Source organism: Dipteris shenzhenensis, chromosome 17, assembly GCF_047967505.1.
Source record: "Dipteris shenzhenensis isolate YYH24624 ecotype China chromosome 17, Dip_SZ_1.0, whole genome shotgun sequence".
NCBI classification, from domain to species: Eukaryota; Viridiplantae; Streptophyta; class Polypodiopsida; order Gleicheniales; family Dipteridaceae; genus Dipteris; species Dipteris shenzhenensis.
The window spans coordinates 8,252,389-8,396,567 of NC_141612.1; the positions used below are offsets into that span (position 1 = coordinate 8,252,389).

Genomic DNA, 144,179 nt, shown 5'->3' on the forward strand with positions numbered 1-144,179 from the left:
CCGACTAAACCCCACAAAGCCTCCACTAGGACCCCATTGCGTCCAGTGCGATCGTATGGAATACTTTGCCATAGTCACTTGAGTAGTTTAAGAAATTATGTGTGGCATAATCATCAACCATTATCCTTACTTTTTGCCCCTTAATATTTCCATACATCCTCATGTGTGATGCCACCTTCTCAATTATAGACATTACATATGGGTGCGCTATCCTCATAATAAACCTTTAATCCTACATACTTTTTAATACCTTTAAATAGTAACACTTTCATGGCATGTGCTTGCTTTTGTGGACGATTTTGGGGCTTTAGCTCCCACCTTTTGGTTTTAAAGGCAGTTCCAAATGGAATGATCTTTGCCTAAGCAATTTAAATTAAAGGTTTTCTTGCTTAGATTTTTCATAATCCTCTTTTTCAAAAGTAGATACCTTTGATTTTGGAGTTTCTTGGGTTGTGCCTGAGAAACCCCTTTTGAAATTGCCCCCCCTTTTTTTTAATTGGAATATTTAATGAATCAAAGAAGAAAACTAGTGTGTTCCATAATATCTTCCCATCGTATCATCATATATTTGGGCATATGTTGTCTCTTTCCCACGACTTCCGCGGGAAGAGCAGGGTATTCTCAGTATGCAGGGTTCCGAGGCTTTTTGTCACCTACAAATATATTAGGGTTGTTGTTTGTAGTATACGTGTAGCTTAGGACCTCGAGTCGTGTTCCAGTGAGCGACACCATGTGTGTAACCCAATGGCTGTTGAGCTTGTGGCATGCGAGTCGTTCCTATTGTAATGCTTTTGCACCATACAATTTGTGGTCTATATTTAGGAAGCATATCTCCTCTTAAGGAGGGGTAGATGGCTGTGAATTTCAGAGGGAATCTCGTTGCTGAGGCTATTGACTTTGCCATCGAATCTTCTTAGGAAGAGGTTTGGCGGGGGTTTCATTGTTGAGGCTGGCATTTCTTGCGATCTTGCATATAGGTTGGATGCGATTGCACCCGTATCATTGAGCTTGTAGATAAGGTTGTATGCAAGTCTGATATTTTTGCATTTAGGAAATGGTTGTGATGTTTACGGGGGTCTCATTGCTGAGGCTGTAGACTCTTTTGCCAATTCATCTTGAGTTTTGGCATAGCTTCTTGTCCTGCTTGTGAATTCATTGCATGCTTTGAGAGTATGGAATGAAAGTGTGTGATATTATTATTGATGCAATCTATTATATGCCTATGCAAAATCGTGTGAATGCATGTGATGTGTCGATTAGGTAGGGACTAACTATATGCTTATTTGTGAGATTTAATAGGGAAACTTAGACTCAATCATCCTTAATACAAAATTGATTAGGTCTTCCTAAATGTGCAAAAACGTGCACATGCTAGTGAGTGTGCATGTAACAATCTAGTGTAAACTATATGTGCAAAAATGTGCATATGCTAGTGAGTGTGCGTGTAACAATCTAGTGCAAACTATTGAAGACTTGGGGTTCCCAAAACTTCATTATTGTCGGGGATGGCTTGTGTGATGATGTTGTATCGGCTCCCGTTTATGGTTGTGTTGAAATGGACTCCGTCCAATCTTTCTAGTGGCATAGCTTGAACTTCAGATTCTTTTAGTGGTCTTGGGACACTGCCACTTGTGTAATTCTCAAAGTACTCTAGCACTTCTTGAAGATCAGCCTTTGATGGTGTTGAACTAGCCTAACATGTGCCATGTGTATGGGGTGGCATAGTATTATAACCAATTTGTTTGGCTCTTGGAGACCCTTTTTTTTTTTGTGAATTCTCTTGATCGATCTTCATACGCACATGTGGCTTATACTTCAAAACTTCTTACGTTGGGAATTGTGGGGTAACTTTTCCACTGGTAAGGTGTTTCCAAGTAAGGGTTCATAAGTGCAGGTGTGGATGAAGTTTTGTTGGGAGGGTTAGATTGGTGTTAGTTTGTGTAGGGATCATCGTGTTAATAGTGTGCCTAAGATTGTCCTACGTGTGTAAGTAACTGTGTCGGTGCAAATGGATCATTAATTGGAGGTCACGACGTGAAGATACAAGCGAATTTGTGCGAAACAAGGCCCACACGGGGGCGCGAATGAGCGAGTGCTAGGGATGTAGAAATGGTGTACAATGAGCTGGAAAAATACCCCGTAGCGTGGTGTTTCTGTGTGTGAAATTTGGGTTCAAACGGGGTTCAGTTGGGGTCCCAAACGGATGAGTTATGAGGGGTTAAAGTAGGGGTAAATTTTGCTTTTTTGTTTGGGGGGTTCCTAAGGGTGGTGTGAATGGACTTTAAGTCTAACTGAGGGGTTGGAACCAAGTTAATCTAGTTAGGTTAACTAACCTAGATCCTCCGAGTTACTGTAACTGGGAGGTTAACCTAACTAAGTTCACTAACTGAATATTAGTTAACCTAACCTAACTATTAGTAACTAACCTAAGGTAATCCTAACCTTAGACTAAGCTAACCTAAGTTAAACTAACCTAACCAAGGTTAAACTACCCTAGGGTTAGTTAACCTACGGCTAATTATAGGTTAGGTTTTTTTTTCGGGTTAAATTTTAGAATTGTGTGTGGGGGGGGCGAGCAATGCTCATGACGGTGCAATTAACATTGAGGACGGCATGACCGATTCTGGATAGTGACAGTGATGGCTATAAATCAAGTCACCGCAACAATCATGACCCTAAGAGTACAAGAAGAAATGATGCAAGCCATCGAGCAAAAGTTCTCTCTCTCAGCCACCACAGTACCCACGGCGAGAAAATATTTGGTGCCCACATTGTATGGCCAACCATACAGCCAATGAATGCCCAATCTTGAGGAACAGACTCAACCCACCAGAAGTGGCTCAGCTCGCGGCAGAACGCGATGTGGGGGGATGTTTTTTCACCGCGACGACCGGGGGGGGTTTGTTTTCGAGGTGCGGCCCCGGGGCGGTGGGGGAGTTGAGGAGAGGGTAGGGGTAGGGGCAGGGGGGTCTTCACGAGCAACGGCGGGGGAGGGGAGGGGAGGGGGTGGAGTGTGAGGGCACGGGCAGGGCGATGCAGGGCTGGGCGAGTTACGCGAGGCTGGGCAACGCGGGGCTGGGCGGGGCAGGGCCAAGCGAGGTGGCATGGGTCTGGTCGGGGCGGGGCGAGGCGGGGCAGGTCGGGTGGGGCGGTGGCCTTAGCCCTTCCTTTAGTATAGGAGTAGGGTAGTGTGTAGAGAGAGAGAGAGAGAGAGAGAGAGGGGGGGGGGGGAAGGAGAGAGAGAGAGAGAGAGAGAGAGAGAGAGAGAGGGGGGGGGGGGAGGGGAAGAGAGACATAGAGAGAGAAAGAGAGAAAAAAGGAGAGAGAGAGAGAGAGAGAGAGAGGGGGGGGGGGGGGGGGAGGGAAGGAGAGAGAGAGAGAGAGAAAAAGAAAGAGAGAGAGAGAGAGAGAGAAAAAAAAAAGAGAGAGAGGGAGGGAAAGAGAGAGAGAGAGAGAGAGAGAGAGAGAGAGAGAGAGAAAGAGAGAGAGAGAGAGAAGAGGGAGGGGGAGGGAAAAAGAGATAGAGATAGAGAGAAAGAGAGAGAGAGAGAGAAGAGGGAGGGGGAGGGAAAGAGAGAGAGAGAGGGGGGGGAAGAGAGAGAGAGAGAGAGAGAGATGGAGGGGGGAAAGGGGGAGGGGATGGTGGGGATGGAGGGGGGGGGGAAAGGGGTGGTGGAAATGGGAGGGGTGGTGGAGATGTAGGGGGGGAGGGGGGAAGAGGGGGTGGTGGAGATGGAGGGGGGGAAAGGGGGAGGGGATGGTGGTGGGATGGAGGGGGGAAGGGGGGAGGGGGGGGTGGTGGAGATGGAGGGGGGAAGGGGGGAGGGGGGGAGGAGATAGAGGGGGGGGGGGGGGGGGAAGGGGGGAAGGGGGTGGTGGGAGATGGAGGGGGGAGGGGGTGGTGGAGATGGAGGGGGGGAAAGGGGGAGGGGGAGGTGGAGATGGAGGGGGGAAAGGGGGAGGGGGAGATGGAGGGGGGGAGGGGAAGGGGGAAGGGGGAGGGGGAAGGGGGTGGTGGAGATGGAGGGGGGAAAGGGGGAGGGGGGTGGTGGAGGTGGAGGGGGAAGGGGGGAGGGGGTGGTGGAGATGGAGATGGAGGGGGGAGGGGGGAGTGGAAAGGGGGTGGTGGAGATGGAGGAGGGAAGGGGGGAGGGGTGGTGGAGATGGAGGGGGGGAGGGGGTGGGGGGGTGGGAAAAGGGGTGGTGGAAATGGGACGGGTATTGGAGATGTAAGGGGGGAGGGGGGAAGATGGGAGGGAAGGGGGGAAGTGGTGGTGGTGAAAGGGGGGGGGGGGAAAGAGAGAAGAAAAAAACTTGACGAACGGAAAAAAATTGACAAAATCCAAAGGAAGGAAGAGGTGGTCACCTGAACGCTCTCCAAGTCTTTCTCGATGTAACGGGATTGTTGAGGACCAATGGACGATTGGTGGATAGCTAGGTTATCGTTGCGAGATGGGCTCGAAGTCACTTACCATGTAAGGATGGGAGTAGGGTGGTGGTCGATGGAGAGGAAGGGTGTCTTGCGTAGGGCTCAGAATGAGGAAGAGGATGGAGGCAAGATCTGAAAGATGAAGAATGAGAAGAAGGAGTGGGTTTTCATAGGAAATGGGTGTTAAACCCTAAACTCTTTCCAAGCCGTAACTTTTTATGGTTAGCTCGGTTTGCTCTTCTGTAAAAAGATGAAACGATCGAAATTGCAAGCTCTACGCATTCAGGTCTACTACCTAGCCTGGTTGTTTATCAAGTGGCTTCTTTTTAAGAAATAAAGAAAATTTCTTAAGGTAGTAACCCAAGGTTGATGCTTGGGATTGATATGTTTGGCTAGAAATGAAAAAAATTTTACTCTCCTTGCCCTTGAGTGTTATGTTCGTGAAAGTTCGAAGTAGTTTGTTTTTTACACATACCTACGTATGTTTACTTGTTACTTGAGATGCTAGTATCCTCGGCAGCAACACCAAATGTTGTCTCTTTCCCACGACTTCCACGGGAAGAGCAAGGTATCCTCAGTATGCAGGGTTCCAATGCTTTTTGTCACCTACATATATATTAGGGTTGTCGTTTGTAGTATACGTGTAGCTTAGGACCTCGAGTTGTGTTCCGGTGAGAGACATAGGCTTAAGTGTGGTAAGCAAACATAGTGCATGCATGTGTAAAAGGAACGTATATCTGGTATGTCAGCAGTCTGTTGATGACACAACCCTCACTCCTAAAAACACTGAGCATGATGTGAGATGCATAATGCATTGTCTGGATATCTTCTGACAAGCATCTGGATCAAAGATTATTCACGTAAAAATAGGGTATGACACCCTTAGTGGAAAGGAATAGCTTGTCCTAAAGAATCTGGGATGTCACAAAATAAAAAAGTGTACTGTTTTCAAGTTGTTGGGGATACCCATGGGATTTAAAATAACCATGAACTCCTTCTAGACCTTGGAACCTCCTTCTAACCCTGGAACCTCTTCTAAACCCTAGAACCTCCTTTTAAACTCTGGAGCCTCCTTCTAACCCTTAAACTCCTCCTAAACCCTGCAACCCCCAATGAAGGCGAAAGCCTTTATTACCTCGACACCCTTGGCAAATCTCGCCCAATCTGCATGCTAGAAGGAGTTCCAAGGTTTAGAAGGAGTTCCAAGGTTTAGAAGGAGGTTCCAAGGTTTAGAGAGAGATTCCAGAGTTTAGAAGAGGTTCCAAGGTTTAGAGTAGAGTACATGGTGGAGAACTCGTCTCCCTTGTAGATCATGGAGATTAAGGGTTGAGGAACTAAGGGTTTAGGGGGAGCATAGGAGTGGGAGAGAGGAGGGAGGAGGAAGAGGGAGGAGGAGAGGGGAGGAGGAGGAGGGAGGAGGAGAGGGAACCACTACTTTGATGAGGTTTCATAGAAGAATTTAAGGCTCTGATAACCTTTCCTTATCACCCAATAATGTAACCTTCCATTTGAATGGAATTATGATTTATGCTTTAGCCAACCACCTAAGGAGATATTTCCAAATTTACCGAGAAATTGAGAAATCCCAAAAGAGAGGAAGAGGGATAGGGAGAGGGAGAGGACGGATGAGTGGTGGAAGAGGGGGTTGAGCAGATGGAAAGAGGGGGAGGGAGAGGTGTGAGTGGAGGGAGAGGTGTAAGGGAGGGGTAGGAGGTAGAGGGAAGAGGGGATGAAGAGAATGGCATGGGCAAAGGGAGGCTGGAGAGAGTGGTGTGAGAGGGGGGGCATAAGGGAGAGGGGGTTACATGAGGGGAAGGAGCAGGAGAGGTAGAAAGTCAATCAAGTTAGTAATGCCCTTACATGTAACTAATTGGTTAATGAAGCCCTTAAACTTGTAATGAAGTTAATAATCCCTACACAAAGGGTGGATTTTCCACCCAATTGTCACATGAATAGGCTCTATGAAATGGTGTAGAGGCCATCTTGAGGAGATATTTGTTAATGTCAAGGGAGCATGCAAATTACTGCACAATGTTTAAGTACTACACTCAAATAGAGGGGTAGGAGGTAGAGGGATGAGGGGATGAAGAGAATGGCATGGGCAAAGGGAGGCTGGAGAGAGTGGTGTGAGAGGGGGGGCATAAGGGAGAGGGGGTTACATGAGGGGAAGGAGCAGGAGAGGTAGAAAGTCAATCAAGTTAGTAATGCCCTTACATGTAACTAATTGGTTAATGAAGCCCTTAAACTTGTAATGAAGTTAATAATCCCTACACAAAGGGTGGGTTTTCCACCCAATTGTCACATGAATAGGCTCTATGAAATGGTGTAGAGGCCATCTTGAGGAGATATTTGTTAATGTCAAGGAAGCATGCAAATTACTGCACAAAGTTTAAGTACTACACTCAAATAACATGCCCGCATTAAAAAGACTATTTCTCTGCACAAAGATGACAAAGTACTTAGCCTTACCTTCTAAATGCAATTTTGAGATTTGTGACGCATGAAGTTCCTTCTCTATGGACATGCTCACATCATTTATGACGTGAAATAGGTAGATGCCATGCTATATGCCTTACACCAACTCTATGTTTAGAGAGGCTCCTCGGGGAATAATAAAGCCTGAGTGGCAATCCTTTCTCTAATGTGATGCCTACTCAAGCATCAAAGGGAATTTTGAGACTATCATCTCAGGAATTTAAGCATTACTGGTTTACTCTCCCAACATGGCAATACCTTAGATAAGGGTGACATATACATTGCTAAGGTCATACAGACTAGACATCATTTGTGTAATCAGCATAGACCCACACATGCATGCACACATACGTGCACGCACACACACGCACACACGCATGCGCGCACACACACACATGCATGCACTATCCCACACACACACACGTGTGCGTGTGCGGGCAAGTGCAAGTCTGCTTAACAATTATAAGATGTAGGAATATATACAAAGTTACCCTATACAAATAATAGATGCAATACAATAACAAAAGACTCTCTACTCTCTCTCTCTCTCTCTCTCTCTCTCTCTCTCTCTCTCTCTCTCTCTCTCCCCCTCCCCCCACCCCCCCGCTCTCTCTCTCTCCCTCCCCCCACCCCCCCACCCCCCCCCCTCTCTCTCTCTCTCTCTCTCTCTCTCTCTCTCTCTCTGGTTGACCTAATGGTGCAAAATAGTTCTCTACGAAGATGACATGGTCGTCATATCATCCTCAGCAGAGGGATTGCATAAATATCTAGAGGCTGTGGAGATGTTCTGGAGACAGAGAGACTTGATAGTTAACCTTGGAAAAACCAAGGTTATGATCTTCAACGCGTCGTGAGCAGCGTCCCATTTCCATAACTTCACATACTAAGATGAGCCAATGGAGATAGTGGAATCTTACATGAATTTGGAGGTACTGTTCACCAGACCATGTTTCACGATGATCACTATAGGTACAACACAACTCAGACGAGGACATGGTGCTCTATCTTGACTAGAGGAGGCGGTGCTTCCAATCACACTTCCAAGACCCTCCGACGAAGTGTTGGCTTTTTGACACCCTGGTGAGACCGACCATCACGTATTTCAGTGATGATAGAGTGGAAGAGATTTGAGAGGCTACAGGTGATTATGGGATTTAGGATGATTTGAAGTAAGCCCTCGGTCCCCCATCAGATTATACAGGCAAAGTTTGTCATGACCCCTCTCCAAGTTGATGCCATCTTTAGACAGTGGCATTCCTCCACAAAGTCTGGGCCTTACCCCAGTGGAGATTACCAAGGCTAGCATTGGAATCCTCTAGGTGATTGGCAGAGAGAGGTGTTGATATAGCATGGTATGCACGGGTATCGACATGGTTTGGTAGTCATGGCATTCAAATGGACAGACTTGCCCCCTTTTAGTACAATGCGGATGCACCACCCGAGATGAGATCAATCGTATCATACGGTTGGACCTCCTCCAACTTCATATGTCTAGGGCTTGGGGGGGAGAGGAGTTCCCCACCACGATCCAGTTCTACATTGATAACTTCTTGAGGGTCTTGGAGTAAGTTCTCGTCATCAGACTTCAGTACCTCGAGGATAGGAGAGTCTCACATGTACTGAGGATTGCCATCAAGCAGTTGCAAGTCTCATCACATCAGCTAAGGATTGATACAAGGAGAGCTACAGGCATACCCAGAGAGCAAAGGATCTACAGACTATGCGGGATGGGGGAGGTTGAGATAGAGGAACACTATGTGTTTGGCCAGTCTACTATGAGATCCGAGGGCAATATCACTGCCTCTTTCAGGAGGGACATGGCTTTGGTCCGCTTACATATTTTCTCAACCAGGTTTGTGTTGAGCTCTATCTGATTGAGATGCGACGATAGAGAGATATACTTATGCGATAGAGCAAAGAGTAGTAGGATGCGATGCCACAAGTCACCAAGATCAACAAAGCATAGACACATCTTATAGATTTCTATGCATCTGAGTCAACTACCGGGAAGCTGAGCGAGAGGAGCTTTGTGAGATGAGATAATCATGCATTAGCAATGAGTCTCCACCACAATGCTGCCAGACAAGGGGCACACACTCCACATGTGACACAGAGAGAGTGACCACAGAGCACTCACGATTGAGGTTCGATCTATTTAAACCCTCCTCGAGGAGACTGCCAAAGATGAGGCATCACCCTTGACGTAGCCCATCGGATATAGAGATCAAGGAGAACACGCCGTCCACCGCATCAAGAGACAACTCGACAAAAATAGATATGAGATCTCCTCACATCCCATCAAAAAGCCACTAGCGTGCCTAGATATATTAAACTTGGGCATGTACTAGGAGCGTTAGCTTTGAGTACTTGATACTCTTTTGCTATTTTTCTACTCTGCTATTTTGCTCACCAGTTTTGCACTTTAGTTTTCAGCAAGGGCCTTAGTGAGCCCTTTGCACCTCCAAGATAGCCATCTGACTAGGATAAAAAGAGAATTTGGAGATTCTGTTGCTTATTAACTTACAATATCTTCACAAGATTTTGCATTCAAGATGTTAGAGTCTCTCTCTCTCTCTCCCTCTCCATCCGTCATGATGCACCTCCAAGCTAGCGACTTGACTAGGATGAAAAGGTACTTTGGACATTCACTTGTTTATTTTGCATTCAAGATGTTAGAGTCTCTCTCTCTCTCTCCCTCTCCATCCGTCATGATGCACCTCCAAGCTAGCGACTTGACTAGGATGAAAAGGTACTTTGGACATTCACTTTGGATTGATACAAGGAGAGCTACAGGCATACCCAAAGAGCAAAGGATCTACAGACTATGCGGGATGGGGGAGGTTGAGATAGAGGAACACTATGTGTTTGGCCAGTCTACTATGAGATCCGAGGGCAATATCACTGCCTCTTTCAGGAGGGACATGGCTTTGGTCCGCTTACATATTTTCTCAACCAGGTTTGTGTTGAACTCTATCTGATTGAGATGCGACGATAGAGAGATATACTTATGCGATAGAGCAAAGAGTAGTAGGATGCGATGCCACAAGTCACCAAGATCAACAAAGCATAGACACATCTTATAGATTTCTATGCATCTGAGTCAACTACCGAGAAGCTGAGCGAGAGGAGCTTTGTGAGATGAGATAATCATGCATTAGCAATGAGTCTCCACCACAATGCTGCCAGACAAGGGGCACACACTCCACATGTGACACACAGAGAGTGACCACAGAGCACTCACGATTGAGGTTCGATCTATTTAAACCCTCCTCGAGGAGACTGCCAAAGATGAGGCATCACCCTTGACGTAGCCCATCGGATATAGAGATCAAGGAGAACACGCCGTCCACCGCATCAAGAGACAACTCGACAAAAATAGATATGAGATCTCCTCACATCCCATCAAAAAGCCACTAGCGTGCCTAGATATATTAAACTTGGGCATGTACTAGGAGCGTTAGCTTTGAGTACTTGATACTCTTTTGCTATTTTTCTACTCTGCTATTTTGCTCACCAGTTTTGCACTTTAGTTTTCAGCAAGGACCTTAGTGAGCCCTTTGCACCTCCAAGATAGCCATCTGACTAGGATAAAAAGAGAATTTGGAGATTCTGTTGCTTATTAACTTACAATATCTTCACAAGATTTTGCATTCAAGATGTTAGAGTCTCTCTCTCTCTCTCCCTCTCCATCCGTCATGATGCACCTCCAAGCTAGCGACTTGACTAGGATGAAAAGGTACTTTGGACATTCACTTGTTTATTAACTTACAAGATTTTAAAGGGGAGAGAGAGAGAGAGAGAGAGAGAGAGAGAGAGAGAGAGATTTGCAGTCAAGAGAGAGCGCCCAGGGGGGGGGGGGGTAGAGTGAATAGTTTTGCAACAACAATAGGAAAGTTTCTCAAAACAAGAAGGGTGGAATTGTTATGTTGTGGATGGAACATAAGCATTAAGATGATCACATCATACAAATGCTTGATCAATACAATGTAAGTTAAAAAGCAATTGGATCTCCAAAGTCTCTTTTTGTTCTAAATAGAATTGTCTAGTTTGGAGGGGCATCATTGTGGAGAGAGAGAGAGAGAGAGAGATGTATACCCATATTTTGGAGGCCTCGCATGCCCATGAGGCAAAGTACAATCACAACGATAACCCATACAAGACGTTTTGGGATAAAGCACAGGGCTCGCTAAGGCCCTTTGCATAGTTATATGCTAAAATTAAACTCAAAATACAAGAAATCAAAACTGGCTCTCATACACAGACACAGAGAGAGAGAGAGAGAGAGAGAGAGAGAGAGAGAGAGAGAGGGGGGGGGGGAAGAGAGAGGGAGAGAGGGAGGGTAATGTTGGCTCCACTTGGTAGCCCCAAAAATCACCAAGTATAGGGGGTCTCAATCTCATGCCTCCTAGTCATGCAACTTTTAGAGCCTTCGAAAAGATCCCAAGAGAGAGACTCTGGAGGTTTATCACATTTGCCATTATATCCAAGGATGACAAATTTACACATTTGTATATGGGACTAAGTCCCTCTATAATCTACATGTCATATAGCACTCAAGGGCAAAATTACCCTGCTTCATTTCCATACCCTCCATGGGTATTTCCAAGCACCGTATGAAAATTGACCACCCACACAAGGCATGGTAGCACAACACATAAGTTCACACAAGATAATCAAAAGGTAAGACAACAATTTGCATGGGGTACAACACACAAATTGCTACCAGTGATCAATATAGTCAACAAGGTTTGCACCATGCCACAAACAATTGCTAGCCGCCAAAGGTGCAAAATAGCTATACCATCAAATCTACATACACACAATCCAGCTGCATAAGGCTATACCACAAGTCACCAGATCTCCTCAACCTTGGTGGCTACAAAAGTCCACATTCCAGTGCTTTCCTTCGTCTGATACCAATGTTGGCTACCACTTGGCAACCCTAGAAAGAGCCGAGTATGGAATATCCCACTCCTTGCCTCTTAGCCACGCAATTTCCAAAACCTCTGAAAAGATCTCAAGGGATATACTTTGGAGCTCTTCACAACTTCCATTATATCCAAGGATTACAAGTTTACACATTTGTATATGGAATGAAGTCCCCCCATAACCAAGGTGTCATATAGTGCTCAAGTGCCTTATTACCTCTCTTAATTTCCATACTACATGAGGGGAATGGCTCATGTTTCAACAAGAGGAAGAGAGAGAGAGAGAGAGAGAGAGAACTAACTAGCATTGTTTTCCAGCACATCCAATCTGATTGTTAAAAAATATAGTTAGACATGATTAGCCAATTAGATGACCATAGCACCAACATATCTTGCTTGTCCTTGAGTCCAAATTGTTTGTTTAAGTCATCTACTTGCTATCTTTCTTTTAGGCAACCACCAATGCATAGCCTTAATGTTATACATGTTCAAGATTTCACATTATCAAAAAAAAACATATTTGGAGATGTTCTTTAGGCTTATTTTAGGTAGAGTTTTACACTCCACTTATTTTGAAAAGAATATAGAGCTCTACCTAAGACTTGTGGTATAGAATCCCATTGTAAGGATTAGGCAAAAGATCTTTTAGTATCGTAAGCCCCCATATCACATGAAACTCAAAAGTTTTCTTATGTGCTATTGCAAAATCCACATAAACTTTGACCTCATGTGGTAAGCATGAGATGTGGTCATACTAAAGCATCGACCTATAGGAGATAGATGTCCATGTTGCCTAGAGAATCCATACTTAAACATTCATACATAGCAGATAGATGATTGTGTCTCCTACGACAGCAATACAATGCTATTCAATTTTATGTTTACCAAAACAGATTTGCAGAAACTACAGATTTGACCTAGAAGTAGTTGGCCTTGTGGTTTATTCTAAAGGATCCAGAAAAATGAGGCAGAATATGTGCCTTTGCATTGCATTAGCTCGAAACCTAAAATGAGAAATTTGACGACATGGTAACCCTCTAGGTTAAGTTACTTGAGGACACGGTAACCCTCTAGGTTAACTTATTTGAGTACACGGCAACCCTCTAGGTTAAGTTATCACCTCTACTCCCGCAACCATGGGGTCAATGTTTGTTCCCAGTCGCATACCTCACCATCCTTGAACCATAGTGCTGTAAAAAACACCGCAAAGATAACAAACACATAAAAATAAGATTTGAAACTTAAGGAAGAACGTGCAAAGCAAAGCAGCAAACATAACTCTTTGATGGGAACAATATGCAGCTGAGAAAATGAACAGGTTGACGAGAACATTGGAAACGCACCAATTTCACGTTCCCCATTTTCAGGACTGTCGCTTCCATGAACGACATTCCTGTAAGATGAGACAAATTTATGTTTGACACTTTCTCAACCTCTTGTCAGAATCTAGAAGCGAATCATAATACTAATTGCTATCTAGACCCAGACTGAAAAGTTATTCATGATTTCAGCTTTAAGTTATAAAAGGTATACATCTAAATATGTGTACCTTTATAAAAGTAGAATGTATCCAATCTTGCAAGTGAGTTTTTTTTTTTAATGAACTATAAGAGGAAGGGGGTGTGAGGCAGGAATAGACAGACAAGCAAAGGGAAGAAGTAAAAATAGGAGAGATTCAAATAAAGCTAAAAGTGAAAAGGAAAAATAACTTTGTAAGACAAGCTACGCTTTATGTTCTCATTAGTACCCAAGCATACACTGCCTAAACACACCATCTAAAACAAAACAAGAAGTGCAGTTTTAACCTCATGATAAGCACCCACAAGGTTGAAAGTACCCAATCATACACTACCTTAGTAGGGTAAAAAAATAAGACGGGAAACGAAGTGCAGCTCATTGGGCAAATCTTTCGGGAACATACCAATGGAAGTGTTATGACACTGGGCGAAACTTTCCCAATATAGAGATGCAAGAATTATATATAGATGAGTAGGGTAAAAAAATAAGATGGGAACGAAGTGCAGCTCATTGGGCAAATCTTTCAGGAACACACCAATGGAAGTGTTATGACAATGGGCGAAACTTTCCCCAATATAGAGATGCAAGAATTATATATAGATGAGTCCACGGAGTTGGAACATGCCCCAACTCATCCTCTAAAAACACAACATAGTGCAGTTTCAATCTCATGATAGTCACTCATAATGTTGAAAACCAAAAACTCCATCACGTATAGCAGGGACTATTAGAGATCAATATCTCCTGATGAGAGAGGGCCAGTGCCTATGGGTGTGCCCGCCCAAGTGAGGCTAGGGTAGGGAGAGAGGTAGGGAGAGAGAGGGCTTGTTCTGTGGGTGTGCCCACCCGTGACAGTAGACCTAGTCGGCTAGGCAGCCTCCTTGTATGCTGGAGGAGGTGAGCCCTTTATAAGGGAGCAGCAGGCCTGGTCGGCTCATGTAGAACCTGCTGAGTCAGCCCCCTCTAGGCATAGAGGTGCGTGCCCTCTTATAGGGCTGTGTGCCATGAGCAGGGCAGGTGGTCGGCCCTCTAGGAGGTGCAGTGGGCAGAGGGGGGTCCGTCCCACTGCATCTGAGTCGGCCAGGGAGAGCAGCTGGTCGGCTCCCCTTCTTGCTGACTGACCAGGGAGAGGCTGGGTGGTGTTTCATCCATCTTGTGGAGCGGCAGATCAGTCCATTCCAGAGGAGTAGAGCCAGCCCAGTCTTGGACCTGTGGAGCAGGGTAGTGGAGCAGTTCATCCACTCCCTTGTGCTCCCTTTGGTTGTTGAGCTGTGTGTTCCGAGCTCTCGAGCAGCCCATTGTTTCCGAGGTTTTCCCCCAGCTGTAGCGGGGTTTTCTCCAAAGATCACTTGCAGTTCTCCTGTGCCTTTCTCGCCTTTCTCTCCTTCTCAATGTGTGTGTGTGTGAGGCGTGCTATCTCTCACTCTCTTCCGTTCATTTCCACTGCACTTCTCACAGGGACTAGCTACTGTGACATCCCCACTGACATCATCAGCACCCAACAGTGGGCATAAACCATATTACAAACATATGCTCTCACACATACAAATCCACACACCCGCACATACTTGAGCAGCCATTTATACAAAATCTTCGTTCTGAATTTCTGTCGGCACTCCGGAGGTGAAGGGCAGACTCAGCCACGACGAAGGCTAGAGTTGCAAGTATTAGCCCATGCTACCATTTTCAAGGCTTCAATGGGTTTAAGTATAATTAAAGTTTGAATACAAGTTTTTTATAAACTAGAATTTGAAAAATCTAACCTTCTAGATGAGTCTAATTGACTTGTGCCGATCAATTTGAGTACTTATAGGGCTGATTCCGAAGCTTGTATGAGAAAGCTACGTTAACTTTTAGGTGAATTTGTATTTAAAGCTGTAAATATTAGCCTAGGCAAGTTAGAGCAGGCTCTAGATTTGCCATCGGGCTAATATCGGGTTCTGTTGCAGAGGATTCAGCAAACAGAGCTCGTATCTGTGCCAGATCTCAGTGTTTGTTTTCCACAGGTATTGGTACACTTTTGGAGCTTCTCCTATACGGATTTTTATTCTATAGATGAGGTCTATTTTGATCTGTATTGTGTATTCTCTCAGATCTGAAAGTGCTCTCTATCTCTTCTTCTATCTGCACAAGTCTTTAGTGGAGTGCACAAGTCTTTAAGTGAGATAAACTGAGTGTTGTACTCTGGCAGATCTTTGTCATTAGATGGCTTGCTTTCTCAGTTGGTGATTGGAAGGACAATAGTCTATCTATATGTTGTATTGAATTGCTATGTTCAAGACAAGTGTTGGTGGGTTCTTGTTTTGTTTCTAGAGGTTGTGCTTAACGCACTTCTCCCTAGGCTTCAGTAGATTGCTCTAAGGTGAGCTCTGGCTGCTGCTCCCTCCTGCACTCTCTTACTGTCGAGCTCGATACTGGCGGAAGGCTGGACCTTGACTGAACTAACAACTGCTCCCACAATGAGGCCTTCAAAAGGACTTGGTACCTTCTGAGTGTATATTAACAGGTCAACAGGACCTGCAACAGACTGCCAATCTGGTAAGTTTGTAAAACCACAGACCAGGGTCTCTGTAACTGATCGACCAGCAGCTAGGTCTGCCAACCGCTGCTCAGTTTCTCTAGCCTATCAGAGGCCTTCTGCTGGCTGCCAGCCCATGTTGGGCCTGTACCAGAGTCCGTGCCCTCTGCAGACCTGCACAGCAGCCCATGAGGCTGCAGCTTTGCATTCGTTCCTAGAAGACTGCCCACGTGGTAGCCTGTTCACTGCCCATGTTGCAGTCTTCTTCACTCTCTCTACCTGTGCATATGTGACACAGACTACACCCACTAACCTGTAGGTGTCCAGCCCACTGCTCTTCTCATTTGCGGGCTCACAGGCGGGGCACTGACCCTAGACTTCCCAACATTAACCTCATATCCACAACATTGACAACCATAAATTCGATCATGCATAGAAGGGACTAACAGATATTTAAAAGAAATGTCTCTCTCTCTCTCTCTTTGTGGAGAGGCAGACGCACTATATGGATAGTGCCATCAAAGAGATGGTAACACAGAAATTCCTAGACAACATATGGCCTGTGAAGATGGCTTTCAACAGAAGAAGTCAGAAAATGGGCAGAATGGAGAATGTACCAAGAGAGTACAAAGTTTGCAAAATATGCCCATCAGAAAACATTAGAATGAGGATCGTGCACTTCTTGTATGTGATCCACAATCTAGCAAATGTGAGTCTGGACCCCGCTAGCAAAAAGAATAGCATGCTTTTAACAAAAGAGATCTTGGAACACAGTCTAGCACACACCCTGGCAAAATTGGTCTACACCCACTATTGGGTGCTAATGACATCGGTGGGGATGTCATAGCAGCTAGTCCTTGCTATGCGTGATGGAGTTTAACCCTATGAGTGACTGTCATGAGATCGAAACTGCACACCAAGTTGTGTTGTTAGAGGATGAGTTTGGGCATGTTCCAGGATCATCTAGATATATAATTATCAAACTAAGGGGTCACACTATGGCACAATTGGACGACTCCATGAACGGCATCAATGCCAAAGTGTACTAAAGCTTGGAGAGGAACACACAAGCTAGGGATCTAGAAGCGCTAAGGAGATAGTAGAACAACTTTTGGTAAGGAAGAGGACCATGGTTTAGTGGGACTCTGAACTGTTTTGTATTGTGTCCTTTTGTGGATGGAAATTGATCTTATCTTGGTTCTATATCTCTCTTGGAGCATTGTCTACTTACTGGATTGCACACACACATGTATGTTGGGTACACACAAAGCAAAGAAATTTGGATTCCCGTAGTTAAACCACTTCCATGTGAATTCTTGGGCTATCTATCAGTCTTCCACTGCGTAAGGTACCCTCTGTTATGGTCATTTCTACCATGGTGTCAGAACCCTGATCAAATGTTCACAAGAAGTGGAGCCCTAAGGCAAGGACCTTGCTAAAGGATGCCTTGATTCAGAGCTCGTTCGACATCTAAAGGATTGTGCCCTTGCACAAGAAGGAGGGACGCTCAAGTTCAAACAGATGTACGACTTTCTTAATCTCTCTCCTCTGTTCACTGTCATGGCCCAGAGAAATGCTCTTCCTAATTTTGGGGACACAAGCAAGTTGGATGGAAGTAATTACGCATTATAGAAGATGAAAATCCGAAGCCATTTAATGTTGAGGGAGTCATGGGAGATTGCAATGGGCAGAGAGTTGATGCCTCACCCATCGTGATTCTGTCAATGACTATACCGGCAGATCTGGCGTTAGTGAGAGCCTAGCAGATTTGTGTTGTGGAAGCCTTGTCTATCATTGGGGGCACCATGGCAGTGATGCGGTACTTCCTCACATATAGATGATGGACACTTTCTTTGAGGCCTGGACAAATATGAGGGACATGTATGAGCTCAACAACGAAGCGAGGATTCTCAACCTCGAGACAAAGCTCTATGGCACGAGCAAATATGACGGGGATTCAATACAGAATCATCACCAAGATTACGGTGGTGAGGGATCAGCTGGCGACAGTTGGTCAAAGGACGAGTTCGACAAAGATGGTTGGGTTATTGCTTGGCATGCTTCCAAGGAGCTACAATAGTTTTGTGACTACGATGATTGCAAGGCAAAGGACAGCACCAGTGACATTCGAAGAGCTGGTACCATTGCTTCTGCAACAAGAAGCTTGAGAGAAGAAATGCGACAAAAGTTAGAACCGATGACAAAGCCCTTATAGCTCAAGACGAGAGCAAAGGCAACGGTGAGGGTAAGCTTGGCAAAGGCAAGCCAAAGAAAGACAAGTCTGGTGATGGAGCGGACTCTTCAAATGAAGAAAACAAGAAGAAGAGGAAGAAAGAGAAAAATTGGTTCTATTGTGATCAACCAGGACATTTTGCGAAGGATTGCAGAAAGAAGAAGGCAGATAAGAAGAAGAAGGGGGCCAGCTCAGAGCCAGAGGAGTCAAAGGGTACCGCTAATGCGGTGGTGACACAAGAAATTTTACTGGTGACACCTCCTACTGTTGCTGAGGTGAAGTATGCAGACCTAATGTTACAATGGGGACGTCTAACATTGAAAGATGGTAGGATGAGGAGTCAAAAAACTTTGCGACAGTGAACGACAGCATTGAGTGCATGGATCCATCAAGGTGCTTGGATGGTATTGCTAACACAGAGGAGGATTCTTCGACAGGACCTATGATTCAAAGTTAGGTGGATGTTGTGACTTAGACTGGACATCACAGGACTACACATGGAAGCTAATGGTCCAGATAATCTAGATTTATGCTTGGGATTTGATTTCTCGAGCATGTTATTTGGTTGCAGACCTTGCCAAAGGGATGACAGGTTAAAACGGACATTGAGAGCATGGTGCTTGGAAGACTCTGGGCTGTTCACCCATCATGAGGGGGACAGTTGGAGAATTCTGGTACCTAGATTGCTCGAGTTCGAAGGCAAGTACTCGACTATAGAAGATAGTGCCATCACGTGCTACCAAAGATGGACCTATGTATTAGGGTGGTTTGCTTGTATAGGACCGGACCTGGTGGAGCAGGAGCCATTGGATGAAAAGCCAAGAAGCAACATCGACACCAGAGTGTTCTAGAGGGCTACGTCATGGGAGCTACTGAAGCATCTTCATCGACGAGTTGGGATCGGGCCAAGATGTGTAGGTGAGAGGGGATCTGTTATAAACTCACTGTGCCCACCTGTGAGCCTCCGATTTGAGGGGACAAGGGGCAGTGAGAGGTAGGAGGGCTGGGAAAGAGAGAGACTCAAGCTGGCATCATAGGCAACCAGCACACGGGCTGGTTCCTGCCTGCAACAGCAGAGAAACAGGGCGCCTTGGGCCTCACTAGGAGGCGCCTGTAGCTGCATAGACTGGCTGCACAGGGCACCCTTAAATAGGGGCCTGTGGCAGGCCAAGTCGGCCCGACCAGGGCCACCGACCAGGGCCAACCCTGGTTGGATTTCTAGGGCCATCTGGTCGGCCACCAGACAAGGTACCGACCCTGCTGGTCGGTCAACCCAAAGGGCTGTGCTGTGTGCACTCAGAGCTGGTTCAGTTTGTGAGAGAGAGTTCCATCAGGTTTCTCCAGCACTTCGCTGAGTTTTGTATTGCTCCCTTGGAGCCAGTTTCTGCCCACCTTTCGGTGGATGAATATACTCTTTCTCTCTCTCCGTTCAAGTTATTTCTGAGTGAGTGTTTATTGCATCTGTGATCATCTATCTGAGTTGAGTGTTTGTAAGAGTTGGAGAGATCTTGGGTGGAGGTTTGAGTGATTCATTCCCTCCTATTCTCTAACATGGTATCAGAGCCATAGGCTCTCAACTCTTCTTCATCAAAGCACTCTCTGAAGGAAGGAGTCCCTTGGCAGAAAGGCGATTCTGTTTTCAGCTCAGGCTAGCACGGGAGGTCAGTACATCTTTTTTGCTTCAGTTTTTCAATTTGCTATTCACCGAGATGGATCCGCGTTCAGAAGCCTCTACACCCATTGCTCGTCCTTCCTCCTTCTCCAGTCATCTTCCTTCTTCATTTATTCCCAATTTTGGTGAAGCTGGAAAGCTCGATGGGTCGAACTATCCAATCTAGAAAGTCAAGATCCGAAGCCATCTGTTGGTACGGAAGCTGTGGAAGATAGTGATTGGGACCGAGGAGAAGCCGGAGGACATTGTGGACAAAAGAGGTGAAGTTTTAGTTGAAGCAGATGCGGATGAACTCAGTGCATGGGAGGAGAGGGATGCTCAAGCCTTAGCAATGCTTATTGGCACAACAGCAGATGCTGTGATTCCTCATATCCAGTTGGCAGAGACGTCTTCAGAGGCGTGGGCCATACTGAAGGAGCTGTATGAAACCGATAATACAGCCCGTATCATTACTCTTCAGCATCAGCTTTATAATATTGATATGAATGAGGGTGATAGTGTGCATGATCATCTGACAAAGGTGAAAGTCGTGCGGGACCAGCTCGTAGCGGTTGGTCAGAAGGTGGACTCGAGTCAATTGGCGTTGCTCACACTCCACAAGTTGCCACGGAGTTTCAAAAGTTTTGTGACTACGGTCACTGCGGGTCAACGGACTAAGCCAATCACCTTTGAGGAGCTTGGCCCACTCCTGCTTCAGGAGGAGGCTCAAGAGAAACTCTTTACGCAAACCGACGAGAAGGCATTAGTGGCCAAAGAAAAGCCTAGAAAAGGCAAGCCAAAGGAGTCCAAGAAGTCAGAGGACGCTGACCGCAAGAAGAAAATGAAGTGCTATTACTGTGAAAAGCTTGGCCACTCCGCCAAAGAATGCCAAAAGAAGAAGGCGGATCAGAAGCGGAAGAGAGAAGCCAAGAACAAAGAAGAACCTAAGAATGATTCTGCCAATGTGACGACTGGACAGTTGTTTTTAATCAGTGAACATTGTTCAGCATATGCAGTCAGTGAAGGTAAAGAGGGTTGGTATGTTGACAGCGGTGCTTCCAAGCACATATCCAACAGAAGGACTTGGTTCAAAACCATGGAAAGTACACATCCGGGTTCCAAAGTTTCTATCGGGGATAGCCGAACGTGTCCTGTGAAGGGCATCGGTAGCATTCCTTTCATTACAACCGCGGGTGAGGAGAAGGATATCTCTCGAGTACTTTATGTACCCAACCTTTGCAAGAATTTACTGCCTGTAAGTCAGATGGACAAAAATAACAGCGCAGTTCTCTTTCAAGATGGCAAGGTCACCGTGACATCCAAAGCAAATGGACAGATGGTGGCTCAAGGAGTTGAAGAGAACGGACTGTACCGTCTCAGTGCAATGTTGGTTCATGAAGACAACGGAAAGTCCAAACTTTGGCATGAGCGCTTCGGTCATGTCAGCTATGGAATCTTGGCTGAAATGTCAAAGTCGAAGATGGTGGATAGACTTCCACCAATTACAGGCAAGGATGATGTCTGTAGGGCTTGTCTAGAAGACAAGCAGCACAGGGATAAGTTCCCACAAGAGGCCTCGTTTCGGGCCAGCAAACCACTTGAGTTGGTTCATGCCGACATTTGTGGCCCAATGTCTACAGCATCATGGGCAGGATCCAGATACTCACTTCTCTTTGTGGATGATTTCAGTAGAATGACCTGTGTATATTGTTTGGCTAAAAAGTCTCAGGCTTTCGAGAAGTTCAAGGACTGGAAGGTCAGAGTTGAAAAGGAGACTAGGGAGGATGTCAAGACATTCCGCACAGACAGGGGGGGAGAATTCACCTCAAATGAGTTCAACACATTTTGTCGCAAGCATGGGATCAATTGACAACTCACCACAGCACATACTTCTCAGCAAAACAGGGTAGCCGAGAGGAAGCATAGAACCACCACAGAGACAGGGCTTGCTATGCTCCGAGGGAGGAACCTTTCTAAAGCCTATTGGAGTGAAGCTATCAATACAGCCGTACACATTCTCAACAGGACCAAGACGAAGGCCGTCAAGGACAAGACTCCATATGAGGCATTTTATGGTAAGAAACCGTCTATCACTCATCTTCACATTTTTGGTTCTAACGCATGGGTACATGTGCACAAGGAAGACAGGACCAAGCTTGATTCCCGGAGCAAAAAATATATCTTTGTTGGGTATAGCAAAGAATCCAAGGCCTATCGACTCTTCGACCCAGTAAAGAAGTAAATCCTTATCAGTCGGGATGTTGTCTTCGAGGAAAAGGAACCTGAACCCCAGGAGGAGCCTCAGATTGAGGAGGAGGAGATTGTTCAACCCCCGAACCCACCCCGCCCCAGGTTGACCATCCAAGAGGTGGCAAAATCAAAAGCTGATGTTCCACAAGATACTCAATAAGACCACGATGTTCCAGAAGCAGTTCCAGTTCCTCCTCCCACAAAGAAGCCGAAAAGGTTGCCCCAATGGTATCTAAGGACATTGGAAGAGTCTCGGGTCACCGAATTACCTGAGAGTGGCAGTTCCGAATTGCGTCGGTCCAACGTCTTCAAAAGACCCCATCCAAGAATTTTGCGTTGGTGGCTCAGCTTGACGAGCCAAGGACCTTCGAGGAGGCGAAGGACGATCCAGAATGGCAGGCTGCCATGCAGGCAGAGATGGATGCTATCCTGAAGAACAATACCTGGGACTTAGTGGCCAAGCCCCGCGATGGAAAGTCGTAGGCACTAAGTGGGTATACAAACTTAAATACAAATCAGACAGCAGCTTGGATAACTATAAAGCAAGGTTAGTGGTCAAAGGTTTTGCTCAAACTGAAGGAATGGATTTTGATGAAACTTTTGCTCCCACAACCCGCATGGTTACTATCCGGACAGTGATTGCCCTTGCTGCCCAATTCCAGTGGCCTATTTTTCAAATGGACATGAAGTCCGCATTCCTTAATGGAACCCTAGAGGAGGAGGTATACGTGGAGCAGCCACCGGGCTTTCAAGATCCAAGGTCCCCATTAAAGGTCTGCAGGTTGAAGAAGGCGTTATACGGGCTGAAACAGGCCCCTAGAGCTTGGTACCAAAGGATTGATGTATTCTTTCAGAAGATAGGGCTAAGTCGGAGTCCTTCTGAGGCAAACCTTTACTTGTTCATTGAGAAGGGATTGCGACTGGTCCTCATCCTCTATGTTGATGATCTTATCTTGACAGGTGATCATGTCAAGAAGATTTCACAGGTCAAGGAGCTACTCATGTCTAAGTTTGAGATGACTCACCTTGGGCTATTACATTACTTCCTTGGGATAGAAGTAAAGCAGGCCAAAGGCAGGATCTTCATTTCACAGGAGAAATATTGCAGAGATTTTCTGAAGAGATTTCAAATGGAGGATTGCAGGACAGCAGTAACTCCCATGGAGGTCGGGCTCAAGCTAAGTGTTCACGACATATCTCAGCCGGTCGATACTCCCTTGTACCGACGATTGGTAGGAAGTTTGCTTTACCTTACCAGTACTCGACCTGATATTTGTTATGCAGTAGGGCTATTATGCCAGTTCTCTGCTTCTCCCAGGAAGAGTCATTGGGATGCAGGTTTACAAGTGCTGAGGTATCTAAAGGGTACTTGCACCTATGGGATCACCTACACCAAAGGCATCGAACTAGGCGGATTCTGTGACAGTGATTGGGCGGGTGATGCTGACACCAGAAGATCAACAACAGGGTATTGTTTCTTACTTGCATCTAGTGCCATCTCTTGGCTGAGTAAGAAGCAACCCACAATGGCCCTTTCATCTACAGAGGCAGAGTACAGAGCCGGTATACAGCAGCTTGTGAGACACTGTGGTTGAGGTGGATTCTGGAGGACATGGACGTGTGTCAGGAGGACGCAACAGTGCTGATGTGTGATAATCAGAGTTGCATAGCCATTGCCAAGAATCCAGTGTACCATGCGCAGACCAAGCACATCGAAGTTCATTACCACTTTGTTCGAGAGCTCATCATTGACGACGTGATCGAGCTTATCTACTGCCCGACCGCCGACAACTTGTCCGACCTCTTCACGAAGGCACTCCCTCGAGAACAGATGGAGCACCTCATCAAACGCATGGGGATTGGGCCACAGTTGTGACATTGAGGGGGGGTGTTATAAACTCACTGTGCCCACCTGTGAGCCCCCGATTTGAGGGGACAAGGGGCAGTGAGAGGTAGGAGGGCTGGGAAAGAGAGAGACTCAAGCTGGCATCATAGGCAACCAGCACACGGGCTGGTTGCTGCCTGCAACAGCAGAGAAACAGGGGGCCTGGGCCTCACTAGGAGGCGCCTGTAGCTGCATAGACTGGCTGCACAGAGCACCCTTAAATAGGGGCCTGTGGCAGGCCAAGTCGGCCCAACCAGGGCCACCGGATTTCTAGGGCCATCTGGTCGGCCACCAAACAGGGTACCGACCCTGCTGGTCAGTCAACCCAAAGGGCCTGGGCAGTGCCTATAAAAGGCCCACTCCTTCAGTCATTCCAGCATCCAGTGCAAGACTGAAAGCCTCCTTCCAAGGCTGTGCTGTGTGCACTCAGAGCTGGTTCAGTTTGTGAGAGAGAGTTCCATCAGGTTTCTCCAGCACTTCGCTGAGTTTTGTATTGCTCCCTTGGAGCCAGTTTCTGCCCACCTTTCGGTGGATGAATATACTCTTTCTCTCTCTCCGTTCAAGTTATTTCTGAGTGAGTGCTTATTGCATCTGTGATCATCTATCTGAGTTGAGTGTTTGTAAGAGTTGGAGAGATCTTGGGTGAAGGTTTGAGTGATTCATTCCCTCCTATTCTCCAACAGGATCTTCATCGACGAGTTGGGATCAGGCCAAGATGTGTAGGGCCCCATATGAGGAGAGCATGGGGGGGTGAACCAAGGAGTGATGTGGCTGCTACATGGGCAGCAAACACACAGCAAAACACAAAGACATGGGGCTGCCACATGGGCAGCACAAAGAAGGGGATACCTATACATGGGAGGCCTGGATCTATATGGATCTGCCATGCAGCCACCTGCAACAGTCCAGAAGGGTGTTGGGCAGGATTGGGAACCTGGATCAAGGCCTGTGGGTCACTGCCATACATAAACCGACTGGCTGCGCCACTGTATGGACCAGTACAAAGGAGCTGCCGGGCTTTCTACGGAGTATAGACAGAGGTTCCAGGGCCTGGAAATGGCTAGAACAGAGGCGGATCTGCTGGTACAAAAGGACCTTTTGGACGTGTCCTTGGGCCACAAAAAGGGCCAGGAACAGTCGGTTTACAGACCAGCAACAGGTTGGCCCACTAGGGCTGCTGGGTCAGCCTGTTTTGGGGGCTTCCAGCCCCTATAAAAGGGGATCCCCTAGGGCTCATCCCACATCCACTGAGGCAGCATTTCAAGCAGCAGATAGAAGCAGCAGAGCAGCAGATCTGAGCCTTCATCCAGAGGATCCAGTGGGGCTGAAGAGCTGAAGACTTAGCTCAACAAGGGGCCGCACCCTTGGCTGTCTTGCAGGGCAGCGAGGAGCAGGGATCAAAGTGCAGACTCAAAATATGCTGAAGCTCAGAGAGGAGCACGCAAGCTGCTAAGGAGATAGTAGGACAACTCTTGGTAAGGACAGAGGACCACGGTTTGGTGGGACTTTGGACTCTTTTGCATTGTGTCCTTTTGTGGATGGAAATATATCCTATGTTGGTTTTACCTCTCTCTTGGAGCATTGTCTACTTACTGGCTTGCACACACACATGTATGTTGAGTAAAAGCAAGCAAATAAGTTTTGAATTCCATATTTAAACACTTCAGTGTGAATTCCTGGGCTATCTATCAGTCTTCTGCTGCATAAGGTACCCTCTGTTATGGTCATTTCTAACACTAGAGACCAACATGATCTAATGGACAGATCCAATAATCCACAAATAATGCTGATACCAATGGGTGGCTGAGTTTGCACCCCAGACCTGCTGCACAAAGTTCTATCAGAGCACTTTCTTCATCTCTTCCCCCAAGCATGTCATCATATGTCCAAACTACTAGAAGTCACATTTGCTGTAAGCAGAGCATACGTCAGTCATAAAGAATCGTATACCTAGATGAATCCAGGAACATTCCCAAACTCATCCTCTAAAAACACAACATAGTGTTCAATCTCATGATAGTCACTCACAAGGTTGAAAACCATTAACTCCATCATGCATAGCAGGGACTAGCTACTATGACATCCCCACTGACGTCATCAGCGCCCAACAGTGGGTGTAGACCATAGTATAAAAATATGCTCTCACACATACAAATCCACACACCCACACATACTTGAGCATCCATTTATACAAAGTCCTCATACTGAGTTTCTGTCGGCACTCCGGAGGTGAAGGGCAGACTCAGCCATGATGAAGGCTAGCACTAAAGGAGAAGGCTAATCAAAAGGTAGTCCAAAATCTCTTCATTCAAGCTACAACTACTTGTGAAGTCTAAACATTTTCATTTTAGTCTCTCCCCAACGAGCATCTAAATCTAGCTGATAGGGCAACGCACCACTTAAGATAGAAAGAATTATCACAATACCAGCAGGCCACAACTTGGACGAAAACTTCACAAGGTGAAATTTGCATGTCCGCTAATACGGCAGAAGCATATACCTAGATGAATCCAGGAACATTCCCAAACTCATCCTCTAAAAACACAACATAGTGCAGTTTCAATCTCATGATAGTCACTCACAAGGTTGAAAACCATTAACTCCATCATGCATAGCAGGGACTAGCTACTATGACATCCCCACTGACGTCATCAGCGCCCAACAATGGGTGTAGACCATAGTATAAAAATATGCTCTCACACATACAAATCCACACACCCACACATACTTGAGCATCCATTTATACAAAGTCTTCATACTGAGTTTCTGTCGGCACTCCGGAGGTGAAGGGCAGACTCAGCCATGATGAAGGCTAGCACTAAAGGAGAAGGCTAATCAAAAGGTAGTCCAAAATCTCTTCATTCAAGCTACAACTGCTTGAGAAGTCTAAACATTTTCATTTTAGTCTCTCCCCAACGAGCATCTAAATCTAAATCTAAATCTAGCTGATAGGGCAACGCACCACTTAAGATAGAAAGAATTATCACAATACCAGCAGGCCGCCACTTGGACGAAAACTTCACAAGGTGAAATTTGCATGTCCGCTGATACGGCAGAAGCATATACCTAGATGAATCCAAGAACATTCCCAAACTCATCCTCTAAAAACACAACATAGTGCAGTTTCAATCTCATGATAGTCACTCACAGTCATAAAGAATCGTGCATGATATTTAGAAAACCCCTCTCCTCATATAGATAGACTTTGGAGAGGGACGATGTATTCATCATGACCTAAGGAAACAGCAATGGCTCCTCATGGTGGTAATATAGACCTAACGATGACAAATATGTGGGATGGATTTCAGCATCTCATCTGTAAGCAGCTCATACTGGCACATGCAGATTTCCAAGCTTGCACAATCTACAATAGCCAGAGCCAAATGGCTTACTCTCTACCTATATAGTTTAATTTACTACATGGGTATTGACATTGATTATCTCACTAAAACCCAAGTGCATCAATCATCGACATGATAACCTCAACCATAGAGTTCCAAACGGTCAGACACTCTAGTGCTTCATGGGAGCAACTCTCACATATGTAATTGCCGCATCAAGCACCATTGTGGAGACTAATATCTAGAGAAATGTCTGAACCAACTGAAGATAACCCCTCTCCTCATATAGATAGGCTTTGGAGAGGGATGATGTATCATCATGACCCTAAGGAAACAGCAATGGCTCCCCATGGGGGTAATATAGACCTAAGGATGACAAATATGTGGGATGGATTTCAGCATCTCATCTGTAAGCAGCTCATACTGGCACGTGCAGATTTCCAAGCTTGCACAATCTACAATAGCCAGAGCAAATGGCTCACTATCTGCCTAAATCGTTTAATTTACCACACGGGTATTGACATTGATTATCTCACTAAAACCCAAGTGCATCAATCGTCGACATGATGACCTCAACCGTAGAGTTCAAAACGTCTGACACTCTAGTGCTTCATGGGAGCAAATCTCACATATGTAATTGCCGCATCAAGCACCATTGTGGAGGCTAATATCCAGAGAAATGTCTGAGCCAACTGAAGCAGCACTCCGAACAGAGAAGGATGCCTATGATGATTTGACTGCCAAAGCTATAACATACACATTATGACTGAAAAATATTTGTTTACCTGGGTGAGGCGTTTGTCAAAAGCATCTGAGTGGTGAATTTAACACATGAAGGGAAGACCTTGGTAACCCTCTCTCAATATCAAGTCACAATTGTCCAATTTGAAGATAAGAGATGGTCGATCACAATATCGACCATCTGAATCCTGCAAGGTATACTAGCTGAGAATGGCTTCAGATGGAGAATACTGAGTTTGTGAAGAGGAATAACTGAAGTGGTTCGAAATGCATGATCTGAAAATCAAAGTTGGAACAATTAGGAATGTTGTATGCCATACTAATGAGCACACCTATAGAGACCAAACACAATATCCCATACGTAATCGGTACGTATTTGTCAAGTTGCATATACACAGCCCAACATATTTTATGCAGCCAATCCAGCGAGCCAGGTTCCTAGCCAAGCCATGTATCCACCATTGAAATGGAGTGAAGCAGATATTCAAGTACCTCGATTATCATACCTCCAAGAGAGCCCATATAGACCCACAACTTGTCAGGTTCTCTCATGCAGATTGGGGAGGTGGGCCCAACTAGAAATTGATCTCATGATACCCTTTCATGCTAAGTCACACAGTCCAATAATAAGCAAGCCACCGGTAGCATTATCTACAGCAGAGGCTGACTGTATTTTCCTTGTCCGTACGGCATGTGAACCCATTTGGCTGAGATGGCTCTTGGAAGATCTTGGTGCAGTCCAAGATGGTAGACACTTCTTGAACTTGCAACTCATGCCCATCTTTTAAGTTCTAACCTCTTGCTTAAAGGCAACAACTATTTTTTGTAATAGTTGCCATTGCATTGGCCAAAAACCCAAAAGAGGAGGTATTGATATCCAATACCACTTCATTCAACACTAGGTGGGATTATCCAACCAATCTACTACTTCTGTAAGGACCAAGTGGCAACTTATTGACCAAACCCCTTTGAGAAATTCAAACACTAGCTTTGTCTTCTTGATGATGCGACCATCCATTGGTTGGTCAAGATCCATGTACACACGGTGTGAGTATGTTTACATATATAAGGTAATGGGTCAAACTATAGGAAATCCTCTATGTATTGCCAGCTTTGTTGCTGCATTTTCAGATTGTACATCTTGTAGCCCACGATTGACATTCATTGCAGCAATTCATTTGTGTGGACATTTTGTGATTCAAGCTATGCAATTGTGGAAGGCTTTGGAATCCAGCAGACCTCCCTTCTCTTCTTACATAAGATGCATGTGGTCTATGTAATCCAAAGCCAGTTACAGAATATCAACAATGGTGAGACACTCCACAGCGATCATCACAGAGTTCCTAGCCTAGGGCAAGACCTTCACGATTCAGATGCTACTTGGCAAACTAATGAGGATATGCAGCAATACACAGATCTCTTGCAGTAGTGTAGAAGTATTACATCTGGTGCTAGAAGGGTACACTGGGGTTGTCTACTTAAATGCTTTTCTACATCACATTAGATTGTGGAATACATAGCAATTACTGCTTCTGGGTCATATTTCAACGATCCTAATTCCTTTTACCTCACTCACTATTCAATGTCTTCTCTAACTCCATGTTTCACTCATTACAAAGTAGCAATTGGGAGATTACCTCCCAACTTCAATACCGAAATCCCCCCGAATGGTGCCAGGTTCAGCTTGCAGAGGATTTGTGACACCTATGAGTTTCCTCGCAGAAGCCACCACGCCTGGACCTTCCAAAGCCTTCACCACAGAAAATCATCATTACAAAAATCTCAATGCAAAGGCGATGCAATTGACCTGGAAATGAGCAAAAAGAACTCTATCTGCCTCGTAAGCAAATAATCATTTTCTGCAATGACAAGCAAAGAGAAGATATATTTCACTCTGTGGACGGACAGAATGATCGAGACAGAAAGACGGAATAAATGAAGTAGACAAAGTCGCAACATATGTATTGCTTACTAGGCATACGACCGGCCCTGATGTAATGTACTTCACTAGCTTGGGGAAAAAAGGTTTAGAGCTCAGGTCTTTATAGTGTTCCTGCATTTTAAGTCAAAAGAGTCAAGCGTTATTACAGAATATTACTTTCACATCTTCAAGCTCAAACCTTAAAAAAGTTATTTTCCCATAGAAGACGAGCCGAATGCCTCAAGGCTTTCCAGGGGCTCATAAAAAAGGATCTTGATCAACCCACAAAACACCTGGAATTACCTCTGCAAGCTCTGTTGGGCATTGGAAAAGCTTGAGACCCTTTAGCACGAAGCCTTTGCGCTCAAACCTAGATATAATCTCTCCGACCTGCGTTCGTAAACCCCACACAGGTCTCAGTCGAAAATCAAGGAAAGGATCGTATGCATTTTTATAGGCTACATGGCCTTGAAAGATGAATACCAGTCCGCGCTGCACTCCATCCGGCTTCACCATGACATAAGATCTTTCGACAGCACCCTGCAAGCGCGGAAGGTGTATATTACCGTCCTTGTCAAGCTTTCTATCTCTGAGCTACAAGTGAATAGAGGAGAGCAGGAGATATTGAACCTCAGCTGCTCGGACTTGCAAGGTGTCGGAAGTCCGTGGGCGGAGGCGAAAACAGCGTGTACTGCTCTGGGACATCGTTAAAAGTCTTGCATGACAAGCGCTGCTGCAACTAGATAAGGAAAAAGATGATCCGCTGCAAGCAAGGCGGGGTTGAAGGTGGCCCGTAGCGAAGGAGTTCGCAGCAGCAAATGCAGTTGTCCCGGCAAGTGAAGTGCAAGCCATCTTGCCCAGCAACGTCAAAATGCAATGTGGGCAATGCAATTCTGAGCCTGAGATGCGCTAAGCTTCAAGCTCGTCTCTCTTTCTCACCCTCTTGCTGGCTCTCTGGCTCTCGCAGGGGCCTCTCTCTCGCTCTCGCAGGGCCTCTCTCTCTCTCTCTCTCTCTCTCTCTCTCTCTCTCTCTGAAGAACTCCTTTCTTCTCCCCCTGCCCCTCTCGAAGAACTCCTTTCTTCTCCCCTGAAGAACTCCTCTCTTCTGCCCAAGACCCTCTCGAAGTCGATGCACCTCCTCTCACTCAATGGCTCAGCAATGCAACGAGGAAATGCTCGATCGACCGGACGAGAACCACGAGGAGGAAATGATGCTCGATCGCGAAAGAGGAAGCTGAGTCCCAGCTCTGGCAAGTCCAGCAATGAGCTGCTAGCAATGCTAATCCACGAGGAGAGGCAGCATTGATGAGCTTGACTTGAATCAGAGTTTCAAAATCATAACATGATCTTCTTCTCAACTTTGAGAAGCTCTCCCTTTTGGATACATGCTCTCCTTGGTGATGCTCTCAATTTGTGCTTCATCCAACGCATATCCTCCATTTGTCCTAACCTTTTTTTGCTCCAATGTCACATCCACATGGCCGTCTACTAGGGGCATTTCTTATAGTGCCTCGGTGCGGTAGGTAGCGTGTGGCGCCTCCACTAGCGGCAATTCATAGGAGAGGTCCCATGGAAATTAAGGGCTTGTGCTCCCTGTCAGTCAAATGTTCCCGGAAAGATCCTCTCCAAAAGCTTTCTATTAGTGGTCGTAGGTTACATTCAAGCAGGGGGAGCCCACTTCAGGCCACAATTTCGTCCCAACAACAATAGCTACACTTGGGACCTTAATTCCAAAACGTTGGACTAAGCAGCCCCCTCCATCTCCAAGAGCAACATGCAACACTCGACTTCTCGAGGAATTCAAATGTGCTCAACTAGCTCAGGTGAGCGAGCACCCAACCGCCAAAGCTATCGCTGCTTCGCAACACCATTTGTCCTACCCTTGATAGGTGTACTTTTTTGACCCACACGCAACCCAAGGGCTATGCAACAATGCATTCTAGAAATTGGCATCCAAGGAATAGCCTAGCATCTAAGTTAGTCACCATCACTCACCACTTTCTAAGAAGCCCCCCCCCCCTTCCCCCCCAATTAGCTAACATCATGGCAAATGCAAACATGGCCAAAGTGGCAAAGGGGGTGATAGTTTAGCCATTCATAGAAACACCAACACGAAAATGCAGCTTAGCCACACATGGAGACAATGATATGGGAAGCTCTACCATCAGCTTTTGGCGGATATGTAAGGGTGACGATTAAGGATCCCTATGTATGCTCGTCAACGAGCAACATTAATAGCAACACAATTAGTTCTTGTTTCTCATGAAGGATTGCAAGAGGGAGCATCTTCATCTAAGCATTGCATAAGTTGGGTTAAGGGGTCACGAGCATAGAACAACGAGTACCCATAAGCTAACCAAAGGGGAGTGAGCAAATCAGACCGTCAACACCTAATAATGTGATTTTAGTTTACCTCACTACATCCGGTGTGGTGATGGCCTTAAATTGGGACTCTTGGGAGCCTTGTTTTGATGTGCACTACTGCACCCCCAAAATGGGCTTTGTAGAGGCTAGTTTATGCTAAGAACCCCGCGACCCCTATGTTTGAGGCCCCACAAGGAACAATACATGGACTCATGGGAGCTTGTTTTTGAGAGCCCATTGATCTCATTTCAAGTGGCTGCACTACATTTGACCTGGTGATGGCCTCAAATTGGGACTCTTGAGAGCCCCATTCCAATGGGCGCTAGCACACATCCAAAACGGGATTTAAAGAGCTCGGTTTATGCACCCCCTCAAGCCCCATAGCTCCTATGCTTGACGCCCAAGGGGGGGCTACCTAGGGACCCCTCGACTTGAAGTGGTCTCAAATCCAGACTCTTGGGAGCCTCGTCTTAATGTGCGTTAGCACACATCCAAAATGGGCTTCGGAGAGTCTAGTTGATGCACCCACTTTGAGCCCCACATCCCCTTTGTTTGAGCTCAATGGGGGATAATCCATGGAATCGTGGGAGCCCCATTTGGATGTGCATTAGCACACATCCAAAACAGACTTTGGAGAGCTTGATAGTGTCATTTCAGGCGGCCACACTACATCTAGTGTGGTGATGGCCTTACATCGAGATTCTTAGGAGCCTCATTTTGATGTTTGTTCGATTACATCCAAAATCGGCTTTGAAGAGCCTAGTTTATGTACCCCCTTCAAGCCCCACAGTCCCTATGTTGGAGGCCCACTGGTGAACCCCCATCTCGGGTCCCCTCGTCTCGAAAGTGGCCTCAAATTGGGACTCTTGGAAGCCCTGTTTGATGTGCACTAGTGCACATCCAAAACAGGCTTCACAAAGCCCAATTTTTGCAAGTTCTTACTTGGAGCCCCACATTTTACAAGCGTAAGGATTATCCAAGCTCCCCACTATTCCATCGAGTAACGAATTCTCAATAAGAATTGGATTTCTCTGACACCAATACTGCTGGTGGTTCTGCTCCCTACGATGATCCAACCCAAAAGGCGATACGCTCGGTCGTCCTAAGGTCGTCCTACCTCATCCTCATGTCGCGAGCTCACATACATCGGTAGTATCAAGAGGGTGTCATGGAGGGATGACCACGTTGCTAAGAGAACTTTGAGTTCAGAGTTGAGTCCTAGCGAGTCATAGAGGCTAGAGCAAGTTGTTGGCACATAGAGTTCCAAGTCTAAGTCACGACGAGTGGAAATGAGTGCAAAGGGCCTACTGTGGTTTTTTTAAATTAGTTTGGATTCTTGTTGATTATTCCTCACAAAGATTGTATTCTCGTTGATACAATGAATTATTCGCACAAAGATTGTATTCTCACAAAGATTTGGTTTTTAGTTTGAATTCTCGTTGATACTATGAATTATTCCCCACAAAGATTGTATTTTAGTTGATACAATGACTTATTAATACATTGAGTTATTGCACACAAAGATTGTATTCAGTTGATGCAATGACTTATTGCTCACATCTTACATAGGCTTAATGAAGAAGTTGAGTATTGGCATGTAGCTCATTTAGCCTGGTATCAAGCGCTGTGTCTAATCAAAATATAGATACGGATTCTTGGTATTAGACTTTGCATGTGCTGGATCGGAGTTTGAATTTGTGAATATTGAGTCCAAGCTTCTTTGCCAAACATTTGTAGTCTCCTAATTTTGGAACTTGTGAAACTAATTTGCTTAGCCCTGAGTATCGAACATGCACGCGCACGCACACACAGAGAATTTGCTTAAATAATTTGCTTCAATTACATGGAGTCAAATGGCCACATTACAATAGCATTTGAGCAACCGCGTTACACACATGTAGTCAAACGGCTACATTGTAAGAGTCTTCTTGTTGCACTCGATACAAGAGTAAGCTAGCTATAGGAATTAAGTTTGATACTATTTTGATAGTTAGTCAATGTTATGAGGCATGCTATGATGACTATCCTCTTGATGGAAGGCTTGGCCAGGATCGATTATCTGCCAGATGTCCCACTATGACATTAGTTCCTGGCAGACCCTTGGGCTTGATAGAATGGCAAACTACTTCTTCCACCCAACCTTGTAGCAGCAATAGCTAAAGGTAATCAAGTGGAGCTAGAGGTCGAGGAGGAACTAGAATTCCTGTGTGAACCTTAACCCTGGGATGCCAAAGGTGCCATGTAAAGAGGTATGTGTAGCTTGGCTCACCATATAGCAACACCTTTGGAGTGTTGTAGGATGGTGAGCCAAGGCAATGTGTGCATCCAACGACTCCAATAGCAAGCTGAACTCAATCAACTTCACCGTTGATGCATGTAGAAGGGCCTGACGAGGTTGCAGGAGAAGATTCATCACTATGTGTTCATCGAGGCTTTTTGAGTGGCGGTTTCCTACTCCCGCTTTGAGGCCTTTATATAGATAGAGGGGTTGGTCTCACAACCCATGGCAAATTGAGGTCCACCTTATGATTTTTCCATCTTGGGATCGTGTGGTTTGCCCATCCTAGGAATAGTCCACCCCTGCCCTTGATGACGTGACAATGGGCTAAGCGTGACTTAGCGAGAGAGGGAACATTGAATATAATGTAAATGGAAACCTAAATTTAAGTAATTTTACTCAAAATTTTGCATGTAATGTAAATAATAGCATGTGATGCCTCAAGCATAGAAGCATGGAAAACAAGCCATCACTGATTGTCACCTTGAATGACTCCTTGTCAAAAAGGCAATACCAGCTTTTCAATCAATGGGGATACTTGTCAAAATGACACCTCTCAATGTCCTAGAATCATGCAAAAAATTACGGACTATAATCTAGAGCATACAAGGTTCCATAAAGTAAAGCACTACATATTCATATTACAATGAAGCCCCACATATTTTGCAATCTCAAGGATTCTCCAAGCTCCCCACTTTTCCATTGAGTTCTCTATAATAAGTGCTCACTAACGAGGCACACCACTCTTCCCCATCATAGGAAATCTCATCACGCACTCGACACCTCAACTTTTTGCTCTTCTCGTATTACTTGAACTGCTAAAGTGGCTCCTCTTTATGGGCCTCATCTACATGGTCAATACAAGTATAAGCTTTTGCCATCATTTGCACAAGAAAATGGTTAGTTCCAATTAGGGCATCCAACAAGGGAAAACAAAAATGAGGGGAATACCCTCTTTGCCACCTCCAAGCTACCCAACAAGTTCAAAGTTTGTCCTCCTTGTATCTTAGCTCCTCTCAATTCTCCTTGTTTGCTTCACTCTCGAGTGGTTGTTGCAGAAGCCCCTCCAGGCAAAATAGTAGTCCTTGGAAGGTTCGATGGTAGGCCATGAGCTTGTCAACAAGCAAAATGAAATTCTAGATTTGGGAACTGGGTTCTTAATCCTATCTTCCCTACAAACTAAATAGGAATGGAGTTCTTTGAACCCAGCCTTCTCACCTCAAGTCTCATCTCAAGTTCTCATCTCAAGTCACCCAAGCTCAACATCCAAAGTCACTTGAGTTGGAAATTAGAAACTTGAATTTCACATTGGAGTCAAGGTATTAAATTTTGTACTGGTCTTGTTCATTGCGGTGCTTGCACATACAAAGCTAACGGAGAGATTCAATGTCTTCGATATACTAGGCTGCATTTTTTATGTTGTTGGATCAACCATTATTGTGTCCATCATTCTCTTCCAAAGCATGAAATAGAATTAGTATCAGAAGTCTCAAGACTTATGTTCAAACTTAGTACTATGCTGTTTTAGACTCCATATAGGCACTTCAAACATGAAAAAGGGAGAAAGAACTTAATGTCAAATGTGCATTTGTGTTTTTTGTTAAATGAGAGTAACTTTGTTGTTTACATGATGGGATGGCTTTTGATGTCGAGGTTCATTAGAATCCAAATGTATGATTCACCTTCAAAGCACCCTTGGGCCTCCAGTAGATCCTTTTGGACCCACAATTGCTTGGTTGCTCTTCTTCTTTGTTGTCTTTGCAGTGAGGCTTCCGTAGAGGTCGAGAGGTGGAAGTGGAAGTTGATGTCAATGCATGAATGTTGGGCCAATTGATAGTGATTGGTACATCTTGATGGGTTGATTCATCACCAAACACCCCTTTGTAAGTATCTTGGATCCACCTTTTACCAAGAATTGCCGCTTTCGTTAAGGTACCTACTGGAATTACAAAAAACTTGTAAGGCACAATGTGATTGTCCATGGAATATTCATCATTAAAGAACCAACAAATTTAATTGAGGTACCTCCTATGGATTGAATTTCAAAATCACATACTTCAAGGAGTACCTGGCAAAAATGTTTTAATGTTTCCTAGGAGATGAGGTTGTTGCTTCTTGAGCATCTGCCATGACCTCTATTTGGCATGTTGCACCTATTGATATCAGCTCTACCTGAAGTTGAAATGAAGTAATGTCCACCTACTTAGTATCAATGGCATTATCAATTGCAGGTTTAATTCAATTCGATAGTACCACTCTTATGGTGTGAAATGGTGTAAAAGTAGCAAGTTTATTATTTCCAAGGTGCATAAATTGAGTTCCTTTAGCAATTGGCAGATCTACTTTAGCCAGTGTATACATCCAATTTAGTGAGTCTTCTAACTCAGGTAAAGGACCACACCAAAGTCTTCGAGACTCTTCCTATTGTCCTCTTCCTTGTAAGCTTTGAATACGTTTACTGATGTTGACCTATTGGTGGTGTCAAATTTAGCTGCAAATAGATTCCTCGACATAGGGTGAGCCTTTCCAAGTTTGGAGATCCACCCTCATAACTTGCTCATCCTCATGTGAATATATTCTATTTGAACTCCAATCATGGATTGATCTTGCAATTTGCATGAAAGGTCTACCAAATATGATGTCATCTGATTGGTTGGGAAAGTCCATTATAACAAAACACACTTGGTAAGTTAAACCAAAGGTCTTAAACTTGATGTCTCTTAGAACTCCTGTTCGTTGGGTTGTTGCTCCATCAGCCAATTTGACTACAAGGTTTGGGTTATCCATCTTCGGCCCTCCCTTACATCTACTCCTCCATCCAATATTGCCATAGCATTCTTGTCCTAGTAGGAGATGGGGAGTAATGTGTTGGTGTCATCACTTTCAAAGTATTGGGCCAATTTATTGACAAGTACCTTGGGAAAGTGTTGGGGTTCATTTGGGGGTTCGACCATCTCAGGATTAGCGCGCTCAAGAGCTACCATTTGCCCATTCATCCATATGTGAGGTCTCTCCATAGAGTAGGATTACCCCAGTAATAGTATTACAATAGACATGTTTACCTCGATGGATAGGAATGAGACCAATCTAGCAATGTCTCAGGGCCTTGTGACCAAGCCGATGGATTTTGGCTCTTCAAATCCATAGAAGGACATGTTGTCATCCTCCTTTGATTGTTGCAAGGCAGGATCCATTGCCTTAGAGTGGACCCCTCCATTGAAGGGCGTGAGGTAACTGCGTCTTCCACTCTTTCGGGAACTTTCAAGGACTTAGTGGTGTGATTGACTTCCCAGTGCCTAAAATAGATACTATAATCTCCCTTGCTTGCCTTGAGTCTTTATTCAAACTTTTCTTGGAACTGTGTACCAAGTTTTGTGCCTAAATAAGGTGTTGTTTCTCTACCAAGGGGTTCGGGTGACCTTTGGACATTGTGGCTCTACCCTGGAAGGGGGTTCTTTGTGATTCCTTGACTTCTTTGGAAGGAGGATTGATCAAGCCTCCATTTGAGGGACCATTGCTAGAAGAAGAAGATGATGTGGCTAGGTTGGTGGTGTCTTCATCAAACCCATCCTAGATTATTACCCCATCATGGCCCTTTCCAATCTTAGTGCACCTTTAGCATGTCTGCACGTAGATTGAGTTGTTTCTCTAGGTTGGGATGTACTAGCCTTGCCTCTTTTTGCTTGCTTATGTAGCTCTTTACTGAACGCCTTGGCTTGGGCCCTTGTAATTACATTTATAGATACAGAGGACACGTGGTCTCTCTCAATGCTGAGAAGATTAAGAATTGCATTCTTCGATGCAGTAGTAGTTGGTGCTATTGGTCTCTGCATTGAGCAATCCTTATAGGAGGATGGTCAACTCCATACGCAGTGCACAATGATGCTTGTGTTTTTGAAGGGGTCATGGTTGGTGTGGATGGGGTGTCCTTACAGGGACAGTCTTTCCAGGAATGAGGTCCTTAAAATGTAAAGAATGAGACCGACGGATTAGCCACTCCATTGTATGGACACTCATTAGTCTTATGAGGATTTTGACATGTATAGCATTGAATCAGTGGTCTCCTTGTCAAGGTGCTCATATCTCTTGCATTTTGAGAGACAAAATCCATTTGGTAGATGAGGATATATTGGTTGTCCTGCATAACATAATGACTTACATAGTTGGATTGACTCATAGTATTACCGGATTGAAAATTAGTACTCCCATTAAGGGTGTGATCTAGTTCTTACTAATGACTAGGTAGTTCCTCCACAATACTTGATTCATGGAAGTGATTTGTGGTGATGGGGGTTGTGGTCCCAGTACATGTGGGGCTAACAAGAGATTTGGAGCCCTAAATTGCCATTTGATAGCAAGAGTGGCTCCTTGGATAACTAATTGTCCTTGGTTGGATGGATTTGGAGGCACCAACAACGTCAGTGGTGGCCTTGGTTGACCAACATGGGCTGGGGAATGGTCTTTGTATATCCACATTGTGATGTCTCATGATTCCCCATCATGTACAATGGGCACAATAGAGTGTCGGCCTTGCCCTAAGGCGAGGTCACTCATTGGTGGGATGGTTTTTGATATAGGTCCCACACCATACGTTGTCATGCAGGAGGAATAGGTGGGGATTACTAGGGGCTTCCTTGGCCATTCCTCCTCCAATTGTTGGTTTAATTGACTTAATAAATGAGTAACGAGTTCCTCCATATTCACATCCTTGGTGGGCGGGGTTGTCTCCTTGACTTCACTTGAAGTAGTGGCATTCAAGGTTTGGGATACTTCTAAGGAGGCAAATTTGTTCTTCCCTCCTTGGGCCTTTTCTTTCATTTGTCATCTAAGTGCACAGCAGCCTTGCCACATGACTCAAACGACATGGGATTCATGGCAAAAAGATGGTCATGAAGCTTAGAATCCCATAGTCCAATGAGGAAGCATGGTAGTAACTGCACATTGAGAGTTCAAGTGTTTGATTCTAGTAATATAATCCCAAAGAGACTTGGTCTCTTTCTACTTAACCTTCTAGAGTTGGTTGATTGGACTCCACTTGGATCCACTAGGGGCAAACCCCACTAAGAAAAACTTTTGCAGTGTGTCCCAATTAAATTTTATCCTCTAGATTCATCACTGCTCTAAACCATTGTCCAGCTTTGCCATCAAGGCTTAAGCCAAAAGAATTGACCTTGTCTAGATATCATGGTGGGTTTTCTTCTAGAAGGATTATGGTCTCTCCCCATAACTATTGGAGGCGTGACCCCCCTTCCTAGTGCTTGCACTAGGATCCTCATTACCTCATCGTAAGCACCGTTTATGGAGTAGGAAAAGCTTGAGGATGTGGTGACCCTACTCTGTACATTAGTGATGGAGGGTTCAATGTATTTGGTGCCTGTACAAATGTAAGATTTGAGGATCCTGACCCATTGGGCATTTGCATTGTGACTTGGAGTTAGTTGGGCTTAAGAGGCTAGTGGGTTGGAGATCTTATGGGTAGTGGCATGCTCACCCCAGGCATAGGCCTATGAGGGTCGGTTGTTGGGTATGGCATACCTTGCATGTTTAGTGACCAAGTAGAAAATGACAGAACTTTGGATGTAGGGGGTCTTATTTGTGGACCTTCTAGTTTACTCCTTTATCCACTTTGTTCCTAAATTTGAAAGTCTTGAAGGAGACTGGGGACAAACTCACCTTCATATGGCTGGCTTTCATCAAAGGATGGATATAGTGGTAGCTGATTGCCAATAAATACGATGGGACTTGGTTCCCTAAATATTGCTTCTGACATCGATGGTTGGGCTGACACCTGAGGTTATACCGACACTCTATTTTTCCTAGCAAATGGGTTTAGCATGTTTGTTGCTTCAATCAGTCAAAGCCTCTCCATATGTTGGAGAAGGTTTCCATTAATCTAGTTACTATAGAAAGAGTGGGAGACTGGGGATCATTAAAGCTAGTGTTTAGAGCCACTGAGGCTCTAACATTTTGAGGGTTCTCCCATGTCTCCATCCACGCTCATGGACTCTTCAAATCTAGATAAGTCACCTATGGTGGTTCGTCTAAGGTGTAAGAACCAACTTTTGAGCTTGCTAACTCTAAGGATGTAAAGATGGGTGTGTTGGTCAACAAGAGGATATTCGAGGCACTATCCTCAGGCTCATGGTTAGCTCTTAGGACTCTTCTTGATATCAAGTGCATGTCTTGGTCAGTGCAATTGAGGCCCCAATTCCAAGTAGATTTTTCTTCAATGCACGGTCAAGGGACGGCGAAATGGAGTTTATTCAATGCAATTTGTATGCAAACTTCATCATTTCTTGGAGCTTAAAAAATTTACTTATCTTCGAGGGGTCGCTGCGTTAATGCTAATGCAGCGAGTTGATAAAGCAACGACTTGATAATGTTGCTAATGATAACACAACAACTTAATAATGTAGCGCCTTAATAATGCAGTAACTTGATAACATAGCTTGATAACACGATGACTCAATAAAACGGTGACTCAATGATGCAATGATTCGATAATGCAATGACTCAATAACGTAGCAAATCAATAACATGGCGACTTGATAATGCAATGACTTCATTAATGCAAGAGTCGATAATGCAATGACTTGATTAATGTAACGGCTTAATAATGTAGCGACTTAATAATGTAGCGACTTGATTAATGCAACGACTTAATAATGTAGTGACTTGATTAATGCAATGACTTCATGGTGCAACGGTTTGATAATGTAGCAACTTGATTGATAATGCAACAACTTGACAACACAACAAATCAATAACACGGCGGCTCAATGATGTAGCAACTTGATAACACAATGACTTTTTTAATGCAGTGAGTCAATTACGCAACGAGTTGATTAATGCATCGACTTAATAATGTAATGACTTGATTAATGCAACAACCTAAAAATGCAACGACAAGATTGATGTTGCGACTCGATAATGCAACGTCTTGATTAATGTAATGACTTAATAACACAGACACTTGATTAATGCAATAGGTTGGAAATCACTGCCTTAGTCGTAACACTATGAATTGACTTTTGATCTGACAACTATCAATTCATTTAGTGACACGTGGTAGATAGTAGGTGAACAGCCAATTGGCATTAATAATGTAGCAATTGGTTTAAAAAATGCAGCGATTGACTGTCTTGTTGTGTTAAATTTATAGCAATGACTAAGGAACACACAATTTCACCAACTAGTTTTTGGGCATTTTCTTGATTTCTAGGGTTTCTGTCCATAGTTTTTTGTGTGGGGGGGTGCTACTATTCTACCTAGTCAATGTAAAAAACAATAAGAAAGATTAAAATTTAAAGGGCAAATATGGTTTCTGCAAAGTGATAGTTTTCTCCTTTTAAAACCACTTTGGAAATCACTCCTAGCATTATTTCTTATGAAATTTTGTTGGGATTTGCTATCACACACACCTTAGCAATCACTTAAACTACCTTTCTACAAACTTTGAACACTAAAAAACACCAAAACTACTTCAAATCACTCCAAATGACTTCCCAACATCTCTCTTTTACTGACACCTTCCTACACACAAAAAACCAAGAGCTTTTCTCTATGATACTTAACATTGGGCAACGGGTAGAAAATGAGAGAAGCAAATGCAATACAAAAGTGCACTTGGAACTTCTTGACAGGCAGTGCCTAAAATGTGTAGTCCGGCAGTGACTCATGTTTCATGGGGATCTTGCAAGAATGCCGATAGAGAACTCCTCCAAGCTACTATGGGTTGAGAGCAATGCATGCAAATGCCATCATTTTAGCAACTCCCGACTTGTTGCAATCATGAATCCATAAGGAGAAGAAGAGGGAGGGGAGAGGAAGTGGAGAAGGGAGAGAAGGGGAAGAAGAATGGAAGAGGAGAAGAGAACATCGCATTCACGAAAGGCACTACGAGGGAACAAGAGACAACTCCATAGAGAAGAAGGAGAGCTTGGATTCCAATGTGTGCAACCAAGAAGTGAAGATCCAACTCAACCATTTGTCCTTTTATACATGCCACCTTTTGAAGGGAGGGCCAACCCTATCCGCTTTATACCACTCTCTTTCCTTGTTGTTTACAATCATCTTGGGCCCACATCTTGGGCCCATTTGGCTCCAAGGGTCAATCTTAGCTCTATGGACTTGCCACTATCCCATCAAATGACTTGCCAACTAACGTAGTTAACAGAGTTGATAGTTGGCTTTTGAAATAAGATTTCCATTGGAACCTGTGATGATCAAGCCATGACATAAAGAACTATAACAATGACATATTCAATATTAGATGCAAAAGATGATCTTCTAAAGAGAATCACCTTTATAATCAAAAGTAGTCAAAATGAATTATCGACCACCCTATATACTTGTGGTGGTACTACTATTATGGTAATACCACTAGTAATATCGATAATTCTCCCTTAGCATAATAGTAGTAGGGGGATGACCACCAGTAATAGACCCACTACTAGTGATATACGATCAACTACTGATGATAATCCTAATGGCTCCTTCGACTTCTGAACTACTGAACTTCTACTCTACTATCATCTCAAATCTATTGTGATTGCTCCCAAATTTCTTGCACAAAATTCCTATCACTAAAGCTCTGCCCCTCCTACTTCATCTCTCGTATTTAATTAATTAACCTCCTCCTATTACCTAAATTAACCAATTATACCTAACCTAATCGCCCCCCCCCTCTCCCTCCCTCCTTATGTCTCTCGCTTAGCCCCCCTTTTGTTCCTCCCTTGCCTCTCCCTCCATCCCTATGCTCCCTCCCTCCCTCCCTACGCTCCCTTTCTCCACTCCCTCCCTCCTTACACTCCCTCCCTCCCTCCGCTCCCTATACTCCCTCCTTCCTTGCACTCCCTCCCTCTACATTTGTCTCAACCTCTCCCTCTCCCACTCTTCCTCTTATCCATCTCCACTATTTTTGCTAGCATGTAATCACACGAATGAACCATGGCCTAGAGGCCATCCGGTGGCAAGGGGCAATTGAGCTCCTTTCCTATGGCTTGATGGCCAACAACAACCAAAGGAGGGAGGGAGATTTTGTAGGAGAAGCAATCAGGGAGGATTGCTCACAGAGGAGGATCAAAGCCATAGGAGGGAGGGAGATTTTGTAGGTCTGGCGAGCGAGGGAGGAGCAAGTGCTTAGGGAGGAGAAGCACTTAAGATCACGGAGGACAAGCGACCAGGGAGGCGAGTGAGGGAGGGAGGAGCAAGTGATTAGGGAGGAGTGAGGGAGGAGAGGTAATTTGGATCAAAGTCGGAGGAGGGAGGAAGATTTTGTAGATCGGGCCGGATTTTTTCGCAGCGTGGAAGAAGCCAGGAGCAAGAAATCCTCACATTCCCTTAGTTCAAGCTTAATTTTGTACATTCCCTTAGGTCACTATGTTTATCAATATCCCCACACTCCCTCACCTTTCACTAATTGCCTAATAAAACTCATCAGGAGTGCCTACTAGAGTACATATTGATGGTAGTAGCAAGATTACCACTGGGTATTTTCCATGGTATTGGTGATACTTTTCCTAATACTACTAGTAGTGTTTTTACTATCATTAGTAGTAGCCCTAGTATCAATGGGAAAGACCCTAGTACTGATGGTATTCTATTGGGTATTACAGATGGTCTCCCAATTTTTGGTTTTTTATTACCAAGAAGTGTCTATTCATGATTGCACTTGTCACTACATGAAAAAGATCATCACACACGTAAATCAAATATATAACACATGTAATTACATGAACGTGACTCTCTCTCTCTCTCTCTCCCTCTCTCTCTCTCTCTCTCTCTCTCTCTCGCACGTGCGCGCAAAGAAAGACACTCTTTAGAGACTAGAAAATCCACCTTATGTTAAAGGTAGAAAGGCATTCTCTTGGACACAACTAGTCAAGATAGAGAAAATAAAAATGTCTCATGATGATAATATCCCCCTTTACTAGCCAAATGAGAACAAGAAGGACACTTCATAATGAGTGTGCATGTGCGTGTGTGTATGTGTGCATGTGTGCATGCACATGTCCATGTGTGTGTGCATGTGTGCATGTGCACACATGCGCATGTGTGTGTGTGTGTGTGTGTGTGTGTGAGAGAGAGAGAGAGAGAGAGAGAGAGAGAGAGAGAGAGAGAGAGAGAGAGAGAGATGTGTGCATGTGCACGTGTGTGTGTGTGTGTGTGTGTGTGTGTGTGAGAGAGAGAGAGAGTTTGAATTTACAATTTTAACAAATAAAGCACTACCTCTAGTGGGAAATTGCTAAATTGATTTCTAATCTCTTAGTTATTATTTTAAAAGCCAAATATTTACAAACAAGAGTGCACAAGTGCACATGGGCACTGCCTCCTAGTATAGCAGTAAAGTAACCACATAAATGGCAATTTCAAAGACACAACTCCTTTTTTTTTTTTTTAATGCATGTGGGAATTCACAAAAGGTACCTCTAAGGAGGCGGTGCTAATAAAGCACCTACCCTTCACTCAAATTTTGGTAAGTTGATTTTTAATCTTTATTATTATTATTATCTTTGTCTTAATTATTAGCCTCAAAGTGCTTGACCACAAGTAGCACCTAAAGGGACACTCCATATGGATTAGTGAGGACCTTACATGGAGCCAATATGCCCAAAAGCTCAAGAGTAGGAAAAAATCAGAAATGCTAAAAAGAAAGGTAAACATCCATATATGAAAGATGTATCATTATAGACAAAATAAGGGGGGAGGGAAACAAGCATAGGGACTCAAGGCCCTCAAAATCAAGGTGTGGAACTTAGGAGGTTGGATTGTGGACAAGGTCATTGCACTACAAGAGGAAATAGTTGAGACATACATGTTTGTAATTTTGGAGACATTGGAACATGAGGCCCAAAATTTCAAGGATTCATGTTTGTAATTTTGGAGATTGGAACATGAGGCCCAAATTTTCAAGGATTCATAAAAACATCAATATGGAATGCAAAAACACACGTAGGAGCACAAGGTTTTAGTGGGATTGCATGCTAGATCAAAATGACATGGGAAAAACCAACAAAAGTTGTAAAAGAAGGCCCACACAAATAATATGTGGCTAGATATCCTGGCAAACGAGGGGAATATCAAAATAGCAACATGCTATTTTGCACCCCCCCACAATCACCCATTCACAAAAGCTAGAGCAACATATCCCAAGAGGACCCCCTCATGCATTTAGGGAAGGATATAGCAGGGTTCTCTAAAAAGAGTATATTTATTCTAGCATGGGATTTCCATGAACAATTAGGATCAATGCAAGGACGGAGAGGAGAGACCCCATATGGATGGATGAAGTGGAAGAATATAATGAAGAAAGAAGAGGATAGAAAAGCACAACAAATGATGCTGAGGAAACCACTCATGATGGCTAAAATATAATGAAGAAAGAAGAGGCTACAAAAGGACAACAAATGATGCTGGGGGAGCCATTCATATGAGAAGACAACTCCTCACATTGTGTGAATGCTTTGGGCTGCAATATGCAATGGCACAACAAATTTCCAAAACACGGGAGGGTAGACATGCATGATAGCTCAAGGGTCAAGCCTAGTTGATTACTGATTACAAACTTGTATGCAAAGCACATGATTGACTACATCAAGATTGAGGATGAGTCTCTTCAGTTGGACCATAGAGCAATGTCTATAGGCATAATCGAGACAAGCAATGCTGTGGAAAAACAAAAGCTGTTGCACATGCCAAATTAAGAATGAACAATAAAAAGTCACATATTTATGAAAAGGAGATAGAGGCAAAAATAGCACAAGGGCAAATGCCTTCAACATGTCAAGAAATGAGCAAATACATTACATATATGTTGATGTTAACAACCCAAAAATGTTTCACTAAAAGCAAGGGGAGAAATGCGGGGATGCCATGTAATCATTGGTATGACTAGAATTGTAAGGATACAAATAGATCTTGGAAAACAATGAATATGACAAGAAGGAAGACAAAGCTTGAGCATATTAATAGGTGGTAAGGCACAAAAAAAGAATATATCTCAAGAGCAAACAACTTGAAAGCTCTGAGGAGCTGAAACAAATTCAAGCAAGTTTTTTTAGAAACTACACAACAAACCCCAAGAGAAGAACAACTTGAAAGCTTTGAGGAGCTGAAACAAATCCAAGAAAGTTTTTCCAGGGAACTACGGCAACAAACCCCAAGAGAGGAAGGCACAAGGGGAAGACATGATACGGTTTGTCAAAAGCCTCTACAACAAAGATGGGGAAAAAAAGATCAACTACAACTATACTATCAAAGAAACAAATGGAATCATGAGGGAGGAAGACATGGCGGCTTGAAAAAGCTAGCTAATTGAAAAGCTGTAGACACACAAGCAAAATAGAGATCTGGGGAGGCAAGGAGACAAAGAAAATGCTTTTACTAGGCTTATGAATATGGCGCTAGAGGAAGGGTTCCCATCAGATTGGAAGATTATTAGGATTGTACTGATCCATAAGGGGAGAGATAGCAAGATGACAAATAATTATTGGACAATCATGGTAAGTAGCCTAATGGCAAAGTTATATGGCACTATCCTTGAGCAAAAATCAAGAAATGGGTAGAGGAACAAGGCTTGAGGGCGCCATTTCAGGTAGGGTTTTGTTCCAATCACTCAACGGTTAATCATCTGGTTGCCATAAGGTCTGCAACTGAGGGAGCCACATGTAAGCAATAGGCTGTCTACTGCTATTTCATAGATTTCAAGAAAGCCTTCAACACTCAAGATCTTAGACAACCCACATATCAACTCTATGAGAGGGTTCTATATGAGTTAGCATGGCCACTAGTAGATGGGTCATGCTCCAAGGGGAAAGCTATAATAAGGAGTGACACAGGGTTAAGCAAGGCTACCCCCTCTAGCAAACACTCCGTGGTCTTTTTTATCGATGGGTTTGAAGAGTGGATGAGAATGCACAACAAGGAAGGTGCTCAAATTGCAAGGTATGCTTTGTTAATGCTTATCTATGTAGATGATGTGGTATTGTTTGCAAAGAACTAGGAGAGCCTAGAAGCACATTTGGATGCACTGAGAGAATTGTGCAAACACGTGGGACTGCAGGTCAATATAGATATAAACAAGACATAGGTAATGGTCATCGGGACACGTAACAAGCAAGTGGATGTCACATTTGAAGGGGTGCCCCTATAAACGATCAACACTAATAAATATCTATAATGGGATGTCACGAACACCTACAAATGGAATACATGCATTGAAAGGAGGACTCTGTGAGGTTTGAAAGCTCTATATAGTTTACAAAATAAATGCAGGAAGGTGCGTTTGTGGAATTGGGAAATGAGAAAGTTTTTGTATACCATGCTTTTGTAGATAGTAATCCTTTATGGGAGCTTTGAAAGCTCTATATACCTTCCAAAATAAATGCAGAAAGGTGCATTTGTGGGATTGGGAAATGAGAAAGTTTATGTAGAGAGTAATCCTTTATGGATGCCCTGCTTGGGCACTTAAGCTCTCTAAGGTATACTGAGAAAGAATAGAAACTTTACATAAATGTTTCCTGATAGGGGAGGTAGGGGTTAAAGCATAGACACTCTATCCCATCCTACTTGGTTGAAACAAGTATGATACCTCTCAAAGGGAAAGCACTGTGTCAATCCATGGCTCACCTCAATAAAGAAGATGGACACAGTACGATACCACACAAGGTGAAGGAAGCTATGCAAATCATGGGTTGGCACAAAGAGGGAATGAAGTGATGGAATCATGGGGTATAACGGTAGCTAATAATACCGAAAGATGCATGTGAAATAAGGGAGATTGTGACACAGAAAAATGGTACAGAAACTGGCAAAACCCCAGGAACAAAAATGTAGTCTTATAAAAAGGAAATCAACTCAATGGACAGCTATGGAATGCAAAATACCTCAAGGAAGACATATCAACGTTTAAAAGGCATCTAATCTACAAAATAAGAACTCGTTCACATGTCTCGAGGTAGAGAGGGGCAAGACCTATGATCCCCATAGAGGAAAGAACTTGCAAAATCTACCATGGGGCAGGTATAAAATGAGAAGCATCATGTACTCCTAGGATGTAAAGCATATGCACGCATAAGAGAAGATTCCAAAAAATTTGTTGGAGCAGCCAGCCAAAAAACTAGGAAGCTACATGAAAGAGATTCTGGAACACCACAATAAGGTATTGGGACTAGCACACCAACTAGTCAAGTTTGCAATATTTTAATGTAAGGGATCACTATTAGTTGATAAGCGATCGATCCTAAAGGGTCTCACATGAACTTTAATACAATCGTCTCATGTGTGTGTGTGTGTGTTGTGTGTGTGTGTCCCCCATACACATACACACACACCCCCCACTGAACCAATAAACCAAACAATCCTTTTCTCTTTCTCTTTTTCTTTTTAGTGCTGATTTCAAGGAAACGATGACTTTTGAAAAAAAGCTATCCTCCAAATCAAATTTGGACACCCATCCCATGCTCATCCCCCACTTGTGCGTGAGCTCTCTATGTCTCTCCCTCTCACTCTCACAAGCACGAGTGTGGGTGGTTGCTCTCGCCCCCCCTCCCCCCCATGAGTCCGTAACCCGACTACCTCATAAAACGTGAACTATCCATATCCACTAAAGTTACCTAAATAAAAAATAGTGCTCTCTTGTTTTAATATGAATAATCCAAAGTTGGCTAAGAAAGGTCACACCTGAAATAAAATCAGTATACTGAAATCAAATCAGTATATCAAAGTACCCAAGCATTCATTCATATTGCCTTTCTTGGCTGGTCGTAGCTATTGGAGGGGAAGATCATCGCCAGCAGATTAAGTATTTTCCACCATGGATGCCCTGGGCAATTGGGGTGCAGGCGCCATGGCTGCACAAGCCAAACGTCAGCGTGAGCGCGAGCAGGTATTTTTCTATGAAGGAAATTTCGATCTTGCTTTGTTTGTTTTCATCGGCTTACCATTATCCTACGAAATGGCTCCTTAGAAGTTCAGGGCGGTCGAAAACTCTAAGGCGGAACAGGTTCAACGTTGAAGTAGGCTGCAAATAAAGGCTAACACCTCATGGATCCGTTGGAGCATGCACACGCAGCTTAGTTTTGTCCATCCCCTAGTTCGTGCCGGTCTTCTATGATCTCGATACTTTAGCGGTCGTTGAAATTGCAGATCTTCTAAGCAAAAGTAAAACTGGGATAATAGAAACAGATGCTTGCGAATACTTCAAAAAAAGATAGCGCTACAGATTAAAGCTCCTGGTGCGCTTTCAGTACGTATGAAGAGATCAATCCTTAGATGTTGCTTCCTGGCTGGCGTTTCGCATGCCTCCCGTGAAATTCTTGTTCTAGTCCATTTCGGGGCAGTCCAGCCCCTAAAAAAGCAGGGCCCCCCCGGGGATATTTGGCAGTTTAGCCTGCAGCAATTATTGAGTATTCTAGGGCACAACAGTGTGTACACCTATTGCCACTAGGAGAACTACTATGGGTGCATAGACATGGAATATATTGTGCAGTAAGATCTTGATCTCGATCAACTACTGCTGCCTAAGAAGAGGCACATGGTAGTAGGAAGGGTTCTACAGCAATAAGGTGCCTACAGTAATGCCATACTTGACTGTACCTTACAGAAAGTAGTGCTACACTATTCTGGCAGGTTTTGTACTTGATTCATCTATCTATATCTGATCTATACATGAGATTTTTGGCTGTACTATTCTGTGTGTTCTTTCCAGGTCTGAAGTGTTTTTTAAACTCTACTTTTGTGCACATGTGTACAGCGAGATCAATCCTAGCATATCTTCCACATTAGATGATTGTGGTCAAGCGCAGTGAGTGATGCAAGGTCATTGTATGGTATCTAAGCTAGAGGCACATATGTTGAGATTTTTCCACATGCTGTTAGAGGTAGGGGGGTGAAATCTTTGCTAAAGCCCAGGTAGCCTACTCTAGAGCATAGTTACGCTAAAACACATTTTAGGGGCTATTTTGCCCTGAAACGTTTGAGCAGAAACGTTTTCAGACAGAAATGGCGTTTCTGTCCAGAAACGTTTCTCCCCCTAGAAACGGCTTCTGAATCCTTTCAGAAGGGGCCTGAAACATTTCAGCCCTCCTGAAACGGGCCGTTTCAGACTGGCAGTGTTTCAGGCTTCAACTTTTTTCATTTTATATTGTAGTATGTACTACGCACTATGTTTAAGTTATAGGTAGGCTATAATCTGTTACGTGTAGCATTCTATATGTATGTGTGCTCATTGTGCTGAACGTAATCTCAAAACCCTCTTGCTAACGTGGCATCCGTTCTCGTTTCTAATTCCCCTAACTGTGCTCTAGAGATTTGCTTTTTACAGTTGTAGGCTCTCTCTCTCTCTCTCTCTCTCTCTCTCTCTCTCTCTCTCTCTCCCCCCTCTGCTCCCCCTCACCCTGCTCACTCTGCTCCCCCTCGTTCTACTCGCTGCTCTACCCTGCCTGTTCACTCTGCTCTCCCCTGCCTGCTTGCTGCGCTCCCCTCAGCCCCTGCTCACTGCATTCTGCCCATCTGTTAGCCCTGCTGTGCTCCCGCAGCACACCCCTTGGCTCAGCTCCCCTTCGCTGCGCCCCTCGACTCAGCCCCCCCTTCCCTGCTCCTGTCTGTCCTGCCCCTCACCTCAGCTCTCACCTCCCTTACTTGCCTAGTCTCCCAGCCAACCCGCATTGCCTCGCCCTGCTGCCTGCACTCTTCTGCCCCGTTTTACCCTGCCCGTCAGCCAACATTGCCTGGCCCATCAGCCAGCATTGTCCCACCCTTTAGCCATTCTCCCCTATATAGAGAAACTGTAGGGTTTGCAGTGGAGCGATCAAAAAGTAGACAATACTCAGACACAACTGAAGAACGGAACTCAGAAAACATAGTGCCTGTCGGTAATATGAAAAACTGAATACAAGAACCTCAAGCCGTCGTGTCTGAAGGACAGTGGCTGAGGTGAATCAGAAAGATGATTCCATGTAGAGAGACAGTAGAAAAGATAGCAGCAGAGGGAGCGTAGCGCAGTCCTCCGTGTAGCTCAATGATGACGAGGATGATGAAGGGCTGGAGCTGCCCTAGGAAATGACTGAAAACCAGTATGCTCTGAGGAAGGAACCTTCAGGCTATCTGGAATAGCAACATGATGAAGAAAAGGAGCTGATCTGGGGCAGAAGGAGCTGATCTGGAGCAGAGGAGCAGAAGAGGACAGATCTGGAGTAAGATGGGACAGATCTGGAGCAGAAGAGCTGATCTGGAGTAGAGGAGCAGAAGGGGACAGATCTGGAGTAGGATGGGACAGATCTGGAGTTGAAAGGAGGACAGATCTGGAGCAGAAATTGGGGCAGATCTGAAGCAGAAAGGAGGCAGATCAGGAGGCAGAAGTGGAGGCAGCAGAGGAGGTATGCTCGCAGGTACATGTGTATATAGTATATACACACACAAATATTTTTAATGCATGCATGTGTGCATACATACGTAATAGGAACATGTGTATGTAGATGCATATGTATGTATGCAATTTATACATTCATGCATGTGTGCATGCGCCCACATGTGCATGTATGCCTGTGTATCTATACACACATATATACATAAATGTTGGAACACATGGTGTGAGAGAGAGCCATCAATCACATAATGGGACACTGAGAGTGAGGCATAAGTAGATGTGAGAGATTGGTGTATAAGTCCTCATTTTATAGGCATGAATAGCCTTCTCTTTGACATCATTGGTGAGGTCATATGTTCCTTCCACCTCAGATTCCTATTCAATCATAACCATTGCCACACATGACATGTGGCTCTAAACCTTTGAGTTATTCCAACTGAGATTCTATCGAGGGACACTCACTTCAGGATTTCTCACGCTATGGGTTCGATATCCAACACCCCCTTTCGAAGCAAGGGTGAGAAGATACCAGTGAAAAAGACCTCAACTAGATTGAAGAGATCAACCTACTACTGCTCCTCAACGAGCCAACACTTGAACTCTCATGTCAAGCCTGATAAGAGGATTATTCTTCACACCTATACTCTGGTCTATCCTGAAGACACAAGTGGGGATAAAGACCACCATAACACCCCCCTTGTGGTCAAAACCCCCTTACTCTAGGTAGGGTAGAGAAGCCATTAGAGAACAAGGCACACATACAATCATTTTTTGGGGGACTACTCGAGGCGGAGTACCATTATTGACACATACACAAAACATTCATTTTATGCTAATGAAAGGGCAGAGAACCCATGATTGACACAATGAAGTAAAAGTAGAAAGCCCAAAGTCAGGGCTATCTTCCCCAATGGAAAGATCAGCCAGACAGTGAGAGCATTGTCTGGTGGTTTGTCAGCTTCTGGGTCGGATTCTACCTCCACGAGATTGGCTTCTTCTTCTTCTTCAAGCTTTTCAAGTTGTCTGAAGCATCGATCGGCTGTATGGCCATGTTTCTTACAGTAGGTACACTTAGCCATTTTGCTAGCAAAGTGTTTATTGGTGCTGCCCTTGCTTCCGGTGTACATTGCTCCTAGTTGTGGACTGATGGGTGTGTTGCGACGATGATCATTGTCCATCAATACAGCAACCATTTCTTCATATTTCATTGCATGAGCAACTCGAAGGACACCAAGAATATCTGCATAGCTGGGATTGTCTTCGAGACTATTAAGAAGTACAGCCTTCTTATGATCATCATTAAGGAAGTGAGTTGTTGTACAAGGATACCTAAAGCACTCAGGTGTTTCTTCAAGGAGGAGTCCTTTATGGACATCTTATAAAATTGCTGCTTGAGAAAGAGTTTGCAATTGTTAAGATCTTCTCCTAAAAGATCATTCAGATTGTCCCATACATCTTTTGCTGTACTGTCAAGATGGAGGTGATGAATATATTGTCTGTCTGCAAGACCCAAACCGATCATTTTTGTCATTCCATGCAATCAGCACAGTTGAATTTCTATCAGGCTTGGGATCGGTTCCCTTAAGGACTTTGTAGACAATGTATTGTATAAGGACAAGGCATACCTTGGTCTGCCAATGTGTAAATTTTGTACTGGAGAATTTCTCGATCTGAGAAGCAAGCTGGGGTGGAGACTGATATTAAATCCGTGAACTTGAAGTGTCTTGTTCAGCGGTCGATGGAGCAGCGTTGGATGAGACTTCACTCATAGGTCAAGAATGAGGTCAGCAGCAAGCACAAATATCTTGAGCTGAAGAAACAGGGCTCCCAGAATGCCTACTTCGTCTGTTGCTCCTCCTTTTTGAAATGATAACAGTAGGTCCTTTGTAGTGAGAAATAGGGACCATAAAGGGCTAAAATGTAAATCATGGTTGACCTTTGGAGATAAGAGGGCTATGGCACGTGTCATTTTTGGACCTTAGAAGAAAGAACTTTGGAAAGGTGAAATCGTCGTGGAGCTAGAAAGTCTGTCGCTTGACAGAGGAATAGCTTATCTCCAGATATCGCCTACGCAAGGCTGCAGTAGAAAAGAAGCTACAACTATGAAAAGAAGCTTTTTTGGATTGGATCGTGAAGACCATAAACAGTTGTGTAGAATCGGTGACACAAGAAACTACCACGGAAATCGTTGCGCAACTTTGAACAGAGAATTTGTAAGGTAATTGGTATCAATCGAAAGATGCCGCTGATAGTATGCTTCTGAGAGCAGCTGCTTTTTTTACACATGCCTTCCTTAAGGTAGTCTTGAAAAATAGTGCCTGCAACCACAAGACCCCATAAACACGATCGCCTTCGAATTCGGGGTTTTGCTCATATGAGGTATCTTTTGGGCAAGCCATCGAGACTGTAGAAGCTTTGGTGTGCTGCCATTCAGCAGGGCAGCAAGTAGTAGCAAGGGCAGCTTATTGGACCAGCATCAAAAGACAAGTCAATTTTCAATCTTTAGGGGCAGTGCTTCCAACTATGAATTGAGTGTGGAGTAACAGGACGACGATGATAGAAATTCGCAGCAGCCCGTCATAGAGATCAAGAGGCGACATCACTTGAAACAAATGTTCTTTCATGAAACGGCACATAAGAGCTAGAACAAATGATGACCAACAAACAATGGTCTTCATCCATGGTAGTGGTAACAACTAGCAAGTCGTCTTTAGAGAGAGAAAGAATGACAATGTGACCAGATTTGCAAGCTTAGAACAAATGATGACCAACAAACAATGGTCTTCATCCATGGTAGTGGTAACAACTAGCAAGTCGTCTTTAGAGAGAGAGAATGACAATGTGACCAGATTTGCAAGCTTAGAAAAAGATATGCTGCCAAAGATAGTCACGATGGGTAGGAACAGGTAGTGCAACGGAAGACATCATGGGAATGAGCTGCAGCATGAGGCTGGCTGAGAGCAATAACGTCGCTCTGATACCATGTCGGAACATATGGTGTGAAAGAGCCAACAATCACATGATGGGATACTTAGAGTGAGGCATAAGTAGATGTGATAGATTGGATGTACAAGTCCTCATTTTATGGGCATGAGTAGCCTTCTCTTTGACATCATAGGTGAGGTCATATGGACCTTCCACCTCAGACTCCTATTCAGTCATAACCACTGCCACACATGACATGTGGCTCTAAACCTTCGACTTATTCCAATTCCCACTTAGACTCTACTGAGGGACAATCACTCTAGGATTTCTCACACTGTGGCTTCGATATCCAACATCTATACACACATATATAGATAAATACTACACACATATGTATGCACACATACACACACACAAACACGCACGCACACACTTGATCATCGCTTTTTTTCCATTTCGGACCTTAATCTATGATTTGAAACTTTGGTATAGTGGTGGCATGTGTTCAATAGTTTGCTGAATTTTAGGATTTGGCTTGGGAATCGAAATCATGCATTTGTTCTTGTTTGTAACATTGCCTAGTGTAAAGATAGAACTTGAGTTGAACATTGATCATTGATGTATGTGAATTTGAATTATTGACCCATCACATAGCAAATCGAGAGGATATGAATGAAAGGATACAATTTGAAGAAACCTATGTGTTCTTTTGCTTTGTTACTTTCTTTCCCCTTTAAAACCAGTTAGAAATATATTTTCACTGATGGAATTCAACCGCGATTGTGCTGAGAAAATGTATCGTGGCTTCTAATCCTGTAACCTTGATCTAATTTTTTGGATTGGGTTACTATTTTTGAAATAGGCTTATGAAGAGTCACTTGCTGATGATATGGGGGAAGACTTTCAACTTCCAATTACACATAGGCCAACGGAAAATCTAGACACGGACAATATGGAGCAAGCTTCTATTGACACACAACTGACCTCCTCAAATATTGGATTTCGATTGTTACAAAAAATGGGTTGGAAAGGCAGGGGTCTAGGCAAAGATGAACAAGGTGGGTCATTGTTCCTTTGTAACTTTGTGGGTTATGATAATTTTCAGGATGGAAGGATTGTCTAATGTTTGTTTTTGTATTGGCAAGCATCTACAAAACTTACTTGCAATGAGTAGGTTCATTGTATTCGTTTACTTTTGTGCCATGAATGGAATGGTAGGCATCGATATATTCTTGTCAATCTTGATGAGGAAAGTCAACGGGCCTTGTAAGACATCAGTTGACTTTTCAAATTGTTGACAAAGACCAAACCATTGCCAATGGATGCAAAGTCTAATACAAAAGAAACGTATCGACTTTTTTCTTTTTGGAATTGTGATAGTCACATGTGAACAAGCGCAAAGTTAGTAAGCAAGTGAGAATACAGGAAAATACAAAAAGAAAACCTCACCATATGAGATCACTAAGAAAGGTGCCCTACACCAAAGTTGTCTCCATATGTAGAAAACATTGAGGGCAAACAAATTGAGTCTAGAGGTGATAGCTTAAGTATGAGGTTAATGTTTATGCCTTATTTGTGACAAGCATCTTGTCTCTCTTTTTTTGTTGATTTGCTTAAATTGAGGACTTTTGCAAGAGGGAAACCACATGGAAGGATAATTTTGGTAGAAACGATAAGCCAATAAACATTGATGTCCACATGGAAGGACAATTTAGTGTACTGAGTGTACCATAGGCTTCCTAACTAGCTTTCTAGCTCTGAAGCTGATACAAGAGGGTCCTGGAGTGTGCAAAAAGGATGAGCACATGGAGGGTTCATCACTGCGAGTGCTATCGGCTGACTTACCACTTTCCCATGCTATATGTGTGTGTGTGTGTGTGTGTGTAAATGTAAATATAATTTTGTTTTTTATTACAAAGTAAGGGTAATAATTGTTTCCTTGTGCTTTGCATTGGTGTTTAATATGTTGTCTTACATGTACGTTGGTTTATCTTTGTTTCCTTGTGTTAGCACTTTAGTTGTTATTTCTTTCTGCTGCTTTTACAAACAAGGGTTAGGTTGGGTTGTGATGGGAATTTAACCTAATTTAATTCTCTCTCTCTCTCTCTGCTTTTCTTCTTCTAATTTTCTGCTCGTTTCTTTCTTTCTGGTTTCAAAGTTTTTGTTGTTTGGTTGTGATCAAAGCTTAGTAAGCACTGAGTTTACCCAAGAGATTCCGGAATCTTTCGAAACCCAGATGGCAGCTTATGCTTGGGTACTGATGAGAACGTAAGTGTAGCTTTGACTAAGTTTTTTTGCTTCTTTTTTATTTTTATCATTTGCACATTTTTTAGAACTCTCTCTTTTGTTCTTTTGCTTGTTCTATAAATTTCTTTATTAATAGGTGAGATTGGATATATTCTAGTCTTATGAAGGTATATAATAACCTAGTGAAAGATGACTTCCTCAACTTGCATGGCCTTCTTGGCTAGAGGGAGAGGATGGTTATGCTACTGTCCTTACAACACACAACCCTATGCTTGCCCAATTGGCATGATCTAATTATGGGTGTCCTACATTTACCATCATGGTGTAGGATCCATGATGATGATTGATTGGGTGATTGTGCAAGGTTTGTTGATTAGCTGGGAGCTTATTAAAAAAAGCCCCCCAAATTGCTGAAATAGACGAGTCTACACCCACTGTTGAGCGCTGATGATGTCAGTGGGGATGTCATAGTAGCTAGTCCTGCTATGCGTGATGGAGTTTATGGTTTTCAATCTTATGAATGACTATCATGAGATTGAAGTTGAACTATGTGAGGATGGGTTTGGGCATGTTCCTGGATCCATCTAGATATATATAATTGCCTATAAATTATGTTTTGCATATGGCAATAGCGACTCCTTTAACACTTGTGGCCATTTTTAAGGAGAGAGGTTTGTTAGGTGGAGCATGCTGTCCGTGGTTGCACCAAGTGGTGCAATCTCCTATCTTCAAATTTTTGGAGCCCTCCATCAAACACATCACGTGGTCTTTATAACGTGATGCCTATATATCATGCATAGCCACTCCTCCCATGGAAGCGTGTGCCATTGTCAATTCTCACATCTCCAAAGGTTTAGCAGAGTAAACATAGAGCTATTATTCCAGGAAGTATGGCAATGTCATAATTGGTGACAAAGTGCTTGCTTAGTTTTGTTATAAAAATGCAGTTAGTTACAAGGTAATCATCACCTGCAAGGTAGCACCCCTTTGCATCTAATTGCTTGCTTAGTTTTGTTTATCATAGAACCCCTCTACATCTAGGCCAGCAACAACTATTGTAAGTATCTTTGAAACTGTTAGATGTATAGCATGTAAATTTTATGCATTTCGTTATGTGTATGCATTGTACCTCTTTTTGAGCTGGCGCATGTAAGTATTTGCCTTTTCAAAGAGACCTGCAGCTTAAGGCCTTCTGTTTCTTCTTGAATCGCCTTATGATCTATTGCTTTGCCTGGTTTTTTCCCCTCCCTGTATATAGAATTCTTAGCAACAGAGTCGTTCACAGGATCAATGCTGCAAAAGGGGCTCGTACTGAGATTTTCAATCAGTGTTTCTCTTTTGGGGTTGCATTAGTATATTAGAGAAGCATTGATTTGATTTTCAATCCTGCTACAGTTTTATCATACAGTGGTTGTTTTAAATCAAAGGGATTTGGCAATGCAGGCATCGTTGAGCCAATTAGGGCTAAATCTCGTGATGCGAAGCTTGGTCTTGGAAAGCAGGAGCAAGATGATTTCTATACAGCAGAAGAAAACGTTCACAGAAAGAAGCTTGAAGTGGAGCTAGAAGAGACTGAAGAACTAGCCAAAAGAAGAGAGGTATATCTCAATTGTAAAACCCTTTGCTGATTGATTGTAAACTAATAAACCTGCATGTTGGTAACCTGGCGGAGTTCTCAGGAGAGTTGCTTTTTCATTTGCTGATGTCGGACACATGCCTTTTTGATTATTTCCTAAAAGGAGCAGGCAACCATAGACCTTATAGGAGAATGTCTTTTGGTGAATGAGAGCCTCTGTGAGGCCAAATTGCACATTTTGTGCCCCTTTTGTTACCCTGGTGGCTTGTCTCGGGTGCTCCATGTGCACTATGCACATCCAGGTGGAGGCCGAGCGAGAGCAGAAGATCCAATCTGAGGTGAAGGAGATCCGGAAGGTGTTTTTTTGTGAGCTCTGCAACAAGCAGTACAAATTAGCAATGGAGTTTGAGACCCATTTGAGTTCTTACGATCACAATCATAAGAAGGTGGATGTTTGGTCTTTGTTTCCTGCATAATTGATTGGAATTTTATTCTTATGGGAAGGGCTCCCATATTACTTGAACTGATCCTGCTCTTCTTTCCCCATGTTTTATGAGTAAAGCGCTTTAAGGAGATGAGGGAGCAGCAGTCAAGTAGAAGTCGGGATGATAGGCAGAAGCGGGAGCTAGCTCGCCAAGAAAAGGAGATGCAGAGATTCGCCCAACTGTATCCAGTCGTATGTTTGTTTGGTTATCTTTTTGAATTCAATGAGAATATAAAGGATGCTTTGCTTAATATTTTTGCATATTGCATAAATCCCTCCCCCCCCCTCTCTTCTTCTCTCGCTTTTCTTTTTTGTTTACGCCATATTTCATAAATCCCTCCCCCCCTTTCTCTCTCCTCCCCCCCCCTCTCTCTCTCTCTCTCTCTCTCTCTCTGTGACCCTCCACACCCCACACACAAGCTCACATCTATGTATATAGAGATATACATACGTGTGCGTGCGCGCACATGCACGCATGCGTGTGTATCTATTTGTGTGTTACACACATGCACGCACACATACATACATACATACATACATACATGTGCATGTGTTTGTGGGTTACACAACACACACATGCATGTTGTATGTATGTGTGCGCATGTGTAAAAATATAAATATAAGTATTAATATAAAAAAAGACGTACACATACATGCATATATACACATATACATATAGAGATAGATGTGCACGCGCGCGCACACACATGCATGTCTGCATGGTGCACACGCTGTCGGAAGGTAGAGGTCAACTCCCCACCCGTGAGCCCCCATAAGAGGAGGACAAGGAGTCGTCAGATCTGTAGGAGGAAGTATTGAGAAATGCTGCCATTTGGGCATCATCGGAGCATCATTGTGAGGTCCAATTTGGGGCAGCCATGTGGGCTACCCAGGCCAGCAACTAGAGCAGGAAATAGGCCTGGAAGTGGCCCTGGTTTAGCACAGATATGCAGGCTGGAAGAAGCTCTGGAGTGGGCAGATTGGCTGGGACTAAGCCCAGCAGTAGAGCTGGCAGCAGGCCCTTATATAGGGCAAATAGGCAGCCTGGACAGTCATTTCTGGTCAGCCAGGTAGGGCTGCTGACCTGGTTGGCCATGGACCCAGGTTAGTTCAGGATAGAGGGCTAGTCAGCCCTGGTCAAGTCGGCCTAGAAAAAGGGCAGTTGGCCACTTCGGGGGCCCTACAAAAAGGCCTCATTGCGAGGCATTTGGTTGTTCATTCAGTCCTCAACATTCTATGGCACAACAGTGTGCATACCCATAGCCAGTGTAAGGGCAACTGTGGGTGCATAGACAGTGGGCGAATTCGTGCAGTAAGGGCTTATCCTTGAGCAGCTACTGAAGCCTACAAAGAGGCATGCCACAGGAGGTGCCTATAGTGGTGCCATATATCATAATCTCTATGCCTAATTCACGAAGCTCTATTCCTATCTTGGATACAAATCACGGGCGATGGCATTTGGTTGTTCCACCCAGCCAAACTCTCATGGATAGCTCTCATCAGATTTCTACGTTATTTCATTTCTATCCATGAGACCCTCAATTCCCTAGATAGTTCTCCCTGCCAAATGTCATCATTATAGCCTCTCCACTTGGTGCCCCTTTTTACCCCTCTCTTGGGCACATTAAAATCCACTTGCCCTTTGGCATTATTGCTCATTTAGGTGCACCTAGGCCTTAGCACTCAGAACTATCTAGTCAATGCCATTCCGCCCTCACCTAGGACCTTGGCAGTTACTTCTCTTGACCATTTTAATTACGCACATTAACTATTACAAAAGTTGGTCATCTAAGAGAAAATGCCCACCGATCTATCCGAGATCATGCTATCTCGTCTAGAGCATAACATTCCTTCCCTCTTCAAGCATCAGCGTCCTCGATGATGAAATCTGGGAACGCTCTCCGTAACTGGTATACGGATTCCCAGGTAGCTTCCGATAGAGGCTGACCATGCCATGCAACCAACACCGTGGGTATCTTCCGATTTCGTATTTGCATCGTTCCTCGGTCCAGGATTCTTGTTGGCTGGCGCCTTGCAATATCCTCTATCTCCTGAAACAAAACCACACCTTCGATTAGTGAGTCACCTGTATGCAAAAATTTTTTTAAGCGCGAAACATGAAAAACCGGGTGCACCTTACACCCCTGTGGCAATTCTAATTTATAGGCTACACTGCCTATTCTCTTTAGAATTAACCACGGCCCACAGTATCGAGGTGATAACTTAGCACACTCTCCTGAAGTCAACGACTTCGAGTGCGAAGGAATTCTGAGAAAAACTTTTTCTCCTTCTTCAAATACTCTTATAGACCGATTTTTATCCGCATACACCTTGGCTCTATCCATAGCCTGGCGGATATTAGCTCTCGCAAGTGCTAGCATCTCCCGCATCTGAACTACAAAGTTCGCAGCACTAGGCACTACTCCAACTATAGTTGGATTGGCTGGTCTATAACCATAGTTCAGCTCAAACAGACTGAACCCAGTAGATGAATGTTTCCTATCATTGTAGGCAAACTCCAACAATGGCAACCACTTGTCCCATGTATGTTGCCTCAATGACACATATGCCCTCAGCATATCCTCTAAAGTCTGGTTGACTCTCTCCGTCTGACCATCCGTCTCAGGATGATCCCCACTACTCATTCCCAACTCAGTCCTTAGTGTCTCAAATACCGCTGTCCAAAAATGACCGGTAAATCTAACATCTCTGTCTGACACTATGGATCTAGGCAATCCATGCAGACGAAATATATGTCTAATGAACAAATCCGCCACTTGCGGGGCACTAACAGACTCTCTAGTCGGAATGAAGTGAGCCATCTTGGTTAGACGATCAACCACCACAAGGATAGAATTATACCCTCCTTGTGTTGCAGGTAGCCCTACAATAAAATCCATGGAAATGCTCTCCCACTTACTTAGTGGTATTTCCAAGGGCTGTAAAAGTCCGGGAGGCTTCACCCGCTCGGCCTTACTTACCTGACACGAGAAACACCGTGTCACATACTCATGAATATGCTTTTTCATCTTTGGCCAAAAGAAATCTCGCTTCACGAGATCATATGTCTTCTCGACACCTGGATGTCCCGCACACGGGCTATCATGGCACTGTCGAATGACTCTCTGCCTGAGATCATTCTGACCAGGTACTACAACCTTGCCATTTCTAACTAGCATACCATCCCTTATGGTATATCTTGCATAAGTTTGGCCTTTTCTGGATGCCAGGTCATCCTTTTCACTTTCCCCGGGTTTTAACACATATGAGCTTTAGGCCATAAGCTCTGGACAAACTCGTCCACCTTCTGAGTTTCTCCGATCTCGGTCATTAGAGCACTCTCTAATACCGTGAAACTCAGGTTGTGCATAATGCGCGACAACGCATCAGCCACCTTATTGTCTTTTCCTCTTCGGTACCGAATCGTTAGATTAAACTCCTTGCATGAGCTCTGCCCACCTAGCTTGGCGGCCCCTCAAGTCAGGCTATTTACAAAAATGTTTCAGAGTATCATGATCCACATCCACATAAAACTCTGAACCATACAGATAATGCCTCCATGTTTTCAAAGCATGGATAACAGCATACAACTCCAATTCATGAGTTGGCCAATTTCTTTGAGAGGGAGAAAGCTTCTTGCTTTCAAAGGCTACTGGCCTTCCCTCTTGAAGGAGGACTGCTCCTACCGCAATACCACTTGCATCGGTTTCTAGGAACAACGGTTTCTAGGGATCAACTATTTTTAACACCGGTCCTGAGACCACAGCTTGTTTTATGGTGTTAAAACTTTCCTGTTGATTCTGTCCCCAAACAAAAGGTACTTTATCTGAGGTCAGATCAGTCAATGGCGATACCATTCCGGAATATCCTTTGATATGCCTTCTATAAAACTGGACAAATCCCAAGAATGATCGCAACGCGGTCAGACTCTGAGGGATTGGCCAAGTTAGTATCGCAGCCACTTTCTTCGGATCCATTTCTACCCCCTGTGGAGTAATTATGAACCCTAAATACTCAAGCCTAACCATACACAGTATAGTTTTCTTTTTATTCACATAAAGACTGGCTTTCCTCAAAGTACTGAACACTATCCTTAAGTGTTCACGATGTTCAGTAACACTCTTACTGAATATCAAGATATCGTCAATAAAATGTACTACGAACTTTCCGATATACGGACGTAGTAAATCATTCATAAGCATGACGAAGGTCGCTGGAGCATTGGTAAGTCCGAAGGGCATTACCAAAAACTCATAATGACCAAACCTGCTCCTGAAAGCGGTTTTATGCACATCCTCGGCTTTAATCCGGATCTGATGGTAGCCACACTTAAGATCTATCTTACTGAAAATCACGGCTCCATGTAATGCATCTAGCAAATCATCAATCCGAGCCATCGGATACCTGTGCTTAACAGTGATATTATTCAATGCTCTGTAATCTAGACAGAGGCGAAACGTATCATCCTTTTTCCTCTTTAATATCACTGGCGAAGCAAAAGGTGAGAAACTTGGTTGAATCTGCCCCAACTTGAGGTATTCTTCCAGTTGTCTACGCACCTCCGCCTCTTCAGCAAAACTCATCCTATAGGGAGGTCTATTTACAGGTTCTGCCCCCGGGATCAGTTCAATCTTATGCTGAACTTTCCGCTCTGGAGGTAACCCATAAGGTAGTTCATTCCTAAAACATTCAGAGAACTCCTCTGTTATAAGATTAGCCAGCTTGGCCATCTCACCACTTTGCGTAACATCAGTGCTAGCCGAAGACTCATCCACCGGCTCTACCGATGCTGTGCAAAGGAATAAAAACTCAACTTGAGCTTTTTAGATTTCCATCACGGAAACCAACGGTCCCTGAGGTATATCTTTTTCACCTCGTAAGACATAAAGCACATCATTCATCTTGAATTGATATACGTGCTTTTTCCAATCAATGGCTGGATTCTTCCTAGAATGCCACGCCATTTCCTCTGAAATCCCCCTTTTCTCGGGTGCTCATACTGAGTCCCTGCCTGCACAAATCCACCAGATCTGCCTCTGGCATCCTCATAGTTCAGGGCTACTGCTATAGATTCATCTAGTGTAGTCACATATTTAGCCCGAACTTCCATTTTGATCTTGTCGTTCAGTCCATAGATATAGTCTTTTAATTGAACCGACATAGGGAGAGGGTCTGTTATTTTCATGACACATTCTCTGAATTTGTCAGTGTACTCTGCCACTGACAAGCTCCTCTGACGAAGATTTCTATAAGCATCCCAAGCTCGGGATTCTTCATCAAGTGGGAGAAAGTGTTTCTTGAATTCAGCTTTAAACCCTTCCCAGGTGGTTGGAGCAACTTGATCCTTCTGTTGCTTTATCCACCATCTGTCCGCTGCCTCAATAAACAGGTGTGTGGCCTCGCGGATTTTCTTTAGATCGGATCTAATCTCACAAATGGCGAAGGCTTCTTCCCACTTGTGTAACCAAACCTCGATCACATCAGAGCTGCGCTCGGTCATCCGACCAGCGTACTTCTCCGGTCTATAATTAGCGATTTTGGGCACTTTGACCCTTGCGCGCTCTAAGGAATGTATACTGGGCTCTGGCTCTGCTGGAGCTTTGCCCTTATCAATCCTAGACGGTCTAGCCGACAAGGCTTGCACCATCTCCCTGATCTCATTTTGACCAGCGTTCACTTGAAGCTGCTGGTTCATAATTTGCTGTAAAGCATCCTCTAATATCGAAATCCTACCAATCAAAGTAGGTGCTGCCTGATGTGACATCTGTTGTGTAGACTGTACTCTAGACTCACTAGGATTCACTCTTGAATTCTGTCCTTCTGCTTCCATAGGTTCACAGTGGAAGAGGGGTTTTTTTTATTATAAATAAAATAAAATAAATAGTCTTTTCTAGAACCCAAATAACCAATATATACACCCTTCACTTCTGTTCTGCTTTCCTGGGTTTTTTTTTTTTTCTACGGTGCAGAAACAACAGGACCATATGCAAACAAAAAAACTGTATGGAAGGAAAGAGCTCCCTGATTTCTCCTCAAAGGCTGCCTTTGTCCCTTGCTGCTTCACTTTAGGAGCGTGATCCTCCGTCTACGCAACCGAATGCCCACGTAACAAAATCTCACGGCCCAAACTGCAGGCTGTCTAAACTCTTCATCTAATTCAACCGTGCGCAGTCGTTTAATCTCTATGCACTACCGACTTGCCCCTATAGCCACCAGTGCATGCAGTAGACACAGTCCAATCCTGACGCTCCAAGCAACGCCTAAACGACAGCAAGCCCTCCTGCATCTACTTTCGAATCAGCATCCAGTCACGAACCACGAACTAGCTCTTCCGTTTGTGATTCTGCCTCTTTCGCTATCTGGTTCGACCGATTGACCCGCAAGCTGCGTTGAGGCCTTCAAAGATCATACGTGAGGTCTTCACCCGCAAGCTGCTCGTCAAGGATTCCAGATCGTGCGCTGCCTTACGGGACATAGGCCGATTCCAATTCCAGATCGTGCGTTAATTAGATCCTACACCTTCACCTACGAATATCCACGTCCCCTCTGCGCTGCAGTTTCGATTTAGAAAAACCCGCCTGGTTTTCTTTCCCGTCGACTGCCGAACCACCACGCTAATTAAATGCTTCATAAGCCACGGTATCCCTGCGCTCAACCTGCTACCAGCCGCTGCGTCACGTCTGATCCCGTGACGAATTCCAGGCTTAACGACTTCCTATCCCTTATTAGACCCTACGCTCCTCTTGGCGTAGATCAATCACCCGTCAGCGCGTCACCCACACCGGTCGTCGCAGCAGAAGACCAAACAAAATTGGCCGTCCACCTTCCCTTCACGCACCGCCTTGGCCTAGGTGAGGATGAGCCCGTCAGCTTTCCGTCGATCTTTTCCTTGCCTTGGCTCTGATACCAACTATCATAATCTCTATGCCTAATTCACGAAGCTCTATTCCTATCTTGGATACAAATCACGGGCGATGGCATTTGGTTGTTCCACCCAGCCAAACTCTCATGGATAGCTCTCATCAGATTTCTACGTTATTTCATTTCTATCCATGAGACCCTCAATTCCCTAGATAGTTCTCCCTGCCAAATGTCATCATTATAGCCTCTCCACTTGGTGCCCCTTTTTACCTCTCTTGGGCACATTAAAATCCACTTGCCCCTTGGCATTATTGCACATTTAGGTGTATCTAGGCCTTAGCACTCAGAACTATCTAGTCAATGCCATTCCGCCCTCACCTAGGACCTTGGCAGTTACTTCTCTTGACCATTTTAATTACGCACATTAACTATTACAAAAGTTGGTCATCTAAGAGAAAATGCTGCTATCTCGGCTAGAGCATAACACCATACTTGGCCTTACCTTGCAGCAAGCGGTGATACACTATTGTGGCAGGTTTCGTACTTGATTTCTCTATCTATACATGAGGTTTTTGGCTGTACCACTATGTTATGTATTCTTTCCAGATCTGCAGTGTTTCTTTATCTACTTTTGTGCACACTTGTGAATTGAGATAAGGTGGTGCATAGTATTGTGAAGTTAAATTTTTTACATTAAATGAACTGTTTTGTTGGTGATTGATGCAAGGTCATTGTTGTTCTTACATGGTGTGTGCTTGAGAGCTAGGACACGTGTTGAGATCTCCACAGGGTATTAGAGCTATTAGAACAATATTATTGTATTTCCAATATGGTATCAGAGCTAGTGATGCATGATTGGCTTCTCCAATATGGTGTTAGAGCTAGGTTGTCAATAGGTATAGCTATGCTATAAGAGTATTCCATAGATCTGCTTCTATAACTGAAGGTGGAGGCTTCCTTTGCTCTAAGAAAGGAAGGCAACTTCAATTTAGGTTAGGTATGCTGTAACCAAGTGAAGGTTAACAATGATTGCGAAGAATTTTCGGAAGGGATCTAGAAAGGCATCTATGACATCTCTATGCCCATCCCTAACTTTGGTTGGAAGGGGGTGATGGAGGGGACTAACTATCCTATTTAGCTACGGAGTCGCATCTTGGCTTGAGCCTTATGGGAGATTATTAAGGTATTGACACCAAGTCCCTGCATTGGGCGAAGTTGTAAAGGCTACAAGTGCAGCATAGTTCAAAGATTTGATGCGGACATTGGATGAGGGAGAGCTAGTCAAGGTGGAGATTCTCAAAGATCAACTTTCGGCAGTTCACCAAAAGGTTGATAGCAATCAGCTAGCCATGCTATTCATAAGCAAGCTTTCACGCAGCTTCAATCGACTTGAGATTGCCCTAACATTTAGAGAAAGGAGGAAGCCTCTCACCTTGGAGGAGGTTTGTCATCTGCTACTCTAGGAGGAAGCATTATCTTGATACCTGGGACGAACAAAACGTCCATGAGCGTGATTGTATCACCTGAAACTGAAGTGACCTTGACTTGGCCAATCCCTTTCACGGGATATGATGCATTGTTGGCACATGTCACTGTGCCACCATGTGGAGCAGCCCCCAATGTCTGAAAGAGTGATCTGCAAGAAGTGATGTGCTTGGAAGCACCAATCTGACTTAGAATCTAAGACAGACAAGGCTGTAGCATGCTTCTCTGGATGGTGCTGGCATGTCACCGTGAAAGCCCACTCATGGTGAGCAATGTTTGCTGCCTCATGACCATGATCTGGGGCAGCAGCAGCAGTAGTGACAGCAAGGCCCTTTTTCTGCCTTTTCTTTTCAGAAGCGATGCGCTTGCGACATTCAGAAGTGTTATGTCCTAGATTCAGGCAATAAATACGATGTTTGCTGTTTTTCTTCTTTGCATCAGACGGGGCAGAATTAGATGAGTGTTCAGCAGTAGATGAGCCTCCAGAAGGCTTGGGTTTTCTGTAATTTTGCCCGTTCTTTCATTGTGATTGAAACTCCTACAAGGAATTTAGTGGTGTCTAGCACAGCCATGAACAAACCAATAAACTAAAATCAAAGATAAAAAACATTGAATGCATGTTGACATTTGGCATGCAAGGTTGTTTAGCACCATAATGTTGCTAGGAGGGCGCCTCGGACGAGGCACAAGCTTGAAGAACCTATATCCAACCGCGTGCAGGTCTAGCAGCCTTGACAAGCGGGCTTTGCTTCCTTGACCTTACAATGTCCTGTCTTTAACTACTTGTCTTTGCTTTTTCTTCTTTCTTAGCTTCATTTTTTATTACCTTTCTATTTGTAAAATTAAGTTAATGCAACTTTTGGGATAGAAATTGATTCAGGACATATTTGTTTATTAGAACGAAAAATAATGGAGATTTTCTTTAATATGTTATCAAAGAGCTGAGGCTCAAAGGCAGCAACAAGAACATCAACAGCAACAAGAGCAGCAGCAGATTGAGCTAGATAGTGGGTTGGGTACCAGTATTCTTCCTGTACAAGATCAACGCTCTACTTTGAAATTTGGTTTTATGTCCAAATCAGTGACATCAAAGGTAGAATTCTTTTCTCCATGCATTATTTTTTATTTGTAAGGTTACTTTTTCAAATGGTGTTTTTGACATTGCATGGAAGAAAAGAAGTGCTCGTATCACAATTAGAGACACATTGCCTCATGATTTACATGCGTTTTTGCAATCTACTTTGCTTTTGCCTTAGAACAAGGGAAAGAGATGTTAACTCATGATGCTATGAAAGAGTTTTCATGCTTCACCTCAATGGCAGCCAACGGTTTCGCCATACAATAAACTCTTGGTAGTGTCTAGTTTTGCCACAAGAGCAAAGGTTTCAAAGTAGTCAATACCCTCAATTTGACTGTCCCTTTGCCACGAGCCTTGCTTTGAACTTCTGAAGTATGATTTGATGTATTTCTTGTTTCTAAACTTTGTAAGAATCTTGTTTTTGTGTCATTTTATCACTAGAAATGAGAAGGTAGAGTTTTATCAAGCTGTGAGGATACTTCGTTGGTTATGGGTTGGTGGGCCCATGCTTGCTCAACTTGCCTAGTTCGTCTATGCATGATAGGAGGTTCTAATTGGAGGGCCACCCTGTCAAAACCTTTAATATAGAACATCGGCGAGGGATCTAACTGATGTCAAGGCCAGTGACAGGAACGTGTACCATTGTAATGTAGCCCTTGACTATGTGAAGGGATGTTAGATATGCTCAATGCCCCACCCTCCTGGTAACCACTAGTGGTCCAAGGTGCTCAAGTTGTAAGGCCCCCATATGAGGAGAAGCCATGTGTGAGCCCGGGACACTGGATGGATCCTGACTTGCATGTCAGATGAGGTCTATCAATGAGACCGTTGATGGTAGAAAGGTGATTGTGTAGGAGTTCCTTATTCTTGCTGGCGACGCTTTAGGGAATATTCCCTAAATATTCCATGGACAACTAGAGGTTGACTGGTCGGCTTCATTGACTAGGTTGACTGGTCGGTTCCATCGACTACGTTGATCCGACTACCGTCCTCATAGCTATAAAGAGACGACCTTCCCAGTCCATTGTACTAGATCAAATCTTCCAGCAGAGATCTTCCAGCTAGTAGCTCTTCACCTAATATCTGTCTAGATCGCCATCTAAGCTCCACTGTGGGAGCGCACGGGTGGACGGAGCCATCATCTGTACCACATTAGTATTGAAGGAAAATTTTATTCGTCTTCAGTTTGCTGTGTACTTTCTATTCTTTGTTCAGTTTCTGTTCTGCTGCGCCGTGTAATTTAACATGGTATCAGAGCCCAGGCGGCTCTAAGGATCGAAGAATAGAAGAGAGGCGAGGGCTTCAACAACATACGGAGCGATGGCAATAGGAAGCGGCTCAACAGGAAGCGGCTCGAGTTGAGCAGCTGTTGCTGCACCAACAATCCAGGCGTTGAGGATTCGCCCACCAGCCTTCACTGAAGGCAAGCTAGATGGTACGAACTACACTCTGTGGAAGTTTAAAATTAATGCTATTCTGGATTCATATGAGCTTCTAGAGACAGTACTGGGGACTGGGTCACCCTGGTTATAAGTACTACTGATAGTGTTTTGACCTTGATTCAGCATACATCTAAGGCAAGTGTGGCCTGGAACATATTGAAGAGTCAATATGAGACGCGGAATCAGACAAGGATCGAGAACCTGGAGAATCAGCTCGCAGTTGAGAAGTTTAATGAAGGAGAGACAGCGGAGGTGTTCATAACCCGAATCAAAAAGCTGCGTGACCAGATGGCTGGTGCTGGGATACAAAAGACTAGCGAAGAGCTAGCTCGGCGGTGTCTTTGGATATGTCCACTAAGGTTTGATGGACTGATAACAGTGCTTAACACTCAGGTGAGACCCCAACCATTGTCATTTGAGGAGTTCTGTGCTTTACTTATGGAGGAGGAATTTAGGCTTAAAGCTCGAGATGGAGGCGGCAATGGGGATGTTGCGTTCTCTGCCACTGCGAAAGGCAAAGGTGGTTCCTCCACCAAAGGTGCACCAGACTAGAAAGGCGTTGAGCACAGAGTTTGAGATGACAGACTTAGACTTGATGCACTACTGTTTGGGGATTGAAGTCTGGCAAGAGTCAGGCAAGATCTTAATCTCTCAGCAGAAATATGTAAGGGAGATCTTGAAGGCATTTGGTATGTCCGAGTGTAAGGAGATAGCTACACCTATGGAGTAAATGCGAGGCTGTCTATGGAGGATGCCTCACTATCAGCAGACATCGGGAGGTACATGAAGTTGGTCGGCAGTCTTATCTATCTGTGTAACACCAGACCGGATATCAGTTTTGCTGCTGGTTTTGTGAGCAGGTTCTCCAATAAGCCCCGGGAGAATCATTGGAATGCAGGGATGCGGGTGCTCAGGTATGTGGACACTCTTGATTATGGCATCACTTATGGTACGGGCACTTCCTTGGTTGGTCATTGTGACTCAGATTGGGCTGGAGATGTTGATTCCAAGAAATCAGTTTCTGGATATTGTTTCTCTTTAGGTTCAGGTATCTTCTCTTGGATCAGTAAGAAACAACCAACAGTGGCATTGTCTTCTATCGAGGTTGAGTATAAGGCAGCATGTTTTGTTGCTTGTGAAGCAGTGTGGCTGAGGAGGATCTTATGGCACATGGGAGTGCCAGAAGATGAGGCAACTGTCCTGAGGTGCGACAATCAAAGTTGCATGGCCATTCGTCAAAATCTAGTGTTTCATGCGCGCACAAACCATATAGAGATTCAGTATCACTATGTGCGTGATTTGATCGAGGATGGGATAGTGGAATTGGTCTACTGTCCAACAGAGCAAAATGGAGCAGATATCTTCACCAAGGCACTCGAGAAAGATCAGCTTTAGGATCATCTTCAGAGACTCGGCATTGGGCCGAAAAGGTAGTTCACCTACGGGTGGACATTGAGGGGGGGTGTTAGATATGCTCAATGCCCCACCCTCCTGATAACCACCAGTGGTCCAAGGTGCTCAAGTTATAAGGCCCCCATATGAGGAGAAGCCGTGTGTGAGCCTAGGACACTAGATGGATCCTGACTTGCATGTCAGATGAGGTCTATCAATGAGACCGTTGAGGGGAAAGATGATTGTGTGGGAGCCTCTTATTCTTGCGGCCTGGCGACCAGCGGTCCCCTTGGTGGGGGTTCGGGGACGAGAGCCCTCGAGGCGATGGCATAGGGAATATTTCCTAAATATTCCATGGACGACTAGTCGGTTCCACCAACTAGGTTGACTGGTCGGCTTCACCGACTAGGTTGACTAGTCGGTTCCACCGACTACGTTGATCCGACTACCGTCCTCATAGCTATAAAGAGACGACTTCCCCAGTCCATTGTACCAGATCAGATCTTCCAGCAAAGATCTTCCAGCTAGTAGCTCTTCACCTAGTATCTGTCTAGATCGCGATATAAGCTCCACTGTGGGAGCGCACGGGTGGATGGAGCCATCATTTGTACTACATCAGTATTGAAGGAAAATTTTGTTCGTCTTCAGTTTGCTGTGTACTCTCTATTCTTTGTTCGCTGCGCCGTGTAATTTAACAAGGGATGTGACCATCTACAAGGATGCATCAAGCTGTAGAGGATTGGCCCAAAATTCTGGTAATATGATATGATGTGGGACTGATGGCTTGCTACGGATCTTCCGTGCAAGATGTCAAACATTTAGTCTCTTGACATGGGACCAGTTTGACTCAGTTAGATGTGCCCACCAAAAGGGATTGCCATATATGTCAACTGGATGAACAAGGTAGACGAATAGGATTACTTGATCCTAGGGTCGTGAAAATGGGATTGAAAGCATTGAGGCTTGACAGCATACCATGGGCTCAATTGGGCCTGCATAGTTGGTCTTCCTGTGAAGATTGGACCTGAAAACGGAATTCCCAAAAACTACATATAAGATTTAACAATCTCAATTGGTAAAGGTAAACTACTCTTGATGTGCACCTGCTCGAGACGTGTTGAAGATCATGACCTTCGTTGTACCAAGCTTGACCGTCAGATCATGTTCTCATAGACAGTTTGAATTACGTCCAGGTGTTCTTGGAGACCTTACTGTGTGAGCATTAGTGTCTCTTTTGGTTTTAATAATTAACCAACTTTGTGGTGAAGTTATCATTACAGAGAATATCAAAGGAAGTGGAGGAAGAAAGAAGGCGGCACTCGAGATCCTCAACATCAAAATATGGAATGTAGGGGGATGGTCTTTAGACAAGATCACGGCATTGATGAGGAGATATCTGAAACTGACATTTATCCTCTCCCAAATGCATGAGGGGGTCACCTCATGATATGCTGATGTTGTGTTGGTAGATGAGGGATGGGATGGGAAGTAAAATAACATGCTGCCAAGCAGATATCTCTCTCATTTGCTGTTATCTCTAGCCCCATATATATATATACCTTTGTAAGACTAGAATATATCCAATCGTACAAATTCAGATTTTTGTTGTTCTAAGTCAAAAATTCTACAATGAAAACAAAAGAGAAAACGGAAGAGAAGAAAAATGAGCTAACAAAATTTCTTTGAAAACCATCTATATTGTTTATGTGGAATTTGGATCTTCTTTTATTATCTTGACTTCCCGCTGAAGTCTCGTCCTCCTATAGGTGGGGTCAGTTAGGACAATTAGTCCAGTTAGGGCATTTAGCCCTAGGGTTTTGTCATATTGGCTCACTCTTGAGCCTCCACTTGTTGTTGCAGCATTTTCAATATAGCATCTCGTTTTTGCTCTTCCATCACTCAATGTTGGGCTCCCATTGTCCAAGAGTGGCATCAAAGCCAGGTTAGGGATCTTCCCCTAAGTCATTTCCAGCCACCCCGAGCCCTCCCTTGCTCATTGACGGCTGTTTGGCGGCCTATTCTTGCTTTTTCCTCTGCTGGTCTGCATGCATTCCAAGGTGCGACCACACGTGTGACCATCCGGAGTCTCTCCAAGCATTTTTGTTGTGGGAAGGTTGTGCTTTGGAGCATTTGCTGCTGTTTTTGGCGATTCCTCAGCATTTTTGAGCTGCTCCAGCCTGCTACATCTCTGTACGGCACATTTAATACAGTCTTTTCCACACGTGTGAGCCGTACATCTGTACGACGCATTTACTGCATACCTGAGCTTGTACGGAGCTGTTCGGGGTGATTTCGGAGCTGTTTCAGACCTGTAGCAGTTGATTATTCACACGTGTGAAGCTCGCTGATCTTTGTTTCAGGTTCCGAGGCCAGCCCTACACGTAATGCCGTTTCTGGTACTGCACCTACCGCCTCTTGTTCTACTTTAGGTGATGGGTCCTCAAGTGATGGTTCTAATGCTACTTCTAGAACACCTGCAGCTACTATTACATGTACTTTGCCTCCTACACAGGAGCAGATTCAATGGGATGGTTGTGATGCCAAAGCACATGCCTTGATTGCTCTTTCAGTGAAACGGGTTATAATCCCTCACATCCGGTCTTGCAAGACAACTAAGCAAGCATTGCATCTTTGTATCAGGTGCGGAATGAGGCGAGGGTTGCCTATCTCCGCAAGTAGTTGAAGGACTTGAAGCTTGATGAGAGTGGTAATATGGATGCCTATCTCACTAATGTGAAGGATTTGAAAGAGCAATTGGCTAACATTGATGAGATTATGCCTGATTCTCAGCTTGTTTCTAATACCCTTGATTGGTTGCCTGATTCTTATTAAGGATTTGCTACTACATTGTGGCAATGCCAACCGTTTCTCGTTTGACCAATTGGTTGCTCAACTTTTCAGGTGGAGCAAAGTTGTGTGAATTGCAATGCTTCTATGGCTAGTGGTCAAGCCTTTGCTACCCAACACAAAAACAAAGGCAAAGGCAAGGTTTCAGCTGGTAAACCCCCCGATTCACATGTTGATCATATATATGGTGCCTCTTCTTCAGGGGATAATAAAAAGAAGAAGAGACGTTGTGTGAAGATTTTTGAAAACCCCAAACTCGTCTGAACATATGTACATGTGTGATGTTCAACCTGTGTGTGTGCTTGCTGGCGTTCAATCAGATTTTGTGTGAGCAACTTTCGAGCACTTCATGGTATCCAGGGACGGGATGGTGTTCATCATATGTGGATGGTCAGTGGGCAATCAAATGCTAAATGACTGGTGGCATGCAATTGTGTGCACATAGTCAATGAATATGTGCTTAAGTGCCTTGGTGTGTGATTTGGGGGAAATGTCTTGAGAGTGGTAAAATGTCACTGATGAGGTGGCAAATAAAGCTAAGGTGGCCAAATTGATTTGGAAAGGAGCATGCATGCACGTGGCTACGTGATGAGGAAGAGCAAGCTTCTAGATGGCGAGATGGCATGTACGTGAGGTCGACGGCCAGGTGGCGAGCTCGGGTTTTGCTGGAAGCTTTTGGACTTCATCGCTACTGAGATACGAGCTCGGCGAGGCAAGAAAGGGGGGGTGACGCTATTGTGCAACCGGATGGCCGGGGGAAGCCGGAGGTCGGTGTGCTCCGTGGTGAGCAGGAGAGAACAAAACGAGTTTCATCATGAAGGAGAGACAAGTGATGTAGATATTGCTTGAGGGACGGGTAGTGCTCTGGTCGGGAGTTTTGGGACGGAGTTGTGTGCTCTGTGAGCAAGAGGGTAGCTGCTGTGCTCCGGTTCCTTGAAGGTGATGTGCGATGGAAGTCCTTCGGGTAAGGTTGTCCGTGAGTCAAGAAATCCACAGTGTTGGATCACAAGGCAAGGGAGGGTCTCAGGATGTAGGAGTTGCTGGAGACTTGGAGAACCTTTGATGTCATGAGACAGGAGGTCCAGGTGCAGAAGAAGCTGCGATCAGCTATTGTTTGGAGTAGGAGGGGCGCCAACAGTACAAGAGGGGAAGGACTGTCGTGGGCTTAAAGTGAAGGATTGGGAGCGACCAAGAGCTGGGCTGGACTGGAAGTAACGGGTGTGGGAGTTTCTGAGAGCAGCTGATGAAGACTGTGAGGATCGCGACTGCAGGAGGAAGACGTGAGCTTGGAGGAGGATGCGAAAAGAAGGGGGTCTACATGGTTATGTGGGGATGCCGAGAAGATACGTGAGCTCTAGAGCAAGGGAGAGTGGCTGCAATGAGGATGTGATTACAGACTATAGGGTCTAAAGAGAGGTGTCGCTACTGCTGGTCTAGAGGTCTTACGGAGGGGGATGTGATTGTTGTTGATGTAGAGGAGGTCCATGGTCGCTACTACGGGAGCTGGAAGACCTTGGAACTGGTGAGGAGAGCTTGCTGGAGGGATCTACGTCACCCTTGAAGAAGGCTTTTTCAAGAGAAGGGTGGACGATCAGCTGGATGGAGAGGCTCGTAGATGAAGGGAGGTTGTGCGTAAGAGGAAGGTGGTGGAGTGCCCATATCATGTGAAGGCATAAGTACGTGATGGGGTGTGGAACTCCGACTGCATGCTTGGCACTGTAAATGGGCTTTAGGTGCTCGGTGATGATGAGCTTGTTGGTGTAGGTGGCGCTTATCAAGGTCCTGTTGTCTGAGTTTTGGCTATGTGTTGATAGTGTGGTTGTTGTAGAGAGCATGGGCTTGCATTAGTTGCAAATTGAGGCTAGAGAAGCCTTTGGCTCGATGGAGCTTGTGTTGGGCTGTGTAGTCCACTGGTTTTTTGTTAGAGGTTGTCTGGCTTCTGGAGAAAATGTGGCTGGAGTGTGAGTTGTATCAGAAGGTCTGTAAAGAGACGAGGATGTTGAATGAATGCCTTTTACCTTGTGATTGTGTTGTTCGGTTGTTTTAAACGTGGATGAGGGTGGCTGTGAAGGCGGGTTAGGCTCTACTGCTTTTGTCTATCCACGTTTTGGTGCCTCCACGGAGGAGTTCACTTCAGTTTACAAGATTGGAGGAGCAGGTGTTCTGAGATGTGTTGCAAGCAATGGGGAGAAATCCACACATGAGAGTGATACAGTGTGAGTGGTGTGGAAAATGTGGTCACAGGAAGGACAGATGTATTGAAGTCCAGCTACGTGTGATCCGACTCCGAGCCAGAGTGCAGAGAGCTTTGAAAGTGCTTGCCCGCAGGAAAAAGAATGCTCTTCGGATGCAGAGTGAGCTTCCTCAGTAGTGTGTTTGTTTTGTTGCCTTCCAGTTTTGTTGAGGTCGAGAAAGCCAGGGTGTGTGACAGTTGAAAGATTGTGAGGATGGCAGAGGACTTTCCAGAGTTTTGGGGGATGCCATATGAGAATGCAGTGAGATTCTTGGAAAAGATGGAATTCACAGCACTTATGAAGGATAGGGCAACCCCTCAGATTTTGTTTCAGATCTTGAATTATTGTTTGCAGGGAGATGCAAGAGCATGGTTGCAAACTCAAGTGGCTGCCTTCAGGACTGCTCATCCTCAGCAGCAAAATCCGGAGTATACAGTGGTGAGAGCAGCTTTTCTTGCACGGTTTGCACAATCCAGGAGCCCTAATGAAGTATGGAAGGAGTTGTGCAAAATTCAGCAAAAGGATAATCAGGATGTGGATCAATATTTGATAGAGTTTAGTAGACTGTGGAGTCTATGGTGTGAGGCTTTGATTCCTGAAATACCCCCGCAGATGATAAAAAGAGACCGGTTTGTGGCTGGTCTAGAACCTTCACTCCGTCTGAAGGTGGAGATAAAGAATATTGATAGTTTTGAGGATGCAGTCAGAGTGGCTAGAGAGAAAGAATGGAAGGTCAAGAGACTGAGGCAGCTTGGTATGCAAGAGGAGCCTAAAATCCTGGTCAGCAGGCTAGAAATGATCAAGGCATATGTAGAGAGAGAGCCAATGTCTATTCCTATGCAGGATGATTCCCTGAAAAAGGAATTGCATGAAGCTGTGGAGCTGATGAAAACACTCAGCCTAAATTGGATGGAGATTGCAGGAAGAAGCAGAGGTCAAAATAACAGCGGAGACGCTATGGATGGAGGAGAAGGAAGTTCAGCTGATGCAAGGAGAGTACCAGATTATGTGATGAGCTGTAGACTGGAATTGGAAGAGGAACTTGAGGAGACAGTCACAGATGAAGAGATAGATTTTTTGAGTGAGACAGAAGAAGAGAGCATCTCATCAGAAGAAGAGAGTCAGTTGTCTTCACTGTTGAAGGAACCTGATGATGTAAGGGAGCTGGATATCATTACACTTATGAGTGGAGGCTTGTCAGTTGCTATGGAGGAGGGTGTTGCTCAACTAGTTCTGTGCGAGGTGGCAGAGGAGAGCCGAAGAGAAGGGGTTGCTGCCATAGATGGCAGAGAGGTTGAGAGCCCATTAAAAGCAGCTAAGGATAATTCTGTGTGTGTAGATGATGATCATGCTCCAGTGTTGTGTGGTGATGATGTGCATATGATGGCTGAATGCAATCAGTTTGTGGTTGACACTGTGATTGTGCATGCCGAAGGGGTTGAGATTTCAGGTTCAACAAGTGAGGAAGAAAGAGGTGAAATTAGTAGTGAAGATGAGAGCTCAATCGTGTGTGACAGTGATGAAACTGATGTGGCTATTACTGATAAGGTAAAAGACCTACAGTCAGCAAGTGTTGATTGTGTGCATGCAAACTGTGATGAGGATGATGAGGTTAAGATTCAGTGTTTACAAGATGATGGTGATTCAGTTGATGAGCTAGATTGTGTTCTTGATGATGCACTGGATGATATGTTAGCATTGATCTCTTCGAAAGAGAATGAAAACACCAGTATGCATGTTGAGAAGGATGGCAGTGATAATGTGGTTGATGATCAGCTGGATGCTTTACTTGATGATACCCTCATGGATTTTGCATGTGTGGTTGGCAATGACAAGAAAGAGTGTGCTGATATATTTGAGCATTCTACAGATGGGAAGGATGTCATTTTGCTCCTGGGTGATCTTGATAATTCATGTGATGGATTGAGTTTTGCAGCTTCGAAGGTTGAGGCAATAGGGTATGCTGAGAAGTCCCTAATCACAGATTATGAGCTGGTTGTGCCCGTGAGACTTATGTGTGAGGTTGTGACCTCAAAAGATGTAGCTCATATGAAGATGAGCAAGACTCATGATATAAGTGTGACGGCTGATAGCCAGTGGAGTTGTGTAATATCTAGGCAAGATAAGATATGGGATCCTGGAGGCTTATATGGAAGGAGCTGGTGGCTACATCAAATTGCTGTATTGCTGATTCCATTTGATCCAGGAGGATGGTGGATTATGCATACCTGGCAGTGGAAGGTTCAAGGTTATCCTTTTGATCCGGGAGGAGGAAAGCAGAGGCATAGAGCACAAGCTTGCTTTGTTTTTGATCCAGGTGGTTTGCTGATGTTTCTCTTTAGCTGCTGGACATGAATGTCACAGCAGAAGAGTAGGGGTTGCTAAAGGTGTGTGAAGATTTTTGAAAACCCCATACTCGTCTGAACATATGTACATGTGTGATGTTCAACCTGTGTGTGTGCTTGCTGGCGTTCAATCAGATTTTGTGTGAGCAACTTTCGAGCACTTCATGGTATCCAGGGACAGGATGGTGTTCATCATATGTGGATGGTCAGTGGGCAATCAAATGCTAAATGACTGGTGGCATGCAATTGTGTGCACATAGTCAATGAATATGTGCTTAAGTGCCTTGGTGTGTGATTTGGGGGAAATGTCTTGAGAGTGGTAAAATGTCACTGATGAGGTGGCAAATAAAGCTAAGGTGGCCAAATTGATTTGGAAAGGAGCATGCATGCACGTGGCTACGTGATGAGGAAGAGCAAGCTTCTGGATGGCGAGATGGCATGTACGTGAGGTCGACGGCCAGGTGGCGAGCTCGGGTTTTGCTGGAAGCTTTTGGACTTCATCGCTACTGAGATACGAGCTCGGCGAGGCAAGAAAGGGGGGGTGACGCTATTGTGCAACCGGATGGCCGGGGGAAGCTGGAGGTCGGTGTGCTCCGTGGTGAGCAGGAGAGAACAAAACGAGTTTCATCATGAAGGAGAGACAAGTGATGTAGATATTGCTTGAGGGACGGGTAGTGCTCTGGTCGGGAGTTTTGGGACGGAGTTGTGTGCTCTGTGAGCAAGAGGGTAGCTGCTGTGCTCCGGTTCCTTGAAGGTGACGTGCGATGGAAGTCCTTCGGGTAAGGTTGTCCGTGAGTCAAGAAATCCACAGTGTTGGATCACAAGGCAAGGGAGGGTCTCAGGATGTAGGAGTTGCTGGAGACTTGGAGAACCTTTGATGTCATGAGACAGGAGGTCCAGGTGCAGAAGAAGCTGCGATCAGCTATTGTTTGGAGTAGGAGGGGCGCCAACAGTACAAGAGGGGAAGGACTGTCGTGGGCTTAAAGTGAAGGATTGGGAGCGACCAAGAGCTGGGCTGGACTGGAAGTAACGGGTGTGGGAGTTTCTGAGAGCAGCTGATGAAGACTGTGAGGATCGCGACTGCAGGAGGAAGACGTGAGCTTGGAGGAGGATGCGAAAAGAAGGGGGTCTACATGGTTATGTGGGGATGCCGAGAAGATACGTGAGCTCTAGAGCAAGGGAGAGTGGCTGCAATGAGGACGTGATTACAGACTGTAGGGTCTAAAGAGAGGTGTCGCTACTGCTGGTCTAGAGGTCTTACGGAGGGGGATGTGATTGTTGTTGATGTAGAGGAGGTCCATGGTCGCTACTACGGGAGCTGGAAGACCTTGGAACTGGTGAGGAGAGCTTGCTGGAGGGATCTACGTCACCCTTGAAGAAGGCTTTTTCAAGAGAAGGGTGGACGATCAGCTGGATGGAGAGGCTCATAGATGAAGGGAGGTTGTGCGTAAGAGGAAGGTGGTGGAGTGCCCATATCATGTGAAGGCATAAGTACGTGATGGGGTGTGGAACTCCGACTGCATGCTTGGCACTGTAAATGGGCTTTAGGTGCTCGGTGATGATGAGCTTGTTGGTGTAGGTGGCGCTTATCAAGGTCCTGTTGTCTGAGTTTTGGCTATGTGTTGATAGTGTGGTTGTTGTAGAGAGCATGGGCTTGCATTAGTTGCAAATTGAGGCCAGAGAAGCCTTTGGCTCGATGGAGCTTGTGTTGGGCTGTGTAGTCCACTGGTTTTTTGTTAGAGGTTGTCTGGCTTCTGGAGAAAATGTGGCTGGAGTGTGAGTTGTATCAGAAGGTCTGTAAAGAGACGAGGATGTTGAATGAATGCCTTTTACCTTGTGATTGTGTTGTTCGGTTGTTTTAAACGTGGATGAGGGTGGCTGTGAAGGCGGGTTAGGCTCTACTGCTTTTGTCTATCCAACGTAACTATTGTAGGAAACCTGGGCATGATATTTTTGAATGCAGGAAGCAGATTGCATCTGAAAAGAAGAAGAAAGAGTCTGGTCTTGTAGTATCTAGTTCTTCTAGTGCAAAAGATCGACATGAGTCCGCTAATTTTGCACAAGACCAGCATTGGGGTTTCTTAGTTACATGTCAGTATAATCCTGATGTTCATGATGCCTGCATGGGAGTTTCAGATGTACATGATGCCTGGTTCTTTGATAGTGGTGCTAGCAAGCACATCACTTCCTGCCGGAAGTTATTCAGCTCATTAAAGCATACATATCAGGGGGGCAGTGTCACATGTGCCAATAATGCATCATATACTGTGAAAGGTATTGGGCAAGTTACTCTTACTTTTGTCTTTGGTGGCATTGTCACTCTAGAGAATCTGCTTTATGTTCCAGGCATTCGCAAGAACCTCATTTCTATTTCAGCCATAGCTACATGTGGCTCTGAGGTTCTTTTTGATGGTGTTAGGTGTGTAGTATATGATGCTACACACGCCTTTACCATGGTCTTGACTGGCACATTGCCTAGAGGTCTTTATAGACTTGATGCATATGACATGTGTTTAGATGATGGTGCACTTGCAGATGCATATATATGCCTTTGCTCTTGATTCTACTATGGTAGATACCCATTTGTGGCATGAGAGATTTGGACACCTCAATTTTGGAGCTTTGGTGATGTTATATAAGGATGGTATGGTTGTTGATCTTCCCAAAATGCATATGCTTTCAAAGCATGTTTGTGAACCATGCTTGCTTGGTAAGATGCACCATGCTGTGTTTCCCAAGGATGGGAGAGTTGGTGCCTCTTGCAAGCTTTATCTGGACCCATGAGGGTTGCAGCTTTTGGGGGATTCTATTATTTTGTCACTTTTATTGATGACTTTACCAGGTACACTTGGATTTTCGCCTTGAAATCCAAATCTGAAGTTTCTTCATGCTTCAAGCATTTTATTGCCTTGGTTGAGAATGAGAGTGGGCTGCACATTGCTCACCTTAATACAGGCAGGGGGTGTGAATACATGTCAAAGGAGTTTGCTGGCATACATCATCGATGCACGGTGCCTTATACTCCTCAATAGAATCCCGTGGCTAAGCGGACGAATAGGAATAGATGTCCCACAAAGGCATTGCAAACTCACACACCTTATGAGGCTTGGACGGGTCGTAAGCCTCACATTTCTCACATGAGGACTTTTGGATGCTTGGCCTATGCTCATGTGCCTTCACAGACATGCACCAAGTTGGATGATAATGCTGTCAAGTGCATTTTTATTGGGTATAGCTCAGAGAGCAAGGTCTATAAGCTCTATCAGCCCCGCATGGGCAAGTGTTTTGTCAGTTGGGAAGTTGAGTTTGATGAATCTACCACCATGCCTTTACTGGATTGTCAAAAACAGCCCGTTGTTGATGCCCCATATATTTTTGACAGCTTGTTGCCTTTGTTTCCATCCGATGCTCAGGATGATGTTCCATCTGAGGTTGTACCTCGTCCATCTGTTGGCCATTTCCAGCCACATGTGCAGCCAAATATTCAGCCTGAAAAGACTTCCTAGTCCTGCTGATCCAAAACACCACAAAAAATTCTACATGCTGGCTGCTGCTCCCCGCTCCTCCTGCTGCCCTCCTCCTTCCTGCTCCCCTCCTTGCTGCCCCCTCCCTCCCCTCCTTGCTGCCTCCTCCCTCCCCTCCCCCCTACTTGCTGGTCCCCCCGCCTCCCCCCCCGACTCCCCTCCCTCTCTCTCCTTCTCTACCTCCCGCGCTGCTGCCAGCTTCTCCCCTGCACGCCCCCCCCGCGCCGCTGCCACCACCCCCCATGCTGCTGCCGCACCCCCCGCGTGCTGCTGCCAGCTCCTCCCCCGCTCTGCTGCCTGCCTGCACGCCCCCCTCGCGCTGCTGCCTGCACAGCCCGCCCCGCCCCCGCCCCCCCCGCTCTTTCTTTGCTTTCCCCCCCCCTCTCCTCCACTCCTCCTCTCCTGTATCCTCCCCTCCTCTCCCTTCCTCCTCTCCTCTTGCTGCCCCCCCTTTCTGTTTGCTGACTCCTCCTCTCCTTGCTCACTCCCCTCTCTCCCACCTTCCTTTCACCCTCTCCCTTCATCTAGAGTACCCCTATTCTCTTTTAGGGGTCTCCTGGGCTTCAGGAAAGCGGATGGAGTTATTTTTTGTGTTTGAATCGGCCTATCCTACCTCGATTGACGAATGGGTTCCCATTCAGTCAATCCGTTACCGCACACACCGGCCACGAGAACTGTCACTTTCTCAAAAGACGAGCTGTAGCAATTGCAAAAGGATTTGGAGCATGAGTGTTTCACGACTCTCTTCGCACGCATCCATGGCTCCCACCCCTCCAGGTCACAAGCTAGAGATTGGATGCTTGCGGCGCTTCCCCAGGAGCTCGCCCCCCACCTTAAGGATGTTCGTTTGTTGGGACAAGGTTTCTTTCAGGTGTGCCTAGATTCCCTGGACGTCACGAGAGACCTGCTATAGGCCGGGTTTCTATTTCTAGGCTACAGGAGGATTTTTTTGTTTCCCTTTCAACTGGGCTTTTACCCAGTTGAAGAGGACAAGCCGGGAGTTTCTATTTTCATCAGGTTCCCTGGTCTCCCCTCAGTTTATCACCGGCTTCTTTCAGTTATTGGCGAGAGGTTTGGTGTGGTAGCAGAGATCCCCCCTCTTCCTGGTGAGCCCTCTTCGGCTGTTAAGGTGGTCAGGATGGATGGGGTACCCAGGGTTAGGGTCATTGTCTAGGACCCTAATATTTCAGATGACCACATCGTGCTATAGTGACCCGATGGGTCTTTCTTCCGCCAGAGATTTGAGGTTGCAGGTCGGCAGGACCAGTGCAGGATTTGCAGATCCTCGGGGCACTTCGCGAGAGATTGCCCAAAGAAGAAAAAGAGGCCCAAAAAGCAACCAGCTCGTACTAGCTTACGACAGAGAGCAAGAGCAGGACCTACCGCTCCACAGGCACCGCCTCAGACACGGGCTCCCCCCCCTCCTGGGGCTACTCAAGTCCCTCCTGCACCCCTCACCACCTCTGGCCCACGGTGGGTCCGATTGCGGTCAGGCCCTCTACTTCAGATTACACCTCCACCGCTTCGGAGGCTACCCCCTTGGAGCCTCGGGAGGAGACTAGTGTTCAGGAGCCTTGTTCCACTCCACCGCAGGATCAGGTTGTACCTTCCGGCCAATGAGGATAGCCAGTTGGAATATACATGGATTGGGCGGCATCCCTCATCGCCGTCGCAGACAGCTGATCAGGAACCAGCTCCATCCAGGTGTTTCAGGTGGTTCCCTAGACATTCTTTTTCTTCAGGAACACAAACTGGATGTTAGAGATTGCTCCAAGTCAGGGAAGCTGCTTTCAGGCTGGACTTTTTGGCTTCCTACCTTGGGAACCAAAGGAGGTACATGCATATCAGTTTCAGATTCTATTCTCCCTCTGATCATTGGACACGGTACCATAACTCCCTCCAGGGCCCAGTGGATTTTACTTCTGATTGACGGACGTAAGGTTGGTTTCCTCAACCTCTATGCTCCGAACAACAAAGGGGACCGTGTTCCTGCGAACCTTGCCTCCATCTGTCAAGCTTTTAGTGGTTGTTTTGGAAAGAGTTGCTCTCGTGGGCTGACATTGCAGATTCGTGGATTATTGGAGGTGACTTCAACATGGTTAAGGCACCTTCTGATAAGCAAGGGGGCAAAGAAGGTGGTATTCATTCCCTCGAGAGAGCAGCTTGGGATGCCTTCTTGTTCAAGTTCAATGGCAGAGATGTTTGATCAGATGATGCATTTCATATTCAATCTCAGTCACTTTTGTTTTCTTGGTCGAACCATAGGGTGCAGATGCCTATCCATGCTCGGATTGACAGATTCTATGTGGATGACTGGGCTCTTGATAGAGGGGGGAGAGTTTGCATTGCACCTGGTGTTTCCACTTCCGACCATTTTCCGGTAGCATCTCAGAGCCCCATTTGAGAGGACGGTCTCACAGTATGAGGATCCCCGATGCCTTATACATGGATGTGACTCTCACAGAGGCAGTCTTGGAGATCTGGGTTTCTCACATGCAGGGGGGGTGGCCGGTCCTTCACATGTGGCCACAGCACTTGCCAGTATCAGCGACTTTTATCACTCTGTTGCTAGTGCTCGGCGAGGTGAGGTACTCAGACGGGAGATTGGTATGCGCCGGCAATTGGCAGCCTTGTAGAGGGAGGAGCAGAGACGACCATCAGATGCTTGGATACAGGAGCGCCTTGCTGCGGCAAGGGCTCGCTTGCAGACATTGTTTGATCAAAGAGCAGAGTATGCCTTCCATGCACGGGAGTCCGTTTGGATACAGATGGGAGGGAGAGTCAATAAACACTTTTTCTCTACACTTGGTCCCAAACATAGTAGAGAGAGTGTCAGGCAGCTTATTGACTCTGACGGCGTTTTGCAGTCTCATCCGGATACCGTCATGCACTTAGCGATAACTTTCTATGCCTCCCTTCTTTCTGCAGATCCTGACACACAGGCCAGAGATGTGGCTAGAGATGAAATTTGGCAGAGTTTACCTATGTTGGTCACACCAGAGATGATATGCTCACTTGATGCACGCTTTACCAACACAGAGTTCAAGACTGCTCTCTCCGTCCTTCATAAGAGCAAATGCCCTGGTTCCGATGGTCTTACTCCTTTTTTTACAATCTTTTGGGATATGATAGGTGATCATATTACTTCAGCCCTGCAGGGCATTTGGGACTCGGGTGAGATGCCAGACTCACTGACCGAGGGACTCATTCACCTTATCCCGAAAGCAAGAACACACAAACCAGGCGGTGGCCAAGAGAACTTGGTTCACTACCACAACTCTAGAGGCAAGGTCGAGTTTGGTTGAGCTCCAAAAAAGGAGCTTTTTCCTTATACTTTCTAGTAGTGGGGCAAATTGCTGTGCTGGAGAGATGCCCAATCCTACCTGGCATCCCAAATATCTGACAGGAACACCCCTCTGAATCTAGGAAAAGCCAATGTCAACTCCCCAGTCTGGAGTGTCCTCATCACTGATCCAAAAGCCAAAGGATTTATGCCAGTTAATGTGTGCCCCTGTAGCTGAGCAAAAAATATCCAAGGCTGTTCGGAAAGAATCAAGTGACTGCGAAGAGGCCTCAATAAAAATAGCAGTGTCATCGGCCAACTCACAGTCAAGAAGCTTCTGCTCCTGTCTCAAGGGCAATCTCAACCCATAAAGCTCAGCCTGAGATCTAAGGAAGATACTCATAGCTTTTGCCACAAAAAGAAAGAGGAAGGGGGCTAAAGGGCATCCCTGATGAACTGATCTGGAAATCTGAAACCTGTCACCCCTTACCCCTCCAATCAAAACCTGGCTGTGGGCTGATCTGTAAAGGGAGGCCAAACCTCTAATCCATGCATGTGAAAATCCAAATCATAGAAGAGTGCCCTCAAGAAAACCCCAATCTACTCTGTCATAGGCTTTCTTAAAGTCCAGGAGTAGAATTGCCAGCCTCTGCCCGCTCTGCATAGCCCACTCTTTGGCTTCCCAAAAGGAAAAGATATTATCAAATATGCTTTTGCCATGAACAAAGCCTGTCTGAGTATCATGGATGAGGCTTGGAAGAAGGGACTGCAATCGGATGCTGATCGCCTTGGCAAGGATTTTGTATAGAGTGCCCAAAAGAGTGATGGTTCTCCGATGGGATACAAAATTCCTGTTGCCAACGCCAGTCTAGGGATTGCATCACTCAGCTCATTAGACCAGTCTGTAGACCATGGAGCGGGCTTGCAGTGGTACTTAGACCCCGACCCTCTGCTCTTGGCCCTGGGATCCTGGAGGTTGTGGTTATATGGAGGTGCACCTATCAGGTGCTTGCAGTGGGACCCAGGAGAGTGGGAGTGGATAGATCATGGGCACCGAGAGAGGGTGATTCCCTTCTTTCGTTTCACAGTTGGTAATGCCATGAGATTTCAGCTGAGCAGTAGAGGTTGGATTCCCTCTAGAGCCCCCCATTGGGATAGCTTCTTCATCACCGCAGATTTGCGTAGGAATTTGTGGAGGAGGCTCTGGAAATCCCTCAGAAATAGAAAGATCACTCTTTTCTTTTGGCTTTCTATTCATGGAGGGATTGCAGTGAACCTGTGGAGATCACGATTTGGGGCTGATCCCACTTGCCCTCGCTGTCATTCTGCAGAGGAGTCAGTGCGACATTGCCTTTGGGACTGCAATCAAGCAAGGACTGTTTGGAAAGGAGTTGCTCGGATACTCAGCATTTTTCATACTTCCCCTTTCTTCATGACTTGGGGCTCGGTCGCATGGTTATCCCTTACTGGGCCCCAGGTGTTTTATGAGGGTGAGCGTTCTTCTTGGGCACTCTTGATCCGCCGACAGGTGATAGAGCCCTACTCTCTTCAAGATGTACCACATATTCCTTTCAGAGCTTCACATGTTTCAGTGGACACCTCTTGGGAGATTTTGGCTAGCATTTCCTCTTGGCACATTTGGAGAGCCAGATGCACAGAGGCCTTGGATGACACCCATATATACCCATCATAGGTGTTCACGGGTATTTGGAGTGACACGGTTCACACTTTGATAGCCATATGGGCTAGCATATAGGGCCCTTCACGGGCAGCCTCTTCTAGGAGGACTGTATTTCTTCGAGTTTGGAGGGGTTCTCCCTTTTTCTCGGAGGTTGCTACCGGATTGAGATGGCACTATCAGCCCCAATCCTTTCTTTTTGGCTCTTGAGCTTTTCATGCATTGCATGGTGTATCCCGTATTCCCGTATGGAGCTTGCTCTAACAGTTTTCTTTAATACTTAATAGAAGTCTCTGTTTTGCCAAAAAAAAAAATAAATCAGCCTGATACGCCTCTCATTGATGAGGACCATTTGCACAGGGCTCTTGACCAAGAAAGAGCTGAAATCCAGGAGCCCAAAAAGGTCCCCCGTTGGCTCCTTGACACATGAAAAGATAGCAAACAAGATACTCCTCTGCCAGCCCGTACTAGAGCAGCTGTGCGGAAAGAGCATGCTAGTTTTGTTGCTTATGCATTGGCTTCTACATCATGCAATGAATAGCCTTTATGTCATCAAGATGCCTTTCAAAATGATTGGTGGTGTAAGGCTATGCAAGCTGAATTGGATTCTATCCATCAGAATAACACTTGGGAGTTGTGTGATTTGCCTCCTGGCAAGCATGCCATTGGAACTAAGTGGGTTTATAAAATTAAATGGAAAGCTGGTGGTTCAGTGGACCGCCCATCTTGTTGCTAAGGGCTATGCTCAGCAGCAAGGCATTGACTTTGAGGAGACCTTTGCTCCCACTTCTAGGATCACTACTATTCGCATTGTTATTGCCTTTGGTGCCCACTTTCATTGGGAGGTACATCAGCTTGATATCAAGACAGCTTTCCTTCATGGGCATTTGCAGGAAGAGGTCTATGTTTCCCAGCCTCTTGGCTTTGAGATTGAAGGATCTGAAAGCAAGGTATGCCGCCAGACCTACAGAGGCTACTCTTTACATCCGCAAGTGGGGGACAGATTTGCTGATTTTAGTCCTTTATGTGGATGACATGCTTGTGACTGGGACACATGCTCAGCAAATTGCAGATTTTAAGCCTGATTTGCAGAAGACATTTGCTATGTTTGATCTTGGTCATTTACACTATCATCTGGGCATCCAATTTGCTTGCCGTGAGGGGGGCAATTTGATGTCACAATCCAAGTACATTGGATAGCTTTTGCAGCGTTTTCAGTTTGAGGATTGCAAGCCAGTATCTACACCATTAGAGCCTGGTTTTCACTTCTCTTCTGAGGATGGCAGCGGTACATGTGATGTCACTCTCAGTAAGGCTCTCAACATCAAAGTACGTGGGATCCCATGCACTGAGGCTACATTGATGGCAGATGCAACTGCTTTCATGGCCGCTACTCTAGGTGTGGCTGAGCACAGGATAGAGGGGGCATGGCGGGTGGGGAGAGACCCCAATCGAGAGCAACCCCTGATCATATGGTTCCATGACACTCAGGCACAACTTTCAGCTCTACGACGTAGATCAATCCTTTGAGATCAGCTAGCAATCTCCATGGATGAGGACCTCACCCCTCTACAGGTTGAGGAGAGACGCTCTTTGCTGCAGTAGTGGGATTAGGCCCGGAAGGAGGAAAAGTGGGCAATGGTACGAGAGGGATGACTTCTTACAGGCCTCCGTAGGGCACTTGCTCCCTCCCCTACATAGGGAAGCGGGGTCTATGAGATTCAGATATCCGAGACCCCATCCTGCATCATTTGGAACTGTAATGGTACCTTATGGTCAGAACGAGGGAACTTCTCAAAATCCGATATAGGTCACGACATAGTCTATTATACAGAGACACATCAGAGTCCAGAGCGCCCACTTTCAGTAGTCAGCGGATATACATGGGAGTTTGCCTACAGAGATGAGACGAGGGATACAGGGGGAGTTCGAGGTTCTGGTGGAGTTGCAGTCCTTTTCAGATCCACACTTTTGGGGACCATTTTAGTAGAGCAGAGAGATGCACATTCTAGGTTTCTTTGGATCCGGATTCGGCACATGGACAGTTGGGAACTGTTTGTTGCAGTTTGGTACTTCTCCCCTGAGACCTCCCACTTTGCCAGAGATATCCGAGGTGAGGATGAGACATCCCCATTTGCTGCTCTTTATTAGTCTATGGTTGACTTCTCTAGCCGCGGAGAAGTCTTCCTAGTGGGAGACTTAAACGCGAGGATAGGCGCCCGCCAAGTACCACTCCTCGACTTTAGGGATGATTTCACTCTACTGCCAGACATTGACCTTGAGGAGGCAGGTATGTTACGGGTTTCGGCTGACAGACGAGGTTCATTCACATCTTATGGACATGCCCTATTAGACCTCGGCAGGATGCATGATCTCATTATCTATAATGGTCTTGACAGATGGCCCGCCTCAAGTAGTTTCCACATGGGGGAGGCTCTAGCGTTGTTGATTACATCATGGGAGATCCTGCCTCCACATCTCGCGTCACTGACTTCACTGTAGCACCTCTCCCTCCAGGGACTGATCATACCTATCTTTTCTTTAGCATCTCCACTCCCCTTCGCATAGTACCTTCCACCCCACTGAGTTCTCTTCCACCCCACTGAGTTCTTACTCCACCTACCACGATATAGGCTTTGATCATGATCACTCACCTACTTACTCTGGCCGTCTGTACATACTTCTCGCTTATATTGACTTCATACTCCTTTTAGAGGATCGTGCTGTCCTCACTACACGAGGCTGCCCGTCATGATTTTTTCCCACAACACCTGCTCCACCCGTCCACCACCCCTCGGGACTGTACCCTGTAATAGCTGGTACGATGATGAGTGTAAGGCTTTACGTTGTTAGCTCAGATTTGAAACCAAGAATAGTCTTTCGAACGCACCAGATACGCTACGCGAGTATCGTAAATTGGTACGAAGGAAGAAACTAGACTTTGTTCGTTGGAACGAGGAAAGAGCTACTGAACATTTTGTTTAGTAACAACTCTAAGGACTTCTGGCGGAGATTTCTAGAAGGACGGTCCTCTTCACCACTCATTGATACTCAAATCTGGTTTGATTATGCACGCACACTTTATGACATCCCAAATCAGCTAGTCCCTAACCTCTCACACATGCCATGCCCCACATCTTGCAACCTTTTCACTAGAGGAGGGGTAAAGGATGCCATAATGAAACACTTCCTAATGGCCGAGCAAAGGATTATGAGGGGCTATGCACTGAGTTCATTTCATATGGGATTAACCTCCTAGCCCCGATCCTAGCAAAGCTCTTTAATGAAGCTGTTTGTTTGGGGTTTCCACACAACAGTCGAGACCGGCAACATTGATTGCGGTGGCATTGCTGTAAGTCTCAGATAAAAGGAGGTCATGGAGATAGAAATGGAGGACAGGAGGCTATTTGGGAAGGCCAGTGAGATGCATGGGGAGGATGATAAGTAAGAAGTAAAGGGCAATGAAGGATGAGGAGGAGAACTTGCCTCACCCATCCACCGGGCAGGGGATGCCATGAGCCCGAAGAACTACACGACCATTATGATTGGACATGTCATGTCCAAGGTTTATGCATCAGTACTTGATTCCGAGGTTAGCAGATTTGCAGAGTGTCGAGGACTTAGAGCAGCAGGACATGCTGGATTCCGGCGTGATCATGGAACCATGGACCACATTCTCACGCTCAGATGTATCATCGAGGAGGCGAGGGCACGAAAGCAGAGGGTTTATTGTTGCTTTGCGAATTTTCGCAAGGCATTTGACACGGTTTCGAAAGCCCGCCTCATACAACGCCTACAGGACTTGGGTTATGACTAGGAGATCATTTGGGCTATCATGGTACTTTACGAGCCAGTTTCAGGTAGAGTCCAGGCAGGATCCGGGTGGACAGACGAGATCATGAGCACTCTCGGGGTTAAACAAGGCTGTCCTTTGTCGCCTACCTTGTTTGGCCTCTACATTGACGAGCTTGAGACAAGGGAGGTAGGTTGCTTTCTCGCGGGCATGCTGATCCGGATATTGCTCTACGTACTTGGGTTATGACCAGGAGATCATTTGGGCTTTCATGGCACTTTACGAGAGAGTTTCAGGCAGGATCCGGGAGGACAGACGAGATCATGAGCACTATCGGGGTCATGCTTTATCGCCTACCTTGTTTGGCCTCTACATTGACGAGCTTGAGACAGGGAAGGTAGGTTGCTCTCTTGCGGGCACGCTGATCCGGATATTGCTCTACATAGATGACGTGGCTCTCTTGTCTTTCTCAGCAGAGGGGCTCCAGAGACACCTTGACGCACTATAGTCCTTTTGTGAGTCTCATGATTTGAAGGTTAACTTGGGTAAAACCAAGGTCATGATCTTTAATACATCTCGAGCCATCATGCGCCAGGAGCAGTTCACATTTGATGGGTCATCTGTTGAGATAGTTTCATCATACACTTATCTTGGGGTTATCTTTTCCGGACCCATCTTGACTATGAGACCCACGATGCAGGCACGCTTGAGCAGAGGGTATGCTTCATTGGCCAGACTAGAGAGGTAGTGCTTCCGCTCGCACTTTCAAGATCCACGTACCAAGGGGTTGCTTTTTGACTCCTTGGTTCGCCCAGCGGGGATGTATGGCAGCCCATGTTGGGGGCTAGACTTGTCGGATACAGTGTGGGCCTGGGTGGAGTGGCTATAGGTTCTCATCATCATGGATGATTTGTGGTAACCCATCCGTTCCTCACCAGATCATTCAGGCTAAGTTTGGGTCATCTCCTTTTACCGCTAGATGCTGCATTTTAGATCATCACGTATCTGTAACGAGTGAAAGAGTATGGGGATTACACCTCTGGGTGTAGTAGGCTACCATGGATAGCTCTGTCCTCTTCTATGTCACTTGTAGCACGAGGGGACCAGAGGTGCTGGTATGCACGCACAGAGAGATGGTTTGAGTGATTGGGGCTCCACATGGACAGACTACCTCCCTTCCAGTACAACATGGATGCTCCGTTTTCTCCCCTCCTATCACACGAGGTTAACTAGGTTATCCATGAGGATCTATTACAGCTACACATATTTCGGACCTGGTTGGGACCGAGTGAACTCCTAAGTGAAGCTTAGCTTCTACAGAGATCACTTTTTACATATCAGAACGGAGGGTTTCATTGTCCGACCAAGATACACGCATATTCACCTACCCCACTCGCTGAGGATCTCTCTTGGGCAGTTTCGGGTCTCTTCACACAGACTTCGTATTGAGAGCGGCAAAGCAGAGCGACTACCCAGGGAGAGGTGCATATGCACACTGTGTGACATGTAGGAGGTTGAGACAGAGGAGCATTTCATCTTCAGGTGTCCTGTTTACTATCAGATCGGAGGGCATTTCTACTGCCTCTTCAAAGATAGCTATGGGATTTTGGCCCGTTTTCTCTCCTACCTAGACCAGCGATGTTTGACAAGTTTCATTCAATAGGTACTTAGACACTGCGAGAGGATACTCCGAGCATGGAGACAGGAGCATACTTCTTCCTCGTTTGATCCCTCTCAGAGCTCTATCAGGGAGTTCTTTCAGTCAGATTACATGGACCCCCACGAGACGAGGCCGCGACATGACCGTGACCCGGAGTCTGTGACCCGACAGCAAAACAAAGGGTTGACACACAGATCACACTTGGGGACATCCCCTCCTTGTTTAGAGTTGGAGCCCGACCGACGGGGGTCACAGAGACTTAGAGGGTAGAGAGCGTCGCGTCTAGCACAGATTCTGACTTAGAGGCGTTGAGCCATAATCCTACACATGGTAGCTTCGCGTCACTGGCTTTTTAACCAAGCGCAATGACCAATTATGTGAATCACCGGTTCCTCTCGTACTAAGTTGGATTACAATTGCGGCACCACTCATCAGTAGGGTAAAACTAACCTGTCTCACGACGCTCTAAACCCAGCTCACGTTCCCTATTGGTGGGTGAACAATCCAACACTTGGCGAATTTTGCTTTGCAATGATAGGAAGAGCCGACATCGAAGGATCAAAAAGCAATGTCGCTATGAACGCTTGGCTGCCACAAGCCAGCTATCCCTATAGTAACTTTTCTGACACCTCTAGCTTCAAATTTCGAAACACTATAGGATCGATAGGCCATGCTTTCACAGTTTGTATTCGTACTGAAAATCAAAATCAAATGAGCTTTTACCCTTTTGTTCCACATGAGATTTTTGTTGTCGTTGAGCTCATCTCAGGACACATGCGTTATCTTTTAACAGATGTGCCGCTCTAGCCAAACTCCCCACCTGACAATGTCTTCTGCCTAGATTGGCGCGCAGATGCGCCTTAAGACCAGAAGTAGGGACCGAGACCTGCCTCCACGTCACGGAGTAAGTAAAATAACGTTAAAAGTAGTGGTATTTTACTTGCGCCAGAAGCTCCCACTTATTCTACATCTCTCAAGTCATTTCACACAAAGTCGGACTAGAGTCAAGCTCAACAGGGTCTTCTTTTCCTGCTGATTCTTCCAAGCCCGTTCCCTTGGCTGTGGTTTCGCTAGATAGTAGATAGGGACAGTAGGAATCTTGTTAATCCATTTATGTGGGTCACTAATTAGATGACGAGGCATTTGGCTACCTTAAGAGAGTCATAGTTACTCCCGCCGTTTCTTTCTCTATCAGCAGGCTGTTGGTTGTTTGATTTACCTATGCCATATGAGACCTAATCTACAGTATGCTGTCTCAATCAGATATATGAACAGCCCATCTATGCACCATTGGCATGCCATGAAGCGTGTCTTCAGATATATCAAAGGCACTCAGCATTTAGGCCTTCTTTATGGGGCTGATACTTCACTTGTCATGCATTGATTCACTGATAGTGATTGGACTGGTTGTTCGGACAATCGTATGTCACATAGTCGCAAATGTTTCATGCTTGGTACTTCATGTGTTTCTTGGTTTAGCAAGAAGCATAGTACAATTGCTACTTCTAGCTGTGAAGCTGAGTACAGAGCAGTCTTTACAGCTACAGTGAAGTGTGATTGGCTTCAGAAGCTACTTGCGGATCTTTATGCATGTCAGACAGCTCCTACTGTCATCTTCACTGATAGTCAGAGTGCTTTGGCTGTTGCATGGAATCTTATTTTCCATGCTCGTACAAAGCATATTGAGGTTCACTATCACTTTGTCAGAGAGCGATTATCAGCAAGTGATATTCAGTTGTCTTATGTTCCCACTGAAGACAACTTGGCAGATCTATTTACGAAGGCTCTACCTCGACCTAAGTTTGAGGCTTTCAGCAAGATTTAAACTTTGTACCTTTTGTAACTTGATCTGTTGTACTCTGTACAGTCATTGGCTGCTATATCCCTACAAGACGAACATGTGCAACCATGACATTAGATATTCAGGTATCCTGAGTCATGTCCAAGATACTTCAGCCCATACCATGGAGAGGGGTTTGTAGGCCATTCTACGGGCTATCCATAGGTGCCACTTATTCCTTGGTATGTGTCTTGTGTTGGGGTAAAGGCACATTGCCAACCCTTCATTAAAAGATAGGACACCTATGACTGTCTTAAGACAGTCATAGGGTAAACCTAATCCTAATAAAACATAAGTGAGTTTGTGGTGTGGCTCATCATTCTTCACACCCGCACTAGAGTGTCACTCTCTCTTACTCTCACTCTCTTGCTCTCTTCCACTACTCTCCCCCTCTCAACTGGTATCAGAGCCTACCTTAGCCTCCCTTGCCTACCAAGCCTCCTCTCCCTACCCCATCCTTTCCGTACGGACAGATCCGTACGGCCGTACGTCGTCCGTACGACCGTACGGACGGATCTCGACAGATCTCGACGGGCTCGACCTGCGCAGGACGACGGTACAGGGCGGCGCATTTTCGCGGGCTGCAGGGTGAAGGCGCAGGCGCGGGCTGCAGGGTTTTTGCGCGGGCTGCAGGGCGACGTCGCGGGCGCGGGCGTCGTCGGGTTGCAGCTGTACAGTTGCAGCTGTACAGCAGCTGCTGTACGCAGCATTTCGACGCTGCATCAGGCAGCTGCATAGCTGCTGTGCGCAGCTAGTCATACGGCAGCCGTACGGACTGCCGTACAACTGTGTACGGGCGTCTCCTTCATGGTTGTACGGACGACTCCTTCACTCACCTGCAGGACTCGTTTGTTTTTGCTGCAAGACTCGACTTTTTGGGGGGAAGCGTGCCTGCTACAGGCACAGATAGTACACAGGTACTCTGCAGGGACAGAAGTACAGCAGGTACTTTGTAGGTACTGAAAAGTACAGCAGACACATTTTTTGTTGGAAGAGGAATAGTGCTGAAGCACTCTGTTTTGTGCATGTACGCGCAGTACATGAAGCATTCCTGAAGCATTTCAGCTGTATACTGTGCATTTGTTGAGGTACAACAGATACTCTTGTGTCACTCACGCTTGAGGTGACTTGTACCACAGTGGTGGTGTTTGCGCAGTTACTTGTCTTTCAGGAAGGTCAGATGCTTGTTTTGCAGAACCTTCTATGCATTTACTGAGTGCAATTCTCAGTTTTGGGTGACCATTTCAAAGGGCTTTTGCCTGGATGTGTTTGCAGTATATGCCTTGAGGCAGTGTGTAGCCAGGGAGCACACATTTGCTTTGTTTCCGCAGTGCATTTGGTGACATTTGTTGCAGGTCACATTCTTTGTACGCACTTTGAAAATCTCAGTTGAGCCACGCTTGGTCAGGGCGCACCGAGTTTACTCGGTCCCTAACTGCCCATGGTTGACAGTGCTCAAAAGATTTTCTTCTTGGTGTTTGTACTTTGTGATTTGTGTTGTTACTGAGTACACAGGGGCAGTCTATGCATTGCACATTGTCAGGTACAAGTGTCAGAGAGATTTCATATTGCATGCTACCTCAGTGTTGAGGTGTTCTCCACTTGATTCAGGTGTCAGATCAAGGGGCTTTTGCCCAGACTTTGTTTGATAGCACTTGGGTTACCGACAGAGATCTTCAGATGCATTTTCTCCCCTTGGTCTAAGGGTGATTGCTTGGGATTTATCCCATTTACTGTTGCAGGTTTTGTGACAGGCTGAAGGATCATTTACTGTTTTTTGGGTGTTAGTCAAGTGGTTTCTGCAATTTAACTCAGTGCAAGACCTCATCTGAGGTGGGAGAAGTGATCAGTACAGTCAGTACAGCAGTGTTGGTGGTTTTGTCAGATGATTGTGCACTGTTAAGCACTTGTTGAGCAGCAGCAGCAGTCTGAAATTACTGTTTTTATGCCTCTTTGAGCTCAGAACAGTTTGTCAGAAGGTACAGTATTTGCAGGGACATTTACTGTTTTGCTGCAGATTTTACTGACAGTAAAAACAGCACCATTGAGAGTGCTTCTGGCTCTTGAATAGAGCAGGTTTTCTCAAAATCAGAATTTTTTTTAATTCAGTCTTTTTTACTTCCAGGGAGTCAGGTACTTTCCTCATCTGATATGGCATCAGGGGGAGGTGATTCTTCAATTCTGAACATAAAGAAACTGGAAGGAGCACACAACTATGCATTATGGGCAGAACAGTGCTTGAATGTACTTCTGTTAAAGAAGATTGCTAAGCCCATAAGGGTGAAGGGTGTCAAGCCATCTGACATGGCAGCTGATGACTGGGAAGAGCTTGATTTGTTCGCGAGGGCAGCTATCATGCTCACTATTTCAGACACTCTTGTGTTCAATGTACAGGCTGAAAAGACCTCTTATGGTCTATGGCAAAGACTAGAAGAATTGTATGCCCAAAAGAGCTCAGCCAGTAAGGTTTATTGGCTGAAGAAGCTGGTCGATCTTCGCATGAAGGAAGGTACAGCTATGACCTCACACTTGAGTGAGTTCAATGCTATCTTTACACAGCTGATTGCACAGGGGTTGAACCTTGATGAGGAGTTCAAGGCTACTTTCTTGTTGTGTACCCTCCCCGAGAGTTGGGACACTTTCAAGACCACCCTGTCAAACTCGAATGCCACTCTTATTTATGCTGATGTAGAGAGCTCTCTCCTTATGGAGGAGATGAGCAGGAAGAATAATGCAGGCAGCAAGTCTTCAAATGCTTTGCAAGTACAGGACACAGGCAGGACTCAACACAAGGGGAGATCTGCTAGTAAGTCCAAATCCCGCAGTCAGTCCCGTGGCAAAAAGGACATTGAGTGCTTTTATTGTGGCAAGAAGGGACATGTGAAGTCGAAGTGCTTCAAGTTCATACGGGATCAGAAAGCCAAGAAGGCTGAAACAAAGGATGCAGGAAATGCAAGCAAAGGCAAAGGCAAGGCCAAGGCAGATGACTTGGATGCAGTGAATGTTGCAGCAGAGGACAGTGACACTGACATACATGATGTTTTATGCTCTTCTGCTGTAATAGCACATGCTTTGGTTATTGATGGCCATGACATGCACACCTGGCTCTTGGATTCAGGTGCCTCTTTTCATGTTACTCCTCATAGGGAGTGGTTTACTTCCTACACAGTTAGTCATGGAGTTGTTCATCTTGGGAACAACTATGCATGTCAGATTGCAGGGATTGGCAGTATACAGATAGTATTTCCTGATGGACAGTCATTTATGCTTGATGGTGTTCGCCATGTGCCGCAAATCAAGAAAAATCTGATTAGCACTGGCTTATTGGATGACAGTGGTTACCACACCACATTTGGGGATTCCAAATGGGTGATTACTGATGGCCAGACTGTAGTGGCTGAGGGTTTTAAGAGTGATACCTTGTACCCTCTTTATGTTTCCAGTGTGGGTAATCATGTTGTTGCCATAACCGAGCTGCCAAAGGTTTCATTGTGGCATAGCCGGTTGGGACACATGTCTGTTAAAGGAATGCAAGAACTGTCACGTTTGGGTTATCTGCCGCCTCTCTCTTTTTCAGATTTGCCTACTTGTGATCATTGCATTTTTGGCAAGCACTCTGTCACTCCTCATAAGAGGAGAACTCCTCAGAATAGAGCACCACTTGATCTAGTGCACACTGATTTGTGTGAAATGCCACAGTTATCACTAGGGGGTGCAAAATATTTTATTACTTTCATTGATGATGCCACACGTAAGGTGTGGGTCTACTTCTTGAAGCATAAGGGAGATGCCTTAGATGCTTTCAAGAAGTTTGTCGCTCAGGTTGAGAATCGGACAGGTCGGAGGCTGAAATGCCTAAGATCCGATAATGGGGGTGAGTATGTGTCACATGCTTTTGTGCAGTTTTGCCAAGCTAAGGGCATCAAACAGGAACTCACAGCCCCTCATAATGCATCTCAAAATGGTGCAAGTGAGCGGATGAATCGAACTATTCAGGAGAAGGTTCGATGTATGTTGTCTTATGCTGCATTACCCCATGGCTTTTGGGCAGAAGCCGTGCAAACAGCAGTTCACATTATTAACAGGTCACCAAATAAGGCTTTGGAGTTGAAAGTGCCAGAGGAGGTGTGGTCTGGCAAGCCACCCTCATATAAGCACTTACGTGTGGCTTGGCACTAGCTGCAATGATGGGCGTAGAAATCTTCTCTTCTCCTCTCTTCTCTTATTCCCTCTTCTTCCCCTCTTTCCCTCTTTTCCTCCCTATTTACCCCCTCTTTCCCTCCCTCTATTATTTCCTCTTCTTCCTCCCCTCTCTTTTCCTCTCTTTTGCGTAATGCTTATGCATGAGCTCATAAGCATATGCTTATGCTTATGCATGAGCATATGCTCATATGCTTATGCTTATACATGAGCTCATAAGCATATGCTCATATGCTCATGCATAAGCATAAGCATATGCTTTCTCTCTTCCTCTCTTTTCCTTCTACTCTTTCATCCTCTCTTCTCTCTTTTCTCCTCTCTTTTCTTCTTTTCCCCTCTCTTTTTTCCTCTCTCTTCCTCTCTTTCATCCTCTTCCTTCTCTTCTTTTCCCCTCTCTTTTTTATTCTCTCTTCCTCTCTTTCAATCGTGTCCTCTTCTTTTCCCCTCTCTTTCATCTCTTTTTCTCTCTTTTCATAAGCATATGCATTTGCTCTCTTTTCCCCTCTCTTTTTTCCTCTCTTTTCTTCATGAGCATATGCTCATATGATCATGCATAAGCATAAGCATATGCTTTCTCTCCTTTTCTAGTGCTTTGCTCATGTACGCAAAGATCTACGCACCAAACTGGATCCAAAGTCTATCAGATGCATCTTTATGGGTTATGGTGACGAAGGTGAAATGGGGTACAGGTTATGGGATCCCGTTAAACGGAAGATTATACGCAGCAACGATGTCATCTTTAAAGAAGATAGTGTACACAAGGAACCCGTGCAACCTGTGGAATACAGGAGGGTTATTTATGATGATGTTGGACAGCAAAGAATGCCCATTTATATGCAGCAGCAGGCTGCTGCAGATCACCCTGTTCAAGAGGGTATACAGGCTGAAAATCAGCCAGATAATTTTGCCAATGATGCACCACTGGATGTGCCAACAGATGGGGCTGTAGTACAGCCAGATATGGTGGTACAGCCACCCGTCATGCATGAAGAACAGGCTGGACAGCAGTCTAATCCGGAACATTTTGTTAGGAGGAGCACCCGTGCACAACGGCCTCCTGCCAGGTTTGTTGCAGGAGCCAATAATGTGGCTGATTTTATCATGCTGACAGATTGTGGTGAGCCTTTCAGCTTCAAGGAAGCTATGGGAAGAACAGAGAAAAAGAAGTGGGAGAAAGCCATGCAGTCAGAAATGGACTCCCTACTTCAGAATGATACATGGGACTTGGTGCAGTTACCTGCAGGCAGAAAGGTTTTGCCATGCAAGTGGGTTTACAAAGTCAAAGTGGATTCAAATGCTTTACCTCGGTATAAGGCCAGATTGGTTGCCAAGGGATTTAAGCAGGAAAAGGGCATTGACTTTGATGAGATTTTTTCCCCTGTAGTCAAGATGACTACTTTGAGAGCAGTGTTAGCTCTTGTTGCTCATGACGACATGGATTTATGTCAGATGGATGTGAAGACTGCTTTCTTCACAGAGATCTTCATGATGAGATCTATATGAGTTAGCCAGAGGGATATGCTGTTAAAGGGAAAGAACAGCTTGTGTGTAAGCTCAAGAGGAGCTTGTATGGACTCAAGCAGGCGCCAAGGGAATGGTACAAGAAGTTTGATGCCTTCATGCAGTCCCAAGGGTATCATCGGTGTGAGACCGATCATTGCTTATACACCAAACGGGCAAAGGATGGCAGTTTGATGCTACTCATTCTATATGTGGATGACATGCTTATTGCCAGTAAATCTCAGCATGAGATTAGTGCTTTGAAGAAACAACTGAATAAGTCTTTTGACATGAAAGACTTGGGTGATGCAAATCATATTCTTGGCATGCGTATTACTCGTGACAGGTCCAAGGGACTTTTGTTTCTGTCACAGAAAGAGTACATTGACAAAGTACTGCAGAGGTTTAAAATGGAGGGGGGGAAGTCCATTAGTACCCCGTTGCCTCCACATTTAAAACTCAGCAGTAAGGACAGCCCCAGATAAGATGATGATAAGGCTGAAATGGCCAAGGTTCCGTATGCATCTGCAGTTGGATCTTTGATGTATGCCATGGTTGCCACTCGTTCGGATATTGCTTTTGCGGTGGGAGTCATCAGCAGGTATATGGCAAATCCAGGCAAGCGGCATTGGGAAGCAGTGAAAGGTGTCTTGAGGTATCTCAAAGGTACCAAAGACTTGTGCATATGCTATGGTAGGCAGGATGCATTGGTGCATGGTTTTACAGATTCAGGCTATGCAAGGAATGCAGATAACCGGAAGTCTACTACTGGTTATATTTTCACATTTGCAGGAGGTGCTATATCATGGGTGTCTCGGTTGCAGAAATGCGTTGCACTGTCAACCACAGAAGCTGAATATGTTGCAGCCACTGAGGCTTGCAAGGAAGCAATATGGCTTACTCGGCTGGTGGGAGATTTGGGCATTACAGGAGATATGCCAGTTTTGCATTGTGATAGTCAGAGTGCTATCATGTTGGCAAAGAATCCGGTCTTTCATCAGAAGACCAAGCACATAGAAGTGAAATATCATTTCATGAGGGAGGTACTGGAAGACAAGCGACTTGAGCTTGTGAAAGTACATACTGATGATAATCCTGCAGGTTTGCTCACTAAGAGCTTGCCTACAGAGCGGTTTGCACATTGCCGCCACATCATGGGATTAGGATGAGACCATTCTTACTTTATGGTCTTATATACAGTAACTGTATATTGCTGTAATTTTTATTCTTTTCTCCCGTTTAGGCACATTGGCCTTTAGGTGGGAGGTTGTTGGGGTAAAGGCACATTGCCAACCCTTCATTAAAAGATAGGACACCTATGACTGTCTTAAGACAGTCATAGGGTAAACCTAATCCTAATAAAACATAAGTGAGTTTGTGGTGTGGCTCATCATTCTTCACACCCGCACTAGAGTGTCACTCTCTCTTACTCTCACTCTCTTGCTCTCTTCCACTACTCTCCCCCTGTCATCTTGTAGGCCTATTTATAGTCAGTTAGGACTGTTGGTGCAGTTAGTACAGGTACCACCTAGGTCAGTTAGGACACTTGGTCCAGTTAGGGCATTTAGCCCTAGGGTTTTGTCATATTGGCTCACTCTTGAGCCTCCACTTGTTGTTGCAGCATTTTCAATACAACATCTTTGATCCTAAAAATGAAGATACAAGCATAAAATAGAGTAAAAAAGAGACACAAATGTTACTATAATAGTGACCTCTCAAAGAATGAGAGAGTTTGATAGATCTATGATAGGATGAGTTGTGTGAAGAAATGGTATCTTGTTTTACTATTCAGATTAGATTTGAGTATCTAGATGGACCCTAAAACACTTTTAGTCCTAGTGTTGAAAAACCTTGTCAACTCCGAGAGCAAAGATGCCTACAACAATGGACTTGTGGACCAACAACAATCAATATTTGTGGAAGATTTGGCTGTAGCATGATGCATCAATAACTAAAAGAAGCACCATCGGTATCGCTCAGCCTTGCATCATCTGTTCCACGTATACCTGTTGGTCGATCCCGCCTCCGTTGACGTCGCTCTTGTATGTGCGTCTCCTCCACATCTACTAGCCACTACATCCAGTTCCTCTACGATGGATCCACCCTCGCTGGCTCAGACCACTATTCACGCGGCAGCTGCTCACGAATTATCACCCCTGGTGGCAGGTTGAGGTCTTGCCGCTCTTGCAACAACGCCGGGTGCTCGAACTCATGTGGCCAAAGAGGAGGCATCTGGAAGTGTGGGAAAGGGTGTGTGGCGATCAACATAGTGCACCTCCTGGATGAATACAGATTGTTAACGAACTCTATGAAACAGATGGAGAAGGGTGGAGCACTCAGAGTATTTCCATCAAATTGACAGATGGCATTATCACAACTATTAGGCTGCTTTTGCATCACCAATAGTCTTTACTTCTATAAGCTGTAGTTGGTCCCCACTGACATTCAATTCATGTGTGGCCAAGAATTGGCCCTTGTGGTGCTAGGTATATCAAAGATTAATCTTGTAGTTTTTTATTTTGTGGTGCTAGGTAGTGTTCGATTTTCATTAGCTGCTTGAAATACATGCAGTGGCTTGGCTAGAATGGCATAGTTTGTCCAAAGAGTTGGTGGGTTTGACAGATGAAGGTTAGAGGTGCTCTTGTCTATGAGCTCCAATGCATCGTTGTAAGAAATATCAAGACATATAAAGACTCCTATATTGTTGTCAATCTCACGCTTATTGTTCTTTTGGGTTTTAGTATTGTGAATTGAAATCTTTCTCTAAGAGTAGGAATGAGTCTTGTTTCCAAAAAAATCGCTCCAACTTATCGAACAAATTTTGGTATCAATCAATGCAAATTATTTTGTATTTGGTTTTGGGCAATGTAGTGGAACTCATCCGTAGAAGATTGGATCGCCTGAATGTTATTAATAAGGACCTTTATGCCCATGATGTACATACCTTTTTAGCTTGGCCCAAGATTCTTGCACATCTCAAGGTTAGTATGGAGTCAGGGCTTAAAGAAGATAAAAGGAAAGGTTGCTAGTTTGTTCTTGGATTCGGGCATATTTTTAAGCTTTTATTAAAATCACTTCTTGCAAGTGGCCAATATCCTTCGTTACAAAAGCAAGATTGTTCTTTGGGGATGGGTTATTAGAAGATTCATAGAGTGATGGCAAAAATTCTATACTAAGACCTTTATATAAATGGATGCTCTAGTATGTGTGAGTGTTTGGGTATGTTTTTGTGAGAGCACATTTCTACACCCACAATGGGGCACTGATGACGATGGTGGGGATGTCATTGTAGCTAGTCCCTGCTATGCGTGGAGTTTATGGTTTTCAACCTTATGAGTGACTATCATGAGATTGAAGTTGCACTGTGACAACACAAAACGTTGAAGTATTTGATCTCTCAACCATTCACTGAGAGGTATCGAGTTATGTAGGTCCTCCTGATTGGTGGAGGGCTATTTTTCTTCAGGGCTAAGAGGCCCCAAAGTGAGCTCTGAATTTTCCTAATGAGGAAAGGGTTACATGATCATCCACAACGTTTGCCACTGTAGAAAGTTAGAAACCCCCCATCAATGCAGGAAATACACCTTGCGAGGCTGCAAGTGAGCTAAAGGAAGAGGAAAGAACCTACTCTAGTGAAGGCGAACATGTAGTGCCCAAGTAGATAATGTCCAATAATCTAACTTGTGGAACAACTTTTGCAGCACCTAGAGTCTCTCTTGTGGCAGAGAAATATGCCATCCAATAGGATAGCCCAAATGACACACCAACTGATCAAATGAGAGCACTAATGCAGGCCACATGATGCTATGCCAATCACATTGACGGAGAGGCAAGAGTTTTGATTTGCTGAAATTAACTTTCAGACCAACAACAAACCCGAAAAGATGTAGCGAATGCATAATATGCCTGACGTCATCATTCGAGTTTTTTAGGAAGAAGAAATCATAAGCCTGACTAACAAAAGGTTTTTCTTTTGGTAACCTCAATGCCATGCAAATCTTGCCGAGAAACCAAGGCATCTATGTGCCTCAACAAAGGATGAGTAGCAATCGCAATGAGGAGAGCACTAAGAGGTGGCATCCTTGTCGAACCGCAAGTCCCCAAGATAGCTTTTGCCATAGTCTTTAATAAGATTCTGCATTCCCATGGATAAACGGTTCCATGCCTAGTCTCCATCAATGGATGCATGCAAAACAAGTTGGCGTATGACAGCCTTGACCATAATCTTAAAGGCTTGATGCTTTAGATAAGAATTATTTACCAGTAAAAGCCTTTTGCCTAGCAACAGCACATCATGCACCGGCAAACCAAAATGTAGAGTCGTAGAGATTGGAAAGTTTTTAGATAAGCACAAGGCATCATTGAAATGCATATTATAAGGAAAGTCATCAAATTGTACTGTATGAAGCATGTCTCATCGATCCAAGCGTGACCAATATTGAGGTGATGGCATTATGAATCATGATGGAAAATTTTCCAATATCATCAGGCTTAAGGTGCTGCCACAAATCACAGGCCTGCAAAGTATCAACCATGAATGCCGAGACATTATTTTCCCTTGTCATCATATGGGAGCAATGCGTATTGCTGTCCTCGTTGCCAGGAGGATTATTAAAATCTCCACATACAAATGCATAATCCGTCTAGGGATGTGCAGCAAAGTGGTGCCACATTTCAGCCCAAGAACTACAGATGTTGAGGATGCATAAACAGGAGCATGCATAGACAGAAGCCCATTAATAATGCATCGGAGATAACGACAATGTGGGTCATTATAAAGCAATTGTGGCTGTAAATCATTATGAACCAGCATTGCAACCCTTGGAAAAGAAGCTCGGCCTGCATAAAAGATGCAAAAACCCTTCACGGCCCGCGAAGGAATGCTGATTGTGTCCTTGCAGACAAACCACATGTAGCCTATGAGCAATAGCCTCCATTTATTTATATTGCAGAGGCCCTGAACATTATATGTAAGACATTTTAGCGGTATGTACATATTTACAAGCTAGTATGCGTGATAGAAAATGAAATCATTCTTGCATGGGCGCGGACCAGCAAACTCTTGATATGCATTCCCTGTGTCATCATTTAGAATAGCACCAGGAGAAGAGGGAGGAATCATAAGGCACAGCTGTCATCAAAGGTAAACATAATGGATTTGCACGAACCACTACTGTCCAAAATTTGCCAACCCCATTCTCTTTAGAAGACGAGGCATTTTCCGTCCAGTTCCTATTAGCCAGTGTCCTTGGCCTGAAAACCTTTTTGGATGATTGCTAATTTGAAGAGGAGGGCTTCTCTGAAGTTCTATCAGCCACCTTGGAAGGCATGGTCTGCATATTGGCTTTACCCTTATCATTTACCACTGGAGGAGATGCATTCCCCACACCCCTAGCACGTGGTGCAGCAGCAGGCTTCGGCAAAGCAGCCTCATTTGGGTGCGCAGCCGCCAGGGAAGTTTCAGCTACACTTGTGGGCATTCAGATTGGGTATGACCAAATTTACCACATTCAAAACAAGGGCCTGGGGCTTGCAAATTCGCCCCATTTCAACTTAAAGAAAACTTGCTGGGATGGCGTACTGGAGGAGTGGGCTTGTCAGTATCCCACAAAGCACAAAAACGGTTGACATTGCCCAGAGAACGTGGGAGGCAAACTACTGTCCCCAAAGCTTCAGCCAAGTAGGGCAACACCGGCCTGCAATATAAAGGCAAATCAATCACCTCAACCCATACTGGGCATCTTTGTCGTATGAGACTTTTGATAATCCTTGGTAGGCATCCAAGGATATACATGCACCATTTGATTGCCAAAGAAAAGCGGAGATTTAAGCAAAAACTGTTGCTTATATTGAGCATCAGTAAAGATGACTTCATAAAAGCTTCTATCCACTTTGTAATAGCCCTCAATGAAGCAGCATGAGGCGAACTGAGGGCGTGAAGTAGGATTAGGGGTCTAGCAACCAAGCGGGGGCTTGGCAGGGCCTAGTCAGGTGCTGAGAAGGGCCGAAAGCCCCAGCATGCGTACGCGCACACACACACTCTTACTCTTTTTTTGGGGGTAAGAAGTAGTATTTCATTAAGAAGAATGTACATTCATAGCTGCCCCAAAACGGAACAGTTACTACTCATCATAAACTGAAAGTAGTGATCAAACACTTCTAACAGGTCTAAAAGAAGCACGTGCACATTGGTTGTGTGGCTTTGACAACGATGAGAAAATGATTACCGTGGCTTTGACAACAATGAGAAATTGATTAGCCAACAATCAAGGGTTGAGGTGCTCTTGTGCAATAGCTCCAATGTCTTAGCCTAAGAAATGTCAAGACCATTTAAGATTCCTATATAGTCCAAAATCTCACTCTTACCCATTCTTGTTGCTTTTAGTATCATAAATTAATGTCTTCCTCCAACAATAGGACTTGAGCTTTGTTTTATTGAAAATGGTTCATACTTGTCGAAAATAATTCAATCATTAGTATTGCTGATGCATGGGGAATGTGTATTGGATTGCTTGAGTGTTATTAACTAGAAGCTTTATCCCCATTATTTGCTTCTCTCTTTTAGATTGGCCCAAGACAATTGTCCTTAGATTAGCATTTGAAAGGCACGTTTTTGAGATATTAGTAAAAAACACTTGTTGCAGGGGACGAAGAAAAATATTGTTCTTGAGGGTTGGATTGCTTAGTATGACCTTTATTAGGGCTTACTTGAAGAACGGACATCTCACACTTTTATGCTTGAGATTGGTTTTTGAGGATTTCGGGATGCAAGTGCTAATACTTGATGTTTGACACTTGGTTCAGGCAACCACCTTGTACTTGAGGGGAATGTGTGGTCATGAATGATGACATACTAAAGTAGGTTAGAGAGCTTATCTTGAGAAGGCATGCTTGGTTTTTTATTGCTCTTCAGGCTTTTTTGCTTCTAGAATGTGAGTGCTAAATTCTTGAATTTGACATCTTGGTTGAACTAACCATCTTGTATGATGCCGTGACTACAATAAGGCTCATTTTGAGAGGCTGCGAATTCTTATGCCCCCAAGGCTCATTAGGGGAAAAACTTTTGTGCCTCACTAGTGTGAGTACAAAGAAAGAGAGAGCAGAGTGTGTGAGCAAGAGAGCAAGAGAGTAGGAGAGTGAGAGCTGAAAGCAATAGTTGCAATAGAAGAGTGTGATACAACTGAAGAGTGGGATAGGTTTTGTCTAAGTGACAAAACCTTATCCTTCACTAACCGTAGTTAGTGAACTAACTGTGGTTAGGGGAAAAAACCTCTAAAATGGGCATAAATGCGGAGATCTCATATAACAGCATCTAGCTGCTCCTGCGAGCTTCCCTCCCCCCCACTGCTAGCTCTACCTCCCCTCCCTAGCCCCCCCCCTCGCCGCGACCACCCCTGCCTCTCCGCCCTCGCCTACCCCCCGCCCGCCCTCCCCCTCACCCGCCGCCTCTCCATCGTCGCCCTCGCCTCTCCATCTCGCCTCTCCACCTCGCCTCGCCATCGCCGCCCCCCTCGCCTCCACTCCCCCCCCCTTCCCTCGTTTCACCCCACCCCCCCTCGCTTCACCTCACCCCCCCCCTCTCGCCGCTCCGCCTCTCCCGCCCGACCCCCTCGCTTCACCCGCCTCCCATTCCGCTCCCCCCGCCCCCCGCGCCTCCGCCCGACCCCCATTTCGCCCCCACTCCGCCCCATTCCGCCCCCCCCGCCTCCATTCCGCTCCCCCCCGCCTCCATTCCGCTCCACCCGCCCCCCCCGCCCCCCGCTTCACCCCTCCGCCCCCGCCACACCAACCCCGCCCCCCTCGCCCTTCTGCGCCCCCGCCTTCCCCGCACCCTTCACCCCGCCCCGTCCCGACCCCCCCGCCCCCTCACTTCGCCTCGCCCGCCCTTCCGCTCCACTTCTCCACCCCGCCTCCACCCTCCGCCTCCGCAACCGTCCTCTCCACACCCAGGCTCCACCCTCCCGCTTCGCCCCCCCTTTTTTGGGTGGCAGCCTGTTCCTCATCGGAAGCTTGCAGTTAGTCTTGGCGGTATGGCGGCCCCCTGCTCGGATCCGGAGGCCCAGTCGGACCCTCCCTCTCCAGATGCCTACCGCGTTATCCTGACAGAGCAACAATCATCTCGTGTTCGGGAGGTTGCCATTGACTTTACCCGTACCTCTGTTTACGGTAGAGTCATTGGACACTCTCCCTCCAGATCAGCCATCAGGGACTGGCTCCAGTCCACTCTTCTGCTAGAGGATGGCCATATTGAGGAGGTGGCCCTTATGGGAAGGGGCATCTTCTGGCTCAAACTCTCCAATGAGAAAGCTGCGAGCAACCTGATTGCCGGTTCCCCCACATCGGTGGATGGAAAGATTATCATGATAGTCCCGTGGTACCGTGGATTCAGCGCAGCAGATTTTGATGTTCGGTTCCGTATACCTCGCCACCCAGTGACACTGGTTTTTCCAGGTCTTGCTGCTGAGCTGCGGCCGATTGTCAGGGACTTGGGCTCCCACTTTGGCTGGGTTATGCACGACACTTTCGCCGACGCGGTGACCACGGCAGGAGCCCCCCGAGTCCGTGTGGCTGTGGCAGATCCTGCGACTCTCCCTGCAGTGATCGAGATTGTGACAGATGCCGGCAGCATCACCCAGAGCATGATAGTCACCGGACAGCCAGGTCTGTGCCTGAGGTGCCACGGCTTTGGGCACTTGGCGGCTGCTTGTCCACGCTTCGCCAGCTCATCTCGACCCCCCCGCCCCCGCCCCCTCCGCCCCCGCCCCTCCCCCGGACAGCCACGTCAGGAGGAGCCGAGGCAGTCGGAGCCCGGTCCAGAGTTAGTGGGTGGTTGGACCGAGGTTAGAAGGAAAAGAGGAAAGAACAAGAAGATTTCGGATAAAGGCAAGGAGGCAGAGGTTACCCTTCCTGCAGCAGCACCCCAGAGACTTGACAGGCAGCCGTCCCAGGGACCTGGGAAAGCTTCTTCTTCGACGGCAGTCCGCCCTTCACAGCCTCAGATCCCCCTCTCTCCCGCTCCCCCGCCCCTTTCCACTCAGTCCCAGCCCCTTCCCCAGTTTCCCCTCCCTTCGCCCGACCCGCAGCTTCAGCCCCCGTCTCTTCTTCCTCAGTCTCCTCCTCCTCCCTCTCAGCCCCAGTTCCAGATGCATCCCCATCCCCCCCTCCCTCCGTCCCCCTCGACTCTCCTACAGAGTTAGCTGCACCGTCGGCTTCCCAGCCGAGGGCAGCCCCCGCTCCGTCTCCTCCACCTTCTCAGCCAGTCGCCTCCGTGGAGTCCGAGTCGCCTACCCCTCAGCCTCCTCCCCCTCCCCCCCGGCTGGCAGGACACCCGGAGTCTACACCACCACTGGAGCAGGCTTCCTTGGCCGCTAGCCCCTCAGTGGCAGACTCTGATGGGTCTCAGCTTCAGGAGAGAGAGCTTCCTCGAGACTTTTACAAATCTGGCCCCTGGGACTACTTGGATGTGGCCGACCTTGGGACCTTCCCGGCTTGTCTCGACATCAGTATCTTCCTGCTCCGCAAAGGGGCGGATGGGAAGATTGTCGCCTTGGCCCCTAGGGATGGCCCTAGCTTCGCCTTCACGTTCCTCAGCGATGGCACCGAGACCTGGACAGACGACTCGGTTTGGGAGGCTCTCAAAGAGCAGACACACGCCCAGGTCTGCTCTTGGATAGGCCCGTCCGGTGGGCAGCTTCTCGAGACTCAGTGGTCCGAGGGCGATGTGCGCCTGCGGTGGCGTTGCACCGCCAAACGCTTCCGACTGATTGTGATCCTCAGACCTCCCCTATCATGGCCTCTCCCCCAGGATGTCAGAGCTTGGTCCCATCAGAAACTCCGAACCTTCTATGGGATGACCACTTCAGAGATCTCGAGCTGGCTCGAGAAAGCATTTGTTCATGGCACCAAAGGCCTCTCGCCTTTACTGAAGGTGTTGAAGAACGGGCAGGACGACCCCGTCTCCCCCTCCAAACCTTCTCATAAGCGGCAGCGCCTCCATTCCGACATGTCTGATTCTTCATCGACTTCGACCGCGAGCAGACAGTTGTTCGCAGTCCCCCATCCCTCTCCATGAGCCTACACCTCGTATCCTGGAATGTGAACGGGTTTCACTCTTCTGGCACCCGTGGTCCCAGGAAGCTCATTTTGCGACAGGAACTTCAGCCTGCAGTGATTGGTCGTTTGGATGTACTTCTGCTCCAGGAGCACAAGCTCTCTGCGGCTCAGTCCCGTAGCTGCGGGAAGGTTCTCCCTGGACGTTCCTACACTTAATGGGAGCCCTCGATTGGCGCACAGGGGAGGAGTGGGGGTGTCTGTACCTCCGTGTGCGAGCAGTTAGCCCAGGGAGTTTTCGGTCATGGCACGTTGATCCCAGGCCGAGCCCTTTGGGTAGGCCTGGATTTGGAGGGATCCAAAATTGGAATCCTCAACATTTATGCTCCTACAGACCTTCGATGCAGAGCCACCTTCTGGAGGACACTTACAGGGATTCTTCGAGACATGGATTCCTGGATTGTTGGAGGTGACTTCAACAATCTGGAGACCTTGGAGGACCAGCAGGGCAGAGGTCCGGAGTTCACAGGTATGGCTCAGGCAGAGCAGTCAGCTTGGGACTCTTTCATCTTCACGACAGGAGGGAGGGACAGTTGGAGAGACCCGTCCTTCCGGCGTTGGCACGGGAGCCTGGACTTCTCTTGGGGCTTCCGCAGGGAAGGAGGCAGACTCCTGGAGAGGCTTGATAGATTTTATGTCAGTGATTGGGCCATCAGTAGAGGCGGTCAGGCGGGTATAGTTCCAGGGACGACACTTTCCGACCATGCGCCGGTGCTCCTTTCATTAGATTCGGCAGCCCAGACCCTTCCCCCCCGGTCATGCAGGATTCCCGACTCCATTTTCTCGAGGGTGGACGTGCGCAGCAGTATTTGCAGTCTTTGGGACAGAGACTGGGGGGAGTGCGTGGATCTGGTGGACTCAGTTGCGCAGGCTCTGCAGGAGTCCAGCCAGATCTGCCAGCTAGCAGCCCTACAGGTTCGACAGGATTGGTGGAGTAGAGAGAGAGCTCTTCGGAGGGACCTCGCCTCCATTCAGCGACTCCAGTAGGCTTCCCCGGGCTCGGAGGAGCTTTGGATCCAGGCCCTTCGAGCCAGAGCCCTCTTGGAGGAGACACTCCAGCGTCGCTCAGAGTTTTCCTATCACGCCTCTCTCTCCTTCTGGGCCCGGAAGGGTGACCGGATGTGCAGGGAGTTCTTCAGGACGCATGGCCAGAGAGCTGCAGGTGATCAGCTTCGGAGTCTCAGGACAGCGGATGGTCACATCGTTACGGATCCAGGGGAGGTCCTGGGGTTGGCCACTGACTTCTACAGGACCCTCTTCCAGCAGGAGCCGCTTGCCCCTCGTGCTAGTCGTGCCCGTGAGGAGGTGTGGAGGCACATTCCATCCCTGGTCCAGCCTAGCATGCAGGCGACGTTGTTGGCGCCGTTTACCTTGGATGAGATGCTGGAGGCCTTGATGGCTATCGACGGACAGAAATGCCCAGGTGAGGATGGGCTATCCCGAGCATTCTTCACCTCCTTCTGGGACCAGATCCATCAGCCCCTCCTTGCAGCTCTGCAGGGGATTTTCAGTAGCGGTCAGATGCCAGAGAGTCTTTCTTCGGGACTGATTTGCCTCATCCCGAAGGGAGGAGATAGACAGGAGATCCGCCAGTGGCGTCCGATCACTCTCCTTACCACTGCCTACAAAATCCTCGCCAAGATGATATCGGGCACCCACAAAGGCATTGAAGACTATCACACCGTACGAGGCATGGCATGGTTGCAAACCTGAAATTTCTCATACGTGGGTGTTCGGGTCATTGGCTTATGCTCATGTGCCATCTCAGTTGAGGCACAAGTTTGAATTGGTTACGGCGCAATGAGCAAGGGATACAGGTTGTATCAGCCCAGCACGGGCAAGGTCATTGTCCATAGGGATGTTATATTCGCTGAAATGTGCCTTTACTTTGGCTGGAATGCAAAAAACAGCCTACTGTTGATGCCTTAGATGTCTTCGATACATTGCTGCCTCTCTTTCAGTCGACCGCATATCTAGAGCAGCCAATGCACTGTTGTGCCATACACTTCTAACAGTGCACATCCTCCACCAATAGCTCCTACTCAGCCTGATCTGCCTTCAGTTGAGTTGCATGGGAGAGTGCTGTCATTAAACAACAAAAATCAGTCCTGAGATGGCTTTTGGACACACTCAGGGACAGCAAACAAGTTGAGCCTTTGCCAGCCCGCACCAGGGGTGCGCATAAACAAATGCATGGCAACCATTTAGCTGTAGCTTTGGTTGCTACTGCTTGCAATGAGGAACCTTCATGTCACAAGGATGCCTTTGACAGCAAGGAATGGATGGATGCCATGAAGGACGAGCTTGAATCCATTCATACAAACAACACTCGGGAGTTGTGTGACTTGCATGCAGGCAAACATGCCATGGGCACAAAGTGGGTCTACAAGGTGAAAAGGAAAGCTGATGGCAATGTTGACGGCCTCAGGGCCCGCTTGGTTGCAAAGGGATATGCACTGCAGCACGGCATTGACTTTGAGGAGGCCTTTGCTCCCACCTCACACATTACTACTATTAGGTGTGTTATTTCTATGGCATCTCATCAGCATTGGGAGGTTCATCAGCTGGACATCAAGACTGCCTTCCTTCATGGTGATCTTCAGGAAGAGGTCTATGTCACTCAGCCACCTGGTTTTGAACAATTGGGTTCTGAAAACATGGTTTGTCAGCTAAGAAAAGCCCTCTATGGATTGAAGCAGGCACCCTGGGCATAGTAGACAGTTCATGGCTTTCAGAACAGCCCAACTGAGGCCACTCTTATGTCTGAAAGAGTGCATCAGAATTTTTAATTCTGATTTTATATGTGGATGACATGCTTATCACTGGGCCAGATATGGAACAAATTGCAGATTCAAGGCTGATTTACAGCAGTCTTTTGCCATGACAGATATGGGCCAGTTGCACTATTTTTTGGGCATACAATTTGCATATGTTGAGGGGGGTATAATGATGAGTCAGTCCAAGTATATTGGACAGCTCTTGATCGCTTCCAGTTCGAGGATTGCAAGCCAGTTTCTACTCCATTGGAGACTGGCTTTGATGCATCCCTTTATCAGCAGGCTGTTGGATGCCTTATACACCTTTGTCATACTCGGCCCGATTTTCAGTATGCTCAGCTCAGCAGGTACATAGTACGCAGCATTGGCAAGCAGTGAAGTGGGTCTTTCGATACTTGAAGGCCACGCATTATTTGGGTTTATTATATGGTTCAGAGGCCCCACTTGTTTTGCATGCATTTACGGACAGCGACTGAGCAGGATGTTATGACACTAGGGTGTCACACAGTGGCAATTGTTTTATGCTTGGAGCTTAATGCAGCTCTTGGTTTAACAAGAAGCAGCCTACAGTTGCCACATCCAGTTGTGAACCTGAGTACAGAGCAGCTTTCACAGCTACAGTAGAGTGCGTTTGGCTTCGCAAGTTACTTGTAGATTTTGATATCTGTCAGCCCGACTCTACTACGATCTACACCGACAGCCAGAGTGCTAGAAACCCAGTGTTTCATGCGCGCACAAAGCATATTGAGGTCCACTATCACTATGTTCGAGAGCGACTGTTTGGTGGAGATATCCAGTTGTCCTATGTTCACAACGAGGACAACTTGGCAGATCTATTCACGAAGGCTTTACCACGGCCCAATTTTGAAGCATTTCGACATGCTTTACACTTGGTATGTGAGGGATTACTTTGTACTTATCATAGGTTGCTATATCCCTCTTGGACGATTATGTGCAACCATGATGTAGTTTCCAGGTATTCCTAAGATATTTCCATGATACTTCAACCATACCATGGATGGGGGTTTGTTAGCACTTAGCCCTGGTACGAGCCTTGTAGGTCAGGTCAACTCTATGAGTTGACTTCACTTGTCAACCATATGGTTGACTTGGGGGCCATATAGGCCACCCTTTGTATTTCCCTCTTATCCATTTGAGCAGTACTACGTTTTGCTCCAGCTTGTTGTTTGCTTCTTGCACTCCAACCCGGTTCATTGCTTCTTGCACTCAACACAACTTGTGAACCCAATCATTGCGATTGTCGTTCATTGTCCTATGTAAGATCTTCTTGAGCACTTTGTTGCTTGCTTCGGCCTGACCATTCACATGTGGATAGTATGTCTTGGACTTTTTATGCTACATGAGGAATCCTTCATCATTACATCAATGACCAAATTGATGAAGTGCGCTTGTTGGTCAGACACGATCTCTCTAGGACACCCCGTTTACCTGTTATTGTAAGATAAAAGGCTTACATGACAATCAAAATCATGAGCAACTAGTGTTGTCCACAGAATGCAAGGGCCCCAGGGGGGTTTGGGAGGCTTATAGACACATCATCAATTTTGAGAGCTCCGGGGGTCTTTTCGTACAAGTTAGTAAGTGCTGTGTCCTTAAGAGATGCACGAGTGCTTGCAAATGTGAGCATGAGTGTATGTGGTTGAGGGCACATGCCTGTGTGTCTATGCGGGTGTGTGTGCATGCATGCAATGTGCTTGTCTTCCAAACCTGTGCCTATTATTTTGATGTCTCTTATTGCATTGAGCAAGAAAGGCTTGCATGACAATTAAATCAGGAGCAACTAGTTTTATCCACAGAATGCAGGTTAAGTATCTCTGTTTTTTCCTTTTAGGTGATAGTTGAAAGGGGTGTTAGATTTCTATCACGTTAATATGCAGAAGATTAGATTAGCCTTATTCAAAAACTGCTGCTACCCCTCTTCTTTTTGTTGCATGATTGCTGAGATAACACTTGTTCTTCTTCCAGGATCCTGACGTTTTCATCTTCTTGTGACACAGATGTCATTTCCTGGAGCTGCTAAGAAAAGCAAATTGGTCACAAAGATAGCCTCTGTTTTTCAAGAGGGAAGTGACGAGGAAAATTGAAATTAAATTCTTTATCTTCCAGCTTTAAGCCCCTCTACTATGAAGTAGAAAATCGTAATTGCTTATTTTTCCCAGGTAATGGATGCCAGAAATTAATCATGAATTGCAATGGCGTTAAATGATCTTATCTTTCCACGTAACGCAGCTGCAGCGTTCTACTTCTCCAAATGCAATTAACGTGGGATGTCATTCTAATGTTGCTTGTGAAAAGCGGATATTTGGCATATTTCTTTGTAAATAAAGCAAACAGATGATTTTATCAGTAAGGTACGTCTTTTACCATAAAACAGTAAACATACGTCATTTGTACTGCCAGAAAAATTTGTAACTATCTGAGTAAGCTAATGCCAGAGAGAGTGCTTTGAAATGTAGTCTATTGTCAATGTCTATCATGAGGTGAAAACTCTTGAGGATAAGTTTTAGCGTGCACATGTTTATACATGCTCTCTCTCTTTCTCTCTCTGTATAGCAGTGTAGTCATCCACGGACTGCAAATTGGAACATATGTCAAATTTCAATGGCCCTTTACAGAAAATATTCAATCTAGAGAATGGTCTATGGTTTTCATCTTGGCAGTGTCTATCATGAAATGAAAACTCTTGAGGATAAGTTTTAGCGTGCACATGTTTATACATGCTCTCTCTCTCTCTGTGTATAGCAGTGTAGTCATCCACGGACTGCAAATTGGAACTTCTGTCAAATTTCAATGGCCCTTTACAGAGAATATTCAATCTAGAGAATGGTCTATGGTTTTCATCTTGGCAGTGTCTATCATGAGGTGAAAACTTCTAGCACACAAGCACATATCTATACATTCTCTCTCTCTCTCTCTCGCTGTGTAGTCATCCATTGACTTTAAATTGGAACTAAAGTAAAATTTCAATGGCCATTTACAAAAAAACTCATTCTAGAGGCTATATATGTATGTGTGTGTGTGTGTGTGTGTGTGTGTGTGTGAGAGGGAGAGAGAGAGAGCATTGTAGTCATCCATGGACTTCAAAGTGGAAATTGGCCATTGACAAAAAATACTCGTTCAAGAAGCTTTTCTATGAATATTCAAGATTTAGGGGAATTATCTTAGAATGGGAGAGAGCATCAATACCTATATGGGCCTTGCCATTTGCCACTATTGAAACTTTTTTTTCATGGCTTGCATAATATTATGTTATGTTGTGTGGACATGCTCATGCATGTAGTAGGTAGAGCATGTCCAATGAGTGTGTTCATATGCACATGTACAATGGTGCATGGGTGGTTTGTTGGTACATGTGATTATCAGTCGATGAGGGGAGGTATCTTGATCAATGAGAGAGGATGTGATGAGGGTGGGATTACTGAAGATATTTGTATGGTAATCTGTGGGCTACATAAGTCATGAGGGTCCTCCAATTCCTCTTGAAATGTACTCTATACGATGGTGCACTTGATTGGAGTAGTAGTAGCATGGGTAGGTCACATGCATTGTAGTTGCCTTGTTACATATGATGTGGGTTCTACATTGTTTCTTTTGTATTATGTGCTATCACTTGCTTGGATTGATTTGGGCAATATGGCATATGTTTCTATGGGAAAATGATAGTGTTAATGAGGAATTTGAGTAATGGCAGAGCAGTGATAATTAAAATGAGGCAATATATGGATTCTTATGTTTTTTATTCACTCTCTCACATAGTCTTGTGGCAATAGTTCAGACTTGTATGTTGTAGTCACATTGGCCAAGTTGGTTTATTCTCCTTTTTAATGTTCCATTTGCATTATGCACTTATTAGTTTCAAAATGCACTTCATTTCTCATATACAGGTGGATTCACTAAAAGCTCACTCACTCTATTATGCATTTGCATTTGTGGAATTCGGTTCAAGCAATTACTTGGAAATTGGTTGAGAACAATTAGATGGAAGGGTTCTCAACTCACTTGGATGAGTCACTTATGATGATGTGAGGATATGCATTGGCATTTGAGATTTCCAAATGAGTTGATCATTTCTTATATTTAGATGATCTCCATCTAAAGTGTCACTTCCTCAATTGGATAGGTTCACTAGAGTCCATGAGCAAGAATCACAGCTATGGTAAGAAAAATTGAGGGGGTGCCCTTGAGGGAGAGGAATTGTGTCGTAGGCCCTCTCCTTTTATAACAAACCTAGGGCCTACTCAATGAACCTTTGAACCCTTCATGACTTATTTACATTTGTAACCTCGATGAATCTATTGAGAAGTGAGCCTCAAACAATGGGAACCATTGAACCTCCTCTAAAAGAGAATTCTATCATAATGCCAAGGCAAAGCTCACATCTCATGTAATATCTATATAAAGGTTGAGGGAGTGTTGATGATTTTGAACTCTCACTTGGCTAACTTAGAAGTGCTCGGTTTACTTCCCAACCCACCCGGTGTTGTGCTCAGTGAATATGCTTGCTCTTGCAGTCCTAAGGTGAGCTTACTTGGGTGCAAAACAAACACCAACAAACAGGCACTCGGAGGTCGGGTTAGCTATGGAAGAGCTGTATGGTGATGGAAGAACACCGAGTTAACACGCATTGAACACTTGGACAATAAAGCAATACAATAGGATTGAATAGAAAAGACAATCAATTACTCGCTCATTTCTATTGAATCAAATCAGCTTGATACAACCAAGCTGCCTCGCCTCGTAATGAACACTCCCTAACCTATCAACTTAGGTTAGAGGAAGAAAACTTGGCACATTGCTCCCTTGTTCTCTTCCCTACCTGCTACAAATCCAAATAACTATCTAAAATGCCTTCTAAAAGAGTGCGCGCTCGATGCGCCAAGCTCCATTTACCCATTGGTTGCATCCACGATAGTCTATGCACATTCAATAAGTTTCATTTTTCTTTTTGACTAATAAGACAGGTGCTTCATAAGGAGAACTGTTGGGTCTTATCAATCCTCTCCCTATCAGTTCCTCCACTTGCTTTTGAATTTCCTTTTGTTCTAGTTGATTGACTCTATAAGGAGCTTTGCAAGGTGGAGTATTGTCGGGTAGGATTTCTATCCTATGATCTTCAGGTCGAGAACATGGTAGTCTAGGCGGTAAATCCTCTAAGAAACAATCAGAAAATTGAGAAATAAATTTTCCGCGCGTAGGCTTAGTGTTTGGCTGAGTAGCCGTTACCGTACTCACCAAAATCAAATGTCTTCTCACGTTTTCTAATTGCTCTTTTGGCTTGTGTGTGGTTGAGTAAAGGACTGAGATCTCAGGTTTCTTTGAGCTTTTTAGACATATTTCTTGCCTGTTCTCCTCAATCCACATTTGATGTGAATCGTAGTCGGGTGTATCCTTGTAAGGTTTGATTGAGATTTCAAGATTTTTGACTTCTCTAGTATAATTGTACTTTGTTTTGGTAAAAGCAGCTTTTATCTTATAGTTAGATGGGAAAGACTCTAGGTTTAGCTTTGCTAAGGTTCTTTCCAAAATGAAATCATGAGTACTACCATCATCATGCAGAATAACAACTTCTTTGCCATTAATGAAACCTTTCATCTTTAGAAGAGCATGACAATTATACTTACTTCCCTCTTGCTTGGCTGCTTCGTCGTCAATCATGTGCACTCTCGCCGTCGGGGTCTTCTTTCTTTCAGGACACTCAATGGCTATGTGTCCCACCTTGTTGCACTTGAAGCATCGTATTTCTTTCTTTGGAAAGTTCCGACCATTTGGCTTCGAAGAAGAATCTGTCTTCTGTGGAGCAAAACCATTTTTAGATTTAAAGAACCGCGATCAATTATACCTCTACTACAAAATGGGTGCTCGATCGCCTCCACTGCTCCTTACTCCTAATCGAGGTCGATGCTTGATGATCACACAACTATTAGCCTTATCGGGGGCTAACATCTCACTTCGGCTATCCTTGCCCGTGTCCTCATAGATTATGAGGGACTAGGCGTTTCTCGATCACTAACGCGTGAGGGTTGAAGTCGCGTGGTCGTTGTCAATGCCTTTGACAGACTGGACGAACGCGGGCTATCGACATGGTTCGGCTTCATATTCAGTAGGAGGTTGAGGAGGGGATCGTTGTGATCACAATGTTATTCCCTTGGTGGCCAACGATATACGTTACTGATATGCACAGGTGGGCGCTTGGGTTCGATAAGCTAGTCCAGTGTTCAGGCCTTGGCGATGATTGGGTCTTCGGATAGAACTTCGATACCCAACATCTCAAAATTGCTATGGTACCATTTCACCTGGCTAACTCGCTTCTGCCACTTGATACCTGGATCCTTACACATGTCGCATATATTATCTTGCATAGATCAAGCCTCTGTTACATGGCTCGCAATTAGTTGCTTGATTTCTTATAAAAGTTTGCTGTAGTAGACGGGTAGCTCGACCATAGTAGGTTTGAGCAACTATCGCACTCGGGCCAGAATCAACCTGCGCTCGGTTTTAAAAATGCTATGCTGCCTCTGAGCAAAAAACGGTTTAAATCGCGGATTGCCTTATCAGCATTGAGACGATAGGCTGCACAGGCTCCAAAATTTCTTGGTGCAGGGAAGGTACAGTAAATACTTCATCTGCCTGAGGTTGTCGATATACCCTGTAACGAATGGGCATCTCCTTCATATCTGGAATACAACGCAAAACTTTTGTGATGGGCACGGCAATTGGGAGACCTTCAACTGGCAAAATTGGCATGGCTTTTACTATCTGCTCCATCTGCACCTCCTTATCCATCATTTCTACCAAAACTCGGATCTACATTGAAGCATCACAACTGTAGTCTGTTTGTGTCGCCTGCTCTATGCTCCTTGCTTGGCTTGAGTGGAGCATAAGAAGAGTTTGGGCCATGACCCCTTCTAGCCCATTAGTTTGTGAAGTACCTCCCTCGGTCGGGAATGTTGGCCTGAGGTACCAACCTGCTCACTCGGAATAGACTGTCGCAACCCACCAGTTTAACCATCAAGGCTGTCTTTGTCTGGTGGTTATTTGTGAGGCAGGTTGTTGGGGTGCTCATTGGGTACTTGGAGAAGGTGGATGAGATGTTGGAGTTGCTGATACTTCTCTAGCCGAGCCTGTAATCTTGCATTCTCCTCTCTTAGTGCCTACCCTTCCACAATCACTTCCTTTAGGCGCGTATTCTCCTATTGAAGCACCTCGAGCTAGTCTAAGGGTACCACCGGTTGTCTATGCTCGGAGACCTTTCTTTGCAGGCATTGCAAGCAGCTTGACATTCCTTTAGGCAATGGTAACAACATTTGCATGGGCCTTGCTTGCAACATCCTTCAGATGCGCCACTTCACACTATAGACTGCTGAAATCCTCGTCTTCAACTCTCTGTGTGCATATTGCAGCTATGCGTGGGCGTGGACGAGGTCGTCATGAACTATTTGTTTGCCTTCTAACTGTTGCTTCACAGACTTACATTCAATAGCCTAGCGAGCATGGTAAACATTCAATTGTAAGTTAGTATGACTTTTACAAAGCTAATGCAAATAGCACGTATTGTTGTCTCTTCTTTGCTCAGCAAATGAAGGAGTCATGCGAGCAACCAAAGGAAGTGTAGTCCTTAGCCACTATTCCAGTGATTAATACTCCAGTAGTTGATGAGGCAGTTCCAATCACCACTATCAAAATTAAGAAGCAAACTATACCAGGCGTAATAGTGGAAGGAGGATCAAGAGTGAATATAATTTTTAAGAAATTGCATGGAGGCTGAAGTTCAAAACATATAAGCCATCGTCGCTTTTAAGTACGTATGGCAGATCAAAGTACGTATGGCAGACCAGTTGATCCCAAAGGCATGTTGTAGGATGTAGTGATTTTGATAGGCGGCATCTATTGTACAATCAATTTCATTGTGTTTTCCATGGGACAACATGCCTACCTAATCTTATTGGGATGACCTTGGTTGAAAAGTGTGAAAGTACTCCACTATCAAGACAGATGGTCAAGATGTGTGTATATGAACCAACCCATGGAAAGTCCCGAGTTGTTGTCTCCCTAAGAATTTAGAAGTGAAAAAGCCATTTTGCAAGACATTGAGTCTCAATTGATGGAGCTACATATCTTACCTGTTGGTGAGATAGACATTTTTCAAGTAGCTACCAACATCAAGCGACAGTTGAGAGATGAACACATTGCTAAACATAAGGATCTTTTTATTGAATACATTGAAGGAGAACGAGAGATTGTTGACATGCCAGTGACTATTACCTGATTCAAAACCGAACAGCTAGTTCTAGAACCTACACAAAAATTGAATCTTGGAACATAAGAAGAGCTGGCCATGGTAGTAGTAAGTTGCAATCTGTCTACCGAGCAACTCACACTGATATGAGATTTATTTGTCAAATATAAGGTTGTGTTTCAATAAAGTTACACAAATTTCAAGGGGAGCTCCTCTTGAACTATGTCAGCATAAGATACCCTTTTAGTGTCAGATGCTAAACCAATACAACAACAAAGATATAGCACAATCACAGCGTCTCAGTTGGCTCACCAATTTGTTGACCAATTGTTTCGTCTGTATGGGTTACCATCTGACATAGTCAGTGATAGGGACTCTAAGTTTACAGGAGAATTCTGGATGCTTATCTTTGATAAGTTGGATACCACTCTTAGTTTGAGTTCTGTGCAATCTAATGGTTAGACAGAAGTTGTGAATCAACTTCTAGAGGATATGCGTTGCGCATGTGTTTCCAAGAGGTAGTCATCATGGGAAGATTAATTACCCATGGTTGAGTTTGCTTATAATAGTGCAAAGCATTCTAGGTCCTTTTATGCTTATGTATGGGTTTCAACCTAAATCTCCAATAATGGTCGAATTTAAGGGAATCAAGAATGATGATGCAAAGACATTCTCTATGCTAGTTTGGCATACCTGATTCTGCTTCCTTAGAGCCAGATTTCGAGGATTCTCCCTCCTTGATAGCAAAGTGGTAGAACTACTCGGGCATCTCAATTGCTGGAGCTTTCCCTTTCAACTCCCTACCAATCTTAGCCAACAAATCCTTTTGTGCCTTCCAATTGATGTCTTTACCCAAAGCATCAATGTCTTCAGCTATTGTCACTGATCTTGATTACTTGAGCATCAACCATATATGGGAACTTAGCTCCAACTACTCGGCACTTTGGGTCTACCTCTTTCCTTTCCATGTTATTATGTAGGGATTTCAAGATCTCCTCCCAAATCGGACAATCAGAACACAAATGATTCTCTCCACAATAGAAACACTTGATTTTAGATGGATCATTTTTCTCTTTACCACTCTTACCCTTGCCTTTTTGCTAGGGACGTGGTGGTTTGCCACTCAGTGCTTGGTTATTGATGATCGCCACTTGGTTTGCTGAGACTTGGTGATTTTGGCCATTAAACCAACAATATGACTCATCATGGCCAAACTTGGGACAGGTGTTGCAATACTTAGTCTTGCATTCCTCCTCCACATGTCCACCTCTAGAACACATATTCCTAGGGCGCCAACTCCCTTTAGTAAAACTATCAAAATCTTGAGTATGAGATGAATTTAATAATATGCCATGAGTAGAAAGTATTCAAGTTAACATGGTTGTGTTTTACACTAAAGAGCTTCACATATGTCTTTACACCTTGAAATTTGGGCAACACATGAAAAAGTTACATTAATTTGAAAGGAGATGGGTTTTCATATTTTAGTGTACTTTTTGTTTTTCCCCCCCTCATCCAAAGGAACCCCCCCCTTAGGCCTCATATATTATGAAAAATATGTACAAATCTTAAAATCTTGCATATTTTTCAAGGTGTATATCTTATATTTTGTGGGAGGGGGGACATAAAGTTTTCATATTTTTCCCTTGCATATTTGAAAATCTTGAAGGAAATCCATGCATATTATATATGGACCTTGTCCCCCTATACCATGGATTTTGGACGAGGGTAGTAACATATTACATATGGAGTTGGCACCCCAGGCACCTATTACACCACTTCTCATTATTACCTGGCTTACCTCGAATGCCCAATTCTTCTAAGACCTTCTTAGACTCGGTTTTTAGCTTATCCTTCTATGCTAGATTCTCCTTAGTATCACTCCCAGCATCCTTCATCTTCACCTTATTTTTCAAACCTTCACTTTTCTCCAAAGTGATAGCTTGATTTAGCAGTTCCTCATAGGTTCTAGTTGGATTGACTATCTTTGTCTTGCGGAGATCTACTGGGGTACATCCTATGATTAACTAGGCTTGCATAGACTTGTCATTTGAAACCGTGCTCAATTGATTGAATAGAGCTCTCATCCTAAGCACAAAGTCTTGGACAAATTCTCCCTTGTTCTGTTTAAGTTTCCTTAGCTTTGTTCTTACATCCTCTTCATTGATCTCTTGTCAAAACCTTCGTAAGAAACATTCAAAAATGGCATACCAGTCGGGAAAATACTGAATTGAAAATTGGTTAAACCACCTTTGAGCATTTTTAATTAAGGCACATGGAAAATAGTCCATATACTCTTCATCTATTGTTGCAGCATCAATGTGGCAAACACACGGGAAACTCTGCAAATGATGGTAAGGACCTTCATCATTTGTGCCTTTAGAATACTGGAACTTTACCTTGATGTTGAAGCTGGACTCAAACATTTCTACTCCAAAACTGAGTAGGCAGGTTTACTGCTTAGAAGAATCGACTCACTAGCTCCCCCCCTCTTATAGTCACCTTCATAGTTGTGAGGTCGCTATCGACTCCTGCTGGATCAGTTGGTATTGTATTCAAGCCTCAAGGTTACAACTTGACGTATACCCATTGGTCGTATAGTATGTTTATTTGTTGTGAGAGAAACTCAAGCAAACTACCTTAGCTACTTCTCATTTACCTCAGACCTACGGTGGCACCTCTCTCCATCAGAGCACGCTTGTCTTCATTGGATTCTTTGTCCATAAGCCGTAGCCGGTATTCTAGTTTCATACCTTTCTCGATGCATTCCTTATGGGAGGATAGCTGAGTATGGCCAAAGATGTTCTCATCGCTCTCTGAGTTGGGTCTTCGTGTTCATTCTATTATTCTACCAAGGATATGACCATCCATTTGAAATTCAATCTTTCTATACATGAGTGCTCGAATTCCATTTGCCATGACACGCCTTCACTTGCCTACCTTCTAGGACACATCAACACGACACCATTTTTTTGACCTTCTGGCTGTACATTGTAGTCAACTTCCACCCCTGGGGTAGTGTAGTCGATTCTCTCTTCTTATGCTCGTTGCTCCTATTGGAAAGAGATTCTGCCAACCTCCTTCGGGCATTGAACTCTAGCTCTGAGATTGTTCCACCTTGCATAGTCGGATGTAGCTGCTGCCTATGGCTCAGCTACTCTTCACGTCTGGCCATGTAGCTTCTTTGTGTTTTTGAGCTTGTGTCAGCTATTGCTTAAGTCAGAATTAGTCGAAGAGCAATCCGATTACTTTATGCATTCCACACCCCGGTCTTAAAGCACACTACCAGTTGACGCCAGTCATCTCTGGAGTTATTTGATTAAATTTCCTAAACTAGCCCACAACTCCCAATAGTTGTTTCACTTTGTCATAGGCTAACATGAACTCTTCTTGATCTACTGCCACTAAGCTTACCAACTTGGTTCTCTAATTCTCCAACTCCAACCCTGATAGCTCGTCCACTCGGAATTCACTTGACCCTTCCCTAGCAGGATCGCCAAAATGTTGATGGTTTTGAACTCTCACCTAGCTAATTAGAAGTGCTCGGTTTACTTCCCAACCCACTGCTATGCTCAGTGAATATTCTCACTCTTGCAGTCCTAAGGTGAGCATACTCGGGTGCATAACAAATACCAACAAATAAACAGTCGAAGGTCATATATCGGAGGAGAACCATATGATGATGGGAGAACACCGAGTTACCATGTACTCAACACTTAGACAATAAATCAATACAATAGAATTGAACAAAAAAGGCAATCAATTGCTCATTCATTTCTGTTGAATCAAATCAGCATTATACAACCAAGCTGCCTCGGCTTATAATCAGCACTCCCTAACCTATCAACTCATGTCAGAGGAAGAGAGCTCAAAACATTGCTCTCTTGTTCTCTTCCCTACCTATTACAAATCCAAATAACTACCTAGACTACCTTCTAAAAGAGTGTACGCTCGAACCTCCATTTATCCATTGGCTACATCATTGTGATCAACTGCACCTCTTCTACAAAATGGGTACTCGACTGCCTCCACCACTCCTCACTCCTAACCGAGGTCAATGCTCGATGACAACACAACTGTTAGCCTAACTTAGGGCTAATAGGTAGGACACATGCATTATATACCTATGCAATAATTGTCAATCTACTAGGTGCACACAAGCATAGTAGAGAGCAGAAGGCTATGAATATGTAGAAGGCTTTTGGTGTGGGAATGATTCACTGATAGAAACTTTGAGGCAAAATTTTTGAATCCATTTGATTTTGATATTTTAAAAGTTTCCATATGTGAAGAATATGGAAAATAATTCTACGCTTATCCTTATATACAATGATCTATTTTCTTTCATTTGTGGTACACAGTATAGGGTACTAAAAACATGGAATAGACTCATGATTGTGTTTGTGTTTGAAATGGTAGCATAAAAATATAAGTAGTGGTTTAAAAAATATAACAATGTTTGCATGTGGGCATGGTTGTAGGTACTTGGAGGGATTGTTAGTGGGCACGTATGAATCATCCAATTTTTCCACTTGGCACTACAACTTAATGACATGGCCCAGTCTAGTACTAGATCCAATTATTAACGTGTTAATCCAATTATTTGTCCACACTGCACTGTAATTTAATGACATGGCACACTCTAGTACTAGATACAAATACTAATGTGTCAATCCAATTATTTAGTCAAACTCCCACATGACATGATTAATTGGATAATGTTTTGTTAGGTTAGGCTAGTTTAATTTGGTATCTAGTGGAAGTCCATACTACTATATGAGCAATATTTGGGGTTAGGCCATCTAAATTTTTGGCACTACTATCATGGAGAAAATAGAGAGAATTGAATGAAGTTTGAGATAAAAAAGATTTAGGGTATGAAACAACACTAAATTGATGAGTTGAAAAGTTCTGTGGGAACCCTATGTTGGCAAGAGGGATGAGTTGCTTGGTTGAGTGAGTGTCTTGCAAAAAGAGAAAGCCAACATAGATCCTTGAAGTTCGTGTCCCAAACTTAGCCTAAGGATCAAATAAAGGCAAGATAGGAGAGCTCTAAAAGATGCATCCAAAAAGACTAGGGGTGGGGAGACAAGGATGCCTCCTCATCAAGAAAGTAGACCCCATCCAAAGAATTTACAAGGACCATTCAAGGTGCTAGAAGTAGAGGTAATGAATCCATCAAACACATCTCATCCACCAATGGGACGTTTCTTCATCACAAGATCTAAAAATAACACTCCTTTAGGACTTTAGGTGGATAGGACTCCATTCACACATATAGCTACATTCCTTATGAATCCATTCAGCCCTATGCTGATAGAGTTTAAAGACTCATTGCTTAAGTCCAATACCTCTTGCACCTTGTGATCAAGTGAGTTTGTGAAAGGTTTGCCTATAGATGTAGGTAAAGATGTAGCAGCCAAGGACATTAGATGACATTGTGGTAATTGCATGCAATTGAGAGATTCTCAAGATGGACACCCAATGTAATAACCAATATATGCCCCAAATGTTGATTCAATGAACACAATGCCACACAGATAGCCAAGAGTGCCATAAATACTACTTGGAGTCAATGGATGCCCACAAGATTGCCATCTACCACAATGCAAATTGATCCTTATGGCTCAATAGTGATCCCTAATGTAAGGAATAGAACTACCTTGCCTACTATGATACAATTATCAACCATGAATCCATTTATGGGAAATACTCCAAGTCTACCCAAGGAGTAGAATAGTATCCACCCCAGCTCCCTACCCAAGAAAATTAGGGCCTTTAATCTTATAGCCTCACCAATAGGCTATCATATGCACCATTGGTAAATATCAAGTCAGCTTATGGATCAAGATCAAGCATAGGTATCAATTGTTCCTAGCTAGACTATCTTACCAACAATTGGATTTCAAATTATATAGCCAAATGCTCCTCATGCCACAACTAATAGAGATCCGAAAGAGGCAGTGTAAAAGAGGCAATGCTGAGTGCACTCATGAAGTAGATGAATGACCTACAACTCAATTGGACCCATATTCATGATCTCAATGATCAAGCAAAGAATGGCTGAACTAATGTATGGTGAGTTAGATGTAAAGGATATGAACATTATCAAAATGAATGTCTTACACCTTAGGCTACAGTAGATTATGGTAATCAAAGGATATGAACAATATGCCATATGACTAACCATGACACCTAATACTATAGAAACTAAAGACAAATCATGCTCCAAACTAGGATCATACTATACACAATTTCTCAGTGGAGCCATGCAAAATGTTCCTATGCAAGTGATGGCCTATTAGGAACCATACAATGAGTATCAAAAGGAATATCAACCTTATGTGGGTGACCCATCCACACATGTGGGTAGATTTGTGCAGTACCTTATGGCTCAAAGGAGAAATTTCATATGTTTTTGTTGTCATGAGCCAAGGAATATAGCTTGTTTTGGCCCCATTACTTAAAAACTAGTTGATTACATTCCCTCATGAGGAGAATGCAAGGGTCAAAACATGAAGAAGATTTCCCTTAAAAAATACTAGAATCTTGAATACAAAAACCCTCTATCTGAAAGCAAGTCCATGTGATGGAACTTGAGTGGCCACAAAATGTCAACCCTAGGCTACCTTTAGTGGGAGTTGTTACTCTATTCTAGACACATGAGGAAGAGTATCAAACATTAAGTGGAGGATCAAATGATGATGAGGACATTAAGAGCATCTTTTGCAATTAGGTTGCTTACTCCAGCAACAAATTCTTGTCCATGATTGAACCACATCCTCCTCAAACAAACCTACCATGTGTAAATTGTTTTTGAGGTGTTCATCTTCCTCATCCTTCAATCATATTGATGCCTTCCATTAATTTTGGGAGAATATGAGCGTTGAGAGGCCTTTTGTTGGAAACTAACATGAAAAACTTCTTTTTAATGCCAATCCTACTCAACTCGGGCTTGTGGGAGCCATGGTTAGCTAAACAACATTGAGCATGTGCCTTCAATGTCCTCCCTATGCAACACTACTACTACAATGAAAAATGTGAAATTTGTGATGGTGTTGTCAACCTGCAAAAATGGCACATCCATTGAAATTCATGTTGATTTTCCATTTGGATGCCGAACAAAGCTAGGTCCCCAATTGTGACAGCCTAGTTGCTTTCACATTGCATCAAATGATACTTTGACCCTGGATCCTCATGCCTGGAATTGATTAGCCGTGCAACATTGCCATGACAACTGCAATTTTTTCATCATAGATGGGTGCCTCTATCCACATTATAAAGAGATCCGAGTTGATCAAAATAGACAGTTGCGATGGTGCCACATGATACTCATATCCAAAAGTTGCTGGTACAATATGTGACAAAAATTTAAAACAAGAAATAATTTCTCAACCATCATGTGAATGGGTTGGTACTTCAAATCTTCCCAAAGGTCATATGTTAATCTAGAAGAGGACTCTCCCCCGACTTGAGGTGTGGTGCCATTTCATTAGGTGTCTTCAATATTTTATCAGGGAATGCACCTGCTATGCTGGGCATCAAAATAACCATTTCTTTTAGCCTTTGCACACCACTCACACACACCACACTGGATGTTGCCTTTCCTAGACCCATCCCAAAACCTTAGTGCGAATGGCTCCTTGTTCCTACCGATGAATTGGTGTTTTATCTTTTTCATTGGATTGCTATCTAGAAATCTTGGTTTGGGCCAAAGGCTTGTGGTGCGCTCATCACAACCATTTCACAAGCATCATCGATAGATTCTAGACCTTCTCTTCTTGAGCATCAATATGAACTATGTTGATTTGTGGTGCTAGTACATTTTGAATGGTTTGTCTCATTCAAGCCTTGTTGTTCAAAGTGAACGGTTCAAATGGGAACATTCTATTGAAGGAGTGGGTGAAGTTCAATTTCAACTTGCTACTGGAGATATATTTCATTTGTCTAGTGTGCTTTATGTACCAAATTTGAAGCATGATGTGGCCAGACTAACTGATATGGGCATGAGTGTAGAATTCACAATTGAGGAATGTTTTATACGTCATGAAGAAACAAAGGAGATCGTGACCAAGGGAGTTCGCAGACAGTCTTTGTACATGTTGGCAGATGCAGTTGGGAGAAAAAATGTCGTGCTTCTAGCGACCAGTGTTAGTAATGCTGATCTATGGCACAAACGCCTTGCCCACGTCAATTTCAAGGTAATCAAATACATGCATCATCACAATCTCATACATGGTTTGAATTTGGTTGAGAATCCCAAGTTGGGCACATGTGAGCCATGTGTTCTTGGCAAGCATGCACACAGAAGTTTTCATAGGCAAGCTCCTCATTCATCACAGCTTCTTGAATTGGTTCACTCTGACTTATGTGGCCCAATGCCGATAGCTTCAAAGGGAGGAAGTAGATATTATATGAATTTTATTGATGATGCTACTAGATGGACTAAGGTCTATTTCTTGAAGAGAAAGTCAGAGGCCTTCCAGTGCTTTCGACAATATAAAAGTGCAACAGAGTGGCAGATAGGTCACAAAATGAAGGCATTGCGCTCAGATAATGGGGGAGAGTAGTTGAGTCATGAGTTTCAGATGTATTGTCATGATGAAGGCATTCAGAGGCAACTTACTATTCCCTACATCCCGCAATTGAATGGAATAGTAGAAAGAAAGAACCAGACATCAAATAATGCAGCAAGAACAATGTTGGTAGAGAGTCATCTTGATCCCACATTCTAGGTAGAAGCAATTCACACGGTCGTCTATGTTCAAAACCGATTGCCTATAGCCACATTACCTGAGTCAACCCTGTATGAATAGTGGTATGGTAAAAAGCCTGATGTCTCTTTCTTGCGTGCATTTGGTTGTCAAGCATTTGCAAAAATTCCAGCTTCTCAATGTTCCAAATTTGATGTACGTAGCCAAAAGGCTATTTTTGTTGGATATCTTCAAGATCGATGTGGATATAAGCTATGGAATCTGGCTTCTTCGCAATTGATATTAAGTACTGATGTTCTTTTTCATGAGGATATATTTCTGGGTACCAATAATGATCCTTCAGAATCCTCAAGCTTCGACTTTCCAGTTTTAATTGATAGTGATGATCACTCAAAGGACTCATTACAAGATGTTCAACTCATTGGAGAGCATGATCTGCGTGAGATCTTTGATTCACAAGATGATGATCTATCCTTACCAACTACATCAAAAAATGTTCCTCTAGTCCATAACAATGATGATCTGCCTGCAGAAAGTAATGAGAATTCATCTCATTCAAGTTCTACTGCCCCATCACATGATTTGTCCACCTCCTCAGATTCTACTTCTCAAGAAATTGATCCTTCTGCTTCAAATGCTAATCATGATGTCTATGAGGACAACTATCATGAATACAAAGAGCCCATGGAGTCCAGTGAATCTTTGATTCAGACTCTTCCACCCAGATCTCAAAGGCCTTCTACAAAGGTAATTGAAAATGCTCGAAATTATTATGCTACAAAATGTCCATACTATCAAGCATAAGCTTATTATCATACAGATGTTGGACCAAAACCTGCCAATCATTTGGATGCACTTGATGGTCTTGAAGGTTCTCAATGGAAATAGGCCATGGATGAAGAATATGCCTCTTTGATTTAGAATTCTACATGGAAGCGCACTAAGTTGCCTCCTTCCCAATCACCTATTCCTTATAAATGGGTATATAAGAGAAAATTTCATGCAGGTGGTTCTTTATCTAAGTACACGGCTCGTCTCGTTGCAAAAGGCTACTCACAGATTTTTGGCCTAGATTACTTTGAGACCTTCTCACCAGTTGTCAAGATAACAACTATTCGAGTTCTGCTCGCATATGCGACGCAAGCTGATCTTGACATTCATCAAATGGATGTCAAAACTGCCTTCTTGCATGGAGAAATTCAAGAAGAAATTTATATGACTCAACCACCTGGCTATGAAGATTCAGCTCATCCACATCTTGTGTGTCGCTTACTGAAGTCCATCTATGGTTTGAAGCAAGTATCTCGTTCGTGGTTTCAAAAAATTGACTCCTTCCTTCGTGGTTATGGTTTTTTAACCCCTTCTCTCTCAACCCATTGATAACTCCTCTCTCTACCCAGTGACAACTCCCTTTGCTCTCCACTAGATGGCATTTCCTTCTCTCTCCATCGGGTGACAACTCCCTTCTCTCTCCACTAGGTGACAACTCCCTTCTCTCTCCACTGTGAACAACTCCCTTCTCTCTCCATTGGGTGACAACTCCCTTCTCTCTCGACCTAGTGACAACTCCATTCTCTCCACACCTGCTGATGACAACTCCCTTCTCTCTCCACTTGGTGACATTTCCCTTCTCTCTCCCCCAGGTGACAGCTCCCTTCTCTCTCCACTAGGTGACAACTCCTTTCTCCTAGGTGGCAACTCCCTTCTCTCTCCACCCACTGATAACTACCTTCCTCTCTACTCAGTGACAACTCCCTTCTCTCTCTTTGCTAATTGACAGCGTCCTTCTCTCTATGCCTGGTGACAACGCCCTTCTCTTCCCCAATGACAACTCCCTTCTCTTCCCATGATGAACAATTGGCTTCTCTCTGCACCTAGTGACAACTCCCTTATCTCTCTATTTGTAAAAGAAAAAGCAAGTTCTACCATACCTCACCCTTGCCAAGACATTTGCCTGCTTTGTGGCTTCTCTAAATTTGGCTCAATTTGTTAAAATTGGATCCCTTTTCTAAATTTGGCTTCCTTTGCAAAATCTAGCCCTCTTGCTAAAATTTGGCTCCTTGTCCTCCCACCCACTTGCAAAAGCCTCTAACGCCCATCTCTCTGCCCTCTCCCTTACAAAAGCCTCTAACACCCACTTCCACCCACTTGCAAAAGCCTCTAACGCCCATCTCTCTACCCCCTCCCTTGCGATTTCCATTAGCCCACCTTGACTCACTTTTTAGCCACCCTCCTCCTTGCGCCTCTTTGCCCCCTTACACCTTCCTTCACCCCCATCGCTCCTCTCTGCCCCCTTGCACCTTAGTCCATCCCCCTTGTGCCTCTCTGCCCCATTGCACCTCCCTCCATCCCCCTTGTGCCTCTTTGCCCCCTTGTGCGTCCCTCCACCTTGCACCTGAAGTACATAATGGAAGACAAAGTGGATAAGCAAGAAGAGAGGATAAGAGTAAATTGACCACACAAAGATGATCCAAAGGGGTCTTATATGAGTGGTACAAATCCACAAGTCTACTCTCTCTTTATAGTTGTAGGTGAGATCTATCTCCCTCAAGATAAGGGTGAGGATAAGCCTTTGTGAACCCATATGATTCATGGATCTAGAATACATGCGTCCTTAAGAATGGTTCCTATGAGAGGGATATTTTAACATGCTCCTCAATGCAACATTGCATTGGACTTATGCTCCTAACTTTTTATAGACTACGCCTTTAGGCTCAAAGGAGCCCTTTTGGTAGCTTTGGAGAAGCGGCTTGCACATAGTTGCCTACTTCTTTAGAAGAACTACTTCCCGCATACTCATGAAGAGAGGCATGACCTTTTACCTTGTTTTCCTCCTCCAAAAGAGGAAAATGTAGCTTTCCAATGTTGGTGATGGAAGGTTCTTTTATTTGGTCCACCAAAGAATCATATTCATGAGGCATAGACTTTAGGAGAAAAGCTATGGTATCATCATCACCCACTTTTGCACTGATGGAAGCTAATTGAGAAATGATGCTCTTAAGTTTTTCTATATGAGCGCTAAGAGACTTGCCTTGGTCCATCTTCAAGTCATAAAACTTATCTTGAGAGTAAGTTTAGAGTATTTACCTTTTGTGCCATAGAGCTTTTCAAGTTCTTCCCACATTTCCTTTGCCATTGTGAGGTTGACAGCATGATGGATAAATATCTTTGTGAGATGAAGTGCACTTTTGGGTTGCACCTTCTCATCCTCCTCCTCCTTATCATCTTCATCATCTTCCTTAATTTTTCCAGTGTCCTCTGACATGAGCAAGTAATGGATTGAGACTTGCCATGCATGGAATCCCATAATTTGTCAACAATGATAGTATGCTTTACCATCGAGAATATCTTACTAGTTTAGAAAGAGGTGGCAAAATATTTTTGGGCATTCTTGGGCTAAGGTTGCTATGTAGGTCAATCATTGACTTGACTACTGTATTTGCTGCTTATAGGCCCCTAATCACTCCTATGCACTTCTCTATTAATTAATCTACATGCCCCCCCTCTCACATTTGCCAATTAACTTTGTTTTGCCAATTAACTTATTAATCACCCTCTGCACAACCTTGCCTTCTCATCCCACTGCTCCCTCCTCCACTTCCTCCTTCCTCCTCCCGCTACTCTCGCTTCCTCCTTCCTCCTCCCCACTTCTCCTCCTTCCACCCTCCTCCCCACTCCTCCCCCTCCTCCTTCTTCTTTCCCTCCTCCTTCCTTTTTCCCACTCACGATTGTATTCTACACTTGGGCACTACTTTATCAAAGGGTATTTGAGCTACCCTTAATTGCCTTTTCATCATCACTATATGCATGAACACATAACTAGACCTATGGGTCACATCTCACCCATCTTTTACATAGTGGTAGGTAGCTCCTCCTTCCTTTGTGGCATGCCATATTCCACCTCCACACTTACCTCTTCCACCTCTTTTTATTAGTTTTGGCCCTTATAGGCCAAAACCAATGGATGAATCAGCTCATAATGGCTCTCATTGAGCTTGACTAGAAATTGTGTATCTTTCTCTTTCAAACTCCAAGGACAGTCATTCATGGTGGGATTACAATTAACTTGTGGAGATCCAGGTCTGGGGTGGACTCTATGTGTCCTCATTGCCACTCTATGGTGGAATCATTTTAGCATTGCTTATGGGAGTGCAAATAGGCGAGGATCATTTGGAAGGGGATTGCTAGGATTTTTAGCAAATTTTCTTAGCACCCTTTCTTATTTAGTTTCTTGGTTTCCCTTTCAGGCCTGCAGGTATTTTATGAGAGGCATGACTCTTCTTCGACTTTCTTGATTCAACGACACTTAGTGGATTCATGCCCTCTCGATGATATACAGTCCCTACCTTTAGAGCAGTACATGCTCTAGTACATTCCTATTGGGAGATTCTAGCAAGCATCTCAGAATGGCATATCTGGAGGACTAGATGCATAGAAGCTCTAGACCCATTCCCAAGTCCATCCCTCCCATACTTTTGCTAGTATTTGGACTGATATTGTAATACATTGATGGCCACCTGGATGAGCATGCAAGGATCCTCTAGAACGGCCTCCACTAGGAGAGTTGTGTTCCTTAGGGAATGGAGAGGCTCCCCCTTCTTCTCAAAGTCTTCTATAGGGGTTTGATGGCATTTTCAGCCTCAACCTTGGACTTTTCCTACCTCATATTAAGGAGTTCTTTTTGCATTTTATTTCATGCTATGCATGTTGTATTCCTGCTTTGAGCTTGCTCTTGTAGGTTCTTTTCATACTTAATAGAAGTCTTTTTCATGAAAAATGGCATTGACATTAAGGAAGGAGGAGGAAGGTGTGAAGTCAATAGAGAGAGCAATGGAGTTGGTAGTTTTGAGCAAGATGATTCTAAAGTGGTAAAAGGTAACAAGGGAAATAATGACTTCTTTAGGTAGTTTGGAAACCTAGTTTAGGAAGGCAAAAGGCAAAAAACTTGACTTTGAGGGATCCTAAGGAGGAAAAGATATCAATGTGGTTAAGCATGTACCAGATGATTTGGTCCAACTAAAGAATGGAAGGCTTGCAAGACAAATTGGCTAAATTGATAAGGAAAGAGCATTTTAGGTAAGGTCAAAACTAATTCCACCAATTTTTGTCTTAATAGTTATCATCATTGTTAGAGGGGGTTGTAATACTTCCACCAACACCCTTTGCCCCTATTGAGGTCACATTTGGAGTGGTCAATGGATTTATGGTGGAAGTGGGTATTAAAGAAATACTTAGAATTAAGGTGTTGTGATCCAAAGTAGGCATCTTGCTTGCATTTCTCGACTTCTTTTGAAGAAAAATGCAAATAAAAGCTAAGGTTTTAATGGAAGAGGGAGCAAGAAAGCGAAGGTTATCTACGCAGCATGTCTTATGGCCTATGGGGTCAGACTTCATTTCCATATCTCTGAGGGAAAGAATAGGTATACAAGTGGAGAAATTTTTTAGTTCTTTTCCATCGAGAGGTTTGGGAGGCTAAGAGAGGGACTCATAAAGGGTTTCAAAGGATTTCCTATCATGGAAGAGAGAATTTCAATATTGATGAAGCTATGGATGTTATCATTGGAGGGGGCTAGGCTAGCTGGGGGAAAGAAAAAGCGGCATTAAGGACTAAGATGGCATTGGCAAGCCTACAGATTAGTGTGAGGTATTCATTGAGACTATGTGTGTCATTAAGTTATATAGCCATAATATTGGAAGCCACTCTTTGCAATCTAGATAAGGCACACCATCATTTTCATATGGAGAGACCTTAATAAGTTTGGGCCAATCATCAAGAGAGAGTGAGTAAAAGTGGAGTGTTTGACTTTAGTTCTTTGAGATCATGAGTTGTAATGAAAGAACAACAAAATATTTGAAAGCATGAGAGTACCACTTGTGAGACTAGGTATGGTGAGGGAAGTGGGCTATTTAGAGATTTTATGGAAGAGAAGAGTCCCACAAACATTTTTGAAAAATAGAAAAACAAATCAATTGGTGAAGGGACAAGAAAGTATCATTCAAAAGGAATAATGAAATGATTTAAGAGGCCAAGGGACTTGATGACTTGAATGCACTATGTGCAATTGTCCAAAGTTACACGGGAGCATAAGAGTGTGTACAAAGCATAGAATACCCCTTTTGCATAATTAAAAGTTATTCAATAAAAGAAATGTTTTAAAAAAAGTAGAAGTATATAAAAATCAATGGAAAAATGAAACTCTTTTGCAAAATGTTCGTTACAAATGTTCATAAATGAGAAAAGAGTTTGTAGAAGGGTTTGTAGGCAATGAGATGACTAGTGAGGTGCATGATGAGAAAAGAGTTTGTAGGCGATGAGATGAATAGTGAGGTGCATGATGGACTTTTTACTAAAGAAGGATGTTTGAATACCTGCCACCATTCAATTAAAAACATGGGTGAGGACCTATGTGGACTTAGTTGGGAAGAGAGATCTCATAAACATCCCCTCCCTTGTTATCGAGATCACAATAAAAAATTACTCAAATCACATGCATTCAAAATCTTAAATATAATAAAACATGATCTCATCATGAACATCAAAGTTTAAATTTTGAAGGAAGCAATAATTCATTAGAAAGAAGAGTGTACATGGAAAACATTTTCATAGATATGGGAGTTTATAACAATATACTCAGAGGGTCCTTTCCCTACTAGGGTGTGTTATCTTATAGAAAGAGTATAGAATTTTATAGGAGAATCATAGATATTTGCTATTTGTACTCCTCAAGGATAGCAATTATGTTTCTTCTACCTAAACTAAAGAGAAATACGCAAAATTCAACAAGGCATTCCAACAAATTCCACCATTTTTTATGTAATGAATATATTGATAGCTAAGAGAGGGATGCACTAAGTCTCAATACATACCAACTTTACTAGAGTTGTAGCAATAATTTCCATTTGCTTTTGGATTAACCTATTACAAATCATGACCATTTTCTCTTGGGTCAACCTATTACAAAAAATGACATAGGTTTTGAAGCAAAAGAAAACATTATTTGGAAGTATATATCCATATTGAATATGATTTTGCTTAGCAAGACTCGTCATTCATATTTCCTTGTTCAAAATAACAAAATGAGATGACATGGCGTGGCAAGCTAGTTCAATGCCTCCCTAGTGAGGGGGTATCTGTGTTATGGGACATGGGTATCTATTGTACAAGGGTTTGGTCATAGAACTTATCCCACGACCTCTATGTTCTTAGCGTGAGCTAGAAGAGGTCTATCATGGGGTGGTAAGTCTCAAATGGTGACCCTTGTAGTTCAATTGTAGTCTCTGGTTTGGTGGAGATGATGGAGGGGCTCATCTCAAATACATTCCTTTATTTATCCTTAATAAGTGGTTATTTTGCTGATATGCCTTTCTTGTCTTCAAAATCAATCTTGTGCAATAATAAAAGCCATCACATAATCCCTCTTGTTAAGACTAGTTTTACATTAGCATATAGTCCTGCTTGTTTAGACAAATTTTATGATTAGGTACTTCAAGGGCTTGATAATGTACATAGTATCATATTTTTGAAAGGATATTAGCATGCCAAGGGCTTCTCTTTTAGTAGTAGAATAATTTCATTCTACTACTACCATCAAGCCACTTACATCAAACTGTATCAAATTAGCCTAGCTACTTCACCACCTATAGCAAGAGCCAAGGAATCCAATTGTATGTGGAGATTCTTCTAACAATTAGAAGAGATTAATAGAGTGTTGTCTCCAATTTTTGTTGAAGCTGGCAAAAGATCTCCTAATTCTAGTATTTAACTCATTTTTTCAATAGCTTTGTTAAAGCTATTGCCTTATTTGCATAAAATGGCCAAGCAAATATGATAGCTTCATATTAGGTTTTGGAACTTATAGTCTTGCAAACTTGATCACTTTGTAACATCTATGTTTAGTCTCTCCTTGTGACACCATAGGCCATAAGGCACCATAGATACACACTTTTGAGATTCAAGGCAATTCAAAACATTTTGTTAAAAATTATGTTTGGTCCTTTGTATGCAAATATCATCTAGGAATACCTTTATTAAATCTCTCATATTTTCTTGGAATGCGATGGTGACTACTCACACGGTGGGTGGGACATTTCTCATCCCAAATGGCATGACTTTACTCGTGTAAATACCCCATTACATAGTAATTGTACTCTTAATTTGATCATCTAGATGTATACTCAATTGACTATACCTACTAAACCCATCCACGAAAGAGTGTAACTCCTTCCTTTCTACATTATTTAACATAGTGTCCATGAATGGTAATTGAAACTGATCCTTTTTCGTGGCAGCATTAAGTTTGTGGTGATCCACATAGACTCTAAGATCTCGACTCTTCTTTGGCACATTGACAATGTATGATTCCATTTGTTGTATGGTATGGCATACACACAAAACCAACTGTTCTACTAATATTTATCAATGTTGTCCTCAACTACGAAAGAATATTTGGGATTTAGTTGATAGGGTCTTTGGTAACTCCTCAAGTCACGAGTTCAAATCTTGGAGGCTGGGCCTGGTATTCGAGCTTGTGGACAAGTGTGTGGGTGTGGTGTGTGTGAGTTGACCACAGTGATGGAATTTGTGCCCACCGGTCCCCCTCGATAAGACCATAGGTGATTGTGTACCAAAACAAAAAGAGAGCTTCTATTTCTATTCTATTCTTAAAGGACACTAAACCCATACTTGATGATGTGGAAGGTATGTGGAGGTTTGGGGGAGGACGAGGGAGGTTCGGAGAGAGAGAGGGGAGGTTTGGGGAGAGAGGGGAGAAGGAGAGTGCCACATGGCACCCCAAGGGCAGAGTGAAGAGCAGACAGGGCACAGCAATACTAGTGGTAGATGAGGTGGCACGATCGTGGCCGTCGCTGATGATGTGGCACAATGCGGCACTGAGCGATTGAGGGGAAGGCAGACAACTTGGCATAGAGGGCCAATACATAAGTGCCACATGGCACGACATAGAGACAGGTGCGCAAAGGGTCGGAGTTCCATGTGGCACAACGGAGATGAGTGACTGCCACGAAAGTGCGACATGGGATATAAAGGCAGAACCCGCCCACCACGTGGCTCACCCACCGACGCCCAAAATCCATGCGAGGCCCGCCACTCCAAGCTCGCACAGCAAATCGCATAAAGCTAGACGATGGCCACATGGCTATGTAGCGCGCAAGTGGTAGAGCCAAAATGCCACATGGCATCGTAGTATTGGGTGGCATGGTGTGTGATAGAAGGGACAGGGGCACTGAGAGAGAGAGAGAGAGAGAGAGAGAGAGAGAGAGAGAGGGCAACGTTTTTATAAACAATATATATATATATATATATATATATACATATACAATACTTATTTAATTAGATATTTGTTTATACATTTATATTTTTATTATTATAATACATATATATATTATTATGCTATGTTTTATGTAATATACTATATTATATATTATACAGAGAATGCTTCTCTTTTTGAAAAAATATATTGAATTTATATATAATCTTCACTTTATGGCAGATATTCTAGAGAGGCTTTCTATTCTTAGCAAAATGTTTCAAAGCACCTTTGTTGAGATTTCATATGTGGTAAGTCTCATTAATATTGAGATAGAAGCTATTTCAACAGAGTTTATTACTGAGAGACAGATAGACATAAATGCCTTTAGTTTTGATAATCCAAGATATCCCATCCTTCCTGACTTTGGTCCATTTAGGGGTCAATTATATGCTATCTGATCATCTCTTCGTGGTTATATGTATCGAACTATTCACATACATAGAGAGGTTGATGGAAGTGATTTACATAGGTCTATTGCATTTCAAAGATCATTTGCCATTTTAGTTATTCAGAACCTAAAGGAAAGGTTTTATGACAATAGTATTTTAGCTTGCTTTAAGGCTTTGGTTCCTTCTAGCTTTCCATTGACATCTCCTCAATTTCAAGAGTATGGTCATGCAGAAATTGATAAGCTAGTATCTTTTTATGGCCAATATATCTTAGGAGGCAATGGTGAGGAGTTTGAGGCATGGATTAATGAACATCAAACAAAAAGGGAGTACCAATACTTCAAGATACAAGCTCAACATGAGTGGAGAGAATTGGGCTTAAGAGATACATGGGTTCAAATAGGACAAAACATCACAATGAGAGAAAAGTATCCTATGCTATTGAGACTGGCTGGGATTGCAATGTTGCAGTGTTATAGTATTGCATCATGTGAGCAAGGGTTTAGCACTCAAAACTTAATCAAAAATAAATTGAGAAATTTCTTATCCATGAAGAGTGTGGATGCGTTGATGCGTATATCAATTGAGGCTCCACCATTGAGTGAATTTGATTTCTTCGATGCAATTCAAATGTGGACGAACACGTCAACATATCTTTGGTGAAAGTGCGAGGTAAAGTATTTTATAAAATCTTATCTTCCCAAATCGCTTGTGCTTACTTAGATATGCTAGCATGCTTCATTATCATTACTAACATGTTTTCTATATGGTTGTGTAGGTTGAATGAAGATCATGACGAGTTTGCATATTGAAATCTCTCTCTCTCTCTCTCTCTCTCTCTCTATGCAAGATGGATGAGTATGATAATTGATTGGGTTTGAAGAGATGTACTCTAGTAATGGATCTGCAATTGATTAGATTTTTTATATTTCTTGATGTACTTTGCTTGTGTACTATTGTGGATCTCTCTCTCTCTCTCTCTCTCTCTCTCTCTCTCTCTCTCTCTCTCTCTCTCTCTCTCTCTCTCTCTCTCTCTCTCTCTCTCTCTCGCTCGCTCGCGCTCTTTGTTTTACGTGAGATGGATTATGGTACAAAAGTATGAGGCCAGCATATAATCATGTAGATTGTTTTAAGAATTGAATTGTGTATGTATTGCATTATTATTTGTAAAATAAACAATCTTATAAGTTATACCTTTTGTTGATTATAACTTTGTGTTGTTTTATAGCTATAGTTCAAACTTCATGGATGGTGAGGATAGTCTTGTACTATCTAAGCTAGGTAAGTGAGGTTGATTGCAATTCCTTTTACATTTTTTGTTTGAATGTTATAGCTTTATATATTTGGTAAGATATTTAATTTGAAAATTTGGTTCTTCTACTTTAGGAATCATCTAAAGAACACAAGAGTAGACAAAACGTTCAGGTCAAGATACGATTGTTCCAAGTTCCAACATGAAAGCTGTGGGATTATTCCAGGCATGTAGCATCTTAAGCTTGTTTTTTAAGATGCCATGGGTTTTTAATAATTTTGCAAGTTCCTCTATTCAAATGAACAATGAATATCTTTACACATTCCAACATGTAGTAATTTAAATGCTAAATGTTAATACAATGATTCTTTGCTTTTATAATCGAAGTATGAGGTATGGGATATAAATAAATCACTTCTTTAAAATAACGGCCATTTTTTGAAGTAAGCTTGAAATTATCGATCAATTTTTGAACTAAGCTTGAAATTACTGGTTTTAAAATGTTGAAGCCTTCGAGGTCCAGCTAGGATTAAAAAAATCCTGGTTGAGTAGAAGAGTAGTAGGTTTTTTGATTGGTTCAAAAAAAGGTTTTTTTCTAGAAGAGTAGAAGGTTTAGTAGAAGAGTAGAAGGTTTTTTTATTGGTTCAAAAAAAGGTTTTTGGCCTACCACAGGTAGGCCTAAGTTGAGGCAGGGACTTTTTGTAGAAGCAAAATTCACTAATTTTTAAAATACATCTATCTTTTTTGTGATTTGTTGAGGCTCCTTTGTCTTCCCCCTTTCTCTCTTGTTTCTATTTCGGTCCCCCTTTTTCTTTGCCACTTTTAATTTCTATTTCTTGTCCTCTTCATGGCAGGCCACTTGAACATGGTTCAACTTGTTTTCTAGTGCTGGTTGCGACTGGTTGTAGCACTGCAATTTGCATGGGTGGCAGCTCCAACTACATCACGACATGTGTCATCACACTATGGGGCTACCGAAGTGGTGGCAGGTTGCAACAGACAATAATAGTTGGAGTGTGCATGCCTGCCATGTGGCGACTCGAAAGAGAGGGGACCATAGCAAGAATAAATGCACGCCAACGCATGTACTAGGGGTAGGGAGGAATGTGCCCGAGGAGGTGGGGTGGCACACTTACACATGCCACATGGTAGCCAATGCAAATCGCACTGAGCCAGACGATGGCCACTTGGCTATGTAGCGCGCAGGTGGTAGAGCCAAAATGCCAAATGGCATCGTAGTATTGGGTGGCATGGTGTGTGACAGAAGGCACAGGGGTAGAGAGAGAGAGAGAGAGAGAGAGAGAGAGAGAGAGATGTATATATAAATATATTTACATAGGCACACATAGTCTATATCTTAACGAAAAACACACATAAGCACTCAAATATATTCATTCAGAATATATAAATATATTTACATAGGCACACACATAGTATAAATATATTTACATAGGGGCACACACATAATCTATATGTTAATGAAAAACACACATAAGCACATATATTTGAGTGCTTATGTGTGTTTTTCATTATAAATATATTTACATAGGCACACACATAGTCTATATGTTAATGAAAAACACACATAAGCACATATATTTGAGTGCTTATGTGTGTTTTTCATTAACATATAGACTATGTGTGTGCCTATGTATATATATTTATATATACATCTCTCTCTCTCTCTCTCTCTCTCTCTCTCTCTCTCTCTCTCTCTCTCTCTCTCTCTCTCTCTCTCTCTCTCTCTCTCTCTCGGGAAGGCATGCTTTTGGAGACAACACTCCACACTGGACCATATTTTTACCCTGAGAGGCATCATCGAGGAGGCGAAGTCGAGACGCGAGAAGGTCTACACTTGTTTTGTGGACTTTCGGAAGGCTTTTGACATTGTCCCTCACTCTCGCTTGATTAGGCGACTACAAGAGTTGCATCTCCCAGAGGTCATGATCTGGGGAGTCATGAGCCTATACGAGTCCATCAAAGGGTGTGTCCGTGGGTTGAGAGCACCATAGGGGTGAAACAGGGCTGCCCCCTCTCACCGACTCTCTTCGGACTCTACATTGATGAGATCACATCCTTTGTTGACCACTTAGGAGGAGAGGGCTCCCTATTGGCTGACTTGATGGTACAGACACTACTTTATGCAAATGACATAGTCCTCATTCCAGCTAAGGGTTTGCACAAACACTTAAAGGCCTTGGAGATGTTCTGTAGAGAGAGGGACATGACAGTCAACCTTGGAAAAACCAAGGTTATGATCTTCAACACATCCGCAAGTAGTGCTTCACCAACATCGACGTCGCCATAGTTTCACTTACCGTGGGGAGCCAGTGGAGATAGTGCAGTCCTACACATACCTAGGGGTAGTATTCATGGGACCAGGCTTCACTCACGATGACCCATGCCGCTAGAGCACGACTCACATGAGGGAAGGGAGCCCTGGCCAGCCGACTAGAGAGACAGTGTTTCCAGGTGCATTTCCAGGATCCACCGACAAAGGGCTGGCTTTTTGACACTCTCGTGAGACCGACTGCCATGTATGCATCACCTTTTTGGGGGAATGACCTTTCAACCACCACTGACTAGAAGGGATTCAAGAGGCTACAGGTGATCATGGGGTCTAGGATGATTCGGAAGCCTTCAGTCCCCCATTAGATCATGCAAGTAGAGTTCGCCATGAAACCGCTCCAGGTGGATGCCCTACCTCAGTGGAGATTACCGAGACTGGCATTGGAGTCATCCTGATGGTATGCACAGGTGTCCACTTGGTTTGATAGCCATGATATCCAGGTGGATAGGCTCCCCCCCTTTCAGTACAGTATGGATGCACCACTAGAGCTCCTCCCACATGATGAGATTAACCGTATCATATGGTTAGACCTTCTCCAGCTTCATACTTCTCGGGCTTGGGGGGGGGATCAAGAGTTCCCCACCAAGACCCAGTTCTATCATGACCACTTTCTGAAGATATTGGAGCATGGTCTCATCATCAGGCCCCAGTACCTTGAGGAAGGAGAGTCTCACACGCCTTGCAGATTGCTATCAGACAGAGACGAG

The 144,179-nt window shown here is 44.5% G+C and overlaps 2 protein-coding genes and 1 pseudogene across 4 annotated transcripts; 1 reads left to right on the forward strand and 2 right to left on the reverse strand.

Moving 5' to 3' along the window:
• Positions 1 to 12,496: 12,496 nt before the first annotated feature.
• Positions 12,497 to 31,300, reverse strand: LOC147891629 (uncharacterized). Of its 2 annotated transcripts, XM_087388163.1 has the most exons (8): positions 30,521 to 31,300; positions 30,374 to 30,430; positions 30,194 to 30,280; positions 29,942 to 30,022; positions 29,607 to 29,719; positions 13,176 to 13,225; positions 12,907 to 13,022; positions 12,497 to 12,873 (listed from the first exon to the last, which is right to left on the reverse strand). In XM_087388163.1, the coding sequence occupies exons 1-7, from the start codon at positions 30,740 to 30,742 to the stop codon at positions 12,955 to 12,957; spliced, it is 678 nt and encodes a 225-aa protein (XP_087244289.1). In that variant the 5' UTR covers positions 30,743 to 31,300; the 3' UTR covers positions 12,497 to 12,873; positions 12,907 to 12,954. The 2 variants fall into 2 exon arrangements, with proteins under 2 accessions (XP_087244289.1, XP_087244288.1); XM_087388162.1 differs by having other exon boundaries at positions 12,497 to 13,022.
• A 17,906-nt stretch (positions 31,301 to 49,206) lies between these two features.
• On the forward strand, positions 49,207 to 115,765 carry LOC147891630 (D111/G-patch domain-containing protein). 2 transcript variants are annotated; one of them, XM_087388676.1, is made up of 7 exons: positions 49,210 to 49,419; positions 55,688 to 55,883; positions 58,516 to 58,670; positions 58,951 to 59,094; positions 59,211 to 59,314; positions 68,418 to 68,571; positions 115,200 to 115,758. In XM_087388676.1, the coding sequence occupies exons 1-7, from the start codon at positions 49,348 to 49,350 to the stop codon at positions 115,284 to 115,286; spliced, it is 912 nt and encodes a 303-aa protein (XP_087244802.1). In that variant the 5' UTR covers positions 49,210 to 49,347; the 3' UTR covers positions 115,287 to 115,758. The 2 variants fall into 2 exon arrangements, with proteins under 2 accessions (XP_087244803.1, XP_087244802.1); XM_087388677.1 differs by lacking the exon at positions 68,418 to 68,571 and having other exon boundaries at positions 49,207 to 49,419; positions 59,211 to 59,324; positions 115,200 to 115,765.
• LOC147891631 (25S ribosomal RNA) lies at positions 93,021 to 93,795 on the reverse strand (annotated as a pseudogene; the record flags this gene model as incomplete).
• Positions 115,766 to 144,179: the final 28,414 nt, after the last annotated feature.

Coding starts and splice junctions, on each gene's coding strand:
- LOC147891629 (XM_087388163.1), bottom strand. CDS start 30,742: ATGGCTTGCACTTCACTTGCCGGGACAACTGCATTTGCTGCTGCGAAC. Junction 29,720..29,941: donor CAGGGCCGGTCGTATGCCTA/GTAAGCAATACA, acceptor TCTGTGGTGAAG/GCTTTGGAAGGTCCAGGCGT. Junction 13,226..29,606: donor TTCGGTATTGAAGTTGGGAG/GTAATCTCCCAA, acceptor CTCATCTTACAG/GAATGTCGTTCATGGAAGCG.
- LOC147891630 (XM_087388676.1), top strand. CDS start 49,348: ATGGATGCCCTGGGCAATTGGGGTGCAGGCGCCATGGCTGCACAAGCC. Junction 55,884..58,515: donor TCTAGGCAAAGATGAACAAG/GTGGGTCATTGT, acceptor TTGGCAATGCAG/GCATCGTTGAGCCAATTAGG. Junction 59,315..68,417: donor ATGCAGAGATTCGCCCAACT/GTATCCAGTCGT, acceptor ATGTTATCAAAG/AGCTGAGGCTCAAAGGCAGC.